Source organism: Mesoplodon bidens (genome assembly GCF_964165515.1).
Source record: "Mesoplodon bidens genome assembly, chromosome: 4".
Lineage (NCBI taxonomy): Eukaryota > Metazoa > Chordata > Mammalia > Artiodactyla > Ziphiidae > Mesoplodon > Mesoplodon bidens.
Window position 1 is genome coordinate 172,012,434 of NC_138160.1, and position 144,179 is coordinate 172,156,612.

The 144,179-nt window shown below is 39.6% G+C and overlaps 2 protein-coding genes across 2 annotated transcripts; one reads left to right on the forward strand and one right to left on the reverse strand.

Annotated features, from left to right (window-relative positions):
* Positions 1–7,551: 7,551 nt before the first annotated feature.
* Positions 7,552–12,138, reverse strand: LOC308616443 (ubiquitin-associated protein 1-like; the record flags this gene model as incomplete). The annotated part of the gene is made up of 3 exons (XM_081232680.1): positions 7,552–8,664; positions 10,574–10,639; positions 12,124–12,138. 3 exons carry the CDS (start codon positions 12,136–12,138, stop codon positions 7,753–7,755), a joined length of 993 nt encoding a protein of 330 aa, XP_081088806.1. The 3' UTR covers positions 7,552–7,752.
* Positions 12,139–36,825: 24,687 nt separating this feature from the next.
* On the forward strand, positions 36,826–100,797 carry RNF145 (ring finger protein 145). The gene is made up of 11 exons (XM_081233864.1): positions 36,826–36,955; positions 43,251–43,454; positions 51,992–52,100; positions 71,585–71,676; positions 79,224–79,459; positions 81,896–82,071; positions 85,683–85,823; positions 88,320–88,502; positions 95,515–95,662; positions 96,558–96,914; positions 99,176–100,797. Exons 2-11 carry the CDS (start codon positions 43,271–43,273, stop codon positions 99,557–99,559), a joined length of 2,010 nt encoding a protein of 669 aa, XP_081089990.1. The 5' UTR covers positions 36,826–36,955; positions 43,251–43,270; the 3' UTR covers positions 99,560–100,797.
* Positions 100,798–144,179: the final 43,382 nt, after the last annotated feature.

Consider the following 144,179-nt stretch of genomic DNA (forward strand, 5'->3'; position numbering starts at 1 on the left):
GATGGGATAGGGAGGGTGGGAGGGATGCTCAAGAGGGAGGGGTTATGGGGATATATGTATACATATAGTTGATTCACTTTGTTATATAGCAGAAACTAACACAACATTGTAAAGCATTTATACTCCAGTAAAGATGTGAAAAAAAAAAAGAATTCCATTGTGTCTTTTATAGTCAGAGCACATCTCAGTTCATACTAGCCATATTTCAAGTGCTCAGTAACCACACGTGGCTGGTGGCTACTGTACTGGGTAACGTAGCTTTAGAGTATGCCTTTTTAACTGTTTATTCTTCCTCCCCCAGTACTTCTCTATACTATTATATCTTCGTTATGATTTTGTAAAAGTTTCTTTGCCTTTCCCCAAATTTTATCGTATTGGAATTGAAATAATCCATAACTTGGGCATGGAAATTTTTACAATCACACCACTCAAAAGGAAAATTTAAACACCCCTTCCAAATACTTAGAATGCTATTATTGCATTCATAATTCATTTGTGGGGAAAAATGAAGTTGTTGGTATTCTTTAGTCTTTAAAACTTCATAAAAAAATAACTATACTTAGTATCTGTGGGTTCAAACTGGAATTTAACTCACTCAACATTTGTTGTGCACCTGCAGTAACACAAACTACCAGCTGGCAGAATGAAGAAAAGATGCCCTGAAGGAGGGCAAGTATATGGGAGAGATGAGATCTGAGTGTAAACACATCTGTTACCTGCTTTTCCCGTCTCCTCCCTAGGGAAATTCCAATCTTAATTGTCAGTGTGCACTGTAAGTCTTTTTTTTTTCTTTTTATGTTTTATATCTAATTTCTCATATAACAATAGTGTTATATACTGAATTTACTTATAGTACCAAGACAATCTTGGCATTTTGTAAATACTTTCTTTTTTTTAATTTTCTAATTTTATTTTATTTATTTTTTCATACAGCAGGTTTTTATTAGTCATCAATTTTACACACATCAGTGTATACATGTCAATCCCAATTGTCCAATTCATCACACCACCACCCCCAACCCCCCGTGGCTTTCCCCCCTTGGTGTCCATATGTTTGTTCTCTACACCCGTGTCTCAATTTCTGCCCTGCGAACCGGTTCATCTGTACTATTTTTCTAGGTTCCACATATATGCATTAATATATGATATTTGTTTTTCTCTTTCTGACTTACTTCACTCTGTATGACAGTCTCTAGATCCACCCATGTCTCAACAAATGACCCAATTTCATTCCTTTTTATGGCTGAGTAATATACCTTTGTATATATGTACCACATCTTCTTTATAAATTTGTCTGTTGATGGGCATTTGTGTTGCTTTCATGACCTGGCTATTGTAAATATTGCTGCAATGAACATTGGGGTGCACCGGTCTTTTTGAATTATGGTTTTCTCAGGGTATATGCCCAGTAGTGGGATTGCTGGATCATATGGTAATTCTATTTTTAGTTTTATAAGGGACCTCCATACTGTTCTCCATAGTGGCTGTATCAATTTACATTCCCACCAACAGTGCAAGAGGGTTCCCTTTTCTGCACACCCTTTCCAGCATTTATTGTTTGTAGAATTTTGATGACGGCCATTCTGACCAGTGTGAGGTGATAACTCACTGTAGTTTTCATTTGCATTTCTCTAATGATTAGTGATGTTGAACATCCTTTCATGTGTTTCTTAGCAATCCGTATATCTCCTTTGGAGAAATGTCTATTTAGGTCTTCTGCCCATTTTTGGATTGGGTTCTTTGTTTTTTTGATATTGAGCTGCATGAGCTGCTTGTATATTTTGGAGATTAATCCTTTGTCAGTTGCTTCATTTGTAAATATTTTCTCCCATTCTGAGGGTTTTCTTTTCGTCTTGTTTATGGTTTCTTTTGCTGTGCAAAGCTTTGAAGTTTCATTAGGTCCCATTTGTTTATTTTTGTTTTTATTTCCATTACTCTAAGAGGTGGATCAAAAAAGATCTTGCTGTGACTTATGTCAAAGAGTATTCTTCCTATGTTTTCCTCTAAGAGTTTTATAGTGTCCAGTCTTACATTTAGGTCTCTAATCAATTTTGAATTTATTTTTGTGTATGATGTTAGAGAGTCTTCTGATTTCATTCTTTTACATGTAGCTGTCCAGTTTTCCCAGCACCACTTTTTGAAGAGACTGTCTTTTCTCCATTGTATATCATTGACTCTTTTGTCATAGATTACTTGACCATAGGTGCATGGGTTTATCTCTGGGCTTTCTATCTTGTTCCATTGATCTATGTTTCTGTTTTTGTGCCAGTACCATATTGTCTTGATTACTGCAGCTTTGTAGTATAGTCTGATGTCAGGGGAGCTGATTCCTCCAGCTCGGTTTTTTTCCCTCAAGACTACTTTGGCTATTCGGGGTCTTTTGTGTCTCCATACAAATAATAAGATTTTTTGTTCTAGTTCTGTAAAAAATGCCATTGGTAATTTGATAGGATTGCATTGAATCTGTAGATTGCTTTGGGTTGTATAGTCATTTTCACAATATTGATTCTTCCAATCCAAGAACATGGTATATCTATCCATCTGTTGGTATCATCTTTAATTACTTACATCAGTGTCTTATAGTTTTCTGCATACAGGTCTTTTGTCTCCCTAGGTAGGTTTATTCCTAGGTATTTTATACTTTTTGTTGCAATGGTAAATGGGAGTGTTTCTTTCATTTCTCTTTCAGATATTTCATCATTAGTGTGTAGGAATGCAAGAGATTTCTGTGCATTAATTTTGTATCCTGCAACTTTACCAAATTCATCGATTAGCTCTAGTAGTTTTCTGGTGGCATCTTTAGGATTCTCTATGTATAGTATCATGTCATCTGTAAACAGTGACAGTTTTACTTCTTCTTTTCCAGTTTGTATTCCTTTTATTCCTTTTTCTTCTCTGATTGCCGTGGCTAGGACTTGCAAAACTATGTTGAATAACAGTGGTGAGAGTGGACATCCTTATCTTATTCCTGTCTTAGAGGAAATGCTTTCAGTTTTTCACCATTGAGAATGATGTTTGCTGTGGGTTTGTCGTATATGGCCTTTATTATGTTGAGGTAGGTTCCCTCTATACCCACTTTCTGGAGAGTCTTTGTCATAAATGGGTGTTGAATTTTGTCAAAAGCTTTTTCTGCATCTATTGAGATGATCATATGGTTTTTATTCTTCAATATGTTAATATGGTGTATCACATTGATTGATTTGCATATACTGAAGAATCCTTGCATCCCTGGGATAAATCCCACTTGATCATGGTGTATGATCCTTTTAATGTGTTGTTGGATTCTGTTTGCTAGTATTTTGTTGAAGATTTTTGCATCTATATTCATCAGTGATATTGGTCTGTAATTTTCTTTTTTTGTAGTGTCTTTGTCTGGTTTTGGTATCAGGGCAATGGGGGCCTCATAAAATGAGTTTGGGAGTGTTCCTTCTTCTGCAATTTTTTGGAAGAGTTTGAGAAGGATGGGTGTTAGCTCTTCTCTAAATGTTTGATAGAATTCATCTGTGAAGCCATCTAGTCCTGGGCTTTTGTGTGTTGGAAGATTTTGAATCACAGTTTCAATTTCATTACTTGTGATTGGTCTGCTCATATTTTCTATTTCTTCCTGGTTCAGTCTTGGAAGGTTCTACCTTTCTAAGAATTTGTCCATTTCTTCCAGGTTGTCCATTTATTGGCATAGAGTTGCTTGTAGTGGTCTCTTAGGATGCTTTGTATTTCTGCAATGTCTGTTGTAACTTCTCCTTTTTCATTTCTAATTTTATTGATTTGAGTCCTCTCCCTCTTTTTCTTTCTTTTTCTTGATGAGTCTGGCTATTGGTTTATCAATTTTGTTTATCTTCTCAAAGAACCAGATTTTAGTTTTATTGATCTTTGCTATTGTTTTCTTAGTTTCTATTTCCTTTATTTCTGCTCTGGTCTTTATGATTTCTTTCCTTCTGTTAACTTTGGGTTTTGTTTGTTCTTCTTTCTCTAGTTCCTTTAGGTGTAAGGCTAGATTGTTTATTTGAGATTTTTCTTGTTTCTTGAGTTAGGCTTGTATAGCTATAAACCTCCCTCTTAGAACTGCTTTTGCTGCATCCCATAGGTTTATGGATCGTTGTGTTTTCATTGTAATTTGTCTCTAAGTACTTTTTGATTTCCTCTGATTTCTTCAGTGATCTCTTGGTTATTTAGTAATGTATTGTTTAGCCTCCATGTGTTTGTGTTTTTTACGTTTTTTTCCCTGTAATTCATTTCTAATCTCATAGCATTGTGGTCAGAAATGATGCTTGATATGATTTCAATTTTCTTCAATTTACTGAGGCTTGATTTGTGACCCAGGATGTGATCTATCCTGGAGAATGTTCCATGCGTACTTGAGAAGAAAGTGTAATCTGCTGGTTTTGGATGGCATGTCCTATAAATATCAATTAAATCTATCTGGTCTATTGTGTCATTTAAAGCTTCTGTTTCCTTATTTATTTTCATTTTGGATGATCTGTACTTTGGTGTAAGTGAGGTGTTAAAGTCCCCCACTATTACTGTGTTACTGTCGATTTCCTCTTTTATAGCTGTTAGCAGTTGCCTTATGTATTGAGCTGCTCTTATGTTGGGTGCATATATATTTATAACTGTAATATCTTCTTCTTGGATTGATCCCTTGATCATTATGTAGTGTCCTTTCTTGTCTCTTGTAACATTCTTTATTTTAAATTCTATTTTACCTGATATGAGTATTGCTACTCCAGCTTTCTTTTGATTTCCATTTCCATGGAATACCTTTCTCCATCCCCACACTTTCAGTCTGTATGTGTCCCTAGGTCTGAAGTGGGTCTCTTGTAGACAACATATATATGGGTCTTGTTTTTGTATCCATTCAGCAAGCCTGTGTCTTTTGGTTGGAGCATTTAATCCATCCACGTTTAAGGTAATTATCAATATGTATGTTCCTATGACCATTTTCTTAATTGTTTTGGGTTTGTTTTTATAGGTCCTTTTCTTCTCTTGTGATTCCCACTTAGAGAAGTTCCTTTAGCATTTGTTGTAGAACTGGTTTGGTGGTGCTGAATTCTCTTAGCTTTTGCTTGTCTGTAAAGCTTTTGATTTCTCTGTCAAATCTGAATGAGATCCTTGCTGGGTAGAGTAATCTTGGTTGTAGGTTCTTCCCTTTCATCACTTTAAGTATATCATGCCACTCCCTTCTGGCTTGTAGAGTTTCTGCTGAGAAATCAGTCGTTAACATTATGGGAGTTCCCTTGTATGTTAATTGTCATTTTTCCCTTGCTGCTTTCAATAATTTTTCTTTGTGTTTAATTTTTGCCAATTTGATTACTATGTGTCTCGGCATGTTTCTCCTTGGGTTTATCCTGTATGGGACTCGCTGAGCTTCTTGGACTTGGGTGGCTATTTCCTTTCCCATATTAGGGAAGTTTTCAACTATAATCTCTTCAAATATTTTCTGGGGTCCTTTCTCTCTCTCTTCTCCTTCTGGGACCCCTATAATGTGAATGTTGTTGTGTTTAATGTTGTCCCAGTGGTATCTTAGGCTGTCTTCATTAATTTTCATTCTTTTTTCTTTATTCTGTTCCACGGCAGTGAATTCCACCATTCTGTCTTCCAGGTCACTTATCCATTCTTCTGCCTCAGTTATTCTGCTATTGGTTCCTTCTAGTGTATTTTTCATTTCAGTTATTGTATTGTTCATCTCTCTTTGTTTGTTTTTAGTCCTTCTAGGTCTTTGTTAAACATTTCTTGCATCTTCTCGATCTTTGCCTCCATTCTTTTTCCAAGGTTCTGGGTCATCTTCACTATCATTATTCTAAATTCTTTTTCTGGAAGGTTGCCTATCTCCACTTCATTTCGTTGTTTTTCTGCGGTTTTATCTTGTTCCTTCATCTGGTACATAGCCCTCTGCCTTTTTATCTTGTCTATCTTTCTGTGAATGTGGTTTCTGTTCCACAGGATGCAGGATTGAAGTTCTTCTTGCTTCTGCTGTCTCTGTAAGTCTCTAAAGTACATTATAGGCAGACTTTTCCCCTTTATTTTAAAGATATATTTTGTCTTTAATTGGTATAAGGTTGTAATGGTAAAAGAAAACCCAGATCCCCAAGAATCCATATAGCATGATTGACATAAGAAAATTAAGAATGTAGGGCTTCCCTCGTGGCGCAGTGGTTGAGAGTCCACCTGCCGATGTAGGGGACACGGGTTCATGCCCCGGTCTGGGAAGATCCCATGTGCCGTGGAGCGGCTGGGTCCGTGAGCCGTGACCACTGGGCCTGTGCGTCTGGAGCCTATGCTCTGCGGCAGGAAGGGCCACAGCAGTGAGAAACCCGTGTACTGCATACTGCAAAAAAAAAAAAAAAGAATGTAGGTTTTTCCTAGATTGCCTCTTATAAGTCATACAGAAGAGGAAATTATTTTAACACAGCTTTTTTTTTTTAGCTAAAGTTTTTTTTGGTTAAGACATTAGCCTTTTTTTTTTTTTTTTTTTTTTACTGTATGATCTCTCATATGTGGGATATTAAAAAACAAAGAAACAAATAAAAACAAGATCATAGATACAAAGAACTGATTAGTGGTTGCCAGAGGTTGGGGATGGAAGGGGGGGAAATGGGTGAAGGGGGTCAACAATAACAACCAAAAAATCAATTAAAAAAAGAAAAAGAAAGAATCTCCAGAGAGCTTGTTATAATAACAAAACAGATTCCCGAGGGCTGCCAAGCTGGACTTTCTGAATCAGATTATCCAGGAGTGGGGCCTTGGACATTTTAACAAACTCCCCAGGGCATTCTTATAGATAGCAGTCAGGGCTAATCACTCCACTTATCCTAGGGAAACTTAGGCCCAAAGAGGCCTTGAGCCAGTCATCAGCAGAACCAAAATCAGAATTAGGTCTTCTGACCCACAGTTAGATATTCTTTGCACCCCAAGACCAGAAACCTATAGGACCCAAAGAACTGCACATCATTTATTTGTTTTAATTTTCTTAAACTCAAAGTTACTAATGCCCATAGTTTAAAGAATCAAATATAGGTCATTTTATGGAGCTTATATGAAAACAGTTCCTCGCCTATGCAACTCCATCTGCCCCTCCCCACAAGGAAACACTTTCAACTCTTTCAGCTGATTCTTTCGGTATTGAAGGAAACCAGACTGTCACCCAAAAAAATGCCTCTTTGACATAATTATTTTGAGCTGAAGGCAATTAAGAAGCAGCAAATGCAGGAAAAGCTCTCTCTACCCTTCCCCTCTTTTCTGCTTAAAGGCAGGATATAAATTCTCCTTTTCTGGAGACAGATTCTTGTCAGCCCAGAAATGTACCAGGGAAACCTACAAACAAACCTTACTCCATTAGTTCCCTCCCATATGTTTACCTTCCCACAGTTTGCCATCCTTGGAAGCCTAAAACTGTTTTCCTTTGTCCTGTCATTTCTCTACAAATGTATTGCTCTTTGTTGAAGATGCTATATAAGCCAGAGTTCTAAACTGCTATTTTGAGTTACTTTTCATTGAAGTTTCTCAGGCATGATGTGTGCCGCATGCATTAATAAACTTTTATTTTTCTCTTGTTAATCTCTTTTTGTTAAAGAGCCCCAGTTGAAATCCTAAGATGGGTAAAGTTTTGCCTCCTTTACAGTATTTATTCCCACGCTTGGCATCATTTGCATTTTTACAACGAGTATGCATCAATTTGTTATTCTTATGAGGTCTTCATAATACAGTCAGGATGGACTGCCAGGGATGCGTGGGCACTGCAAGGTGCGTCCAGGGTCACTGGGCGCAGGCTACCAGCTCCTCCAAGGCTTGCTCACGGCGGTTGCCGTGGACCAGCAGCACCTCCTTGATCCGGTCCTGCTGGAAGCCCATGTCGCTGAACTGCTCCGAGAGGCGCAGGAACTCCCCTGCCTGGCTCTCGGAGAACTGGAACATCTCCATGGCCTCATCCACCAGGCCTTCCTCGTAGCCCTGTCGCAATAGCCGGTCACAGGAACTAAGGTAGCTGAGAAACTGGCTCAGGCTCTGCCGCCCAGTCTTCTGTAGAGCCATGATGGCCCTGTGCAAGGGATACCCCAGGGCGACCACTGGCCCGATGAGGTCTTGCTCCTCCTGGCTCAGGGCAGACAGCAAGTCAGCAGAATCAGGGTGCAATCTGTGGGTGGCGAGAGGCTGGGGCACCTGCCCAGGAGGTGGCAGGCAGGCATGCGGGCTGAGGGACGCAACCGCGGGCCTGTGGCTCCGCAGCGGGGGCACGGCGCCAGCCGTGGAGGGCCGCGGGGGCAGCGCAGGGGTGCTGGGGAGCGATGGCTCGGGGCCCGGGGGTGTCGCGGGGGCGCTGGGGAGCGGGAGTGCCGGGCCCAGGGGTGACGCGGGGCCAGGGCAGAGGCTCCGAGCTCGGTGGCGGATGCGGTGCAGGAGACTGCGGGGGCGGGCGGCCAGCCTGCACTCAGAGAGCCGCCGCCGCGCCCCTGCCAGCTCCGACCTCACGCCGCGCAGCACGTCCAGCGAGCACCGGTGTTGGCCCAGGCTGGGACTCGCCGAGGAGCTGGGCTGGGGGCTGCAGGGGTCCGGCTCTTCCTCCATGGCAGAGGCTTCTTCCTCATCCTGGTCCTTCTCCTCCACCTCTTCCTCCTCAGGATGCTCCTGCGGTCTAGCCTCAGGACCTTCAGCTGTGGCAGGCATGGGCTCAAGACATTAGCCTTTAATTAGAGTAAATTCAGCCTCTGGTATAAAGAACTAGACTTTGAATTTCAAATGTCTCTATGTGTTATAATTGCTCATGTAAAACTCTTACTACAACTACAGTTCATGTTATTGAGGACTTAAAGTAAACACCAAGAATTGAAATACTGTCTTCATACTCTCTACAGATAGAAGATGGCATTCACTTTTACATAAATTTATAAACATTATTTTTAAAATTACAGTTCCATTGAGCTTCCATTTGAGCAATTGTGTAATGACATAACTACAGCAGAAAAACTAAAGAAGAGAACACTGAAAAATACTTTAAGAGAAAAAATTACTGTGTTTTCCTCAATCAATAGAAGAGACTTGTTAAATAGCAACATCAAAAAATAGTATATGTAGATATTGAATAAAATGGAAGCAATTTACTAATAAAACTCCCATTCATATAATGTATATGTGTACAACATCCAGAGAATATTTCTATCATGCTTCCATTTGAGCAGTGTTATATCAGTTAACTAATAGCAATGAAACTAAAAGAGAAAATAATCAAAATTATTTTAGAAGACAAAATTCTTACTGTGTTTCTGGATTATTTTAGTGGATGTGTCAACAATAAAAATACTGTAATTACTCTACCTACAAATATAATAAAATGGAAACAATTTACTTTTAAGATTCACATTTAGATAGTCTACAGTTGTAAGACAGTATCTTAAGAATTATAATTCTATCTTCCATTTGAGGCTTGCAATGATCGCTTAATAGGAATGAAGCCAAGAGAGAAAATATCCTAATTACTATAGGAGAAAGCAAAGATGCATTTTTCCTATGATTCTGATCTTCAGAAATAGGCTCATTAGAAGCTGCATCACTTCTGTTTTCAAGTTGTGTGGACAAAAACCAAAATCCAGCACTTGTCTAGAGATGTTTATTGTTGAAGTGAAGGATGTGCTGGGCCATGCTGTGAATGTAGTAAAAGACATTGAACTGTAAACTTTAAAATGGTTAATATGATGAATTTTGTGTTATTTGAATTTCACCTCAATAAAAAATTTTGTTAATATTCTATGAAATCTCCACTGTCTGAAACATTCATTATATCAAATTCCAAGATCCCATCCATGTTCCTTTCTCCAATAACAGCAACCCATTCTCCCATCTTCTCCAACATTTTCTGTTTATTAAGTTCACTCATTCTTTCTTTCTAGGATTCTGTCCTTGGTCCTCTTTCTATCTCATGTTACTGGGTGTCTTTAGTGGGTGATTTCATGACTTTCAACTTCCACTTAAGTAATGATGATTCACAAATTTGTGTCTTTCCTAAACTCCAGACCCACACATATAGCTATTCATTAGACCTTTCCACTTGTTGGTTCTGTAATGTCTCAGATTCAGTTTATCTAAAACGTAACTCATCACCAACTAGATTCACTCTCCCAGTATATTTTTCCTGAATTTTACTCAGTTGCTCATGGACAGTATTTAGAAATCACCCAATACATTACTTTCCTCTGATCCCTTTCCCAATTATAATAAGTCACCCAAATCCTGTCAGTGCTACCTCATTTACATCTCTCAAATATGCACTCGAGGGCTTCCCTGCTGGCGCAGTGGTTGAGTCCGCCTGCCGATGCAGGGGACACGGGTTTGTGCCCTGGTCCGGGAAGATCCCACATGCCGCGGAGCGGCTAGGCCCGTAAGCCATGGCTGCTGAGCCTGCGCGTCCAGACCCTGTGCTCCGCAACGGGGGAGGCCACAACAGTGAGAGGCCCACGTACCGAAAAAAAAAAAAAAAAGATGCACTCTAAAATTTTATTAAATGTATATAAAAAGTATTAAAGATATGATGAGTTGAATTGTCTCCCCTCAATTCGTACGTGGGAGTCCTCACATCTAGTACCTCGATGTCACCTTCTTTGGAAATAGGGTCATTATAGATGAGGTCATACTGGAGTGGGGTGGCCCCCTAATCCAATATGACTTGTGACCTTATAGAAAGGGGAAATTTGGACCTGAACAGGCACACAGGGAGAGTGCCATGCGGAGAGTAAGACTGAGATAGGGTGATGCAGCAGAAGGCAAGGAACGCCAAAGATTGCCAGCAAACCACCAGAAACTAGGAGAGAGGCATGGAGCAGATTCTCCTTATGGTCCCCAGAAGAAATCAACCCTGCCAACAGGTTCATCTTGGACTTCAGGCCTCCAGAACTATGAGACAATAAATTTCTCTTGTTTAAACCACCCAGGTGTGATACTCTGTTTCATCAGCCCTAGAAAATTAATGTAGTATGTGTGCTTTTTGACCAGAGTATTCACACCTAGTAATTAATCATATGAAAATAATTGCACAACTGAATAAAGGACAATAACAGTGTGTATAATTGTATAACAGGGGAAACAACCTAAGTGTCTTACAGTGGAGACAAAGTTCATAAATTATGGCATATTCAAACAATGGAATGTCATGTAGCTCTTAAAATTAATGATGTGCATATAAAGAGTAAGACAGAAAGAAATTCATAATATAGTTAAGTTGCTTGAATGGGGCTACAAAAGTATATATATTATGAGGCCATTTTTTGTCATTTATATTTTTTGTGTTATAAATAGGAAAAAGTCTGAAAGTATATCAACGTGTTTACAGTAGTGGAATTTCAGGTAATTTAGTTTCCTCTTTTGCTTATCCATATTTTCTTAAGAGATGTGGTTAAGAAATAAACCTTTAAGTTTTTCTGGTTTTCTCTTTCCCCACTATCCTCTTGTAAAGATGCTGCTCTCTTTGCCTGAGTAGATTCACAATTCTTCTCTACCTTGGGAGGGAGGAAGGAAGAAAAAGAGAAAGAGGAAGAGGAGAGGAAGAAGGAAAGGGAAGTTCAATCGATCTACTAAAAAACTAAGAAAGAAAGATTAGGGAACTTAGAAAGCAAAATATCAGTGCAAACTGTAGGAGAAAACGTTTTGGGGAGGTAGAGGGGTATGAGGAGAATGTGGAAGAGAGAAAAGCACAGAGGAAGAATGTTCCTGGGCGGTTAGAAGATTTTTGAGCAGTGCAAGCTAAAGCTCAGATTTTCATTTGCATTGTTCTTAGCTGTTTGGATTGTACTTCTTTGAATGCAATGTCATATAGTGAAAAGATCCAATGAGTCTCGGATTTACAAAGTTTACGCTGTTTTTTTCTATAATAATAAACATATGGATTCCAGTGCACAAACTGAAGTATGTAAGAAATGTTACTTTATTTTTCTATATCTGGACCTTAATTTTATTTTTTGTTATTATTCCACCCAGGGACAAAAACTTATCCTTAGATAATGTGAGTTTTTCTGAGATAATATTTAAGTGGAGGCAGGGTGGGGGGCACAGGCTTAAGTAATGTTGAGTCACATGTGGGGCACATCTGGGCCTCAGCTCTTAGAAAAATGGCATCTTCTGAGATGTGCCCCATCCCACCTCGTCTTTGGTCATCCGTCCACCTAGGATCCTGACTTTTCTGGTCTGGTGAGTCTCTTTCGTGGGCACATGCTGTTTTTAAGGCAAGGGAGACACTCACTGGGCTCCTGAGCCATACTGGGCCATGTCCACTTTATTCCCTTACACCCTGGGCTGTGGGTAAACTCTGGGATCTTGTCACCTCCCGGGCTCAATATGGGACTTGGGTAGGGAAACCATAGATCCACTTAAGCAATACAATGAGAGTCTGTAATTCTCAAATGCTTCTAGGGTTTTTGCCATTGTATTCCCAACCTTCTAGCCACCTCCCAATACAGATACCACGAGTTTGACCTCTTTCCTCAAGGACACTCACTGATATTTAACTCTTTGGAATTATCTCAGATTCTCTCTCTCCCCTTGGTCCTGAGAAGTCTTGCCACAGTTTTGTGCTATCCAGATTCTTCTTAGGTCTCTGAGCATCCATTCACTGTCTCTTTCTTGGACTTTTGTTCCATCTTTTGCCCATGAAATATTCAGCTTCCCAGTGTTCCTTCTTCGGCCCACTGTCTCTCTCAGTTTTCCCAGGTTACCTCTTCCATTCCCAAAGATTTAACCACCACCTCTAGGCTAATGATTCCTGAATCTACAGTTCCAGCGCAAAATCTATGTCCAGTTGCTATATATCTCCTCTTGATCTCCCACAAGCCAATAACAACTTAACTAATCCCAAACTCTATGTATCTTCTGGAAACCTTTCTCCTGCATTTTCTTTCTCTCTCCTTCATTTGGTAGATACGATTATAAACTGCTGAAGTTACTAAGGAAAAGTGTTTAGTGCTCTGAGGATGTTCACTGGAGGTGCTCTTCATCTGTCTGGGATGGCAAGTAGGGATAAAACAAAAGGTTCTCTCACTGACATGTTACTGCCACCAGGATCTCTGTATCTGCACGGGTCAGGTAGCTGATTATGTCACTTCCTTGCCCCAGATCTTCAGGAAAAACATGCAGTGGTGCATTCAGTGGGGTGACCACCATGAAAGAGAGGAGTATTTTATTATTGTTTAGAATTGTTGGCAATTTAATTATTATTGCTTTCAAATACCCCACAGATAGTGCACCCCCTTTTTGCCTGCACCTGGGGCAAACCACTCCAGTTGCCCTCTCCTTGGTATACCATTGAAAATTTGAAAGTCTCCAACATCCTCACTTATTTCATCTGCCTTTCAGGTAAGGATCTAAAGCTGCATCACTCTGTCATTTCTCTTCTGTGTCTTTTGGCATGCTCTCCTCTCTGCCTGGAATTTCCTCACTCCATACACACACTTCATCTGGTTAAGATGAAGTTTAAGATTCAGATTAACATCATCTCCCCCAAGAAGCCGCCTCTGTTCCTTCAACACTGAGTTGTGTGCACTGCTTGGGTTTACATAGTATCTTCTAAATACTGAATTCCTGCATTGTCTGCATTGTACTCTAGTCTGTTTATGACTCTATCTTCCCCAGTTAGTGTGCCCAAATTATTCATTTTCCTATCTCCAGGATCTAGGGAACTAGTTGTCACATGGAAGCCTTCAACAAAGGTTTGCTGAAAGAATTAAGAAATAATAAAATCATTATTACTTTATTTTATTTAGTTATTTTGGTTTTTTTCCAGTTCTATTGAGATATAATTGACATACAGTACTGTATAAGTTTAAGGTGTACAGCATGATGATTTGACCTACATACATCATGAAAACATGACCACAATAATTTTAGTGAACATCCATCAACTAAAATAGATACAAAATAAAAGAAAAAAACATTTTTCCTTGTGATGGGAACTCGGGATTTACTCTCTTATCAACTTTCATATATAACATACAGCAGTGTTAATTATATTAATCACCTTGTACATTATATCCCTAGTACTTATTTCTCTTATAACTGGAAGTTTGTACCTTTTGACCACCTTCATCCAATTTCCCCTCACCCCCACCTCTGATAACCACAAACTTGATCTCTTTTTCTGAGTTTGTTTCTTTGTTTCTGAAGTATACTTGATCCACAGCACTATGTTAGTTCCTGATGTACAACATAGTGATTTGATATTTCTATACATTACAAAATGATCACCGTGATAAGTCTTGTTACCATCTGTCACCATACAAAGATAGTACATTATTATTGACTATATTTCCCATGCTGTACATTTCATCCCTGTGACTCATTTTTGTAACTGGAAGTTTGTATCTCTTAATTTCCCTCACCTATTTCCCTAGTTCCCCTCATTCCCCTCTCCTCTGGCTACTACCTGTTTGTTCTCTGTATCAATGACTGTTTCTGTTTTGTTATGTTTGTTCATTTGTTTTGTAGACTCCACATATAAGTGAAATTATATGATATTTGTCTTTCTCTGTGTGACTTATTTTACTTAGCATAATACCCTCTAGATCCATCCATATTGTTCCAAATGACAAGATTTCATTCTTTTTTATAGCTGAGTAATATTCCATTATGTGTATATTATATGTGTATATATATATATTATATATGTATAAAATCTCACATCTTATTTAACCATTCATCTGTTGATGGGCAGTTAGCTTGCTTCCATATCTTGGCTATTGTGAATAATGGTGCAATGAACACAGGGGTGCATATATCTTTTAGAATTAGTGTTTTTATTTTCTTTGGATAAATACCCAGGACTGGAATTGCTAGATTGTATAGTGGTTCTATTTTTAATTTTTTGAGGAACCTCCAAATGTTTTCCATACTGGCTGCACCAATTTACATTCTTACCAACAGTGTAAGAGGATTTCCTTTTCTCCACATCCTCACCAAAACTTATTTATTGTCTTTTTTTTTTTTTCACTGTTGTGGCCTCTACCATTGTGGAGCACAGGCTCCGGATGCTCAGGCTCAGTGGCCATGGCTCACGGGTCCAGCCGCTCCGCGGCATGTGGGATCTTCCCGGACCGGGGCACGAACCTGTGTCCTCTGCATCGGCAGGTGGACTCTCAACCACTGCGCCACCAGGGAAGCCCATTTGTTGTCTTTTTGATAATAGCCATTCTGACAGGTATAAGGTGATATTCATTGTGGTTTTGATTTGCATTTCCTTGATGATGAATGATGTTGAGCATTTGTTGGTCATCTGTATGTCTTCTTTGGAAAAATGTCTCTTCAGGTCCTTTGCTCATTTTTTAATTGGGTTGTTTGTTTTTTTTGGTGTGTTGTATGAGTTCTTTATACATTTTAGATATTAACCCCCCTTATGAGTTATATCATTTGCAAATATCTTCTCCCATTCAGTAGGCTGCTTTTTCATTTTGTGGATAGCTTCCTTCACTGTGTAAAAGCTTTTTAGTTTGATGCAGTCCCATATGTTTATTTTTGCTTTTGTTGCCCTTTTCTGAGAAGACATACCCCAAAAAAGTATTGATAAGACTGATACTGAAGAATGTACTGCCTATGTTTTCTTTTAGTTTTATGGCTTCAGGTTTTACATTTAAAGCTTTGATCCATTTTGAATTTGTTTTTTAATGTATTTTATATATTTATATGTTTTTATGTAATTATATTTTTAATACTAATTAAGAGTTAACACATTTAGTACCTCTGAAATGCTGTATGTATGAGTTTATGATAAAGGGTGTTTAGTATTATTCTTGGGACATAAGTTTTCAATTCTACAGAATACTTATTTTCATGTAAAAAAATATTTGGAGCGATCCCTTAGTATCTCCTTCTACTTCCTTGGCTGATGCTCTTTAGAAGCCCTTATGTGAACTTTCCACACATCTATTTAAAGCCAGAGTTTGTCTCCACCCATGCTGCCTTGATTCTGTGACATCACAAAGTGGAAGATGTTTTTGAGTTTTAAAGAATGTTCTTCTCCAGATCTCTGCAGAGCTTTTGTTTTGGCAAGACAGTTACACTCAGTGACTCAAAGATTGGGATTCAATCATTATTCCATTCATTTAATTCCACCAGTAAATGGTGTTAGAGTTCAGAACTCTGAGCTACAATAATGTGGAATTTTAAAAAGGTGCTTAAAATCCTTGACAGCTGAAGCAGGAACATTTAAAATACATATGACAGGGAACCAAACTGTGTAATATTCTCTCTGTTATCTTCACCAGAGAGATGGGCTCTGGAAATGATTCCTTGTTCCAGGTGATAAAATACAATCTGTTCCTCTCTTCCCATTGCTGCCATTTATAAACCATCAAATCTTACAGAATTTTTTCTTCCCAGTGTCTCTCATAATTATCTCTTTCATTTTAACTATAGCAGTCTTGTGAATGTTCCATAACTTCATACCATATCTTATGCACTGATTCTATAAATAGTATTCTAGTGTTGAAATATCAAAAAGAGCTGGAAGGTGTGGTGTGCTGGTAAATGTATCACAACCAGTTCTTTGGAGAAAGAAGCTCTGTTTGTAGCACTTGCCAATTTCCATGGTTTAAATACCCCTACCAAGACAGATTTCAGACTATTAACTTGGTGTCACTGAATGAGGAATTAAGGAGAAGTGCACACAATTAGCTTTTATGAGCCAGTGTGTGCTGCTACAGATCAGCTCTGGCCTGCCACTGGCTGGAAGATTAATTTTTCTAAAGCACATTTAAATCAGGTTGCTCTCAAATTTAGGAATCTACCTGAGCTTCTACTGCCTACCGTGGAAACAGCAAATGTGATCTGTCCAATTTTCCTTATTACAAATATTATGCTAGACCACTTGATTGAAGACTGCATTAGCCATTTAAATGAGTTCCCTGCTTCCACTCTGGCCCTATAATTCTTTTCCACACAGTACCCAGAGTGTTCTTTTAAAACCCTAATTTTACTGTGTCACCATCAGGGAGGCAATGTGCCACACTAGGGACTTTGTCAGCAGTGTCCCATGGAGTGGTACAGTGCCCATACTCAGAACCTATGGCCTCTCTTTAAAATGCTCAGTGGTTTTCCGTTACACTTAGGAATTTGTATAGTATTTGTATTTGTTTAATAGATGACTGAACATGACCTCTGAAGGTCTGTATGACCAGGCCTAAACTCCCTCTCCATCCAGCCCCATCTGTGGGGATGATTCATTTTGTTCCAGGTACACTGGACTTTTTCAGTTCCTCCACCCACCAAACTCTTTCCAGGATCCCACCTGGAACTCCCCCTCTTTGTTCTTCCCCTGGTCATCCCTTTTTCTGAGGTTTCTGCTCACAACACATTTTCTTAGAGAAGCCTGCCTTGAACCCCGAATCTAAATTAAACTTCAATTTCTCTCTTTCATGGCATTGTACTCTTTGCCTTCAAGGCACTATAGTGGGTTCTGTCAGTATGAGCTTTTTGGTGGCAGTTTTTGTATCTAGAAAAGATTAGCAATGATTAGTTTGATTTTAAAATTTAATACTCCACTTAAGGTTATAATATCAAAAATCTATTCATCTTTAAGCCTGTTGACTGAAGAAAAATGAACAACCTAAAATTTGCGAGTTATGTTTTATTCGGGGATCTTACTAAGGACTATAGCCCAGGAGACAGCCTTTCAAATAGCTCTGAGGAACTGCTCATAAGACGTAAGGGAGGAACCAGGATACATAGGAGTTCTGGCTGAAAAAAAAAAAAAGTTGTCAAACATGAAAAGATTGTTGCTAATCTTAAAAAAAAAAAGACATTTCAAGTTAATGATTTTAGTGCTTCTCTAAGTATGGGAAGATGCAAAAATCTGAGCTCACTGAAATCATTCCTTAGATATGCATCTTAACTATCTAGGACTGGCATCCTGTTTTCTCCATCATGAATTCCCTTCAGGGTGTACCGCTGGAGACACCTGCAGTGGCTGATGACTTGACTGTGGGCAACATTTGTAGTTTACTGGAATGGCAGGCAACATTTTTTGTTTACTGAAATGGCAGGCAATATTTTTTGTCCACAAGCCTCTGAATTCAAAATAAAAATACATTGCTCTATTTATAAGTAGACAAGACTTTTTTTTCCCATAAATAAATTTATTTATTTTTGGCTGCGTTGGGTGTTCGTTGCTGCACGCGGGCTTTCTCTTGTTGTGGTGAGCATGGGCTACTCTTTGTTGCGGTGCCAGCTTCTCATTGCGGTGGCTTCTCTTGTTATGGAGCACGGATTCTAGGTGCGCAGGCTTCAGTAGTCGTGGCACGTGGGCTCGGTAGTTGTGGCTCCTGGGCTCTAGAGCGCAGGCTCAGTAGTTGTGGCACACGGGCTTAGCTGCTCTGCGGCATGTGGGATCTTCCCGGACCAGGGCTGGAACCCGTATCCCCTGCGTTGGCAGGAAGATTCTTAACCACTGTGCCACCAGGGAAGCCACTAGACAAAACTTTTTTGCATTTACTTTTAAGGAGACCTTCATTAATGTGTGAGGCCATTTACAAACTTAATTTTAGTTTCTCAAACATTATAAATTACATTTATAAATTTAGTGTAATTGTTATTTTGTCATTCAACTGTCTAACAAAAATAATTTAAGTAATATATTAAACACATAAATATGGTGAATATTAGATTCTCTTAAGTATTTCAGTACTGTCTTTAAATTTAGTAAAATGTTCTTATTAACTGAACTTAAAATCACAAATCAAATGATTGTTCAATTTATACTACAATTTGAAATCACAGACAATTCTGTTTGATTTGCTAATATACAAAATTCTCCAAGACATTACAAGTATTCTAAACAGCAAGCACACCCCTATTATTCCTCTACTTACCACAATATATCAATATAATAAGTTTGAATTAATCATTTATCATCATTTACTCCATTATCTCTAATTGCAATTCTAAACCTTCCTGGAATTACTTAGAGAACGATCTTATGGTTACCAGGGGCAAAGTGTGGCAGGGAAGGATAGTTAGGGAATTTGCGATTGACAAGTACACACTGCTATATTTAAAATGGATAACCAACAAGGACGCTGTATAGCACAGGGAACTCTGCTCAATATTCTGTAACAACCTACAAATTCTTTTGAGAAAAGAATTTGAAAAAGAATAGATACATGTATATGTATAACTGAATCACTTTGTTGTACACCTGAAACTAAGACAACAATGTTAACCAACTATACTCCAATATAAAGTAAAATTTTAAAAAAAATATATGACAGGGCTTCCCTGGTGGCTCAGTGGTTGAGAGTCCGCCTGCCGATGCAGGGGACACGGGTTCGTGCCCCGGTTCGGGAAGATCCCACGTGCTGTGGAGCGGCTGGGCCCGTGAGCCATGGCCGCTGAGCCTGGCGTCCGGAGCCTGTGCTCCACAAGGGGAGAGGCCACAACAGTGAGAGGCCCACATACAGCCAAAAAAAATATATATATATATATGACAGTTCAGAATGCACCCATACTTTTATAAATATAAGACAGTCATAGTGTTTTCATAGTCTGGTTAGGGATCCAAGAGATCCTTATATATAGTTACCCTGCAATTAAAAATCTTATATTGGGTTTCCCTGGTGGCGCAGCGGTTGGGAGTCCGCCTGCTGATGCAGGGGACACGGGTTCATGCCCCGGTCCGGGAAGATCTCACATGCTGCGGAGCAGCTGGGTCCATGAGCCACGGCCGCTGAGCCTGCGCGTCCGGAGCCTGTGCTCCACAACAGGAGAGGCCACAACAGTGAGAGGCCCGCGTACCGCAAAAAGAAAATAAATAATTTTAAAAAAGTAAAATGGACAGATGAAGCAGACAGTTACACTAAACCAAGCAATTTGGGGTTATCTTTCAGGCAGGATGACAATTAGGATACAAATTGACCCATGATTTGTCTGGGACTTAGGATTTTGTGTTCTCCCAGCACACTGAGGCCTGTTTGTTCATTATAACAGGGATTCCATAGCCAGAAAGGGTCACATATCCACTTCCCTAATTCTAACCAAATTTGAATCTATAATCCCTCACCTAGGTTGTTTCACTTTATAATTGAATTTATTTAATCTCTTAAATTATCTTCTAAGTTAAATTATTTCTAAATTAGCTTATTCTTCCTAGCTGGTCCAGCTCATCTCTTATTGATATTTAAATAGCATCCAATTGGATTTTCATGTATCTTGTATAGTTTCTACAGCCCTGTTTAATGACAGAGATGGATCTCAATCTACAAACTCAGTTCTGCAAAAACTCTCACTTTTTAAAAATATAACTGATCTTCATTAATAATTTGAGCCTCCATTCAACCAGAAATTAAAAACAATATTAGAATCATTACTCACCCTCCTTTTCTTCCTGGGGTCCTAGGGACTTACTTAGCACCACGACATTAGGGGAGGAGGAATATGGTCCTTGATTGTCATTCATTCAAGCTGATGACTGCTGTGAAATCCCTTGTCACCTCAGTTTCTCAATAACAGCCTACACTGGCCTCTTCTGTCACCTTCTGGCTCCCACCTATAGGACTCTCCAGGTACAGCTCTGCCTGGCTTCTTCCATTTATCCCTTAGGTGTGGGGCAATCCATTCTGCTGCTCCTGCACCACGCTAAGTTATGGAAAATTCTCTGTGTGTGTATTATAATAAAATATATATATATATATATATTTGGTTTTTGTTCCTGGTTCCTGGCAGAGAACGCCTAAAACCATGGGAATTTCCGATAGGAATGTCTTTTGTTATTCATAAAAAGCCCCTTTCCTGCATACCTGAAATTATGCTCATGAGGTGATTCTTGGCTTCTAGATAGCTTCAGGATGGGGGCTGGTCACTAGAGGAACAAATCACATGATGAGAAGGTTGGAACTTTCAGCCACACCTCCAACCTTGGGGAGGGAAGAGGGGCTATAGATTGAGTTCAGTCACCAGTGGTCAGTGATTTTATCAATCATGTCTATGTAATGAAGCTTTAATAAAATCTTTGGAACGACAAGGTTTGGGGATCTTCCAGGTTGGTGAACAAACACATCCATGTGCTGGGAGGATGGCGCACCCCAGGAGGACATAGAAGCTCTCTATGTACGCCTTACCCCACCCCCACCCCTTGCCTCATGCATCTCTTCCATTTGGCTGTTTCTGAATTGTATCTTTATAATAAAACTGTAATGGTAGGTATAGAGCTTTCCTTAGTTCTATGAGTTGTTCTAGTGAGTCACTGAACCTGGGGAAAGGGGAATAGTGGGAATTCCCAAATGTGTAATCAGCTGGGCAGGTGTGAGTAGCTTGGGGATCCCATTTGTGGCTGGCATGCAAAGTGGGGGCATTTTTGTTGGACTGAGCCACAAACTCCCTTAACTTATGTGTAGGCACTAATTCCATGTAGTTAGGATCAGAATTGAATTGAATTGTTGGACACCCTGTTGGTATCAGAGAATTAGAGAATTGGTTGTTGTTGGAAAATGACAGGCTTGCTGTCAGCAAAACAATACAAAGCTTTTTTTGAGTTTTATTCCTCTGCGCCCTTGGATCACTTTGCTTTTCTGCACCAAAGAGAAGCACTGGCGACTATGTGAGGCTTCAAAAGTCAAGTGCCTAGACCTATCACAAAGCCGTTTCTACTCTGAGGTTGGTCGTCTTGCTGGGCTCCATGTGAGAAGGGGACCACCATTCTCTTCTGGTTTCATGCACCAGAAACCTACCTTGGGTTTCTGTCATTCACCAGATCATGGGCTGGCAATGAGATAGGATAGAGGCTCCTTTTCCCAGAGATCCAACAACATCTAAGCTCTAATCACTTCCCATCTGATTCTCCTCTTCTCCAACCTGGAAATGTGCTAGTCTTTGGGCCAGGAAGATTCGCTTTGACTCATCAAGTATTTTCCAAAATCACTCTTCATGCCAGAGCTATATTCTGTGCCTCCTGAAGACCGGGATTTTAAAGACAAAAGCTGGGACAAGATTACTGTTAGTTATATATTGGGTTCTGCTGTGTCATACCTTTTCTGAGTCATTACATACAGAATACTAAGCTGAGTGAATGAGTAAGGACCAAAGGGGAACAGAAAATACTGGGAACAGAAACCACATTGATTAATGCTATCAAAATATTAACCCAGCATACACTTCGGTGGTTTGTTTGGCAATTGCAAATGTTTATGAAATATTATTATTTGATGTCAATCTTCCACTAGATTGTAAACTCCATGAGGACAGAGATTATATCTCTCTTGCTCATTATTGTATAAAAAGCACCTAGATGGTACCTAGCACCCAGCAGAAACTCAATAAATATCTGTTGAAGGCATAAATGAATTTAAATGAATTTAAACTCCTTAAGTTGACATTCAGTATGATTAACCAAATGATTATGACTCCCTGCTCTGATAAATTAATTTTACTTGGGTATTGACCAACTTTCCACATCACCTGAATTAGTATGGTTACTAGCCTCTGTTTGTCACTTATTCAAGACTGGATCACTTCTCTGAATATCTTCTTTGCTAAAAATGTCCTTTCTCCACTCTAATAATTCATCATCTTCCCTACTTTCAGACTATGATTTAAAACTGACCTCCAAACAGCCTTCCGTGATTGACCTCACTCATATATTCACTCATTTTCATTCATTCATCCATTTAAAAATATATACAGAACAGTTGCTATGCGTTGGACACCATTCTAGGCATTGAGGCTATAACTGTAATTAAGACAGATAACGTCTCTATTCAAATAAACAAATATATAAATAAGGTATTTTCAAATAGTGATAAATGCTATTAAAACACAAACATAGGGCGGTGTGATAGAGAGTGATTGGGGAACAAAATTAAACAAGGGTTCAGAAAAGGACTCTGAGCTGAGACCTGCATAGTGGGAAGACGATATTAGGGTAGAGCATTTATGACAGCATTTCCAGCTTGAAGATGAACAGGTACAAAGGACCTGGTACAGGCACAAGGTTAGGGTGTTCTGGAAAAGCAGGGGTTAGGGCGTGCCTTGAGCTACTTGAGCAAAAAAGAGAGTGGTAGGATTGAGGGCAGAGTGGTGAGCAGGGTCAGATCAAGCAGGGACTTGTAGGCTAAGAACAAGAGTGTGCATTTTACTCTAAATGTAAGCAGGTACTTTGGAAGCTTTGAAACTTGGGTGTGTCATTCTGATTTATGTTTCAAAGAACTAATTTAGCTGCTGGATTACAGATAGACTACAAAAGTGAAAGCAGAAAGACCAAGTAGAAGGTAAGTGCAGTAACTAGAGAGTTGATGATAACTCAGTGTGAACTGGAATGGTAGTGAAAATGTAGAGAAATGGACAGATCAGGGATTGATTGATTGATTGATTGGCTCACTGATGGATTTGTTGGTAATGGAGGAAAGGGTGGATGTGGAAAGAGCAGAATCAAATTTGATTTCTACACATTTTAATTTGAGCAACTGGGTGTTGGTGGTGCCATATACTGAGATGTGGAAACAGGGGAGGAAAGATTAAGGTGGTAGGTTAAGATTAAGGGGCATTCTATTTAGTTCATGTCTAAGATGTCTATTAGACATCTAGGTGCAGATGTCAAGTGTGTAGTTGAATATGTGAGCCTGGAGCCCAGTAGAAAGCCAGAGTATATAGTGGTCAAGAGAGAAGACTTTGGACCCAATTTACCTAGTTTCAAATCCTGGCTTCTCCTTGCTATGTGGGCTTGAACAATTTACTTAACCCCTTTGTGCTTCAGTTTCTTCATCTATGAATTAGGGATAAAAAGGCTTCCCTCGTGGCGCAGTGGTTGAGAGTCCGCCTGCTGATGCAGGGGACACGGGTTTGTGCCCTGGTCCGGGAGGATCCCACATGCCGTGGAGCGGCTGGGCCCGTGAGCCATGGCCACTGGGCCTGCGCGTCCGGAGCCTGTGCTCCACAACAGTGAGAGGCCTGCGTACCACAAAAAAAAAAAAAAAGAGTACTCAACCCATAAGTTTGTTTTAAGGATTAAATGAATTAATACATATAAAGCACTTACTGTAGGACCTGGCACATGGTAAGTATTCAATAAATGTTAACTACTATTATCAATATGTGGCTGGGATTTGGGTTTAGGTGAGGGCTGGAGCATAAATTTGGGAGTCATCAGTGGGATTTCAAAATCATGGTATTAGATGATATTCCCTCAAGAGAGCGTGCATTTAGAGAAGGCAAGGGGACCCTGGGCCAAGCCTTGGGTGGTTGCAATATTTTGAGCTGAGGCAGGGGAAACAAAGTTGCTACCAAAGAAGAGCAAGAAGGAGCCAGCCAGGAAGTAGGAGGAAAGCCAGCAGACCGCACAGTCACAGAACATGTACTGGGTTGAATAGTGTGTGTGTGTGTGTGTGTGTGTGTGTGTGTGTGTGTGTATGTGTGAGTGTCCCCGTCCCCCGACCCCCTGCAGAATTCATGTCTATCTGGAATCTCAGAATGTGACCATATTTGGAAATAAAGTTTTTGCACATATAATTAGTTAAGTTCAGATAAGCTTTTTACTAGATTATGGTGTGCCCTGGATCTAAAGACTGATATCCTGTATGAAGGCCATGTGATGATGGATACATCATCTATAAGCCAAGGGACACCAAGGATTTCTAGGAGCTGCCAGAAGCTAAGAAGAGGCAAGGCGTGAGTCTTCCCTAGAGCCTTCAGGGGGAGCATGGCGCTGTCAATACATTGATTTTGGACTCTCAGCTTCCAAAACTGTTAGGAACTAAATTTCTGTTGTTTTAAGGCACCCATTGGTGGTAATATGTTACAGCAGCCCTGGAAATTCAATGCAGAAATCAAGAAATGGAAGTGTTTTCCAAAGAAGGATTGATGGACCTATGAGATGCTGCTGAGAAATAGAATAAAACGAGGACTGACAAGGGACCATTGGATATGACAGTGAGGAAGTCTTTGATGCCCTTGCTTGGAACAGTTTCAGCTGAATATTTGGGATGGAATTCTGACTGGAGCTGATTGAGGGGAGAATGGGGGCTAAGGAAGTTGAGACAGTAGCTATAGACAGCTTTTCAGAACATGTTCACTGTGGGGATGATGGTAGTGGGGCATGAAGTCAAGAAAACGTTTTTCTAAAGATTGCCAACCTAAGTATGTTTATATGCTAGTGGCAATCATCCAGCAGGGAGAAAAGTTGACGGTACAGAGGAGAAAGGGAATTACCGCAGATTTTTAAGTCCTTAGAAAGCCAGAGAGGCTGAGATTCAGATCACTGGTAGAGATCTGGTCTTTGATAGGAGCAGGGAACTTTCTCCCACTGTACAAGAAGGAAGGCCCAGAATATCATTCTAAAGCTGGTAGATTCCCGGTGGAAGGATGAGGAGTTTGATAGATTGTTTCTATTTTCTCAGCCACTCACTCAGCTGAAAGTGAGTGGAGGAGACAGAGGGCGGGTGGTATTGGAGGTTTGAGTAGAAAGTAGAGTGAGCCACTCTGGGGAATGAAGAATAACTTAACTTATCAGAACAATGCAGTGGGTTTGTGGAGCAGTGCTGAGGGCTAAGCTTTGAGATTAGTGATCGGTTGTGTGGTTTATCCAGCAATATCAGCCTCTCAGGTGCAGAGCTGATAGAGGGGAGAGAAAGTTAAGAACATTTACAGGCAAGAATTTAAATGGTAGACTATAGAATTTATGGTGGGTAAAGAGAGATGTAAAGACCTAAGAGGATCGACTCAGTGTATTGGAAGCTTGATGCTGAGAAGAACACGAGTGTAAGCACTATAAAAAACAGAATCAGAATGTTTGTAGGAGTGACCAGGGAGAAAGATGCTTGAAACAGAGGTTTAGGAAGTTGATGTTAAAGAGAGTTTGAGAGGTAACTATGGGTGTAGGCGGGTTGGAGAAAAAGATCATTTAAGTGGGAGGGTTAAACTAGGAGATTGGGAAGGGGAGAATGGGAAACAATTGCTTAATAAGTATGGGATTTCCTTTTGGGGTGATGAAAATGTTTTGGAACTAGATAGAGGTGGTAGTTGTACAACATCGTGAATGTACTAAATGTCACTCAATTTTTCACTTTAAATTGGTTGATTTCATCATATGTAAATTTCACCTCAATAATAACAAAAAAAAGAATAAAAAACACATGGATTATCTGTGTGGTTGTTGAAGTCACCAAGAATGAGGACATAAGCAGAGACAGAGGGACTCAGTGAGCCAGGTGTAAGGTTATCAGTGAATGGGGGAGAGAGACTAAGCATGAAGTCATTCCATTTATACTGTCCCAACGGTGTGTAATCCTATAAATTTGTTCCTCATTTGCTTCATGTTCACTCAACCAGATTTTAAAAGACTTACAGCTAAGGGAGAGAAGGTGAGATATTCAAAAGAAATATAAACATTGGTTCATACCTTGAAAGAGTTTATAATCAAGCAAAGGAGAAAATACACACAAAGCAGCTTTAAAACAAGGCATCATAAGTAGTCCATCCATCTAACACCAATAAGAGGCTTGAAGGCAGGAATTATCTGTTTCATTTATATCATACTTAACATCTGCAGGAATTATGTGTTCTGATTCATTTATATCCTATCTACCATCTAACAAATGGCTATGAATGTGCTTAGTAAGTATTGACTGACATTTAGTATCTTTATTATCTTTGAATAGTGAAGTTATTAGCATGATGAGCCAAAATAGAAGCAACAATAGTAACAATAACAATAGTTAATGCTGCTTTTCTTGTGCTAGGCATTGTTCTAAGCAATATATGTATAGTGCGTGTGTGTGTGTATAAAATTTAATCTACAAGGTAGGTGTTATTACATGGGAAATTAGGCACAGGAAGGTTGAATAACTTGCTCAAACTCACACAACTAGGAAGTGGCAGAACCAGGCTGTGAATCCAGGTGGAATAACTCCCGACTCCACTCTCTTAACCACCATCTCTATTTCCTATTTAAGAAAAGGCAATTTTCCACACTGTACTCTGAAGTCTATGGCCCAAGGCAAACTTTCTCAATTTGCGCAATCTTGTACAGACATCAAAGAGTGCTCACAGGGAATACTCCTGAAGTGCTACTCTCCTTCCAGTTTATATAGGTAGTTTAGGGAAAACTAATACCAATGTATTCATTACCAAAGGGAGACCAGTGGAATTTGTGTTCTAGACTCTGAGATGTGCCTCATGAACAAACTCATTAGCTCTCTGGTACAGTCAGTCTGACAGAGGGCAGGGTACAGTGTGGTCAGGGACACAACATAACCAACCCAGATGCATCTGTGCTGAATCTGAGCTCTGTTCTTTTTTTTTTTTTTTTTAACATCTTTATTGGAGTATAATTGTTTTACAATGGTGTGTTAGTTTCTGCTTTATAACAAAGTGAATCAGTTATACATATACATATGTACCCATATCTCTTCCTTCTTGCGTCTCCCTCCCTCCCACCCTCCCTATCCCACCCATCTAGGTGGTCACAAAGCACCAGTGAGCTCTGCTCTTGACTAGTTAGTTGTGTGACATCAGGCAAGTTACTTGACCTCTCTCTACCTCAGTTGCCTCACTTTAAGGATGAAGATAATTATCCTATCTACTTCCTGGGGTTTTTGTGAGATTAAGTGTGATAATTCATGTAAACCACGTAGTACAGAACCTAGAGCAGAGTGAATGCCCAATACAAACTAATCTCCTGCACAAACTCCTCAGCGGTGCTCCATTTCCTGTTAAAGTCCAAACTCCTTAGTATGGCTTGGAAAGTCTTTCCTTAACTCCCAAACAGACCCCAGTTTACCTTATCTCTCCCCACTTTCCCTCTGTAAATCTGAGATCCTGTCATAATTGTATGCTTGTCATTTCTTGCACGTACTTCACTTTCTGGGCATACCTAGCAATATTCGTGATGTAGTCAAAGCACAACCCAATTTTGTCACCCACTAGCCCTTAGCATTTTTATTCAGAAGAGCTAATTTTGCCCTGCCCTCCAATGCAAACTTGGGCAAATCCCAAGACATCTTAATTAATGGACAGTGTTACTCATTTTAAGTCACAAATTACACTCTTGATTTGTAATTAGAATGTGTCTAGTTAAGAGATTAGTTAAATACCTCCATCTCTGTTCAAAAAGTGAGAGTTCTCTCCATGTGTGAAGGCCTGTGGTCAACCAGCAGCTACATCAGACCCCACCTGGGTGGAAGCCACCTGAAGCTTTTGATTGAAAAGGATATATGGACATATAACAGAAAGTGATATACTTGATAGAAGAGGACTCACAGTATCACTGATTCTCTAATCGTTCTGGGAAACTACTGCATACAGTGACTAGAATAGGGCCCTGGTTGCAGAGTGCACAGGCTGCTTCCACACTGGTTACTAGTTATTTTGTAGGATCTGAACAATCAGCACTCTACTGCTACTGCTACTTCAAGTAGAGGAAGCTAGCTGGCTTTTTTTGTTTTGTTTTGTTTTTTAATTGACATATAGTTGATTTACAATGTCATGTTAGTTTCAGGTGTATAGCAAAGTGATTCAAATATGTATATAGATTCCATATATATGTGTTAGCATACAGTATTTGTTTTTCTCTTTCTCACTTACTTCACTCTGTATGACAGACTCTAGGTCCATCCACCTCACTACAAATAACTCAATTTCGTTTCTTTTTATGGCAGAGTAATATTCCATTGTATATATGTGCCACATCTTTATCCATTTATCTGTTGCTGGACACTTAGGTTGCTTCCATGTCCTGGCTATTGTAAATAGAGCTGCAATGAACATTGTGGTACATGACTCATTTTGAATTATGGTTTTCTCAGGGTATATGCCCAGTAGTGGGATTGCTGTGTCATATGGTAGTTCTATTTTTAGTTTTTTAAGGAACCTCCATACTGTTCTCCATAGTGGCTGTATCAATTTACATTCCTACCAACAGTGCAAGAGGGCTCCCTTTTCTCCACACCCTCTCCAGCATTTATTGTTTGTAGATTTTTTTTTTTTTTTTTTTTGCGGTACACGGGCCTCTCACTGTTGTGGCCTCTCTCGTTGCGGAGCACAGGCTCCAGATGCGCAGGCCCAGTAGCCATGGCTCACGGGCCCAGCCCCTCCGCAGCATGTGGGATCTTCCCGAACCGGGGCACGAACCCGTGTTCCCTGCATCGGCAGGCAGACTCTCAACCACTGCGCCACGAGGGAAGCCCTGTACTTTGTTTGTTTGTTTGTTTTGTGGTACGCGGGCCTCTCACTGCTGTGGCCTCTCCCCTTGCGGAGCACAGGCTCTGGACGCGCAGGCTCAGCAGCCACGGCTCACGGGCCCAGCCTCTCAGTGGCATGTGGGATCTTCCCGGACCGGGGCACGAACCTGCGTCCCCTGCATCGGCAGGCGGACTCTCAACCACTGCGCCACCTGGGAAGCCCTCCCTGTAGAATTTTTAATGATGGCCATTCTGACTGGTATGAGGTGATACCTCATTGTAGTTTTGATTTACATTTCTTTAATGATTAGTGATGTTGAGCATTGGGGAGTCTTGGAACTAGTTTATTCACATTCCTTTTATAAATTATGGCCATGGGGGAATTTGCTTTATACTTATGCTAGTCTCTGAATCTGGTTTTGGCACCTCATTCGTCACTGAGGTAGGAAGTGTTCCATCTTACCATTCTGAAATGTGTGTGTGAAGTATGTTCTCTCCTCCCCCTCTATTTGCCTTACCTTTTACTCACCTAGCTGACCCTTGTCTATTTTCAACACTTAGAATGTCTCTCCCTTCCTCCCACCCCATGACCCCATAGAATGGGCTAATCTCTTTTATTTGTATTTCCATGGTAACCTTTGCCTACCTGTCGTAACCAATGCAGTCCACTTCGTATTAAAGCCATTTCTGTGTTTGTCCCTAACCTCATGAGACTGGAAATTCTGGAAGGCAGGGACTCTTGAGATGTACTGTTATAGCCTCAAAGTCTAATACAATTTAAATTATCATTAGTGATAGCATAAAAATCCTCAAATATCTTAGGAATTTATGTAATAAAAGATATGCAAGACCTCTATGTTGAAAACTTAAAATCTCAATGGTGTCTTGGAAAACTCAACAAGCCAAAATTCCAAATTTGACTCCAAAATTGATAAGAAAATGCAAAGAGCCAAGATCCTCTTGAAGAAAACAAAACAGAAGAAAGGAAACCTGGTGCGAAGACTTGTTCTACCACGTGTCAAGGCTTCTTCTTTAGCCAGAGTAATTGAAACTGTTGGTATTGGCACAAGCATAGACAAACAAATCAGTTGTTTGGAATAGAAAGTTCAGAAACAGAGCTCCTCAGATATGTACACTTGATTTATGACAGGGAAGGCTCTATGGAACAGGAGGAAAACACACTTAAAACAAGTATTAAACATAAAAATATTAAATTTAAATGAAGAAATTATGTTCATCAAAAAAAAATACCACTTAGAGAATGAAAAGGGAAGCTACAGAACAAAAGAAGATTTTTGCAGCATAAATAATTAACAAGGGCTTTGTATTCAGAATATACAAAGGATTACGAAACAAAAAGCAAAGGATAAATAACCCAGGAGAAAATTGGGTAACAGACTTGAACAATTCACAAAAGAGGAAATATAAAAGGCCACCAAATATATGAAAACATACTTGACCTCATCAGCAATTAGGGAAATGCGAGCTAAAAACTCCCCTGGAATGGCTAAAATTAACAGGACTGACAATCTTAATTGCAGTCTAGAATATAGAGTAATAGGAACCCTGACAGATTGCTGTTGAGAGTGTAAATTGGTGCAAACATCTTGGAAGACAGTTTGGAGTTATCTAAGAAAGTTGAACACCTGCGGACCCTTGGGCCAGCAGTTCTCTTCAAGAGAAATGTGTGCACTTGTGCACCAGGAGACAACTGCAGAAGTGTTGATATCAGCATCATTCATAGAAGCATCAAACTGGAATTTGGGTGTTCCTGAATCCAAATGTTCATAAATAGAAGAATGAATAAATAATAGTGATAGAATTCTATGCTGAAGTGAAAATGAATGAATGGCAGTTTCACACAAGAATATAACTGAATCTCAAACACAATGTAATGCAGAAAAAGCATGACACAAAACAACAGTTACCATATTATTTCATGTATAAAAAATTCAACAACAGGCAAAGGAAACTATAGTATTCAGGGATTCATACTCAGGTGGTCAAACAAAGAAAAGGAAGTCACTATATTATATCAGAAAAATGGTTACCTTTGTGGTTAGTGAGACAGTTTTGAATAGGAAAGAATACGTGGGAGACTTCTGAGTATTAGCAAGCTTCTATTTCTGGATAGTAGTTAAATGGCTGTGCTTCTCAACAACTTGTTCAGTTGTACAATTGTGTTTCTTTGCACTTATCATCATCATTTTTTGTAGTTACTTCCTTATCTTCATAACAGCATATTATACTGACTAGCAAATTAAAAGGATTGAAGGCCTTGGGACTCTTTTCACTGCAGATAACAGAAAACACAACCCAAACTGGTTTAAGCAAAAAAGATAATTTATTGACTAATATAATTAAAGAATGGGGGTGGACATACTGGCTGCAGATGAGGCTTAGGTCAGTGCTTATACACTGTGACCAGGTCCTGGTTTCTTTTTACGCCTCGGGTTCTTTTACTTCCTTTGGCAAATTTTCAGACTGGTTCTTTCCCTTTGGATCCAGGATGGCTGACTGTAGTCCATGAAATTATAGGATTCCTTCTTTAGGTCTAGCAGGAAAGAGAAACTTTACTCTCTCAATAGTTCAGTCATAAGCCCTATTTTGTCTTCCCTGATTGGCTTGACTTGGGTCAGGGGTCCTTCCCTGGACTAATCACTATGGGAGATAGGATAAACTGATTGATCCATCCATGGCCAATAACCAATAGACTACATGGCTAGAACATTCAAGGTAGTATAAAAAAAAAAGAGAGAGAGAGAGAAATAGATATTGAGGAGGCAAAATAAGTAATGTCTATGACAATCAATATCCATTCTGTTTAATTGGATATCATCATGCTTGAAAAGCAACACACAGTTTTATACTATTAACCATCTCAGGCTTACTTAGAATCAAGACAAAGAAGGTGGCTGGGTAGGATAGAGGTACACCAGCTGAGCTTAAATCTGAAAACAACAACAAAACATTTTTTTTCTCTGCTGATGTTAGAGATTCAAAACAGTCACAAGCGCTCAGACTGATTAAAAGCAAAGCTGGCTTGTAAGCCATAACAATAAGGCAATGAGTGAAACTTGATTGGATCTAGGTTAGAAAAGATCTTGATTGGATCTTTGTTCTAGTTATCTGTAAAAGATATTTCAAGGAGAACTTGGAAAAACTGAGTATTGCCTGGACAGTAAAAGATTTAGGGACTTATACTTCATCTTCTTAAGTGTGGTAATGGCATCTGGTAATATTGGAAAAAGCTCTTATTTTTAGAATAGGCAGGCTAGAGCATTTAGGGGTGCAATGTGTTGATGTATGCAACTTACTCTCAAATAGCTTAACAAAAGACACACACATATAGATAAAGCAAATGCTCAAAACTTTAACAATTGTTGATTCTAGATGGTGAGTGTATGAGTGATGATTGTAATATTCTTTTAATTCTTCTGTATATTTGAAACTCTTCAAAATAAAAAGTTGGGGAAATAAAAAAATGTTTGAGGGAAAATCTAAAAAATCTTGACCAAACAAAAAGCTGACGTGTTTCTATGCTTTTTCCTCCTGTAGTCTAGGTCTTAGTTCCACAAGAGGTAGAAAAAAATAAATTTATTTTGGTATTAAAACAATATACAAGTGCTATTGCTTTTCCAATTATCCATGAAAAATATTTATTCAGCACCAACTATGTGTATGCATTGCATTGTTAATAGGGAGTTATAATTTTATCTCTATCTGACTTTATTACAGAATAAATGTTGCCAACCAAATACCAAAGGCAGAAGGAAGCAAACTAATAACATTTACTGAGGGCTTACTTTGTACCAGGAATATTAGCATACATCATTTCATTTATTTTTCATTATAACCCTGTGAAGTAGATACTATCATTATTCCTGTTTACAGATGACAAATGGAGGCATTTGTATGCTTGGCACAGGGTCCCACATCTAACAAGCAGGGGGCATCTGAATCTAAGAGTAAATCTTTCCTTGTCACTGCTGGTGGGAATGTAAAAATGGAGCAGCCACTTTGAAAAACAGTCTGGCAGTTCCTCAGAAAGTTAAACATTGAGTTACCATATAACCCAGCAATTTAATTCTACTCCTAAGTATATACCCAAGACAAATGAAGAGGTGTTTACACAACACCATGTAGTACATGAATGTTTATAGCAGCTCTATTTCTGAGTCAAAAAGTGGAAACAACCCAAATGTCCATCAACTGATGAATGGATAGACGGAATGTGGTATACTCATACAATAGAATTTTATTTGGCAATACAAAGAAATGAAGCACCTATACATGCTACAACATGGATGGACCTTGAAAACATCATGCTAAGTGAAATAAGCCAGATGTGAAAGGCCACATCTTATATTACTTCATTTATATGAAATGTCTAGAACAGGCGAATCTGTAGAGATAGAAGGATTAGTGGTTGCCTAAGACTGGGGGGAAGGGAGAGTGACCTCCTAATGGATGCAGGGATTTTTTCAGAAGGGAGATAGTGATGAAAATGTTCCAAGATTGATGGCAGTGATGGCTGCACAACTCTGTAAATATACTAAAACCCACTGAATTTTACAATTTAAAATAGGTGTAATGTATGGTATGTGAATTATATCTCAATTATATCTCAAAAAGAGTGACTCTCTCCTTTACTGACCCATGTTACCTGAGAAAACTATAGTTTTTCTCTTAGAACTGGCTTTCAAAATCAAACTGTGGAGGTTCCAGGTTGAATGAGATTTTATATATCAAGACTCTTCTATTCTAGAGAGTTAACTCTTTGAATTGGACAGAGAAAACCCTTGAAGTTCCCAGAAGCCATTAGGAATGAATAAAGTGAGTGAATAAGTGAATTCATGAAAATTTTCCTTTCCCCGTATTTCCAATGTTGGCTATCCAAGTTCTTTGGATTTTGGCCCCATTATGTGAAGTCTGGTATATGAGCTTTTACCTCTGGATCGAAAAGGCAGGGCATAACTGGCCACCGCTTATCTGCAGGTTGGAACCAAAGGACTATTTCTGTGTGATTATTAGCAAGAGTTGGTTCTATAAGGAATTCGGAGACTTGCCTTTTGGAATGGTTGAACTGTAACAAATATGTGCTCTTCCAAACTTTGCACTGACTTCCTCCTCCATGCTGAATACAGTTAGCGAACAGTAAGATAACCTTTAGAATCCTGAACAGTTTATGACTTCATAAACACTCCACTTCTTTCCTTCTAGCACATGAAGCTAATTCCTTCTATGACTAAGCTGTGGCATTTGGGTATTTCCTTAAGCTTGGTTCCAGGTACTTACCATGTTTTTCTCCTGACCCTTCCTGATTGTGTGGGTTTGGGTGCCTCTAGAAAGTACTTACTCTGCACTGTGATTGCTTTCTTTTATTTGAGCAGTCCTCTCTAATACCCCACCCCCCTGTTCTTTTTCCCTCTGCTTTTCTCTTTAGTTTGATTTGGTTACCTGTTTCTGGCTATGTGGAGCTTTCCCGAAACTGGATTAGCAGCAATAACAGCAGTAACCCTTTAATTACCAGAGTAATTTTCTTTGCTTGTTTTGAGCTCCAGCGTTTTACAGGAAGCTGCTGTAAAAATCAAATGTGAAAAAGACACGTGACTTTTTCCTGCTTTTACCAGTCCAGAGAACTTATAGTGAGCGTTATAGGGCTTCGCACCAATGTGTTTTTCCCTTTAAAAAAGGAAAGGTGAGAGCTGAGGTAGGCTTCTCCATTTAAACAAAACACACAAATCCAGTTAACAGTGCTAAAGTAATACTTTCAAGATTCTGTAATTCACCCTTGAAGAATAAATAAATCCAGTTCAAATCTGTTTATATAGGTTTTGACTTCATTGTAATCTTGTTTCTGGCCTTATGTTTTCTTGACTGAGTCAGTAGTAAAATTGTTAAAACAGGGAGGAAATCAAAGGAAAGGCCTTGCTACCTTGGGCAGTTTCCTACTCCAGTCATTAGTCATGTGGCCTCTGTAATTTCTGATTTACCAGGCTATATAAAGAGACTCATAAAACTGCCTCCTGGCAATGTAGCAGGCCAAATGATTACTATTAAGTAGTCTAAGGCACCAGGATGAAAGGGGGCTATAAAGAGTTAACGCAATTCCCAGAAATTTTAAAAACTTGATTTCTATAGAGATATCAAACTGGTGAAAGGGAAGTTACTCTGAATTTGATTGATTGATGCCTACAGGAATTACATCTTCTAAATGTAGAGTTTGCATTTACAATTTTAGCCAGATACAAAGGTTGCTCAGGTTTGGGGATTTACCATTTAGAGTACAGAGGCCAGAGGCTTGAATTTCCAAGGAGAGTTCGCGACACGAATCTAGGTTGAAGGACGTTAAGTTCTTTTCTAACGCACAGAAGTTGAGGCTTTACAGTTTCAAGATGCTCCAATCTAGTGGCAACATTTTATCCATTATTGGGTGTGTATCTTCTGTGTATGTAGGCATTGCCAACCTCAAAGGCCAGACTGGTTTCTAGTAGCAACTGGCTCTCTAGGAACTAACCAAAGAGAAAGCAAGGAACAGTGTAGGGGTATTTTGGGGAAAGGGCCGAAGGTGAGGGCATTTGTGGAGGGTCGTGGTGAGGCAGGGAAGTAGAAAAACTGGAGAATAAGGCGTCCTGCCAAAGCCCAGAAGACCAGCAACATCCTTGATTCATTCTGTGCACAATGTGTTTCAGGCTGTGTATCGTGGGTGAGTGTGGAACAGTTCCTGCCGCACAAGGTGTGTTCACATTTAAATTAAGGTAGGAATGCTGGTCAGTGCTAGGGACTTGGACAGAACGAATGGATTTCCTAACCTTGGGAAGGGGGTGTGTACACTAATCTGTTTTTAACCGTGGACTAAAAGACAAACACATACTACTTGATTTCATACTACAGTAAACTTCTCTGAACAAATTCTTTAAACCAAGGGGTCGGAATTTTAAAATTACAGATAGTCAGTGAATAGTTCTAATTCATTTATTCATACATCCACTCACTTATTCAACAAAAGTTTATTGAGCGCCTATTCTGTGCTAGGCACTGCTGAGCCATCACAAATGTGGTCTCTGACGCTAAAGAGTTGACAGTCTAGACCAGTCAGTAAGGGAGTTAAAAAAAATTCTGGCATCATTGCTACTGCGGCTGCATCGGGTGAGGATCAGCCCTTCTAACTAACTCTCCCACGTGGTCCTGGCAGGTAAGTATGGGTGTGAGCGCGTGTGGCTCCTGGTGTTTGGGGAGTGTGAAAGAGCACGTGTCAGAATGGCGCGTGTCACAGTGCGCGTGCGGATGTCGTCGTGTTACGCGTCTCCATTGCGGCGGCAGTGTGGGCTGCGGGAGGCTTGTGTCTCCCGCCCACTTACCGGAGGCGGCGCGGGAACCACCCGGCCAGAGAGACCGCGAGTGACCGCGTGTGCGCGCGCCCCCGTGCGGGGGAGGGGCGCGCCGCGCTGGCAGCGCCGTGCGCAGGCGCAGAGCGCGAGAGCCCGGCCACCGCCGCCGCAGAGCGCCGGGGGCTGGAGCAGTGAACGAAAGAGGCCATGGCCGCCGCCGGCTGCTGAAGAGTTCGGCCCGCGAGCGCCTGCCGCCGCGTACGATGGTGACCGCACGGGTCGGGCCGCTGCCGCCGCCGCTGCCGCCGCCGCCTCCCAAGACGCTGCATCCAAGGCCCGGCGCGGAGGAGCCGCCGCTGTGAGCCGCGCCGTCCCGGCCCCCGCCGCCGCCGCCGCCCGAGGAGAAGGGGAGGGCAGGCGAGAGAGCCGGGGAGTTGCGGAGTCCGTCTGTCCGCCGGCGGCGCTGCCCCGCGGGGAAGGAGGCCGCAGCCTGAGGTGACCGAGCCGTCCGCCCCGGCCGGCCCATTCCTATCCCGGTGCCCGGTCCGCATGCCACATCCTCTCTTACCCCCCTCCCCCTTCCCTCCTCCCTTCCCCCATCCAGTCGCCCGCTCAGTCCTCTTCTCCCCCTTCGCCCCTTCCCCCGTTCGCCTCCCTCCTCTTCTCCCAAGCTTCGGCAGCGTCCACATCCCCTTTTCACCCGCAGCGCCCCTCTCTCCCTCCCAACCGCCAGTCCCTCCCGCGGTCCTCCTGGCCCCCCCTTCGGCTGTCTCCGACTCTGCCCTCCCCTCCCGGGGCCCAGCTTAGAGCCCCCTTTCCCGGCTCCCGGGCCTTGTCCGCCGCGTTTCCACCCTCCACCCTCCTGAAGCTCTCTCTCATCTCCCCCGGCATTCCTAAGATGCCCTCACTCTGAGCGCTCCCCCATCGCCTCCCCAGTACTCCATTTCGGGGTCTTTTCTAAGCCCCTTCCTGGGCTGCCCCTTTTCTTGCTGCTCCTTTCTAGCTCCTTTCTTCCAGTTCCCACTCCCAACTTTCCTTCTTTTTCGTTTTTGCCCACTTTGCTCACAAGCTTCACTCCCTCTTTTATTTCATCCTAGTCTTCTTCGGTTTACGCAGCCCCAAACTCAGCTTCTCCCCTTTTATTCGGTTTGAGGTTGTTTGGGGGTGCGGAAAGGCCTGCCAAGGCATTCTTCAAGTGGGGACCCATTTGCTCTGCATCTCATCTGTGTCAGTCCTTTTTTTACAGTAAAAGGGGTCCTCATCCCTTTTTGTCCCCATCGCTTCCTCTCTCGTTTGCCATCCTTTCTGCATCCCCCTCCACTTATGCTTCGACCAACCAAGGACCCCGAGACCCTTGCCCTCCTTCATCAGTGGGTCCCCTTTCTGTTCAGGGATGAAGAACTTCGCCCGTGTCTTTCTTCAGAATCTTTTTGGTGCGTGGCGCGGCGGAGCCAGCACCCTTGGCCAGACAGGAGGGGAGCTCCCTGGCACGGGCCTCTCTCCTGGCAGAGTTTTTGTGGACGTAATCCCTTAGCCCCGCGGCAGCGCCTGCTTTGCAGCGAGCTGGGTTGGGGTTACTATAGTTCAAACGCAACTGAGATCAGCAGGCGTGGGGGGCGGGGGAGGAGGTGCGGGGAGAGAGGAAGGGGGCTTTGCAGTGAGAAGGCATCAAAGATTAATGGATGGCTTTGCATCGCAGTCTGCAGTAAACAGGAAACTAGTTTGAAAGGAAAGGAGAGGGACTGTGTGTCTTTTTATTTTTTAAAATACGGACTGTGCAGTTCTGGTGAATCTTGAATCCTGCCCAAAGGATGAGCTGTCGGTGCTGCAGTCATGACCCAGGCTGAGCGCCCGATGACAGAGATAGCAGTTTTTATTTCCTCTGTCTGGCTGCTTAAGTTGAAGGATGGCCCTTGTATTCAGAGTGGACTCCCTATCTTTGTCGATTTGGAGATGACCAGAAACCACATAACTGCTAGTAGTTTATGTGGAAATCAGGTACATACAAAGTTAGCCAGCAATGAGTGGGAGTGGGGAGGACCAGCTATATTTAAAACGTGTGCAAATGCTTATGTAAGAAGTGCGTTCTTCTCCCTGGCATCTAAGTTTTTGGCTGAGTTTACTTATGATTGTAGGTTTTTGCTCTGCCCTCTGACATTTTCAGGGATATGGACAGCCAGAAAATCTGTCTTTCTGAAGATTGGCTTTAGCTGATGGTAGAATTTTGTTTTGTTTTTCAAATTGGATTGGACAAAGAAAGGGGATTGATGATGAATGATAGTTTTTCTTCTGTGCTGAGGGGAAAAGGTGTAAAAACTTTCGGCATTAAATTATCTAATACTGTACTGAATAATTTTAAATTGGATTATATGGCATTCTTTGTTTTGTCCAGGAGATGTGAATTCTGTTCATTTTTTGGGTAAGATAACATTTTCATTTCTTTTTCTCATTTAACATAATTCTTCAGCAGACGAGAAGAGCTATGACTTTAAAAACTTAGGTTTTTCATATTGTTGATGATTTGTTTGATTTCTTCATATTCAAACCCAAAATGTAGTGTTTTCAGGAAAGTGTAGAATGAGGCCCCCTGTGTGTCCTCGCCACAAATGTGAAGGATGAACTGTGCAATGTTATACTTGTACAGGACATTCTTGTGTTTGTAAGTAGCAATTTGCTGCTTCCAAGCCTGGGAATGTCATTTAATGAAATCGTTAGGTCCTCTTTTTGGTTAGCTTTTGTTGAGCCTTTTTTTTTGCCGTTATTGGAAAGAAAGGATGATTTTTTTTTAAGCTGTTTTACTGTGTAAAGCATCTATGAGTCGCATTTAGTTTTCATTACTTTCTGAGATGGTGTGGTGGAGTGTTACTTTCCCAGTTCTTTTCACATTTCAAGGAGGAAATTTAAAAATCATGCACATTTGTGACCTCCTAGAGGGGTGGGATAGGGAGGGTGGGACAGAGACTAAAGAGGGAGGAGATATGGGGATATGTGTATACGTATAGCTGATTCACTTTGATATAAAGCAGAAACTGGTGCACCATTGTGGAGCACTTATATTCCAATAAAGATGTTAAAAAAAAATCATGCACAGAAAGCAAAATGTACGTAACTGAACAAGGCAGGAAGTATCTTATATATTTGGCTCTAGAGAGTGTCAGGCCTTTGAATTTTCTTTGCCTTCAGCTCTTGTGCTTATTTTCGAGGCTTATTTGATATTGTTTTGGTTTTAAGAGAATTTTGAGCTCCCTCTGACTTAGAATATGCTCATTAGCACTAACAAATCTAAGAAAAAGATAAATTAGGCTTGAACCAAACATGTTAGTGGTATAATAATCTCTTTACCCCAGTAGAGAAGGCTCCATTTTTATTTCATGTTTTTAAGTTAGTCATTTGGCACATGGGAGTGATTTCAGGTATCTGCAAGTCAGGTATATTTCAACATTTTGTTTAGGTGTTGGTTTAGTGTGTGGTGCTGGAATGTGGTGTATGGTATTTATCTGTGATGGTCACCACCCTATCATGTGGCACTTCTGCTGTAGAAAGGTTCAAAATGTGGGGTTTTTTCCCCCTCATTTGTTTCCACAGCTCTTGTGGGTAACATTTTAGATTTGGTTTTCTATGTGTTAAATTTGTTTCCTCCATGTCCCTCCCTATACATGGCCAGTTTGCCAATGATGTACTGAAATATCACTCATATACAGAAATAAATGAAACATTTAGTAAGCAATATATTTGTTATTAAAGGGGGTATTTCGTTCTCTGCAGGCAGTAGAGTTTAGGGATCTGTCTTGGATGTTCTTCTGTATCAATAGCTTTAGGAACCCAAGATTTTCTTTTTATTCTTCTGTTTGTGAGGCAGGAGTAGTGGTAATTAAGAGGGAATGTATACCATTCTGATAATGGCCTTTTGTAATAGAAATATGGTCCTCTGTAAGAACTGGGAGATTTTTTTCCTTAGCATTTCATATTTTGATTTCTAATGCAAGATTGGTTTAAATTTTTTTCTGTACCCCTGTAAGAGCTACAATAAATAGTGAAAGTGGGCACAGTTAAAAATAACGAAAACATTAAAAACTTGTCAGATGAAGTAAATATGGACCACGAATATTTTAAATTTATGTATGTATGTATGTATTTATGGCTGCGTTGGCTCTTCGTTGCTGCGCGCCGGCGTTCTCTAGTTGCGGCGAGTGGGGTCTACTCTTCGTTGCGGTGCACAGGCTTCTCATTGCGGTGGCTTCTCTTGTTGCGGAGCATGGGCTCTAGGGCTGCGGGCTTCAGCAGTTGTGGCTTGTGGTCTCTAGAGCGCAGGCTCAGTAGCTGTGGCACGTAGGCTTAGTTGCTCCGTGGCACGTGGGATCTTCCCGGACCAGGGCTCGAACCTGTGTCCCCTGCATTGGCAGGTGAATTCTTAACCACTGCGCCACCAGCAAAGTCCTGGACCACAAATATTAACTCAGTAATTGTCTCTTTTTGTTGTTGTTGTTACTTACAAAAGCAGTAGTGATTTATATTGGATTGTAGAATATGGAAAAATACTTTTCCATTATAGAATAAAGCCTGTCAGTGATATTTTTACCTAGGTCCAGTCACACTGGTGACTGGTGGTTTGTGAGAAAAATCTATCATTTGTGTACTTTGAAATGAACTCCCAAGAGTGCATTGAGTTATCAATTTGACCACCAGAGTAAGTAGTTACTTTCTGTGTATTTCCTTAAGTCATCTAGATAGCTTAGGCACATTACACTACACTTTTTATCAAGAATTTATTTTTTCAAGTTGGCTGCTCCCCACCAAATAATACATGGGTATACTGAAACATTTGGCAAACAGAAGAAGATAGAGGGGAATAAAAATCACCCCAGGGCCACTGTTGAAAGGATGTTAATGTGAATATTTTGGTGTATTTCTTCCCAGAATATTTATTTTTTCTTAATACTATCATGAGCTTTGAGAAATTTAGGTTCCTAAATGGCATAACTTGTAATAAATGTTGATTAGAGATTTTATTTCTCAGTGCTTTTTTCTCCTTAGGACACAGCTATTTGGTTGTGATTCTCTCACAATATTATCTTTTTCTTATGTAGGAAAATTATTAAAGCAGTCTTGTTCTTTTAAAGTAATCAGAATTACAGTTCTTATTTATAAAAATGTTAATTCTGCATTATTGGTAGGATATACATAACATTTGGGTAGTGGGAGTAATATATAATAAATCAGTTTTTAAGTGATTGAAAAACTTATGTTAATCGTTTGCTAAGTTGAGCTGCGTTTTTTTCCCCCTAGCTATCTGAGCTAGGAAGCTCTGAAAATTAGAGGGTGAAATGGAAATACTGACAAATATTTAACCATAGCATAGCAATCTGTCACTATAATTTTCTTCAGAAATCAATGTTTTCATTTGTCCTGTAATGTCTGAAATTACTGCCAAAGCTAGAAGTGTGTTTTGCTTTCTCAGCAAAGTTTTTAAAAGAATATTGTCAGAGCCAACAATCTAGAATTATCATTACTCCTAAAATTGTCCTTTACCACTTTAGTTTGTTCTGTTCTTGTCTATAATTCCTTGGATTAATTTGCAGCTGTATCATATAAAGCAGTATTACTCCAAATTGTCCTTTTAAATAGTAGATTGTCTGGGAGATCCTTCATTTCCTTCCTTTTTCTTCCTTCTCCCCATTCCACCACTACTAATCAACAGCTAAGCAAAGACACAGGCTGCAGACTCACAATGCCTGACTGCATGTTTGTGCCAGCATGTTTGTGTGTCAGGGGAAGAATTTAATGAGCTTTTTCCTACTTTGAAGGCAGATTGTGGGAATTTCAGACTAAGAGTTTAATTTTAATGATTCAGGGAAACAATATTGCAAATAATGTTATCTTTACCCATATCATGAGTTCTCTGAACTGTATCTATAACACATAAATTCAGTACTTCAGTTTTGATTTTAAGTAATAAGGAAAGGGATAGACTATGAGAAGCTGTGTGCTAAATGTGCAATCATGAAATTCTTATTGAGTAATTTAGGCTTTTTCATGTAACAGCTATTTAAAATTTGCCCTCTTTTTTAAAAGCTGCATAAATCTCAAAGATTTTTATAGGAGTGAATTTTTCTTTTCTAGGTAATTGGACAGAGGTTACAGTATTCTTATAGGGTGTTTTGTTAAATGCCTAAATTTGGAATTTGGAGCTTTTTTTTTTTGGACCATGCCATGAAGTTTATGGGATTTATTTATTTATTTTTGGCTGCATTGGGTCTTCGTTGCTGTGCACAGTCTTTCTCTAGTTGCGGCGAGCGGGGGTTGCTCTTTGTTGTGTCGCGCGGGCTTCTCACTGTGGTGGCTTCTCTTGTTATGGAGCACGGGCTCTAGGAGCACGGGCTTCAGTAGTTGTGGTGCGCAGGGTCAGGAGTTGTGGCACACGGGCTTAGTTGATCTGTGGCATGTGGGATCTTCCTGGACCAGGGCTCAAACCCATGTCCCCTGCATTGGCAGGCGGATTCTTAACGACTGTGCCACCAGGAAAGCCCAGGAGCTCTTTATAAACACATTTTGAGGTCTGAACATTTCAGCAGAGTCTTAAAGTTGAGTAGACCTGAGAGAGTCCATGTGAAAACACAATACAAAGCTTATTTCCTAAATATCTAGAAGTAGTAGATGTGTCTAAGGAGCTTTTTTTTACATTGTAACATAGTTTTTGTGTAATATGTGAGAATCCATGAGATTGATAAGAGGCTATCTGAAAGCTATTTGAGGTGACTTATTTTTATATATTGTATCTCCTGAATTTTAGGTCTGTTCCAAGAAAAAAACATGGCTGCAAAGGAGAAACTGGAGGCGGTGTTAAATGTGGCCCTGCGGGTGCCAAGCATCATGCTGTTGGATGTCCTATACAGATGGGATGTCAGCTCCTTCTTCCAGCAGATCCAGAGGAGTAGCCTGAATAACAATCCTCTTTTCCAGTATAAGTATTTGGCTCTTAATATGCATTATGTAGGTAAGTGTCTACAGCATGTTTCTTAAGCTTCTAGTGAGCATTCTGATGTATTTTATGTCTTTGAATATTTTTAGATTTGGGTAAAATGACGTCCTTTTACGTTGAGATGACAGTAATGTAGTCGATGAATATGAATCTTGTTTAGAGTCTTCTTTGTCTTACAACTGCACATGAATTATTAGGGGTAGAGGAAAACAGACAGTGTTGGATTTGTTTTACTGTATGAAACTAGAAGGCAGAAGAGAACATTGTATTTTTCAATGAACTGTTTTCTTCTAGGTTTTTTTTGTTTTGTTTTGTTTTTTTTCGGTACACGGGCCTCTCACTGTTGTGGCCTCTCCCGCTGCGGAGCACAGGCTCCAGACGCGCAGGCTCAGCGGCCATGGCTCACGGGCCCAGCCGCTCCATGGCGTGTGGGATCTTCCCAGACCGGGGCACGAACCCGTGTCCCCTGCATCGGCAGGCGGACTCTCAACCACTGCGCCACCAGGGAAGCCCTCTTCTAGGTTTATAAGATATAATTGTTGTACATAGAAGAGAACATTTTAGATTTAATATGAATAAAATAAATAACAGGAAAGACCTTTCCAGGCATTTGGCCTGTTCTAATTTGTCATTATTTTGGGATTTGGTAGTAATTCAGAAAGTAAGCTTTTTAAAATGCAGTATTTTTATTGTTCTAAAACATTAGTATCATTTGAAGATAAAGTATTCATTTCAGTTAAATGAAATATGGAAAATGATATTATAATATTAAAAAAGTAATCCTTGAAATATGATTGATATGATATGGAGTTAGTGGTAGAAATAATGTGGAAAGAAATTAGAGTTAAAGGTTAAAGTAATTAAAGTCAAGAGATACAGGCAGGAAGCAGATAAAATCCATCTAGAATAAAAGTCATGATTCTTAATTTTTAGCTTAGTTTTTGTTTTACATGTAATAATAGCAACAATATATTTTCATTTAACGTGGCTGTTTTATAATTCAAGATGTGGTTTGAATGATGTACTGTAGTAGTTTTATTAATATTTTTATTATTAGAATTGTCTGTCAACAAGTATATCTTTTCAAAATTTTTGAAGGTTATCTTTATAAAATTGTTAAGGGTTGTCCTGTCTCTATGAGACTTATTTTTATCTATAAAAGAACTTTCTGCGTTTCAGAGCTTAGCCCTGAGAACCCCTTACAGCTCTAAGAGATTACCAAGTAAGCCATTGTGGGAAGGAGTATGGTATAGTAGAAAAGACAGTGCACGAGAGGCAGAACATCTGGGTACAATAAACTCATCTCTTAGTTGGCACTACCTTGGGAAAGTCTCTGAAATGAGAAGGTTCTTTTATGCTGCAAAACACTAATTCTCAGCCCTTTATTCAAGGCTTGTATGTTAGCCAATTTATGGAAAATAATTCCAGTCTGTAGTAGAAGAACAGTTGGGTACTTGGCTTGGAGTTTTAGCTTGATCAGCTAAAGTAATTCGTACTGTGGTTTTAAAAATGTGGTTATCGGGACTTCCCTGGTGACGCAGTGGTTGAGAGTCCGCCTGCCGATGCAGGGGACACGGGTTCATGCCCCGGTACAGGAGGATCCCGCGTGCTATGGAGTGGCTGGGCCTGTGAGCCGTGGCCGCTGGGCCTGCGTGTCCGGAGCCTGTGCTCCGCAATGGGAGAGGCCGCAGCAGTGAGACGCCTGCATACCGCAAAAAAAAAAAAAAAAAAAAAAAAAAAAAAATGTGGTTATCATATGTATTATTTCTGAATAGATTGAAATATTTATTATAAAACAGCTGCCTAATAACCAGAAACATTAATTGCAGAAATTGTATGGGTCCTAGTACAGTTGCAGTTCATACTCACCAGCTTATAACTTTGGGAACTCAACTGAGCCTTCTTTTTTTTTTAAAAAAAAAAAAAGAATTTATTATTTATTTATTTATTTTAAAATACAGTTTTATGCAAATAAAAACGAAGGACAGATCATTGGAATTTCTGCCCTCCTTAAGGAAAGACATCAATACTTGTACAAGCTTAGCCTCATTCAGATAGAATTTGGAGGCTTTCAATCGTCTTTTATTCTTATTTATTTATTTATTTTTTGTTGCTGCACGTGAGCTTTCCCTAATTGCGGAGAGCAGGGGCTACTCTTCCTTGCGATGCGTGGGCTTCTCGTTGCGGTGGCTTCTCGTGTTGTGGAGCACGGGCTCTAGTTGCACAGGCTCAGTAGTTGTGGCACATGGGCTTAGTTGCTCCACGGCATGTGGGGTCTTCTTGGACCAGGGCTCGAACCCGTGTCCCCTGCATTGGCAGGCAGATTCTTAACCACTGCGCCACCAGGGAAGCCCCAATTGAGCCTCCTTAAATACACTTATTACATGCTATGGTGGAGTAAGCTCAGTGATTACATGAGTAGATATTCTCAGCTTGAACAGTTTTTTGGTTAGAGTAACCTCTGTGTCAGTATTATGTAGTGTTTATGTAATGTTCCAGTTTACAGAATTTCACCCTTAAATAAATTTTTTAAATTGGTAGTTTAAAAAGCATAAAAGGTACACAGTGAAAAGTGCCTTCCTCCTATCTCTGTTCTTCATCCACTAAGTTCTCACTTTGAGTCCCAACAAGTAGTTATTTTTATTTCCTTGTGTATAATTCTACAGATATTTTTATGCCTATATAAGTAAATATAAAGATATATTGATATATAAATGTAAATATAATATAGAAGTACAAATGTATATATTTCCCTTTTTAGTACAGATGATAGCATACTACTACTCTTCTGAAATTTTTAACTTAATGATGTATCATAGAGCCATAGCTGCTGTTTTTAGATGTTTACTGTTTTTTTACGTTGACACTTTCTGTTCTGCCAAGTCTTAAGATTCTGATGAACTGTTGAGGCCTCACTCTCCCCGCAGCCCTCCACTTCTGTTTCATAGTGGCATAGTACCCTTGTATGGCTGTACCGTAATTTATTGAACGAATTACTTCATTGGAGGACGTTTTAGATAGCTTCTGTCTTGTGCTGTTTCGTTCAGTGTTGTACTAAATAATTTTGTATAGCCATCATTTCAACAAGTGCAAATACAGCCTTGGGATAAGTTATTAGAAGTGAAACTGCCGGGTTAAAGAGTATATATACATTTGTACTATTGATTGATACTGCTCTCCATAGGATTTTACTATTTTGTACCTCCACAAATGGTGGATGAGAGTTCCTGAAATCCTACATCCTTATCAAAACAGAGTTATCAAACTTTAGTATTTGGCTGCTCAGTGAGTGAAAAATGGTTGTTTTTTAATGTAGTATTAATTTGTCTTTCTCTTATGAGTGAGATTGAATTTATTCACGTGTTTTAAAAAACGTGTATTTCCTCCTCCGAGAGTTGTCAGTACATGTCCCTTGCTCACTTTTCTATGGGTTTGTTAGCCTTTTCTTACCAATTTATGGAGTTTGGTATACATTAGGGAAATAAACCCTGTGTGATGAGTTGGAATTATATTTTCCAATTTCAGTTCTCTTGATTTTGCTTAAGATTTTTTTGACATGCAGACTTTGTTTTATGTGATTGAATTTATCATTTTTTTCTATAGCTTTAGGATTTTGAATCAATAAAAAAAAGCCTTTTCTGTTTTTGAGTTTATAAAGAATTGTCATGTTTTATTGCATTATTCTTGTTTTTTCATTTTTTACATTTAAGTCTTTTGCTCCATTTAGAATTTATCTGCTTGTACAGTGTGTTTTATTCCATTTCTAAACTTTTTTTCTGTTTTTTTAGTTTCTTATTATTGAGGATTTAGATTATATTTTACTGTCTGATAGAATTAGCCTCTTCGTTTTTCTTTATTTCCCTCTCTGAGTTTTTTGTTATTATTAGTTTTCTAAGGATTATCTAATAGTTTTCAGAATTATCTAATCTTGTTCCAAAAACAACCCTGTTGACCTCTTTGCTGAGATTGCAAACTATTAAAATTTTAAGTTAGGATGAAGAGAGAACTTAAGGATGCTAACTCTTCCTTGACACAGAGAGACTTGCTATGTTCAGATTTCTTCTGAGTCCTTCTGGAGTGTTTTAAAGTTTTCTTTATATAGGTCTTAGGCTTATTGTTAAGTTTGTTCCTAGGTATTTTATCTTTTTTGTTACTATTATGAGTTTTTTTTCCCCTTTATAGCCTCTAATTGTTTGTTATTAAGAGCTTAAAAATCAAGGTGGGCAGTGTTAATATTTGTGCTTATGGAGTATAATTGTACCTTTGAACTTAGAAGCTTTCCAGTGTTGGTTCTGTCTGAGAACAGCAAAGAAAAGTGACTGTCCAAATGTAATTGGTGGAATGTTAATTATAGAACTGTTTTGCAGCATATAAGATATAAAAAGGGGAATAGAAATAATATTGAAAAGGAAGAATGGGGCCATTTGTGAAAAGCCCTGAATACAGATGTTAGGTATTGTACTTAATTTGGTAGCTAATGATGGGTCAGTAAGGAATTTAGAGCAGGTGAGCTGCATCTTAAAATTGATTAGGCAGTGTTGTATAGGGTAATGGGTTGAGGAGGGGAGAAACTGGAGGTAAGAAGACCAATTAGGATTGTAGGCAAGAGGTAATGAGAGCCAGAGCTAGCATGGTAGCAGTAGCAGAGGAAAGAGTGGATATGAGAATAGTTTTGTTGTAACTGCAGTCACTAAAATCATTAGTGACCTAACAGGTAAAACTCAGACTTCATTTATATCCCTATTCTGCAGACCTTTCCATGTTTGTGAAGGTGTTGACCACTTTCTCTTTCTTTAAAATGTTTCTGGATTCTTCTAACTTATTGACCATTCCTTCTGACTCTTTTGCTGTATTTTTCTCTTTGGACTTCTTTAGTCTTGATATTCCAGAATTTGTGTTTAATTTTCATCTTCTGTTGTTTGGGTGATTTCACATAGTTTTGACTACAAATGTCTATCTACATTTTTCACAGCTTTTTTGACCACCTTAGTCTATTAGGGTAGTGTTCCTCCTCTTTGATCCCATGGTATCCAGTTCATACCTCCACCATAGCACTTATTGTGCTGAATTCTAAGGGTCCATATGCTCATCTATCTTCCTAGCTAGATTGTTAACTCCTTTAAGGTAGGATTGGGGTTGTCTATTGTCTCAGTATTCCCAGTTCTTAGCTAGTGCCTGATGCTGAATAAATGAATTTCTAACTACCGTTAGATATCTCCACCTAAATATTCTACAGACACCTCAACTTATTACTGAACTCATCATCTTTACTTCAACTCAAACCTCTTCCTTCTTGTGTATTTCCTGTCTTAATAGCAAAGCCATCCTCTCAATTATCTAAGCTAAAAACATCAGAACCATCTTCACTTCCTTGTTCTCCACCACTCATCAGTAGATCACCACTAAGACCTATTTGAATATGTATCTCATAGCTGACCCTGCCAACTCTATATCCAAAGCTACTGTTTTATTCCATGTCCTCATTTCTCCCCCACTGATAAAGTAATCCTTTAAATAGCAGAAATTTCTATATTTTGTTAGGAAGATTCATCAATGTTATTTTAAGCAGGTCATCGTTTTTAAATACTGCTTTTTAATTATGCATTACTGTTGGGTTAGCTTCATCATTATCAATTTAGTTTGTTGTGTTCTGTTTGGATAATCCTATAGCAGGAATAGTGATGCATATTTGCATCAGCAGTAGTTTTGTATTTTTCAAATAATTAGATTATGTATACAGTTGACCCTTGAACTGTGCAGGTCCACTTATATGTGGATTTTTTCAGTAGATAGGTACTACAGTACTGCATGATCCACAGTTGGTTGAATCCGTGGATGTGGAACTGTGGATATGGTGGGCCAACTGTAAAGTTACACTCAGGTTTTCTACTGAAGAGGAGGGGGAGGGGTTGGTGCTCCTAACCCCGGCATTGTTCAAGGATCAACTGTTTATTGTAGTTCGGATGACTTATTCCTACTGCTCTTATATCAGCATAAGTATTCATAACCTCTCAAAAATCTTCTTGTGTGATATAGTTTATTATCACAGAATTATTTTTTTACTGGAATGTGAAAATGGGGGTATAGGTGAGCCATAGCGTTTTTGTTGTTTTTTGTTCTGTTTTCTTACCTCACCTAAATGATATCTAAAAGGATCTGAGAACGTTAGCCCAGGCTAAGCTCCTTATTATCATTTTTTAGTCTTTATACTGAGGCTTTAGCCACCAGTTCTATCAGCATCATCTCCCAGTACCCTCCCAATACTCTTTCTGTTTACACCAGCATCTAGTCTAGCCTATAGAATTTACTGTCTCCTGAAAATATCCTTCATGCTTTCATGGCTTTTGGGCCTGCTGTGTTCTTTTTTCTTAGAATGTTTCCCCCTTTTCTTAGCCTAGTAAAGATCCATTCATTCGTTGAGGTCCAGGTCAAACTTAATCACTTAACCATAGCCCTTCTAATTTTTAATAGAGCACCAGTAATGTATCATACTTATGTTCTTGTTTGTTTTTTCACTAGACTGAATCTTTTTTTTTTTTCCTTTGGATTTTCCATGTCTAGGAATGCATATGGATCATACTTTACATATAATAATGTTGGTTGAATGACTGAATAATTGAAAGAATGAATGAAATGTGTATGTTCAATCTAGAGGATTTGGCAGCTCATTTTATGAGATGTGCAGGAGAAGGGAAAGATAATATATGGAAAGGAAAATGATAGTTCATTAAAAGTCAAGAATTTAAGGAAACGTTTCATGCAATAGACATATTAGAAAATCCTTCAGCCACAAACGGTAAAAATGCTTGCTAAATATAATAAACATCCTTTTAAATACTTATAAGGTCCTGTGAGATAGGGATTAACACAATTATTTGGGGGAGATTATTTTAAGAAGTGAAAAGCAAATAGAAATATGTATCTCTGGCTTCTGCTGGGTTGTTCTTGAAGTTAGGATGTGTGGGAAGTCTGTAGTCTCCAGCACCACTCCTGTTTCTTTAGCTTTAAGCATGATCGATTCAGCATGAGCGAGTCATTAGGTGCTAAGAAGGGACATCTGTGCCCTAATAAAGACTCATTCATAAGAGGAAAATAAACTAGGATCAGATTTTTGCAAGACATAGAATGTTACACTGAGAGGTTCAAAACTTTTGAAGGTTTTAGAGCAAGAGAGTTGTCTAAATGAAAGTGATAGTTTTGGGAATATTACCCTGGTAACAAAGCATAGGATGGATAAGGCTGGGAAGAGACAAAGAAAAATAGCAATTAGTATCAATAAATTATTACATCACAGAGCGGATTAAGATGGGGCATAGGGACTGGAAAGGAGTGGTAACGTAAGAGATCTGTTGAGGAAGACTCAGTGGGACTGGGTGATAACAGGGGACTCAGGTTTGAATCAGAGTGAATGGGATTTAGGAGAGTGAAAGAGGGTGAGGTGAGCTAGCTTGTTGAGCGAGGAGGATGGGAGCTCAGTTTGTACTCATTGTATATGAGAACATTTAAATGGAGTAGATCTCAGGCATCATGAGCTACGAGATGTCTACTTAGAATAGGAAATGATTAAGGTTTTTTGCTTATGTAGTGGGTTCTCAGGACTATTGTTGTGTCATCTGGAATGGTATATTTGAAATAAGAAAACAGATTCTTTGAGCTAGGTACTTTATTTAGAGAATAGAAGTTGTTCAGGAACTAAATTTTCTATGTTCACTTGAGAGGGTGAAAAGAAAGTAGAGAGGAGGATTTAGAGGGTAAAAGGAAATCCACGTCACAGGGCCAGAGAATAAGTTTTGAGGGTAATTGCTTCAGATGCTGGGACAAGGATTAAACTTGAGTCTTAGATTTGTCAAGTAGGTAATTGTTGACTTTCAAGTTTCTTTAGAGAAAAGAAAAGGGGATTTGTAGAGGATCTAAGGTTGTAAAGGGTAAAGAGGGAATAATAGTTAGAAAATAGAGGCTTTGGTACAGATAATTTATAACATTTGTCAGTGGAATGAGAAAAATAGGTAATAGGAAAAGGAGAAATCAGTGTGGAGAGAAGTTTTTCTTTAAGACTGGGGAGAAGAGCCCTGCACATCCTTTGAAAAGAGAGGTGAGGATGGTGTCAGGGGAATGATTGAAGATATAGGAGGTAGAGGGTCCTTCGGAGTTGGAAAAATAAAATCTGAGTCACACAGAAGGTGCAGTCATAGAGAGGGACAGTAAGACACTCAGTTCTTCTCGGACTAGAGAATGAGAGAAATGGCATAGAAGAAATAAGGAGACAAGGAAAGGTAGATGATGGAGTAATCCTCTTGTACCTTTGGGTGATATATGTGATTATAAAGTAGAAAAATCTACAAAGGAAGTGAAAAATGCTTTATATTTTTAATAGAAAAATCCATACTGATTTTGCTGTCCTAAACTTGCTTTGGTAGTGAAGTAAAAAACCTCAAAGTTGTTGAAACCTAATTGGGAAGTAATTTACTTCAAGCTCTTTTTATTATTGTAATTAACTGGAAGACTAAATTAGAATCGAATTTTATTTATATCTCTCTTAACTTCTACTACAGGTTATATCTTAAGTGTTGTGCTACTAACCTTGCCCAGGCAGCATCTGGTTCAGCTTTACCTATATGTTTTGACTGCCCTGCTCCTCTATGCTGGACATCAAATCTCCAGGTAAGAATGTGAGCCATTTTTGAAATGTATGACTGAATTTAAAGTTTTCCTTTACCAGTAAAATACTTTTCATGAACACTGTTAAGAAACTGAGGCTTTGGTAGGTATCCAAAACATTTTTTTTTTGATACTTGTTTTCTAAATGAATATTATCCTACAGGATTAATAGCTGGGGTTATGTCTCAAAATTTTTTTCTGCTTTTACAAACAATCTTACTATGAAATGGACCTTAAGGGTATGTTTACAAAGATACCCATGAGCTTTTCTTTATTACCTGAGAAAAGAATATCCAAAGACAGGCTATAGGAACTATTTAACAATTACGGACTTCATTACTTTCATCATTTTAGGAAGTTGGTTTATGATGCATGAGTTATCAGCGTAAGGTGCAACCATGTATATAGTGGATGATTGATATAAATTATTTCATGAGGTTAATTGTATAGCTCAGAACTTCTGCCTCTTTAGAAGTACTGTCTGTTTGTCGGGCTTCCCTGGTGGCGCAGTGGTTGAGAGTCCGCCTGCCGATGCAGGGGACACGGGTTCGTGCCCCGGTCCGGGAAGATCCCACATGCTGCAGAGCGGCTGGGCCCGTGAGCCATGGCCACTGAGCCTGCGCATCCGGAGCCTGTGCTCCACAATGGGAGAGGCCACAACAGTGAGAGGCCCGCATAACGAAAAAAATAAAATAAAATAAAAAAATAGAAGTATTGTCTGTTTGTCTTGGTCTGCTGGTCCTAAATTTTAAGACTCTGGTCTGCCAATGAATATGAGCTTCTTTCTTTGAAACAATATTAAAATTGTTAATATTGTTAACAGTAAATGTAATGGGGTAGAATAAGTTTTGTGGGTACAATATTTCTTTAGTTTTGATTGAAATGTATAACTAACAAAATGTACTCCCAATTCTAAGAAGAGTGGCAGTTACTTAGCATATATAACAAGATATAATTTTCTAGAGGTTTGAAACACAGATTTTGGTGTAGGTTTGAAATTTAATCTTAGAAATAGCATTTTTGTATTACTAGAACTGAATGGTTGACTTTTAAAAAACCTTTTTCCCCCTGATTATAAAATTATACTGTTCACTGTAGGCCGTTTTTGGGAAATATAGAAAATTTAAAATTTAAAGGCAGTAGCAATCACCTGAAATTATACCACCCTGAGATAGACCTGTTGAGATTCTGTTATTTCCTTCCAGTTTTTTAATACCTTTCACTTTTCACCACTTCATTGGGTACAAAAGAGGGACAATTACTAACAGTCACTGACTCTTGGTCCCTCTTGCTGAAGCAGGACCTCCATCTTCCTTATTTCATCTAGTTATTTCCTGAAGTCCCCCAAGTATTTCCCAGAAACTCAATCTTCTCACATTCCTCTCCTCTGTTCCTATCTGGTGGATTTCCTCTGCTCAAAATGGTACCTGGACGGTGGCATCTTACTCTTTAACTTCTGCTGCTATCCTTGCCCAGGGTATGCTCTTGGATGTCAGAATTGCAAAATGTGGAGCTGCAAGAGCAGTGCTGCATGTTTGTAACTGTCACAGTGTTTGAAATCAAGCTGCTTTACTCTAGGCTTTTCTAATTTCGTGTCACACAAGTATGTCCCTGTGTCTTAGCCTCCTTCACAGGAACAACTTGAGCCTTTTCCTACAGCATCTTTCTCCATAGAGCCTAGACTAGGAGTCCAAGGGCCAGCACTGACTCAGACAACAGGATATCCTTCCCATTCCAGGACCACCAGCCCCAAACCCTGACACAGTCTGTTCCTGTGGCCTTACCCAGACACTTCTGAACCTCAGCTGAAGCTGGAGACACTAACCTATCTTAATTTATTCATTTTAGTGTGTAAAATGAGTGTTTGGGCACCTAAGAATGACATACTTTTGGAAGAATGGATGGGGATTGGATAGGTTCAAATCCATGTTTCTCATTTACTGCTCTATAACCTTAGTGTCACTTATCAGAAAGGTACATCTCAGTTTCTTCACCTGTAAAATGCTGATAATATTTTTAGGGGCTATTAGAAAGATTCATTAAGATTAAGCATGTAAAACTCTTAGCACAATTTCTGACACATCGTAAGTGCTCAGTGAATTTTAACTTTCTTATGTCTTGCTTTTATTATGCAGCGATGTTTTGTGAGCATTTTCCTGTGTTGTTAGTCTTTAAAAAATGATTTTTTTTCATGGCAGGGTATTCTGTGGTATAGCTATATAATGCTAGCTTTTTAGAGTTGATAGGATTTTGATGATTAATCAAAGAAATCTGAAAGTTGAAGGTAGAGCTATTAAAATTGTTATCTTTATGTTATTATAATTCATGGTGAAAGAACAGTGAACCAGCACTTTCCCCTTACGGTTTTTTTTGTTTCCATGAAGTTTAGTGATGTAGTGATGGCTAAAACCTTGTAGCTCTATTTTTGTCTGCAGTATTATCATCCAGGCTTTTCTAGAGAGATCAAAATTCTGTTATGTAGGGATAAAGGGGACCGTAACAGTGTCAGAGATAAAGAAAGCCTTTTTCTAACCATTTTTCTTTGCCAATTTCAGCGTTTTACTTTTAGTTTATAGGAATGTTTTTTCCAATATTTAAAGTTTGTTTTCATTATCAGAAAATTTATATTTATTTTAAACAGTAAAAAGAATTGTAATAAAATTTTACAGTGTGCAAAAACATTTCTTGTTTTTTATTTCATTTTGATCCTTCTTATAATCCTTTGAGATTTACAGATGAAAAAACTGAAATTGGCCAACATTTAGGAAGGCATGATCCCAGACTAACTTGAGTCCAGGTTTTCGGATTCCTAGTTCAGTCCTGTTAGGGAAATAGCATGGTTAGTGGAAAGAAAATTAGTTTTAGAATCAGTAGGATATGAAGTAGTTTTCCTACTTAGTAAATATGTTACCCGGGCAAGTTGATTCTTCGAAACTGTAAAGTAAGACAATGCCTATCTTATGGAGTCAGTTTTGATGTTAAACTAACAAATTTCAAGTTATGGCATATTTTAGTATTTCTCTTTTTAGTCTAATTTATACTACATGGTACTATCTCAAAAAGATTAGCAAAGATGTGTTAATCCTTGAATTATTAATAAAATTCACGTTTAATAAATTTTGTCTTGAAGGTGTCTCATTTATAGACTATTAAGGCTGAATTTTTTAGTTTAAAAAGCATAAAGGTTCATATTTCATGTGGCAGCTTCCTAAACAAGTATCTTCTTAAAAAATAACAGCTTTATTAAGATATAATTCACATACCTGTTTAAAGTGTACAGCTCAGTGGTTTTGAATGTGTTCACAGAACTGTGTAAATCATCACCCCAATCAATTTTAGAACATTTTTATCACTCCAGAAAGGAACCCTGTATCCATCGGCAGTCACTTCCAATTTCCTACCAATCCCTTTCCCCTAGCCCTATGCATGTCAGTCTTTTTTCTATCTTTATGGATTGGCTTATTCTGGACATTTCATATACATTGAATTGTATAGTATGTGATCCTTTGTGCCTAGCTTCTTTCACTTAGCATGTTTTCAAGGTTCATCCATGTTGTAGCATGTATCAGTACTTCATTTTTCTGTCCAGATCATATTTTGTTGTATGAATATAACACATTTTGTTTATCCATTCATCCATTGATGGACATTTGAGTTGTTTCTGCTATTTGGCTGATACGAATAACACTATGAACATTTGTGGGTTTTGTGTAGGTGTCCATTTTGTGTGTGGGGGGTGCATATACCTTGGAGTGGAATTGCTGGATCATATAGGATCTATGTTTAAACTTTTGGGGAACTACCAGACTATTTTCTAAAGTGGCTGCACTATTACATTTCCACCAGTAGTGTATGAGTGTTGCAGTTTCACCACATCCTTGCTAATACTTGTTGATATCTGTCTTTTTCAGTATAGCCATCATAGTAAGTGTGGAGTGATATTTCATTGAGCTTTTGATTTGCATTTCTCTGATGGCTAATGATGTTGAGCATGTTTTCATGTGTTTATTAACCATTTGTAAGTTTTCCTTGGAGAAATGTTTATTCAGATCCTTTGCCCATTATTTAATTGGGTTATTTGTCTTTTTTTAAAAATTGAGTTGTAGGAATTCTTTATATATTCTAGATACAAGTGCCTTCTCAGTTAAATGATTTGCAAATATTTTCCAGCATTCACTCCAGTCTAATTATATCAAGGTAGAGTGTAGTATGGTCCTGAGAAGGAAAATCAATACTTGGATAATTTAAATAATTAATTTGATACTTCACAAGTTGGCTGTAAAAAAAAGACATTTGCAAGTATTAATTCCTTATATTGAAAATTTCATAAACTCCTGAAAAGCTGGGTCTCTCTTTGCTTTAATTCATGTACAGGCATACCTTGTTTTATTGGGGTTCGCTTTGATTTGCAGATACTGCAGGTTTTTTTTTACAAATTGAAGGTTTGTGGCAACCCTGCATCAAGCAAGTCCATCAGTGCCATTTTTCTAACAGCATTTGCTCACTTCATGATTCTGTCACATTTTGGTAATTCTTGCAGTGTTTCAAACTTTTTCATTATTATATTTGTTACGGTGATCTATGATCAGTGACCTTTGATGTTACTATTGTAATTATTTTAGGTCACCACAAACTGCACCCATATAAGATGGCAAACTTAATAAAATGCTCTGTGTTCTGACTGCTCCACTGACTGGCCATTTCCCATCTCTCTCCCTCTTCTTGGTCCTCCCTATTCCCTGAGACACAATAACATTGAAATTAGGCCAATTAATAACCCTACAGTGGTCTCTTAAGTGTTCAAGTAAAAGGAAGCGTCGTGTCTCACTTTAAATCAAAAGCTAGAAATTATTAAACTTAATGAGGAAGGCATGTCGAAAGCTGAGATAGGCTGAAAGGTAGGCCTCTTGTGCCAAACGCTTAGCCCAGTTGTGAATATAAAGGAAGGGTTCTTGAGGGAAATTAAAGTGCTACTTCAGTGAACACATGAATGGTAAGAAAGCTAAACAGCTTTATTGCTGATACGGAGAAAGTTTCAGTGGTCTGGAGAGAAGATCAAACCAGCCACAACATTCCCTTAAACCAAAGCCTAACCCAGAGCAAGGCCCTTATTCTCTTCAATTCCACGAAGGCTGAGAGAGGTGAGGAAGCTGCCCAAGGAAAGTTTGAGGCTAGCAGAGGTTGGTTCATGAGGTTTAAGAAAAGAAACCATCTTCGTCACATAAAAGTACAAGGTTAGGCAGCAAGCACTGATGTAGAAGCTGCAAAAAGTTATCCAGAAGATCTAGCTAAGATCGTTTATTAAGGTGGCTACACTTAAGAACAGATTTTCAGTGTAGACAAAGCAATGTTATATTTATAAGGAAGAAGATGCAGTCTAGAACTTTTATAACTAGAGAGGTCAGTGACTTCAAAGCTTCAAGGGAGAGGATGATTCCAGCCTCATGGATGACATTGAGGGGTTTAAGTCTTCAGTGGAGGAAGTCACTACAGCTGTGGCAGAAATAGCAAGAGAACTAGAATTAGAAGTTGAGCCTAAAGATGTGACTGAAGTGCTGGAATCTTAACAACAAAAACTGTAGCATATAAGTTGCTTCCTATGAATGAGCAAAGAAAGTGGTTTCTTGAGACAGAATCTACTCCTGGTGAAGATGCTGTGAAGAGTATTGAAATGACAACAAAGGATTTAGAATATTATATATTACATAAACTTAATTGATAAAGCAGCAACAGGATTTGAGAGAATTGATTTTAATTTTGAAAGAAGTTCTACTGCCGGTAAAATGCTGTCAAACAGCATTGCATGCTACAGAGAAATCCTTCATGAAAGGAAGACTCAGTGTGGAACACTTCATTCTTGTCTTTTTGTTTTTTAACATCTTTATTGGAGTATAATTGCTTTACAATGTTGTGTTAGTTTCTGCTGTATAACAAAGTGAGTCAGCTGTACGTATACGTGTATCCCCATATCCCCTCCCTCTTGCTCTCCCTCTCACCCTCCCAATCCCACCCCTCTAGGTGGTCACAAAGCACCGAGCTGATCTCCCTGTGCTATGCATCTGCTTCCCACTAGCTATCTGTTCTACATTTGGTAGTGTGTGTATGTCACTGCTACTCTCTCACGTCATCCCAGCTTCCCCTTCCCCCACCCAGTGCCCTCAAGGCTGTTCTCTACATCTGCATCTTTATTCCTGCCCTGCCATTAGATTGATCGGTAGCACTTTCTGAAATTCCATATATATGTGTTAGCATACGGTATTTGTTTTTCTCTTTCTGACTTCATTCTGTATGACAGATTCTAGGTCCATCCACCTCACTACAAATAACTCAATTTCGTTTCTTTTTATGGCTGAGTAATATTCCAACGTATGTATGTGCCACATCTTTATCCATTCATCTGTCGATGGACACTTAGGTTGCTTCCATGTCCTGGCTATTGTAAATAGAGCTGCAGTGAACATTGTGGTACATGATTCTTTTTGAATTATGGTTTTCTCAGGATATATGCCCAGTAGTGGGATTGCTGGGTCATATGGTAGTTCTCGTTTTAGTTTTTTAAGGAACCTCCATACTGTTCTCCATAGTGGCTGTATCAACTTACATTCCCACCAACAGTGCAAGAGGGTTCCCGTTTCTCCACAGCCTCTCCAGCATTTATTGTTTGTAGATTTTTTGATGATGCCCATTCTTACCGGTATGAGGTGATACCTCATTGTAGTTTTGATTTGCATTTCTCTAATAATTAGTGATGTTGAGCATCCTTTCATGTGTTTGATGGCAATCTGTATATCTTTGGAGAAATGTCTGTTTAGGTCTTCTGCCCATTTTTGGATGGGGTTGTTTGTTTTGTCGATATTGAGCTGCATGAGCGGCTTGTATATTTTGGAGATTAACCCTTTGTCAGTTGCTTTGTTTGCAAATATTTTCTCTGATTCTGAGGGTTGCCTTTTCATCTTGTTTATGATTTCCTTTGCTGTGCAAAAGCTTTAAAGTTTCATTAGGTCCCATTTGTTTATTTTTGTTTTTATTTCCATTTCTCTAGGAGGTGGGTCAAAAGGATCTTGCTGTGATTGATGTCATAGAATGTTCTGCCTATGTTTTCCTCTAAGAGTTTTATAGTGTCTGGTGTTACATTTAGGTCTTTCATCCATTTTGAATTTATTTTTGTGTATGGTGTTAGGGAGTCTTCTAATTTCATTCTTTTACATATAGGTGTCCAGTTTTCCCAGTACCACTTATTGAAGAGACTGTCTTTTCTCCATTGTGTATTCTTGCCTTCTTTATCAAAGATAAGGTGACCATATGTGTGTGGGCTTATCTCTGGGCTTTCTATCCTGTTGATCTATATTTCTGTTTTTGTGCCAGTACCGTACTGTCTTGATTGCTGTAGCTTTGTAGTATAGTCTGAAGTCAGGGAGCCAGATTCCTCCAGCTCTGTTTTTCTTTCTCAAGATTGCTTTGGCTGTTCGGGGTCTTTTGTGTTTCCATACAAATTTTAAGATTTTTTGTTCTAGTTCTGTGAAAAATGCCATTGGTAGTTTGATAGGGATTGCACTGAATCTGTAGATTGCTTTGGGTGGTATAGTCATTTTCACAGTGTTGATTCTTCCAATCCAAGAACATGGTATATCTCTCCACCTGTTTGTATCATCTTTAATTTCTTTCATCAGTGTCTTATAGTTTTCTGCATACAGGTCTTTTGTCTCCTTAGGTAGGTTTATTCGTAGGTATTTTATTCTTTTTGTTGCAGTGGTAAATGGGAGTGTTTCCTTAATTTCTCTTTCAGATTTTCCATCATTAGTGTATAGGAATGCAAGAGATTTCTGTGCATTAATTTTGTATCCTGCTACTTTACCAAATTTATTGATTAGCTCTAACAGTTTTCTGGTTGCATCTTTAGGGTTCTTTATGCATAGTATCATGTCATCTGCAAAGAGTGACAGTTTTACTTCTTCTTTTCTGATTTGGATTCCTTTTATTTTTTTTTCTCCAATTGCTGTGGCTAAAACTTCGAAAATTATGTTGAATAATAGTGGTGAGAGTGGGCAACCTTGTCTTGTTCCTGATCTTAGTGGAAATGGTTTCAGTTTTTCACCCTTGAGAACGATGTTGGCTGTGGGCTTGTCATATATGGGCTTTATTACGTTGAGGTAAGTTCCCTCTATGCCTACTTTCTGGAGAGTTTTTATTGTAAATGGGTGTTGAATTTTTTCGAAAGCTTTTTCTGCATCTATTGGGATGATCATATAGTTTTTCTCCTTCAATTTGTTAATATGGTGTATCACATTGATTGCTTTGTGTATATTGAAGAATCCTTGCATTCCTGGGGTAAACCCCACTTGATCATGGTGTATGATCCTTTTAATGTGCTATTGGGTTCTGTTTGCTAGTATTTTGTTGAGGATTTTGGCATCGATGTTCATCAGTGATATTGGCCTGTAGTTTTCTTTTTTTGTGACGTGTTTATCTGGTTTTGGTATTAGGGTGATGGTGGCCTTGTAGAATGAGTTTGGGAGTGTTCCTCCCTCTGCTATATTTTGGAAGAGTTTGAGAAGGATAGGTGTTAGCTCTTCTCTAAATGTTTGATAGAATTTGAATGTGAAGCCATCTGGTCTTGGGCTTTTGTTTGTTGGAAGATTTTTTTAATCACAGTCTCAGTTTCAGTGCTTGTGATTGTTCTGTTTATATTTCCTATTTCTTCCTGGTTCAGCCTCGGAAGGTTGTGCTTTTCTAAGAATTTGTCCATTTCTTCCAGGTTGTCCATTTTATTGGCATATAGTTGCTTGTAGTAATCTCTTATGATCCTTTGTATTTCTGCAGTGTCAGTTGTTACTTCTTTTTCATTTCTAATTCTGTTGATTTGAGTCTTTGCATTTTTTTCTTGATGAGTCTGGTTTATCAATTTTGTTTATCTTCTCAAAGAACCAGCCTTTAGTTTTATTGATCTTTGCTATTGTTTCCTTCATCTCTTTTTCATTTATTTCTGCTCTGGTCTTTATGATTTCTTTACTTCTGCTAACTTTGGGTTTTTTTTGTTCTTCTTTCTCTAATTGCTTTAGCTGTAATGTTAGGTTGTTTATTTGAGATTTTTCTTGTTTCTTGAGGTAAGATTGTATTGCTATAAACTTCCCTCTTAGTGCTGCTTTTGATGCATCCCATAGGTGTTGGGTCATCGTGTTTTCAGTTTCATTTGTTTCTAGGTATTTTTTGATTTCCTCAGTGATCTCTTGGTTATTTAGTAGTGTATTGTTTAGCCTCCATGTGTTTGTATTTTTTACAGATTTTTTTCCTGTAATTGATATCTAGTTTCACAGCTCTGTGGTCGGAAAAGATACCTGATATAATTTCAGTTTTCTTACATGTACCAAGGCTTGATTTGTGACCCAAGATGTGATCTATCCTGGAGAATGTTCCATGACCACTTGAGAAGAAGTGTATTCTGTTGTTTTTGGATGGAATGTCCTATAAATATCAATTTAGTCCATCTTGTTTAATGTGTCATTTAACACTTGTGTTTCCTTATTTATTTTGATTTTGGATGATCTGTCCATTGGTGAAAGTGGGGTGCTAAAGTCCCCTACTATGATTGTGTTACTGTCAATTTCCCCTTTTATGGCTGTTAGCATTTGCCATACGTATGCAGGTGCTCCTATGTTGGGTGCATAAATATTTACAATTGTTATATCTTCTTCTTGGATTGATCCCTTGATCATTATGTAGTGTCCTTCTTTTTCTCTTGTAATCGTCTTTATTTTAAAGGCTATTTTGTCTGATATGAGAATTACTACTCTAGCTTTCTTTTGATTTCCATTTTTTCAGTCTATATGTGTCCCTAAGTCTGAAATGGGTCTCTTGTAGAGAGAGAGCATATGTATGGATCTTGTTTTTGTATCCATTCAGCCAGTCTGTGTCTTTTGGTTGGAGAATTTAATCCCTTTACATTTAAGGTAATGATCGATACATATGTTCCTATTAGCACTTTCTTAATTGTTTTGGGTTTGTTATTGTAGGTCTTTTTCTTTTCTGTTTCCTGCCTAGAGAAGTTCCATTAGCATTTATTATAAAACTGGTTTGGTGGTGCTAAAGTCTCTTAGCTTTTGCTTGTCTGTAAAGGTTTTAATTTCTCTGTTGAATCTGTATCAGATCTTTGCTGGGGAGAGCAATCTTGGTTGTAGGTTTTTCCCTTTCATCACTTGAAATATGTCCTGCCACTCCTTTCTGGCTTGCAGAGTTTGTGCTGAAAGATCAGCTCTTAACCTTATGGGGATTCCCTTGTATGGTATTTGTTGCTTTTCCCTTGCTGCTTTTAATATTTTTTCTTTGTATTTAATTTTTGATAGTTTGATTAATATGTGTCTTGGCGTGTTTCTCCTTGGATTTATCCTGTATGGGACTCTCTGCGCTTCCTGGACTTAAGTTTGACTGTTTCCTTTCCTGTATTAAGGAAGTTTTCAACTATAATCTCTTCAAATCTCTTCAAATCTCTCAGTCCCTTTCTTTTTCTTTTCTTCTTCTGGGACCCCTATAATTTGAATGTTGATGCATTTAATGTTTTCCTAGAGGTCTCTGAGACTGTCCTCAATTCTTTTCATTCTTTTTTTTACTCTGCTCTGCAGTAGGTATTTCCACTATTTTATCTTCCTGGTCACTTATCCATTCTTCTGCCTCAGTTATTCTGCTATTGATTCCTTCTAGAGGATTTTTAATTTCAATTATTTTGTGGTTCATCATTGTTTGTTTGCTCTTTAGTTCTTCTAGGTCCTTGTTAAACATTTCTTGTATTTTCTCCATTCTATTTCCAAGATTTTGGATCATCTTTACTATCATTACCTGAATTCTTTTTCAGGTAGACTGCCTATTTCCTCTTCATTTGTTTGGTCTGGTGGGTTTTTACCTTGCTCCTTCATCTGGTGCATATTTCTCTGTCTTCTCATTTTGCTTAAGTTACTGTGTTTGGGGTCTCCTTTTCACAGGCTGCAGGTTCGTAGTTGCCGTTGTTTTTGGTGTCTGCCCCCAGTGGCTAAGGTTGGTTCAGTGGGTTGTGTAGGCTTCCTGATGGATGGGAGTAGTGCCTGTGTTCTGGTGGATGAGGCTGGATGTTGTCTTTCTGGTGGGCAGGACCACATCCACTGGTGTGTTTTGGGGTGTCTGTGAACTTATGATTTTAGGCAGCCTCTTTGCTAATGGTTTGGGTTGTGTTCCTGTCTTGCTAGTTGTTTGGCTTGTGGTGTCCAGCACTGGACTTTGCTGGTCATTGAGTGGAGCTGGGTCTTAGCGTTGAGACAGAGATCTCTGGGAGAGCTCTCACCAGTTGATATTATGTGGGGTCAGGAGGTCCCTGGTGGACCAATGTCCTGAGCTCGGCTTTCCCACCTCAGAGGCTCAGGCTTGAGTTACGGTTGGAGCACCAAGATCCTGTCAGCCACACGGCTCAGAAGAAAAGGGAGAAAAAATAAATAAAATAAATAAAGTTATTAAAATAAAAAATAAGTAAATATTATTAAAATTTAAAAAGTAATTTTAAAAAAAGAGCAACCAAACCAATAAAGAAATCCACCAGTGACAACAAGCACTAAAAACTATGCTAAGATAAACATAAAAATCAGAAACTAGTCTGTCGCATACAGCAAACCCCAAGTCTACAGTTGCTCCCAAAGTGCATGGCCTCAATTTTGGGAAGATTCATTGTCTATTCAGGTATTCCACAGATGCAGCGTACCTCAGGTTGATTGTGGAGATTTAATCCACTGATCCTGAGGCTGCTGGGAGAGATTTCCCTTTCTCTTCTTTGTTTGCATAGCTCCTGGGGTTCAGCTTTGAATTTGGCCCTGCCTGTGTGTGTAGGTCTCTGGAGGGCGTCTGTTCTTTGCTCAGACAGGACGGGGTTAAAGGAGCCGCTGATTAGGGGGTTCTGACTCACTCAGGTTGGGAGGAGGGAGGGGTCCGGTAGTTATAATTGGAATGTGCGTTCTCCCTGGGAAGTTGTCCCTGGATCACGGGATCCTGGCAGTGGCGGGCTGCACAGGCTCCCAGGAGGGGAGGTGTGGCTAGTGACCTGCGCTCGCACACAGGCTTTTTGGTGGCTGCAGCAGCAGCCTTAACGTTTCATGCCTGTCTCTGGTGTCCGCACTAATAGTCGTGGCTCATGCTGTTCTCTGGAGCTCATTTAGGCGGTGCTGTGAATCCCCTCTCCTCGCGCACCCTGAAACAGTGGTCTCTTGCCTCTTAGGCAGTTCCAGACTTTTTCCCGGACTCCCTCCCAGCTAACTGTGGTGCACTAGCCCCCTTCAGGGTGTGTTCAGTCCTCTCCCTGGGATCCGACCTCCGAAGCCCGAGCCTCTGCTCCCAGCCCCTGCCCGCCCTGGCAGGTGAGCAGACAAGCCTCTCGGGCTGGTGAGTGCTGCTCAGCATTGATCCTCTGTGTGGGAATCTTTCCGCTTTGCCGTCTGCACCCCTCTTGCTGTGTCCTCCTCCGTGGCTCCAAAGCTTCCCCGCCACGCTTACCCCGGTTTTCGCTCACGAAGGGGCTTCTAGTGTGTGGAAACTTTTCCTCCTTCACGGCTCCCTCCCACTGGTGCAGGTCCCGGCCCTATCCTTTTGTCTCTGTTTATTCTTTTTTCTTTTGCCCTACCCAGGTACTTGGGGAGTTTCTTGCCTTTTGGGAAGTCTGAGGTCTTCTGCCAGCGTTCAGTAGGTGTTCTGTAGGAGCTGTTCCACATGTAGATGTAGTTTTGATGTATTTTTGGGGCGGAAGGTGATCTCCATGTCTTACTCCTCCGCCATCTTGAAGGTCCTCCATCCATTGTTGTCTTATTTTAAGAAATCGCCACAGCCACCCCAGCTTTCAGCAACCACCACCCTGATCAGTTAGCAGCCATCAACCTTGAGGCAAGACCCTCCACCAGCAAAAAGATTATGACTCGCTGAAGGCTCAGCTGATGGTTAGCTTTTATTTATAAACAAAGTATTTTTAAATTAAGGTATGTACTTTTTTTTAGACGTCGTGCTATTGGACACTTAGTAGACTACAGTATAGTGTAAACGTAACTCTTATATGCTCTGGGAAACCAAAAAATTCATGTGATTTGCTCTGTTGTGGTATTCACTTTATTGTGGTGGTCTGGAACTAAACCCCCAGTATCTCCAAGGTATGCCTTTACTCATAGAATGAAGCTGATTCTCCTTAAGTGAATAAAAACTTGTTTAGAATATGTTTATAAAATGGGTATAACTTGCAGTTCACAAGAATTAAACTTTAGAAAATCCATGGGCACAGCTCAGTAAGTATGAACATTTAATATTAATATTCTAATTGAACTCATTAGAATTTGATAAATGTCAGGTTCTTTAATACTTAAAATTCTAAACTATGCTTTTCATTTTGAGTGATCTAAGGAATGTATTTTCCAGCGTCAATCCTACTTTAAAATTGAGACTATCCAGAACTACAGGGAAAAAAGAAATTGTACAAAGTGATGTGACCATTACTGTGAGAGTGTTTTCATGGTTTACATCCACAGTTAAGTGTTTTTCTCTAAAATTTTAAACTTCATTATTCTTAAATGCCTTGTATTATTGTTAGGTTTATGAACCGATGTATCAATTTTGTACATTTATGACTTAAGAGCCCATGGGTTTCAAATGATAAAAGTGTACTCTTTTTCATCCTTGTCTTGGGTGTGTAACTATGATTTCAAATGTAAAACTTTCCCAAGAGTTACTTATGTGTCAATACAGATAACTAGGTCTCTACTTTATGAAAGCTTTTGTAATTCAAAGCTATAGCTGAGGGGTTGTCTCTTTTGGAACTGTTAGCATTTTGGGCTGTGTCATTCTTTGCTATGGAGCAGTTGTGTGCATTACAGGATGTTAACAACACCCTGTCTCCGCTAACAGATTGCAGAATACCCCTTCCCCACAGCTGTGAAACCAGAAAGTACCACTAATTGCCAAACGTTGTCACCCGGGGAACAAGATTTTTTCAGTTGAGAACTGCTGTTAGATAAAGGAGTTGTAAAATGAATTTTATCATTATATACTCAACTCCTAATTTTGACAGGAATAAAATTGGTCCACTTCAGTGTCAGATATGTTTTCTTCTTTTGAACATTATCAGATCAAGGCACTAAATATTTAGTAGGTGGTCAGAAAGAAGCTGAAGAGAGAAAATAGGGTGGCCGTGTGGCAGAGAAGATTTAAATGATGAAACTGGGTAAATGAACTGTTCAATTGCTAGTACAGCGCTCAGGGTGTGGTAGGTACTCAAATCCCGGTGTTTGAACACGGAATTCCTTAGTGGCCCAGTGGTTATTAGGACTCTGCACTTCCTGGTTGGGGAACTAAGCTCCTGCATGCCGCGCTGTGTGGCCAAAAAGAAAAAAAGAACATCTCATTATCTGGGATCTCTTAAATTGAGCAGTGCCTTTTGTTCGCACATATTGAGAAAGATAACTTGGAGGGCTCACCACTTTGTTCTGTGTACAAATAGATTAGGTTTCTTTGGAATTAATATTGTTTGAAAGTTTTTTGTTTTTGTTTTTTTTGTGTGGTATGCGGGCCTCTCACTGTTGTGGCCTCTCCCGTCGCGGAGCACAGGCTCTGGACGCGCAGGCTCAGCAGCCATGGCTCACGGGCCCAGACACTCTGCAGCATGTGGGATCTTCCCGGACCGGGGCACGAACCCGTGTCCCCTGCATCGGCAGGCGGACTCTCAACCACTGCGCCACCAGGGAAGCCCTGTTTGAAAGTTTTAAGTGGCCAGAATGTACAGATTGTTCCTAGGTTGTTCAGTGACGCAGCCAGGTTGCTTGAGAGACTTAGAAATAAAGGTCTTTAATCAGCTGATGAATTGATAAGCTCCTAGGTTTTGTTGTTATTTATTTTTTTATAACTTGTATACTTCTCTTTATAGCAAGAGTTTTTCCTTTTGTAAGCTATCCTTGGGGCTCTTTTTATACATCTTACACATTCCTTATGCCCCCAAATAGTTGCAACCACAGGAAAGTAGTCTACCACAAGGGGTGTAGAGAAGTGGATTTTCAAAGTGTTCAGTTTACTGGTGCTCAGCATTAATTGTTAGCATTGCACAGATTGCACAAGTGAAAAAAGAGGTTTAAGAAGGGGAAGATTTTACTCAGTTACAAGCAGAATGCAGGAATTCTTGCTTCTGACTAAGTTAATGCATTCTACTCTTTAAATCTAAATTTAAAAATTCTAATACTGCTTTTGAACATCTCATCTGATTCAGTCTTAAAATAGGTATAAAATTCTGTTAAAAATAGAATTTCATGGCTCTTGCCTCAGAGTAAATTTTGGCCTAAAATGACTCATGGAATTTTGGATAATTCTTTCTCTGGATCCTTCTTATTTAGGCTTACTGTCTTGTTTTTTACTGTTGTAAGTGACCCACTCTGTTGAGACTGAGTAACCAAGAGTTTTCATTGCCAGCATGAGATTCCCTGAAGTTGTACATAACTTAGATATAGAGATCTTTGTTAATGTTGCCAGTTTTTTTTTTTTTTTCACCAGTTTTTCTGTATAGTTTGGGAGGCAGTGCTCAGATTCTTCTCTCAGAAGAGATAGGTAAGTAGTGGCTGCTTGGCAAGACTAGTAGTTTAGCCTCCACCAAAGCCACTGCCCTGGCTCTGGCAAGCCAAGCTCGGCCGACCCAAAGGGACTGCAGGCTTTCTGGGTCTGGCTGTCTTTACTGAGGTGGGGCCTATTGGTGAGTCAGCCAAACAGAGAAATTCTGAAGACTGTCTTGAGAGATAGGAGTTGAGCAAAGGGGAGAGGGTCTGAGGTGCCTAGGAAAGATGTTAATTTCTTTGGTAGGGTGATTGATCAATGACAGGTTGGGCAGTCCTGGGAGAGGTTGCAGCATTGAGACAGAGCTATTCATAGGGTCTTAGAAGAGGGCAAAGTGGGAGAGCTAGTGGGAAGAAACTGCTCAAACTCAGGGTGTTGTCATTGTGGCCTAAAGGTTGGTGATTATTCTGGAATGTAGTCGTCCCTTAGTGTCCTATAATCTCAACAAATCACAGAGTAATGAAACATGGAAAGAGAAAAAGAACTAAAAAGAAAATCATAAAAAGAATTAGAAAGTTAAGAGGAAACTTTAAAAACAACAACAACAAAACAACCAAAGAAACATAGGGTAGGATAAAAGAAAAGGAAATAGTTGCATTAAACCCTTTAAAATAACCCTATGAAATAGAATGAGAGGTAAAATAAGTGATATTTAAAATAAAAAGGCAGAAAAAACTAGCTAAATGGAAAAATATGAATCTAGAAGTGAAGATAATAGAAGATAATTTTTAAATAGAGTTGTGAACATAAAAATAAAAATTTAAAAAACCATTACAACATTCTATATTTTTTTCTTACAGCATTTGTCACAATTGTAATTTAATAATTGTTAGCATAAGTATTTGTTTAATGTATGTCTCCTCTCCTGGTTTGTAAGCTTCATCCTAACACCAACTATGTCTTTCTTGTCTACTGCAGTATTTTCAGGGCCTAACAGTGTGCTAGCAACATAGGTATACAGCAAATTCTTTCTGAGTTAGAATAAAAAAGTATAGAAAATATTAATTTTCCTTAGAAGTTTTGTTATGTGAAATTAGAATTTAAGGTAAGGGACTAAAGAAAAATAAAGAGGCTTTTAAAAAGAGGGTAAACTAAAGTAGGCTAGGAAATAATACAAAACAATTAGCAAATGTCTCAGCAATAAGAAATTCTTTTTTTTTTTCTTTTTTGCGGTACGTGGGCCTCTCACTTTTGTGGCCTCTCCGTTGCGGAGCACAGGCTCCGGACGCGCAGGCTCAGCGGCCATGGCCCACGGGCCCAGCCGCTCCGCGGCATGTGGGATCCTCCCGGACCGGGGCACGAACCCGTGTCCCCTGCATCGGCAGGCGGACCCTCAACCACTGCGCCACCAGGGAAGTCCAGAAATTCTTGATAGTGTTGCGTTTCCTGAGTTTATTATGAAACATCAGTCATATGATGACAAAAGCAAACATGTGAGAGAAAATAAGACAGGGAACCAACTGTGTCATCTCCTCCCCTCGCCCCTCTCTGTGAGAGAGCTCCTGGGACTGAGGTCCTTTTGGTCCATCTTTTGGCTTTTCCCCTTGGAGACAGTGCTCTTGTAGGCCCCCCTTTTTTACTGAGGTGAAATTCACGTAACAAAATTAACCTTTTAAAGCGAAGTTCATATAGTACGTTCATAATGTTGTGTAACCGTCACCATTATCTAATTCCATTTTCATCACCCCAGAATGAAACCTGCTTCCCTTAAATAGTTGTTTCCATTCCCCCTCCCCCCATCCCCTGGCTAACACCAACCTGCCTTTTGTCTTTATGGGTTTTCCCTGGCCTCTTTTTATTTTTTAATTTAATTTTTTTTAAATTTAATTTTATTATTATTATTTTTTTTTATTTTTTATTATTTTTTATTTTTTATTTTTTTTATTTTTTAATTAGTTTCTGCTTTATAACAAAGTGAATCAGTCATACATATACATCTGTTCCCACATCCCTTCCCTCTAATTTTTTAAAGTCTTTATTGGATTTGTTACAATATTGCTTCTGTTTTATGTTTTGGTCCTTCAGCCGCTAGGAATGTGGGATCTTAGCTCTCTGACCCGGGATCAGACCCGCAACCCCTGCATTGGGAGGCGAAGTCTTAACCACTGGACCGCCAGGGAAGTCCCACGTGGCCTCTTTTTAAACTGGATCTATTTGAGAGGGATGTGCTATGGCCAAAAAGAAATTATTTGGCTTTAAAGGCCTAGGTAGTACTGGGACTCAGAGCTACATCTCTTTTAAATGTAAATTTATTTCTTTAATAGCATTTTCAAAGACTTCGTAAACGTAAATGGTAGTTATGTGTCTATTTTATTTTAAACTTCATAGTTCTCTTAATTCTTTAGCTTTCTATCTTAAAGCTATATAAAATATAATAATTACATTGACGGTTACCTATACTACTCTAGTAATCAGATGTTTATATATAATTTGCACGTGTAGTGTTTGTCTCTCTCTACATTAAAACAGGATTTCAACCACTGACCTTCTGGAGTGGGTAATTCTTTGTTGTGGGGGCTGTTCTGTGCACTGTAAAATGTTTTAGCAACATCTTGGCTTAGGTGCCAGTAGCACCCCTCCACCCTTCCAAGCTGTGACAACTAAAAATGTCTCCAGACATTGCAGACTATCCCGTCAGGGGCAAAATCACCCCTGGTTGACAGCCACTGCATTAGAATCATTCCCCTTGAGAATTTGGCTTTCTCTTTACTAGAAAGAGACTATTAATATGTTATTTGTTAAAAATAATCCTAGAGTTATAGAGGAGAATTGCAAAATCACCCAAGAAGCTTAGTCATTCATTGGTTTTTATAATTGTTCCCAAAACTGCTTTAAATTTATATTTTAGGTTTTAATGTTGATTTTTGGCAATACTCTCCTTGCTGATTATGTAAGGGTCATTTCTTGTTTGGCTATGTTATGCTAAAGGAATTCAGCTTGATTGCCTAATAGGAAGTAATTTCATGGAAAAAGTAAATACAGCCATCTGAGTTTTTCAGAAATACTTGAAACATTAAAACTATTGAAGTACAGTGAATAAAGTACAGTGAAGAAAAGGAGAATTTTTTTAACACAAACTTTCCTACTTTGATGTCAGAAGAACTTAAGACAGCCATGTTCTACTATTACCACTGAACTTATTGATAATAAATTAAATTCTCCCTTTTTGGGCTTCCCGCCTCTGCCCTAAAAGTTCTGTTTTCTCAGAGTGTAAAGGCTCTTTGGCCACTACTTAAATCTTGTTATTTCTCAGTGATCAATGTTAAATGAATTAAGGTTTAAAAGGAATATTTGATTTGATTTAAAATTTATCTCAAAATAAGTTTGTAGCCTACTAAATATTATAATTCTAATTATAGATTCCCTGTAGACTTGAAAGTGACAGTTTTTAAGGATTGTCCTGCTACAAGGTAGTTTGCTAGCTAGTTTATGATTTTACCTGTAACTAATTAAGTATAACTTGGGACAAAACTTTGGGGAAAAGAAGATGGGAGGGATGATGATGGAAGCTAGTCAAAAGAGGGGGAAATTCAATGTAATAGTATTAGGTGTTATCAGTTAAGTAGTAGGCTTGAGAGATAGCATCTCAACTGGCTTTTTCCTGGGCATAAATTATTTAATAAGGTTGTGGGAAGAAAGAAAATCCCACAAAGTGGAGCTTTGGCTGCTTCTCTGCATAGTAAAATTCAGTTTCAGTAAATTCTGTTTCCAGTGCATGGACAAAGGAGATGAAGGCCATCCCTCTATAATTTTTTGTACCTAAAGCTTTCCTTAGTATAGATGTGGAGAGAGGTGTTATTAACATAATATGCTTTTTATAAGAATGCTGTGCTGTAGCAGCTTCTATCTCCCATATGTGCTTGGAATGTATCTAATACATTCTTATCATTTTACTTATTTAGGGACTACGTTAGGAGTGAACTGGAGTCCGCCTATGAAGGACCAATGTATTTAGAACCTCTCTCCATGAATCGGTTTACCACAGCCTTAATAGGTAAGTATTATAAAAGAATTAAAAGTGTACGTAGGAACCAACCAACCTTAATTACTACCTTCTAAAATTGGTTCATATTTAATGCAAAAAATTGGAAAACTCAAAGTTATTCATGATGACTTTCAAAACATAGCCATTGTTAAATGTTAGTCTTTTTCTCTCATACATAGGTGTTTCTTATTTTACATGTTTATGATCACATATAGCCTGTAGTTGCTTGTGTTTTTTTAAGGGTAATGTAAGTATTTGGGGAGATTAATTTTAAAATAAAGCTAATAATTACTTTGTAAGATTAAAATGAAATATGTAATGTGTTAATATTGTTTACTGTTGTTGAAAGCCATTATCCTATAGTCAAAAATAAAGTGCCAGAAACATCAAGAACTTGAGACATGATTGAAATATTCAGATAGCAGAATGCTTAAAATAGAAGTGTTGGCTAGGACCCCAAAACAATATAGTACAGTCCAAAGTGAAATACTAGACCCTACCATGCCAAAGTTGCAAAAAAGAAAGTGAGAGAAAACCAGTATGTAATTCTTAAATTCACCCATATAGAGGGTGTTAAGAGGTTGAATGTTGGGATTTGGAGGAGGATTTTTTAGGGAGCTGTTTTCTCTAAAAACACCTGCTGGGCCCTTCTCATTTAGAGAATTTAGTGGTAGACCATTTGGAGACACATTTTTTTGTGGCTTAGGGGGGATACTACAGACTGGTGTCCAACCTAGGCCTGCAATATCTAAAGCTACACCATCCAAAACAAGCCACATGTGGCTTGTGAGCCCTTGAAATGTGACTAGTCCAAATTAAAATATACTGTAGTATAAAACACACCCAATTTCTCAAACGTAGTACAAAAATGATGTAGACTGTCTTGTTAATTTTTTAATATAGATTGAATGTCTATGTGATAATATTTGGGAGATATTAGGTTAAATAAAATATATTATTTATTAAATTTACTTTTTTTTTTTACCTTTATAAAATGATGCTACCAGAATATTAAACATTATATATATGGCTTGTATTATAATTCTAGTCTGATATAAAGGCCAGCACTGGGCTGGCTGGCTGGCTGTTGAGTTTCTGACTGTGGAGTGAAAATGTCTTGCGGGGTTCTCCTGTATCATCTAATCTATGTAGGCAAAGGATGTTAGTTTACTATGGACTAGATGAGGGCCCCAAGAGTCAATGGAATTTTCTTAGGTCCTCCCAAGAGGGCCCTTATAAAGGATGAGAAGACTCCAACAGGGATTGAACTTCTAGATTCCAAGGAGCTGAGGAAAGAACCAAAAACAGCCAGAGGAGGGTACATAACAAGCATCAAGGGTACTGCAGATGAGAGATCCACAGTGATGGGAACAATCAGAAGAATCCTTAGAAGTGCCCAGGAGAAAGGAGATCAATTTTAAATACGCCAACTGCAGGGAGCACCAATACCATACCATTGTAAGAACATAGTTCAGTAAGAATTTTCTGCTTCCCTCCCTCTCCTTCCCTGCCTGCTTCAGTCGTGAGTAAGTCAGGAAAAGAGTGAGACTGTGCCATGCGCCGGCAGAGAAAGAGGAAGAAGCTTGCCTTAACCTCTCTACTCCCTCTCACAATTGTAGGTTTTCTGTGATGACATAGGAGGCCTCAGCTGGAATAAAGGAAAACCCTCAACTTTAAATCCGTTTCAAAGTTTTATTTGTTATTAGATTGAGATTAGATTAGATTAGATTAGATTGTGTAACCTTTGCTAGATTAGAAAAGGTATGGGACTTGCCTTAGGAGCAGGAGAACACTCAGTTCACAGAGTGGCTTTTAAGACAGTAGGACACAAAAATAATGTTGCTTTATGGCTATATCCCATGAATTGGTATATTCAGTAGTCGTAACATCCAAGTATGAAAATATTTGCTAGTTTAGAAAACTCATAAAGTGTTCTCTTTTATTCTATAATGGATGCAATTTAGTATAAATCTGTATATTTCCTTAAATTTTTCCTATCAGTGGTTATGATAGTGTGTTTACTCAACTAAGATTCAATTAATTGGAAATAAAACAAAATCCATAAACTATTAAGTAGCAATTTTCTTTAGACTTTGATTTTAAAGTAACTTTCTACTCCTTTTCTTCCATTTCACTAATGAACTTTTAATGAAAAATTAAGTAATTTGAATATGCCATCATTTCTTAGGATTACAGACTTCTTGGAGATAGTTCTTACAGTGGAATCCTGAAATCCAAAGAGTACATTGTGATTTTGATTTATTCAGAATTGTCAGTTGGAATAGGCATGTCAAGTTAAACAACTTCCTTTTCTTCTGGAGCTATAGGAAAGATTTCCACTAACAGTATGACTCCTTTCTTCTTTCACCTAAATAAGAGGAGTAGTCTTCTCTTAAAGAGAATCACAGCATATGAGTCATACTCTTCTGTGAAAGAAGATAAATGAAGCCTGTAACCCCAGAGCTGAACACCGAATGTGCTGTCCTAGACTTATGGGAATTTTCAGAGCTTAAAGGAAGTTTACATCATGCTGAACAAGGAAATTTTTTTTTTTTTAAGAAGAAAAAAGAGAACTTTATTTGAGCCAAACTGACGACTATAACACAGGCAGCAGATTCTCAGAAAGCTCTGAGAACTTGAACAAGGAAATTTAAATATCATAGCTATGAGTACAGTGAAAGTAAGACATACCAGAATGAAAATTCCTAATCATTCCTAATATTAAAGCATTTCCTCTGAGTATTTTCTTTCAGAGTTTTAGCTAATTTTTTAATCAAAGAAATATACTTACTTTTAAAAGTCAAGAAATACCACAATTTTATGATGAAAATCGGCTTTCTCCTGTACCACTCCTCTCTACTCTCAGGTATCATTCCCCAGAGGCCTCTCTCCTTTCAACTCACCATAACTTTTCCCTGCTGTTTTCTCTTTAATCCCTTTCTGGAAATTCTCTTAATTGGATAAGGTTCCTCCCACATTGAGCCCCTAATTTTCTTACTGTTCCATTTTCTCTCTCTTTGTCTTTTGTTTTAGTTTCTGAGATTTCCCAACTTTATCTTACAACCCTTTTGTTGTTATATATTTTAATATCCTGGAGTTTGTTTTCTTTTTATTGTGACAGTCTTTTAAATTTCTTAGATATATTATTTACTTTGAAGCTTTCTTTTGTTCCTTGCGTTCTCTCCATTTGTTTTGGTCTTTGCCTTTCCTGGGACAGCAGTATTTCTTAAGCCTGGATTAGAATCACCTGGTTATATTACATAAAAAATTATAAATACTGATGCCTAGACCCCATATGAGGCTGATAAACTGTAAGTTTTACTTAAATATCCTTGTGTGATCATTTGTATTAAAGTGAGTTATTAATTTGTCGATTGGAATTTCTTTAAGGCTTACCAACGGGTATGTTTCACATTTGGTGTCAAGTGGGACTGGCTGTTTTTGGGGGGACCCCGAAGTGTGCGTATTTGTAGGTCTTTTCACTTGGACTTGGGTCAGTTTCCCCAAAGAAGAATCTTTCTATCTCCTGTAGGGGAGGCTAGTGTCAGTGACAAGAGCTGGGTGGCAATAAACATGGCAGCAGTGTTTGGAGATCTAGAGCGATCTCATCTTTCTGGGTGCAGACTTTTATTTTAATCTCCGTTTTTCATTTGGGCACTGCACCTCACCTCCGCCCTGAGCTGTGCACGGTGCCCAGGAGCCTATTTCAGCCTTTCCGGAGAGCAAAATTCAGTCTTCTTCTCAGGGTGGGGAAAGAGTAGTGGCCTGATAGTTGTTTTCTAGCCCCTAAGATTTTGTTGACTTATCTTACTAGGTGGCCTCTCTTCTCAGTTTTTTTTTTCTATTTCTTTCTTTCTTTTTTTTTTTTCTGAGGGTAGAAAGTGAGATTTATTGAGTACACTGCAGGGGAGCAGCAGGGGAGACCAAGAGGGGGTCTGCGCTGGGGGAGAGAAACTGGGCTGCTTTTATGGTCCCCTCTGGTCACCCTTGGGTTAATGTTCCACCCGTTTAGTGGTTGGGGCTGGGTGTGTCATAGCTCTATCTGCCTGGAATGCCAACTGCTTGTGACTGCTGATAACTTCCGTTGGGGGGCGAGTGCATTTGTCTTATCTTAAAAGGACCACCCCAGCCTAAGATGGCTGTTCTTTTGTTAAGCTCTACATTTCCCCCCTGTCAGATCAGCAGAGTCAAATCATTGACATCTGGGCAACAACATCATCTTGGGCTACTTCCTGCTGAGAAGGGGCAACATTGGGTCCCAGTTGGGTTTGCCTGTCGGCTGTGGGGCTGTGGGATTCCGTGTGAATAGAAATTTTGGGAGGCCTGTTTGAGAGTAGTCAACTGTATTGATTCTAGAGGTTGGAATCCTTGTCTTGTCACCATTTGTAGCTTGATGGAATGCAGTCGGTTTTGTAGCAACTTGTTTGAAGCACTTGGTGACGTTGGTGGATCAGGATGGAAAGAGAAAATAGGATCTCACAGCGTGCCTGGATTTGCCCCAGACGAGCTGCCGCTGCTGAATGCACCAGGTGTTAGAAGTGAGGAGTCCCAAAGCTAGGCCCAAAGGACACTGCAACCCCATTGGGCAGGGACAGTCAGTCGATACGGGACTGGGCTTTAGGTCCACCAAAGAGTCAGGATGTGCAATCCCTTTTCTCCAGGGACCTTAGACCATCGGCAGTGTTGAAGAGGAGAAAAGACTTTCCAGAACGTAGCCCTTGGGGTGACAGTGAGTCGGAGCCTGTCTGGAGGCCTTGGGTCCCGCTGAGCAATAACCCTGGCCGGGGGGGACCTTCAATTGCCCCAAGTCATTAGGCCGATCACTACTATCGGAAGACTGATAAGGAAAGGCGGAGAGAGGAGAGAGAGGCATTCCCTGTATGGGCCACCAAAATGCTGTGGAGTGCGGTGATGGGGCTGGCAATGTGGGTGGTAAAAGAATTTACCGAGCCAGAAGTGAGGGTAGAAAGCGAGATCTGTTGAGTATACTGCAAGGGAACAGAGGGTGAGAGCAAGGGGTCGGGGGGGGGGGATCTGCCTCAATTTTCTTTATTATTAGGTGTTTTTCTCTTTCTTAATGCCTTTATGAATGTTTTTCATGTGATTTGAATATCAGTTCTTTAAAGGCTAAAATTAGTACTTTGTGGGAAAAAATACCACATATGTTACATACAGTGTAGTAGATTAATAAATTTCCAGCTTTGTATAAAAATAGTTGCCGTTTTTGAATTCTTCTAACAATAATATGGATAGAACACAAATAAGAATCTAAACATATTGTTTTGCTTTTCATTGGCAAGAAGGAAGAGAATTTGACTGATTCTTAAATTAATTTGAAAGATGACCTGTTCAAGAATTTCTAAGAAATTCTGAGAGGAGCAATAAGAGGAGACTTGTCCAGTCCGTGAAAAGGAATAGTGGGCACTGTCACCAGAGTAGAGTACTGAAAAAAAAAATAGCAAGTTCCGACACAGACACAAAATACACAGAAGATTCTGCAGTATACCAAAGTGGCATTTCAAATTAATGAGAAAAGAATTGGATGATTCCAATAGCTAGTTTTGAGACAACTGACTACACATCTGGAAAAACAAACATAGATCTTTACTTTTCACCTTATTCTAAAATAATTTCCATATATATTAATTTTTAAATTAAAGAAAATATAGGTGGGCTTCCCTGGTGGCGCAGTGGTTGGGAGTCCGCCTGCCGATGCAGGGGACGCGGGTTCGTGCCCCGGTCCGGGAAGATCCCACATGCCGCGGAGCGGCTGGGCCCGTGAGCCATGGCTGCTGAGCCTGCGCGTCCGGAGCCTGTGCTTCGCAACGGGAGAGGCCACAACAATGAGAGGCCCACATACCGCAAAAAAAAAAAAAAAAAAAAAAAAAAAAAAAAAAAAAAAGAAAATATAGGTGATTACATGTATAATCTTGAGTAGGGGGAGCCGTATAATTAACCATGGCACCAGAAGTAGAAACCATTAAGGAAAAGATTGATAGGTTTGACTCTTTATAATAAAAACTTCTATACTGTGAGAGAAAAAAGTTATTAAAATACTCAAATGACAGATTGGGAAAATAGAATCATATGATAAAGGAGGCTAATACCTTGATCAAACAACAGAAGGCTACATATCCTAGTAAAAGAATAGACAAAAAATGTGAGCAAACGTTTTGCCAAATAATTGCAAATGCTTTTACATATTGATTGGCCAAAAAGTTCGCTCAGGTTTTTCCGTAATACCTTACAGAAAAACTCGGACGAACTTTTTGGCCAACCCATTACTTATTGGTAATGTTCAGTGCTACTGGTAAACGACAGAATACAAATTTAACAAAAACTCAGAAAATATTCCTTGCCCTTCCCTTTCTTAAATTATTTTCACTGTTGACAGATAGGTGGGAAAATGGGCACCCTGTACACTGTGTGTTTTGTGTCTGTAGGGCAATTGACAGTATGTGTCAAAAGCCTTAAAAAACGTTTCTTCTGACTCAGTAATCCCACTTATAGGAATTTAGGCTAAGAAAATATTAGGAAATGTGCTCCAAGTAGTTTATACAATGATGTCATAAATGTACAAGCTTATTCATAACAAAGCATTTTATAATTATGAAATATTTGAAAATAGCCAAATGCTAATATTGTCATATGCGTTCAGTTTTTTAACTAAAAAAAACACAAAAGCCTTTATTTATTTATTTGAGAGATATATGCATAATATGTATTAAATGAAAAAAGCTGATTGTGTGTATGCTATAATCTCCTTTATATAAAACATTTGTGTATATTCACATGCATAGAATAGATCTGAAAAGGTAACAATCTGAATAACTTTGAGCACTGCCTAGGTTTCAGATAAAATGCTAAGGCTTTACATGCAATACCTTATTTAATGAAGACGACATTAACAGTGCTACCTTTGGGTGACAGGATTGTAGGCGATTGAGGCTTCTTTTTCCTTTTTACTTCTCTGTATTTCCTAACTTTTCTATAATCATGCATAATCCTCTGTGAGAAGAATTTGTTGTTTAAACTTCTCAGTTTTAACTTCTCATTATTGAGTCATTTGGGAAGGCTTGCATGGTCCTGTAGAAGCAATTAAAGATTGAAAACCTCAGAATAAGTCTTGTCACAGCATGATCTTGGACAAGTAACTATATCTCTTGGATTTTATACTTTCACCTCTAGACGAGAACAGTTAAATATTGAGGGCCTTTGTAAAAGGAGCTAAATATATTTAGTTGTAACTGAATTATTGTTTGAATGAGACATTTAAAAAAATTGCCATATTATGTATGCCATCTGGAATGTGATCAAGACCAGTGGATATTTGTGCTGCTTTTTTAAAGTCAATGCTAGGGAATGGGTGCTCAGAATTCACAGAACATGTGAATATGTAATTTTGGTCAGATGAAATTAAAATTTGATTTAAAATATTATCTAAGAGATCCTAACTAAACTTCAAAAGCCGTGTCATCATCCTTATCAACAGTGTTTTGTTTTTATTTTGTGGATACCAAATCTCGAAATTAACTGCGTTCTCCCCCCCATTTTAGGTCAGTTGGTGGTGTGTACGTTATGCTCCTGTGTCATGAAAACGAAGCAGATCTGGCTCTTTTCAGCTCACATGCTTCCTCTCCTAGCACGCCTCTGCCTTGTTCCTCTGGAGACAATTGTTATCATCAACAAATTTGCTATGGTTTTTACTGGATTGGAAGTTCTTTATTTTCTCGGGTCTAACCTTCTAGTACCTTATAACCTTGCCAAGTCTGCATACAGAGAGTTGGTTCAGGTAAGACTGCGTAGATAAAATTCTACATAAATATTAAGTATATTAAAGATTTAGTTCACTTTTATTTCACAGTCGTGGTCATGGTAACATTATGTTTGACAGTTTCAAAACAGTCACTATGTTCAACCTAATTAGGAGCATCTGAGATTCTTTATTAAGTTCTATTGAGAGGCAGTAAAGTGAAGTAAGTGCTTCTGCGGAAGCAGATGGTCTGGGTTCTCACTCTGACGCTGCTGTTTACCAGCTGTGTAACCTGGGGTTAGTCACTTCAGTTTACTTATCTGTAAAATGGAGCTAATAATAACTGTTGTACTTAACGCATAGGGTCGCCGTGAGATCTGAATGAGTTCAGTGCCAGGTAGATGATATTCAGTGTTAACTATGATAACAAAGACAAGAATGATGTAGAATTGAATGCCTAGAGGTCAAATCCTGTTTTTTTCCTGATTATAGCCCTACTGTGAGTACAGTTTTCTCCTTACGTTTGTTTAATAGACTGAGAAGTTAAATAGTTCTGGGCTATGGTATGACAGATTTCATTTAGATGTGGTGCTTAGACTGATTTTGCCAACATAACGTGCTTCTGTCTCTCCTACTTTTATCAGCCTTTGCTCTCAAACAGATTATTTCCAGACACAAACAGTAGGTATTCAGGAGATAAATAGTTTTATTTGACTTAATCAGTGAATTTCAGTATATAAAATAGGTCTTAAAACTGACATTGGTATAAAGAGAGTATTAAAATGGGCATTCTCTCCTAGCTCTTTACTGTGTGCATGACCGTAAGGTACAGGAAGCTTTTTCAGATTGGTCAAACTGATACTACTAAACGAATCCTTTCCTTGTTGTTATTGTTGTGGCCCCAGGGCCAGATTTCCCAGAAAAATTCCCTAAGCTCTTGGCCGTACCCTGATTCTACTGATTTCTTCATCTTACATAATGATTAACTTGAGCAACTTTCTTGAAAGTAGATCTTCCGAAGAAGATGAAGTTATTTTCATACTCTGATTGAACAGTTTCTTCATGGGGAAGGGTTGTTGTATTCAGAGTCAGAATGATGAATTTATGTATTTTTTATTTGAATTCAATCTTGTGGAACTACCCTGGTTTGTAAGAAGTGGTAGATATTCAGTAAATATTGCTTGGATACTGTTTATTTAGTCACCGTAAGGACAAAGCCTCCGTTTTTCAGTGTCATGTTTACCTTCTTGGTTGCCATTAGGTTCTTGTAGCACAAGGTGTTGCTGTTGAAAATAAAGTACAGGTTACGAAATTCGTGACCTGGAAAGAATTGGATAGACAAGAAATGGAAACTGTCAGGTATTTTAGTGGTCTTTTCCTTGAATGGAAAGGAGGAAAAGTACTCTACCTCTCAGTGATTAGTTTGCTGCTAATAATAATTTTGCAGCTAGCTGGACAATTTACTTTTTCTTCCAATATTTTCTAGTTGGGAAAAAATAGGGGTTAATCATGACTCAGTTTTAGAAAAAATATTTGATTTACAGATGAAAAAATGTAAATTTAAAATAACCTGCAAGTCAGTGTATTTTCATTTAAGGTCTTTATAGTTTTTGAAACATTCTGGTGTCACACCGAGCATTCCGGCAAGATCAATTGGCTGCTTAGGTTAGAGTTTGTAACCTACTTGGCAGAACCTTGTTGTGTTACCAGGGTCTGGTCCCTGGCTTAGTAACTCCAGAAACTTGGTTACAGCTGTACTCTTAGGCTGAATCAGATTATGAGAATTAATTCCTCCTAATCAGTCTCATAAGAAGTTGTTTTATAAACTAGACAGCTAATTTATTGACTTATAGTAGTTTAATAAACTTTTTTTAGGTGTACCTTTTTCCCTGGTGTTAATGCACTTGGCAAAACAAATCATTTGAGAAATGTTGCTTGAATAATACACAGTAGGAGCAAGGGGAATTGATTTGTCTGGGGGAAAAGACTTCCTTCTCCAATGATTATTCTGTCTTTCATCAAACTACTTCTCATCTATGACCTTCCTGAATAAACTCTGGAAAATTCTTTTATCTTTCCCTTCCTCCTTGCATCGTTCATGCTAGTCCTGATCATTTTGATTAGACATGAGTAAGTTTACCAGGGCTCCTCAAACTCCCTTGACGTAGTTTTACTCTGACTGTGACTTTATTTTGACATGACCCCTGAACTGTTAGGGCAGTTTACTGTGGCCATTTGATGAATGTGTGTCAACTGTTAATAATAATGCAAAATCAGAAAAGTAACAAAGACATGCTAATTCCTACTTGTATGTATAGAGCTAACTTTGAAGGAATTTAGTTGAAGTAATCTTGCAAGAAAAGAAAAGCTACTCAGTTTTTCTCTTTAAGTACTTTAGGTTAAACTCTTTTGTGTTTAAATGTGTTTATTGAAGTGATACAAGGTGTTTTCCTAAAGTCCTATTTTCTTACTCAGGTAGTGGAGGTATATGGCCTTCTAGCCTTGGGGATGTCCCTGTGGAATCAGCTGGTAGTCCCTGTACTGTTCATGGTTTTCTGGCTCGTCTTATTTGCTCTTCAGATTTACTCCTATTTCAGTACTCGAGATCAGCCTGCATCACGAGAGAGGCTTCTTTTCCTTTTCCTCACAAGGTAATTAATAAGAGTATACGATACTGTATATAACCTTAAGAAGAGAAAACTTTGATCTAGGAATAGTAAGTTTTTCAAATTAACTTCTGTCAGTCTTTTTATAGTGCTTCATATTCAATTAAAATAGGATTTTCACTCAGTGGATGCCTAGGTCTGGCAATGTAGGGAGGTGCTAATATAATAACGGTGGTATATTTGGCTGCACTGTAGAGCGTAGTACAGCAAATGATTTGTGGAAAGGTATGTAGCAAATTGTAAAAATGTTTTTTCAATATCAAGTTAAACTACTGGAAAAGAAATATGTTACTAAAAATAACTATCACTTTAATTGAGTATTTAATATGTGCCAGCCACACTAATAAACCCTTCTTCATACTTACTTTTATAGCAGCCCCGCAAGGAAGGTGCCTTTATTATCATTAGCATTTCAGAGCTAAGGAAACTGTACCAAGAGTAACTTGCCCAGGTGCCAGTGCCAAAAGAAGGGGTGCTGACACTCAAACCCCACCTGAGTCCAAATCCTATGACTTACCTATATACTTTCACTATGCCTTGTTATTTTCAATGTGTTGCTTCCGTATTAAGATAGAGTCAAATAATGGTAAAATGAGTATATCATAGTATTTTACTATTTAACCTAAAGGAATTCTAAGACTTGGTTCCTAAAGTAAATTATTAAAAAAAAAATCTTAAGTCATTAGAGTCCATTTTCCACCTCATTATCTTTGTTGTGAGCTTATCTAGACATTTGTCACTGTTAAATTCCAAGTTTCCATCTCAAGCCCTCAGAATCTAGCAAATGGGTCTACATCTTCATTCCCTGGCTCATTGTCCCTTTAAAAGGCAAGAAAGAAACTCTCCTCCTGGGAAGTAAGTATAGGCGAATACAACTTTAGAGTTTTAGTTAGTAGAGCTGTTGTTTCGCAGCCATCCAGAATGATGGAGTGTTGTGCACCAAGTGGTGTAGGGGAGGAGAAGTTTAAGACAGATTTACTCTCCTTAAAGAGCATGTTACTTGTTAAGACTGAAAATGTCACAAAGTTAAACAGCAGTAAAAATGTCATGGGGCGATACCTATTTTGACAAGTAAGTAAAATAAACTTATTGGTACTGAGTCAGATTTTGTACTTTCTGACACTTTTAATTAAAAAGTAGCTTTTAGGGCTTCCCTGGTGGCGCAGTGGTTGAGAGTCCGCCTGCTGATGCAGGGGACACGGGTTCGTGCCCTGGTCCAGGAAGATCCTACATGCCGCAGAGCGGCTGGGCCCGTGAGCCATGGCCGCTGAGCCTGCGTGTCCGGAGCCTGTGCTCCGCATTGGGAGAGGCCACAACAGTGAGAGGCCCGCGTACCACAAAAAAAAAAAAAAAAAAAAAAAAGTAGCTTTTATAAACATGCAATAAACTGATATCAAACACATTTTAATGGCCAATTCATTGTTTCGCTGCTATTTGTTTTTATGTCAGTATCATGGAGATTTTATGCAGAGTTTTAAAATGGTCCAAAAAGTAACTGAATTTAATGAGAAAGAGAGATATAGAGTTCTGTGGTTAGGATAACCTAAGTGTGGGACTGGGGTTGGTCATGTTTTAAACCAGATTATTATCCATTGTGAAGCACAATCAAATGAAGCATAGTATAATGTAAGAGGCTTAACAAATCAGTAAGCTATGAATGAATTTGGACTTAACAAAGTAAGAAAATAATGCTGAGATTTTAGGTGAGGCTTAGATATCTTGCCAAAATAATTTTCTTCTTTATTCCTTTTCCATACATAGGATAGATTGCCCCTTCTCTATATAAGAATATTTTAATTTGGTGTTTCATAGAGAAGTTCCTGTGTGGTTCTTTCATTAACTTGTATCTCTGTAAGCATTGTTCTTTGTCCTTCTTGATGCTCTTGTATGTTAGGTTATGTGTGTATGTTGCTTTGCCAAAGAACAACTTACTTTCAAAAAGGAGGATCACAAGTTTACCAGGATACCCTGACTAAAACAAACCAACAAAGCACGGCAAACAAACTGAAAAACAAAAAGAAGGGGTTTTTTGCAGCCAGGAAATAGAAACTAAAATCAATAAAATGTCTCATTGAGGAGAGATGGGAAGAAAAGTTTTATAAATTTCCCAGCCTCTTTCACTTCCCCAGAGCTAGGTTGAAACCTTTTGTTTTCTTTAGTATGCTCTTGAAAAATAGCACCACACTCTTTTTTAAAGTAAGAGACAAAGAATGTGCTCCTCTTGAAAATGTAATTAAATCATACTGTTTGGGTAAAAAAGATTTCTTTAAATATAGACACAAGAATAGAGAAATGGTTTGGACATTCAGTAAAACTTTCAGACTTTTCCAATGGGAATGAAGTAAAATTTTTAGTGTTATTTTTAGCCATGATTCTCATATTTTTAAATTACTGGACAATTTGTTGAAACATGGTATATAATGATTTTCCTGAGAAAAATATCAAACATTTCAGAAATTAGACTTGTAAGAATGCCATAAAATTATTTATTCTTTAGCTGTCAACTACTATGATTGGTAGATATTTTGGCTCCTAATGGAAAACCAAACATTTTTTTCCTCATCATAATGCACAGTGGTCTACGTAAAATTAGATGTTTTCACATAAAAAGTAACTTAAAAACAGTTGTGTAAGAAGGATAACCGTGTAGCAGAGGCATGGAGCTACATAGTAAAGGGCAGATACTGATTTGCCTGAATGAATTCCTCATCCATGCAAGACATTCTTCACTGAAATTTCAAAACTTAAGATACCATGCTTTGAACGTTTTTTTATTAGTTGCTTTGTAAATGCTAAATCCAAATTATTGGTACATAATATTACATATATTTGCAAAATACTTGTTAAATTATTCTCAAATATGTTCAATAAAAGTATTCAATGTATTTCTATAAAATATGAAAGTATTTCCAAGGTTTAGTGCAAGTCCAGTTCTCCTTATTAAAAATTGATATTAAAATTATTTTTAAATGGTCTTGGGCTGTATTCTCGGACATGCTTTTGAAATAACCCAGAAAAAACCTGCATTGACCTACGCCTAAATTAATTAAAATGTAAAGCACCAGTAGCATGGAAGACACTGTTGGAGTGAGAGGAGTCAGGGGCTACAGAGTCTGTACAGGCCCTACCCCATAGCAGTTTGGTCAGAGAAGGAGTTTTGACAAGGAACCACATTAGCAGGACAGTCTGATCAATTTGAACAGCCAGAACCTTTCAGAAGAACAATGGGCAACTATACACGTTTCTTTGGAATATTATCAGCATGTTAATTAGATATTTCTTAAGGTTTGAACAGATTTAAGCCTTCAGAGTTTTACTACCTTTGAAGGAGATGATAGTTAATAAAAATAAAAAAGACGGTGTTTCAGATTTGGTGCTATGTGCTGAATATTTGCCAAAGAGTTAGAAAAATGAGGTTAGGATAATAATAAGAATGGATTTACATTATTAACAGAGTGGTTAGGTGATTTCATCTCAAATTTTGGGTGTTTTCATTGAGGATCAGATCAAGCTTGGTGGTTATTTAAAGGCCTAAGATGTTTCAATTCCAAATAAACAATTTTTATCGGTCAATATTTCCCCCCCTTTTTTTCTAGTATTGCTGAATGCTGCAGCACTCCTTACTCACTTTTGGGTTTGGTCTTCACGGTTTCTTTTGTTGCCTTGGGTGTTCTGACACTCTGCAAGTTTTACTTGCAGGGTTATCGAGCTTTCATGAATGATCCTGCCATGAATCGGTAAGTTCTTCACCCTGAATAGCTCTAGACATTTAAATCTTATGTAACTTGAAGACGGAATGATGAGTTTCTTTGTTGATGAATTTTAGAGGAAATGGAATTTTGAGGACTTTTTTTTTGGAATGGTTGCAATATTTAGATTAAAATACTATGAAAAAATAACTAAATTTCTGTCTATAAAAGATGTATTTTTATTGTATGTACATAACAATGTATATTAGATACTTTCCTTTCCTAGATTTATTTAAGAGATTTTTGGACAGCTTGCTTTTTCCCATTTGACGTTTGTCTTGCTCTGTTAAAATCAGATTTCTAAATTTGATACTTAAAGATTTTTTTTTTATGTTTGAACATAATTTTGATACTGATTGAAGTTTCAAAGGATGCATTAATGAGGATGCAGAATAGTTATTCCAGTTGTTACTAAATCACTAAGATCAGGTATTAGGAAACTACTTCTAGAACTTGTCATAATTTCTGTTATCTGAATTAACATAGAGGTTTAATGGTTTCATTTATATAAGTTTATGTAACCTCTTCTTAAAGTATTTAAATTTTTATGGAATATTTCATAATTAGTAGATGCTGAGTACCTTGTAAATTGAGGGGAAATTTTAATTTGTTGTATATTAGTTTTTTAATGACAGAAAAGAAAAAACCTATGCTCTGTAATTTTCCTGCCAGTCCCAGCTAACACCTTTATAATGGAAAAAGGGAGTGGGGACAAGACAGAAAAATAATTCATGTTTAAGTTCACAGAATTCATACCATTCAGAAAGCACAAAATGGAAAATGACAACTTTCTTCCCCTACTTCCCATTTCCTCTCCCCAAAGGTAACAGCTAGCTATAGATGGTAATTTAAAACATTTCTTATAGGGAAAAGTATATATAGTCTTTCCCACATACTATACACATTGTTCTGTATCTTATCTTGTCACTTAATATGGTTTAGATAGGTTTTTTTGTTTTGTTTTTATGTCAACACATATACCTTGTTCTTTTCGATGAACGCATAGTATTGCAAAAATAATGTCTCTCTCTTTTTTTTTTTTGCTATTTAAAAATAATGCTGCTATGAGTGTCTTTGTTCATGTCTCTCTTTTTAAAACCCTTAATTAGGAAAATTTTAAACCAGTAAAGCTGAGAAGATAGTGAAATGAACCCCTATATATGTACCTGGCACCCATCTCCAGTAATACGGCCAGTGTTGTGTGTTGTGTGCCCCTGTCAATTCCACCTACCTTGTCCCATAACACCCCCTAGCTGCATTTGTTTGGAGCAAATTCCAGATATAATATTATTTTACCTCTAAATCTTTTAGGAAAAAACCATAACTACAATAGAGCATTCATTTCTGATAGAAGAATTCCTTGACATCAGATACCCAGTTGGTGTTCATATTTCCCTAATTATCTGTCTAAATTTAAAAAAACATTTTGTTTGCTCAACTCAGGATCCAAATAATGCCCATGTTGTAGTTGACTGGTATGCCTCTTAAGTCTCTTTCAATATTTAGGTTCCTGCTATCTCTTTATTTTTTCCCTTTAATGTTATTTGCTGAAGACATCGGATTGTTTGTCCTACGTAGTTTTTCAGTCTGGATTTTACTGATTGTATCCCCATGATGTCACATAACATGTTCCATTGTTCACTTTATCTCTCAAATCTGTGTGTGTGTGTGTGTGTGTGTATCTCTTAAAAATCTATATCTATATATCTTAACTTTTGTAGTACATCCATAGGGTAAATTACTAGTAATATTATTGAATTGAAGGGTATGTACATTTTAAATTTATTAGCAGTTCTTCTCCAGAAACATTTTACCTGTTTATATCTCAACATTAGTCTGCCCATATTTTTTTACATTCCTTGTCAGTACTTGGGTCATCAAACTTTGAAATATTTGCTAATTTGTGTATCTGAAAACTACCTGTCCTTTGCTCATTTCTCATTTATTTGTAAGGTTCTTTATAATTCAAGTCAATAGGATAAAAAGGTCTTAGGACGTTATATATTTTCCATATGGAAATTGAATTTCAAAAAAAGTATTTTTGTTTACATCTCTGGTTCTTATGGTCTTCTTAAATAGACCTTCCCTACTCCAAGATTATAGAGACATTCACCTGTGGTTCTCTATTTTATAATCGGGATATAGCTCATGATGTAAATATGTATAATTCAGTGGATATCTAAGAATGGTAGGAGTGTCTGACTCGTTAGCAAAGCCTGGTTAGAGCACTTTTATTTATCTGAGAAGTTGCTTTTTTTCTCCTCACTGTATGCTAAAGTTATAGCTATTATGTTTTGCACATGTAGTGATACATTATGCTTGTATATCATTACATTGACATTAATATTCTGATCAAGTTTTTTTGTCGAAGTCAGAATAGATCACAAATATGTAATAATAGTCTAAGCCTTTGGATTATTTTCCCTTGGAATTAAATGTGATTCTGATTATTGTTTGTTTTTCCAAAAACGTGTGCTTTTCTAGGGGCATGACAGAAGGAGTTACGCTGTTAATCCTGGCGGTGCAGACTGGTCTGATAGAGCTGCAGGTTGTTCACCGGGCATTCCTGCTCAGTATTATCCTTTTCATTGTTGTAGCTTCTATCCTGCAGTCTATGTTAGAGATTGCAGATCCTATTGTTTTGGCGCTGGGAGCATCTAGAGACAAGTAAGAAACTTCCTAAAAGAAATTTTTGTCATATTGTTTACATAAGTTTGTTGTCTGAAGATCTAGGTATTGTTTAGAGACAAGATGGATGAATAATTGGTATTAGCTTATTAACAAGTTTACATTTGTATTTTTTGTATGTATTTGACTTTTCTGTTCGTTTGTTTTTCTCAACATTCCTGTATATAAAAGTCACATTAAAGGCCAAGTAATTACAAATCAGCTTTTTCTTTTTCAGAGAAATGTAGTACTTTTTAATACTTATCCAGTTTTAAAATTAAGAATGTAGAGCATAAAATTCAGTACAGTAAATATAACAAATAATATACAATTTAATTCTGTGCAATGCTAAAGGAGAGGAAACGTTGAGAGAAAGGAGAGAAAAATAAAGGTTGTCAGACAATCATAAAGATAGGCATTTATGGAATAACAGTCTCATCTGATGGCGTTTTGCACCTAACTGAGTTTTTATAATGGGGGTTCTTGACACCTTATGGGACCAGCTGGATTCATATTCATCTCATATTACAGAAATTTTCATAAGGAATAAAAGTCAAATTGTTATTTGGCTCTTTAAGATACTATGATGTAGGGCTTCCCTGGCGGCGCAGTGGTTGAGAGTCTGCCTGCCGATGCAAGGGATATGGGTTCGTGCCCCGGTCCGGGAAGATCCCACATGCCGTGGAGCAGCTAGGCCTGTGAGCCATGGCTGCTGAGCCTGCGCATCTGGAGCCTGTGCTCCGCAACGGGAGAGTCCACAACAGTGAGAGGCTGTGTACCGCAAAAAAAAAAAAAAAGATACTATGATGTAAATATGTATAATTCAGTGGATATCTAAGAATGGTAGGAGTGTAACCTACCTAGTGGTAGGCTATGGTAATTTATACAAGGATTTTCTATAAGGAATTGCTTAAAACTCAGTGCCACTATTTTTTTCCAGCATGCTTCTACACACTCTTGATTATTGAAATACCCGATTTAATTGCTTCCTTGGTGGTGCTTTTATAAGTAAGGAAATTAACATTTTAATTATAGTTAATCAGATTTATCTTTCTATCCCCATATCCCATATTGCCAAACATTCTGAAAACTTGTCAAACCCATAGAATGGCTGAAAGAGTCAATTTAATTTAAATAAGCTCAAAGCTCTTGGATATATTTCAGATAATTTTAATCATTATACTTATTTGAGATTTGGTCTTTAGGTTTCTCAGCAGAAGCATTTAAGATGTTGAATTCAATGGTGAACTTAGTTAAATAGTCACTTAAATTGGGGTTTTGACCTAAGTACAATTACTATTTTGTCATCTCTGGCAGTATCCTTCCGTATTATTAATTATACCAATTAAAAGACTGATATAGTACAATAGAAAGTTTGGAAAAGAGAGAGAAATAAGACCATAATTTCACTGCCATAGGCACCAGTAAATTCAGTTCTGGGTCCTTCCAGGGTGCTGAACTAGCATCATTACTGGCTTCTTCCTCCAAGATCAAATACAGAGGAAATTTAGAGGGAAAGAAGCAAGACTGAGAAGCCCCGTGTGTTGGTGTGTAGTGTGGGTATTTTGGATTGGTGTGACTGTTGTTACTCGTGTCTGTAGCAGCATTAATTGGCCTGAGGCAAGAGAGGCTCTTGGCTGTGACAGGATGAGATAGGAATGAACAGTTAGGGTTCTGTTCTTTCTTCTCTCCCACTACTGCCTGTGGTAATTAGAGTATACAATCAACGGTTAAATGGCAGTACTTTTTTAAGCAAATGAAATGGAAAAGTTGTGAGAAAAATAAAACTTATTAGAGCTGACTTAAGAATTAAAAAGCTTGGATAGTTCTGTTAAAGAAATGGAAGCAAATGGTAAACATCCTGACTCAGATGGTGTTATAGGCAAGTTCTACCAAACTCTGAAGGAGCAGATATCCCTGTTTTAAACAAATACTTTTAGACAATAGAAAGACTATCCCCCCACCCCTGCTCATTCTTTGAAACCAGTATAAATCCATATTGAAATCAAACACAATTTGAGAAAGATAAATTAAAGTTTATTTCACTCACAATAGGAGATACTGTGAAGTTTTTATAATAATTGGCTCAAGTATAGACAACTTGACCAATGGAACAGAGCCCCCAGACAGGTCCATATATATATGGGACTTTGGTGTATGGCCAAAGTGGCATGTCAGATGAGTGGGGCAGGTGGTTCTCTTCTGTAATGTAGCTGGAAAAAAATGGTTTCTAATTGGAAAAAGATGGAATTGGATTCCTGTCTCACAGCCGTAAACAAAAGAATCAGCTCCAGAATGGTAGAGCCTTAAATGTCAAAATAAAAAATTAAATCTGCATAGAGTAGTATATTTTGGACCTTCAAGTAGGAAAAAAAATTCTTAAACTGATGGAACTGGCCGTGAAAGACTGAGACTAAGAATGACTATGATTATGAAAGAAAAGAATGATAAATCTAACTAACAAAATTAATAACATTTTCTAAACCTAAAGGAAACTTGTATTAGAAATGATAATTACAAACCTGGGAGAAGATATTTATAGTATTCACACTTGCTCAAGAATATGTAAATAGCTCATATTGGTGAGAGAAGTGGATAAAATACATCATCAGGCTTTTAGTGAAGGCGGAAACAATGAATATGAAGAGAGGTTCAGTGTCTTTAGTGGTCAGAGAAATGTGAATCAAGACTGCTGTGAGATACTGTTTTAAACCTGTGGAAGTGGCGATAAATAAATAATAGAAAAGAAGGAAGGAAGGGAGAGAGAGGAAAGAAAGTCAGCTGATACCTAGGGTAGAAGAAAACATAGGTCCCCAGATATCCCACGTTTCTGGTGGGAGTGTAAATTAGCGTAATCGCTTTGGAAAACAGTTTAGCATTGTCTCCTCCTTAGTAGATACTCAAGACATTCTTGTGCATGTTCAGGAGGGACATGTAGAAGAATGTTCATAGCACAATTCACAATAGCAAAAACCTGGGAACAAATCATATGCCAGTCAAACAGGAAAGGGGGTGAATAAATGTGATAATAGTCACAGTGGAATGTTAAAAACATAGTGATGCATTAAACATTATGAATGATTCATAGCAATATATAAAGTAAATCCAAAAAGATGACAATATAGAATGTTATTTTTATTTCAAAAACAGAATTTTAAAATACACTCTTTAGGAGTACATATGGATAAACAAAACTGTAGAAAGGGAAGCAAGCACAGGACTCATGAAATGGTTTCATTGGGTAGAGGGAGGCAGGACATGGACTAGGCTGGCCTGCCACATGGTCCAGGGCCTCTTTTGTACGGGGAGATGGGTTCATGAATGCTTGCTACATTTCAGGTATTTAAAATAGCTGATTGGATTACGAACTAATAAAAAGGGGGACATGCACAGACCAATAACGATAATGCATTTTGAACAGAGGATTGTGATTAATTCAATTAAGTGTACCATTAAAAAAGGAAATGAAAAATATCCTAATTCTCACATTAGGTTAACAATTAAAAGGTAATATTGAAACTCTGCTTCTCTCTGTCGTTAAGGAAGTAATTATTAGGGGAAAATCCTCACACGTCTTGGTGTTGCTTGGACTGGAGGTAATTTCCAGTGTTTAAACTTAAAAATGTGTCTCAGATAGTTTTAGCCGTAGATATAATTGTTACTTTTATCCAGGAATTTTATTACAGTTGTTAGCAAGGAATTTTACAACTAGAGTCTGCTGTATTCAAATGATATAGCAGATTTTCAAACTTTTCATGAAATGGTTGAGGTGAATTAAAAACGTTTTTTTTCACTTTATAGTGCTTAACCTGTTAATGGGATGAGATTCCAGCATCATTTTCCACTATTCATTTTATGTTTAATTTTAAATTAGATTTTTATTGAATTTTAACTGCTTAAATAAGGATAAATATGTATGTAATGTTTGTGTGTATATAAAACACAGAAATTAGACGTAAGTTTAAAACTGTTGGCATAATGTCATATTTACTTTTCTGTGTACATGTATAAAATATATGTTTGTATATATATGTAAATTATATAAGTGAATCACAGCTAGCTTGATTTTGAAAAATATATTTAAAGTTTTAAGGCAAATTGCCCTATTATAACTACTGCCTGCTTTTCTTTAAAAAAAGTAAAAGTTTGGAATCTCAAAGCAGGGCTACTGTGCCAGGTTTATATTTGTCCCTTAACTTCTCATAAGAAAAATATTTGACAACAAAAGATGTAAAACACTTTCCAAAGTACCTAGCTTTAATTTTAACCAGAATAATAATTTACTTTCTTATCAGACTTGCTAATTGTGGACAGACCCACACAGTGTAGCATTTAACTTAGTGTGGTTATTTTTCCTCCCACCTATGTTGTAGTAGAGTTAAAGGTAGGCAGGATGATTTATGTTACTTTTCTGTCTCCTTGAGATACTTCACATGGACTTGAGAACATATCACAGATGCTGATATTTAATTAAAACAGAATAATTATTGTGGCTATGAGCTTTAAACTATTTTGGTTGAAATTCACGTTTCCTCGTAATGTTTTTAAATAATCTATGTTTGTTTTTATTAGGGAATCATTAAATGATTTAAGTCTTGATATTCAGTTTACATAGATTGTAATTGAGTTTTTTTTTTTTTTTTTTTTGCTGTACGCGGGCCTCTCACTGTCGTGGCCTCTCCCGTTGTGGAGCACAGGCTCCGGACACACAGGCTCCGCGGCCATGGCTCGCGGGCCCAGCCGCTGCGCGGCATGTGGGATCTTCCGGGATAGGGGCACGAACCCGTGTCCCCTGCATCGGCAGGCGGACTCTCAACCACTGCGCCACCAGGGAAGCCCTGAGTTTTGTTTTTAAGAGAGGGGATGGCTGTTTGGGGCTCACGCTGATTTCTTTCTAGATTTGTGAGCCTTACGTTAAAAAATTACTCCAACTTTGGCTTTTATTTACCAAGGAAATGGAAGTATCTAGCATCTTTTTTTTTTTTTTTCTTTAAACCCCTTGTTGGGGTATTAAGTCATTACATCGTCATTTGTCTTATAAATTGGATATATAAAGTAAATAATAAACTTGTAGGGGGTGGAAATCATACCTTTTTTATTGTTGCACAAAAAGATTTTTTCAAGGTTCTGCTTAGGGCACTTATTGGGGGAGGGTTTTGTGTCATTTTTCTTTTAGAAGTTGGTTTACAATCTCTTAAATTTGGGATATATTTAAGGAATGATCTATTAGAATAGTACAGTGTACGAAGAGCTAAATAAAAGAAAAGATTATGTTCCTTCTCCTTTTGCCATAGCTAGGGGACTCCTGCTGTGTATTCCACTATTGACAAGGAGGGTTCAAGTGGAATCAGAAGCTGAAATCTAAGTCTAAGAGATTTCTTGACTTGTTGGGTGTCTTAAAAGCATAACGTTATATATGGAACTATTCTGCTGTGTAATGACCACAATTACGTTTTGTCCTGCTTGTATCATAGGGCTTTGCACTTGGGTGGATAGATAGATGGGTGGGTAAGAAAAGGTAGTAATTGATGGAAAATAATTTGAAAAATATCAAGCAGAAATAAGTTTTCAAGTTTTATTTGGTACTTATTTCAAACAAGCCTCTGTGCTTAGGAGCTGGAGTTATCCTATTCTTGAGGAGATTAAATATGGGTGATAAGACTTTTTAAAAATGTGTGTACATATATAAAATATTTTTATTTAAATAATAAATATAAAATAAAAATATAAGTAAGAATGTTTAGGTGTATATGATACATAATATATAAAATATTATATATAAATATCTATATATTGAAGCAGTGCTTCAGTTTATTGTATGATTGTTTGGTACAGATGTTAAGAATTCTGAGAGGGTAGGTGATTCCTGGGGAAAGGATATCATTACCTGTATAAATATATTTGTTTAGCTTGAGCTAGTCTAAAGCGTTTAGAAAAGGAGAGAGTGGGATGCAGGCATTTCTGGTGGGATTTTTAAGAGTGCTTGTGTTTTTTTGGGAAGAGAGTTAACCATCTTTGCTTGTAGTGAGGGACAGATGTTGGCAAGTTTGGACCAAAAAATTGGGAGTGATGGGGATCTCCCTGGTGTCACAGTGGTTGAGAATCTGCCTGCCAATGCGGGGACGTGGGTTCAAGCCCTTGTCCGGGAAGATCCCACATGCTGCGGAGCAACTAAGCCCGTGGGCCACAACTACTGAGCTTGCATGCTGCAACTGCTGGAGCCCGTGCTCTGCAACAAGAGAAGCCATCGCAATAAGAAGCTTGCACACCGCAATGAAGAGTAGCCCCCACTCGCTGCAACTAGAGAAAACCCGCGTGCAGCAACAAAGACCCAACACAGCCCCCAAAAAATAAATTAAAAGAAGGCTAAAAAAAAAAAAAAAATGGGGAGTGGAGGACCTAAAATGCCAGGCTAGGAAGTTTAGAGAAGGTATTGACAGTATTAGGCTAGCAGACCTTTAGAACGGTTAATCTCTCTAGGAACAGGGGCTAGAAGCGGGGAGGATCAGCTAGTAGGTCTTAAAGTGCAGTGGTTCATAGTTTTTCCCCAGCCTCAACAGAGTCAGGGGTAACGCCCCTGCTCATCAGAGAGCCATTCCTCTTAGTAACACTGCACTCACGGCTGCAGAGATTTTCATCCAGGGTGGTGCAGGTGAGGAGAGGACGTCACCACTTACGACAGCACATGACTGTTAAAATTGTTGAAGTTTAATGCTGTAAAAGCCTGACATCGCTTTGAGATTGCTTGGAATGGGAACGAGATTGAAAGCAAACTATTCAGAAAAACAAACAAAAAAAAAGAATTGGTGGTACTTGTCAATTGACTGAGTGTGGGGTGTTAAGATAAAAGGTGCTTTGAAGCCTTTGACATGACTTGCCCTGAAATCTAGCACTGTGACTGGCATGGAGAAGGGTGTGCAGTAAAATGCTGTGAAATTGGAGCATGGCACAAGATCGGTTAGTTGTGCTGCTAGGTGACAGGTACGTTAAAAGAATACTTTTCTTTCTCTAGGAGTTTATGGAAACACTTCCGTGCCGTGAGCCTTTGTTTATTTTTACTGGTGTTCCCCGCTTATATGGCTTACATGATTTGCCAGTTTTTCCACATGGATTTTTGGCTTCTAATCATTATTTCTAGCAGCATTCTCACCTCTCTTCAGGTAAGCCCAGGATTAATTAACTTTATATAATAACTGATTTTCTTATTTTTCCTTCCAGAAAAGGAATTAAACTTTTTCAAGATTAATGATGATAAGTGGTCTATTTAGGTGATTACTTCCCATCCTCTTTACTAGAATGCATTATTTATTTGAGCATAGGAGTTAGAAGGTAGGTTATTAAAATACTAAGCCTATCTGTCACTGTAGTTTCTTTTAATCAAGGTAACTAAACTTTGCAATATCTCTTTCAAAATGGTATGATACAGAACTGTCATGTAAATCTTAAATAGATAAGTAACTATAAAATATTAAAAGATTTTAGCGCTTGTTTGGAGCACATTTTGCCCACTCAAAAATATCCATAGTTTCATAATGTATATAAATAAATGATACCTGTGTATGTATTACATGGACATGATATATACTTTACACACACTCACACACACGCACACACACACAATGTTACCATGGAATGGATAAACTTACTGTAACTTAAAAGTGTATCTTGGCTGCCTAATCAGTAACAAGTAAAAGAAAAATGTAGCACTGCCAGTAAAGATTTATTCATTGTTCCTTGTAGAAGTAAAGGTTCTTTGAAAGTTGAGGAACAGATATGAGTACAGAATTAGGAAATGTTAGATAGAATTGTGAGGGTTTTGGTGAGCAGGGGAAAGAGGGAAAGAATGTCAGAGAAGACTGATTACTAATCAGAACCATTTTAGTAAAGTTATATCTCAGGGTGCTTTTCAGTATCAAAGATCTGTATTACTGAGATCACCCACATTTTAATTGTACCACTGTCTCCTCTGGATACTAAAGATATTAGTGATGTGTTATCACTTAAAGTCTAGGAAAAACCTTTATTAGTGATCATATACATACTTTTTTTTTTCAGGTTCTAGGAACACTTTTTATTTATGTCTTATTTATGGTTGAGGAATTCAGAAAAGAGCCAGTAGAAAACATGGATGATGTCATCTACTATGTGAACGGCACTTACCGCCTGCTGGAGTTTCTCGTGGCCCTCTGTGTGGTGGCCTATGGCGTCTCCGAGACCATCTTTGGAGAATGGACAGTAATGGGCTCAATGATCATCTTCATCCATTCCTACTATAATGTGTGGCTTCGGGCCCAACTGGGGTGGAAGAGCTTCCTTCTCCGAAGGGACGCTGTGAATAAGATTAAATCATTACCCATTGCTACAAAAGAGCAGCTTGAGAAACACAATGATATTTGTGCCATCTGTTATCAGGTAACTCATACAGTAAGAAGCCATTTGGGTGGTTCATACCATGTATCCCTTGGGACTTTAACCACATTATCCAAATTCAAGTTAAATTTCCAGGCAGAAATTATCCCCTGGGTAAAAAAAAAAGTGGGCCTCAGATATTACTAAAGACCTGATGAAATATTTCCATTTTATTTCTAAAATAAGTTTTAAATTTAGTTCCTCAAGTTCTAATTTACTGTTATTTTCAACATTATTGCTCACCCATAAATAAAGGAAAAACAGGTCAGGTGTATTTTATATTTACTCCTGAATACACACACACACACACACACACACACATGTGTACTATCAAATACATACTATATCAATCAGGAGTCAGCAACTTCTGAAAAGTGGTGTGCCAAGATTCTGACTCTTTCCCTCTGGTATTTCCAGGGTAGGGAGTAAACGTTCATTCACTTGACGTAGGTGGAGAGAGTATGCGCTTCCCTGTGGGCTGAGGTATATCTGAGGTGGATGCAGTCTCTGTGTGGAAGTGGGGGGCAGGAGATATGGCAGAGGCCCCCAGTTGGTGTACATTATGGTTGGCCTCCCTGGCATCTTTGGCACATGAGCCCTCAGTAGCTGATGACTGCCTTCTAGGAAGAATTGAAAGATAGTATTTAAATCAGCTTGGAAATATAACAGTAACAAACATCAGGCCTAGAGTTTAGTCACCAGTCACCTGTGCAGGAGGGTGATTGAGTAGCAGCTTTTACAGCTAAACTGTACTGTTGGAAGTATGGGCAGAAATTCTGGGCCACAACACAAACTGTTCCTTTCAAATCACTCTTAAAAAGTGGGGGCTGACGGAAAAAAACTATAGATAGTGTCAATGAGTATACAGGGGAGGTACTTGCTCCAAGGCTGCTTTACAGTGTAGATGGGATGTGTATGTGTTTGTGCGTGAAGGCCATCTAGAATAAGAATTTTTCCTAAGAGTAAAATTAAGCTGCCACTTTTTGATTGTTATTAGAGCATACTTTCGGGTACTAGCAAAATAATATTTTCCAGGTTGTTTTTGCATTTGGGGGTATTGAGGAGCAATGTAGATTCCCCCAAAGTTAAGTGGTCATTGTCTTCTTTCGGGTCCTTTGTGCTCGGTAGCCTTGTTGCATGCAGGACAAAGCATAGCCAAGACAAAGACAGATTTGGGGCACATCAACTTCAGCAGCCTATGTCTAAACATACCATCTCTGGGATTTGAGAGTCCTCTTTTTGTATTTCCTGTTGTCACAACACTTTTTTTGAGGTGCTTGAACTACCTGCTGATATCACACTGAAAATAAAACTCAAATTGCTTACCTTCCTAGCTGGCTGCTCTTCCTTGGATGGCTTTCTGCTTGAAAGTTGACTCCCAGGTGTTACCAGTTCTTGGCAAGGAATTTCTATTATAGCCACAACTCCTTGTTTGGGGACTTTAAACAAGACTAATGGTTGACCAACTAAATGTATGTTGTTACAATTTAAACTTCATATCCCTAGCCTTCCCTCCCCAAATATATCTTATGCAAGGACTACTAGTGCAAAGTATACCATTTCTTATTCCAGTGGTTATTAAACTTAAGTGTGCATTAAAGTCACATGGGTGGCTTGCTTTACCTATGGATTTGTGAATGCCATCTTCAGACATCCAGTAGGTCTGGGGTGGCCCCAGAATATGCATGGTTAGCCAGCACTCCAGGTGATTCTGATGCACGTTGAAAAAACACTGGCTTATATCGTGCAAACTGGGATGTACATTGTCCCTAATGAAGTTTCCACTTCCTTGCCAATACCCTGGTGTTATGTGGCTGATTTTGTCTCCTTGCCAGTAGTCTTATCATGGAATAATGTGTTGAGCTGTGTTGAAGGAAAAAAGTGGAAAAAGTCCAACCTTCATCAGATTTCCTGAGGTTCTAATTATACTCGTGGAGACCCAGTGATCATACTGCTATAGTTTTATAACCTTTGTTTCATACTAAGTCCGAACCCCGTTACGAAGGTCGTTTCTTGCTCATTTTTGGTTTTTACTTCTTTTTAAAAATTGCTTAGCCAGTGGTTCATGTATTATTTGTATAAAGGGGTCTCTGATGGCAAGAGGATTATTACAAAAATATAAAATGAGTTTTATTCTAAGATCTGTGTTGCAAATTTTCTATGGAGAATTTGTGAGAAAGAAATGTTGGAACTAGAACTCGAGCATAGCAGCAAAGATTTTAGATAATAGACATTTAATGAGTTATCTTTCCCCCCCTTTTTAGGACATGAAATCTGCTGTGATCACACCTTGCAGTCATTTCTTCCACGCAGGCTGTCTCAAGAAGTGGCTGTATGTCCAGGAGACCTGCCCTCTGTGCCACTGCCACCTCAAAAACTCCTCGCAGCTGCCAGGGTTAGGAGCTGACCCGGTTCCACAGCCTCCTGCTGGAGCTGAGCAAAATGTGCTTCAGGAAGGTACTGAACCCCCAGGCCAGGAGCATCCTCAGGGGACCGGGGTGCAAGAAGGTTCTAGGGACAATGACGAGTGCATTGCCAGAAGATCAGATAGCCAGGAAGGGACTTGTGATCCCAAGGAAAATCCTCTTAGTGCAAAAGATGCAGCACATCCTGTTGAGGTCAGCCTAGAAGAAAAGCAGCAGGAGTAATGCTTTGCTACTCTGGAGGAGAAGTTAACTCACGATGGAATTCGTGCCCAGATTTGAGGAGTGAATGTATGAGGTGATTAGGCAGGAAACTTGACATTCCAAGGATCTAATCCAGGAAGTGCTCTCCGTGGAGACCACCTGCTTTCATCCCCTTGACTTTGTGGGAGAAATTTCGCGAAGTATGCTAATAAAAATGTATTTATATATTCCTATGCTGATGTTTGGTAGAGGTTTGCCAAGAAAATTCAACCTCAGCAACTTCAGAGACGGCCCCTGATTTGTAAGGGATAAATAAAATCAGATTTGAGTGTCTGAAAGGGGCTAAAGGAAGGAGGATAAACAGCGTGAGGACACCGTGGGAGGAAGCAGGCAGAAGTGGAACTGATATTTCACTTTCTATGGGACAGGACCATTCTTGTTACAGAGTATGAGTGGTGACCAGCCCTTTTCTCTACCCCCTTTTCCCTCAGTTAATTGGAACTCAGTCAGGTGATTATTTGTACAGCACTGAAATGAAATCAAAGACGTAAAAGCATTGATTGTATTCAAAGATCGAAGCACGCTCATACTTCGTATGTGCTTTGGGGGAGGGGGTGGGTGGGCACTTGGGCCTTGCGGGTGCATTCATGTAATCTGAGACTCTTGAACTTTATGATGGAGTCTTCAATATTTTGATGTATATGAAACTTTTGTTAATACGTCGTATACTGTGTTGGCTGTGTGAAGTAAACTAAAACTCTAATGAACACTTTGGAGTCCACGTTAGTGTAGGAGACCAAAGTGGGAAGGGCTTTAGGGCACTGATAAAGGCCCTAAGTGTACTTTTCAATCCTGTGTAATGTTTAATTCTTGCAACTGAATCAAAACAGTGTTAAATTATGGCAATATTTGCACTTTGGGAATGAGTACATAACGGTATGATCACACTCTGCAAATGCCACTTTTAAAGCTGTTGATAGACTTTGCACCTTTTCTTTGACAAGGATTTGTCATATTTAAATTTTTACATTCATCATGGCTAGGTAGAACTGGGGCGGGGGGGGGTGTAATTTTTTATGGGAATTTTGATATGAAAAGAAACTAGTCATTTATTTATACAATAGGCTTGGCTCAAAAAGTGTTTTTCAGACTCGGTATTCCTAATGTGGGATGTGACTTTATTTTATTTTTAGTAGCAAATTTGGATGTAGACTGACAGACATAGCTGAATGTCTTAATAAATTTAAATTTGAAGATAACAGTGTTTTATTTCTGTGATGATTATTATTGTAAGGTGTCTTGCCGAAATTCTGTTCTCAGGAGGTTTTGCTTATCCCGCTGGGCTTCTGATATCTTGATCCCTGTCAAAAAATGCCCTGCAGATGGCAAAACATTTTGATTGAAAAGGATCAGTTCTTTGAAATCTTCTACACCAGTGGTAGCAAACCTAGCTCTGCATCAGAAGTATCTAGGGAACTTTTTAAAAAAATTACACATTTCTGAACTCCACTTCAGACCTACTGAGTTAGCCTTTGGGGTGCCTGAGAATGTGCATTTCATAGCTTCCTGGGTGATTCTATCCAACTAGCCTGACACCAGCATGATTTTACATTTAGAAAGGAAGTGGCTAGACCAGAATGAATTTCTCCCCAGGTATAGCCGGAAGTTTCTCACCGTCCTTTTGGTGATCCTGGTCAGGCAGAAAACAGCAGATGGCACCCTCTGGTGGTAGTCAGGCTGTTGTCCAAAAGCCTAGCAGCAATCTTGGATTTAAAACTGAATTTCAGCCCTTGTGTAAAAGGTACATATTCAAATATTAAACGTTTGGTGCCATGTTTAAAGGAATAAAATTGCATATGAAGTTGAAATTATTTATGGCACAGTGAACTCGGCCATCCTTAACACCAAAGGACTGACTCTCTCATATAGACTTCAGGAAAAGTTCTCAGATGTTTTCATAAAACTATTTCTTTGTCATAGTTTCATATTACAAAACACTTTTTTTTTCAATAAATTTATTTATTTTTATTTTTGGCTGCGTTGGGTCTTGGTTGCTGGGCACGGGCTTTCTCTAGTTGCAGTGAGCGGGGGCTACTCTTGGTTGCAGTGCATGAGCTTCTCATTGTGGTGGCTTGTTGCGGAGCACGGGCTCTAGGCACGTGGGCTTCGGTAGTTGTGGCACACGAGCTCAGTAGTTGTGGCTCGTGGGCTCTAGAGTGAAGGCTCAGTAGTTGTGGTGCACAGGCTTAGTTGCTCTGCGGCATGTGGGATCTTCCCGGACCAGGGATGGAACCCGTGTCCCCTGCATTGGCAGGCAGATTCTTAACCACTGCGCCACCAAGGAAGCCCCTACAAACCACTTTTTAACCTCCTAATAGCACAGAGACCCTAGCTATACTTAACCAAGTCACATGAGCCTCTCAGCCCAGCAGCCTGGTGGGCAAATGACACTCTTTATCGGCGCATATCCTTTTGTTTCAGTCAGGAGAGCAAGATTATGTTGTAGTAACAAAACCCCTCAAGATCTCAGTGGCTTCAAAACAGAGGTTTACATCCCATACACTGCATATGTGTCTGTTGGAGAGTGGGTGGGGTGCTGTATTTGGTACAGGTACTCAGGGATCTAGGCCGTTGGAACAGTCACTGACTTGAACCTTCCTGATGGTCGTGGCAAGGGAAAAGGCTCTGGAAGGCTGTCCTCTAGCAGTTACTTGCTCCTCCCAGCAGTGGATGCACCACCCCCTGGCCAGAACTGTGGTCCCACCCGCACAAGAGGCTGCGGAAGTTCCGTCTTCCTCCTGGGCCTGGAAAGAGAATGCATCAGCTGTGCTGATGACTGCCACACCTCAGTGGAAGCACCCCTTAATTTTTTATTTACACATTATTCAAAATCTGGGAGCACACCTGTGAATGATTGAAAATATACCAGTTGAGCACCTCTGACTTAATTTGTTCCTTGTTCTAATATGCTGGGACCGTAGCACTGTGTAATGCCATCTGTATTTCAAATTTCCGTTTTCTGGTCATTTTTTTTTAATAGTATTCAGCTCACTGTCAGACTTCTGATTTAAGAAGAAGACATAAAGTTTAACCACCTAGTTTGTACTACTGAAGAGAAAACCAGAAAATTAGATTCAATTTCCCTTCTATGACACTTGATCAAATTAAGTGAGAAAATATCACATCCCTGTAAACCCTGTCTGCTTAATGATTTCCACTGTTTTTCAGACAGTGTATATGTGTTTTCTGTCATGATCAGTTCCCTCTTAAAAACTTTATCACCTTATGAACTTTGACATCAAAGTTAGTACTAAACAGTTGAAACTGTCATACTCGTTCAACTTATATTTCCACCTTGTGTTGCTTTTCATTTTTTTCATGTAAAACTGTTGTCCTAATGATCTAAATCATGCTATTTGCACAGCATGTCTCTAGAGGTGTGATTTTCCAACACTGAACATGTGGCTCCCTGAAATCCCTCATTAGGGCTTCCATGTTTTCTCTTAAGAACATGCCCTGTTTTCATAAGCCTTTTACATCGGAAACACTCTGCTTTCCCAGAAGGTTTTGACGTATGTCACATTGTAAATTTAATTGGTTAATGGAGAAGGAAAAATTTTGTAGTCTCTGTGTTTAAGTGGGAAGGCTTTTTTTCTATGTCTGTGGAAATGGGACAAGAACCTTACAAGAGATTTAAGTATTACTAAATCATATGCTGATCTTGGGGGGAAAAAAAAGCTGTAAAGAACAAGTTTTACATTCCAGTTGCTTCTACTCTGGCTTTCGTATTAAAAATAGAATTTCTCCAGTTTTAGAATTATGGCAAGTTGAAAACAGGAATTATTAGATTTTGATTTTTTTTAAATGCTATATGATTTAAAAAAATACTTTTCCCTCATTTTTTCAACACATTATTTGGAAAGTAAAGAATTTAAAAAAACAAAAATCACCCATAATCTCACTTTTGGAATTAGTCTCTTCAAGTTGCTTTTATATTCAGTGATAGCAGAACTACCCCCATTGACAAGCACCCTGCCCACCCAGGGATCTCTTTGACATCTCTTTTTGAAGTCCATTGCCTGTCATTAGCTTCTGAAATTCAAATACATTCCAAACAATTTTGTAGTTTATCAGTTAAGGCATACCTGTTTCTCCCACCTTTGAAGATAGAGAATACTCTTAAAAACAGGGTTGTATTTGTAGGTAGTACTTACTTAAAAAATAATCAAAAATACTAGGAGCAGTTTACAGAATGAGTGATTGTGGCCACTCAGAAAAATACTTTCTTTCCTTCCTCCAGTGGACTGGGTATGGTTGAGAGTGAAAGGTAGGACATGGCCAGTAAGACAGTAAACCCTGCTATTAACCACACTCCTGGTGTCCTGTTCATCTTACTTAATCTCGCTGACACTGATCTTGGTGTTCTTTTCCTAACCTATTTTTTTAATGAATGTTGGCTGTTTGACCCTTAATTTTTATTTCTATTCTTAATAGATATAAGCAATTCCTTGCTTTTCTATTGTTTTATATGTTCTAAGGTAAGAGAGAATGGCCTCTGACTAGCTGGAAATAATAATCTCCATGAATGTAGACGAATTCTGAGTCAGTTCTAGATGGAATATTCTATTATTTTCCAAATGACAACTTGCCAAACTGAACTCATCTCTCTGATGGGCATCAAGCCTGCTAATTTCCTTTGACGATCCTTTATCAGTCCCCTTGTATTTAGGGAAATGGGCAGCAAAAGGGGTGAGAGGAGCTTTGAGTAAAGGCAGAAGCTCTGAGTTATCATTTTAACTCCCTTTCAAGTTGTATGATCCTTGGCCAGCCTTTGTTTTTCTGGGCTTCAACCTCATCTGAAAAAATAATCTTTGAGGTACCATTTTGCTCTTAAGGCTTTGCCCATCTGTATTTCTAATCTTTACCACCGATGGAGTGATGAGCTTTATGTACTTTTTATGTGCTATGCCAGATATTAAACTTAACTAAGTTTCGGTTTACTGCCGTGTTCTCAGTGCCTGGCGTAGGGCAGGAGCCCTCTGCGTACCTACTGAGCGAACAGAGGGACTTAGTACGTAGCTCCTTGTGTAAACCCCTTAGTTCAAAAATGGCAGAGACTTCTTGTTAGTTCTAGAGGCAGAGAGCATAATGTTACGTGTCAGCTGGAAGTAATTTCTGTGCGATAATTTTTGATTATCTAACCGAATTCAAATACAGAACTCAGAACTCGTAGAACAGAACTTAAAAACTTCAGATATCCAGGTGAAATCTGGGTTGATGAACTTTGTTTTGTTGTTGGGCCTCAATGGTGCATTTTTAGAGGATGTTTGAAGAAACCATTTGATTTAGTTGCCAACCATTTAAAAATTGCAAGACTATACATACAAATTCTCTAGCTTCTTTTGGAAAATGGGAAGAGCTGGCCACTTGAGGTTACTCATTCCTGCCTGGTGGCAGTTGCCAGGAGTTGAGGTGGGTCTAGGGGGCTTTCTAATTCACCCCAGATACCCTCCCCACCACTACCTGCTCTAGAAAATTAGATTGTAATCATCAAACCCCTCTGTTCACATGAGAGAGGCTGTGATTACTGGGCAAGTTTGGCTTCTCATTTAATAAAACCGTATAGTGCAAATATTCTGTATTGATCAAAGTGAAAAATATGAGAACCAGAAGCAATGTGGATAAACCTCATTTTCCTTTAATTACATTAGGCATTAAAAAAAAATCAATGACCAAGTGTTTCACTTGAATGTATTTTCAGTTTGGGTCTACATCTGAATTTTGCATTGTTGATATCACCAACTTGTTACAGTGTTTCTCCATCTTTGTTAGGCATTAGAAGCAGGTGGGAAGCTTGTGAAAAATACAGGTGCCTGGGCCCACCCTGTAGCTTCTCATTGGGTAGGTTTGGGATGGAGCCTGAGTACTTACTTTTTTACAGATTTTGCAGATGATTCTGATTCCATTGGAAGGTGAGAGTGTTTGATCTGGAACAAATACTCCTGCTCTTTTGGTGAGGGGGGCGGGGGCCCTTGTTTTTGGAACTACTGCTTTTACAGAAGAAGATTCTTAGAGAAGAAATAGACATGAAGATGTTTGCCTCTGAGGAACACTTGTGGTTAAGGTTCCCAGGCCATGTAGCAGCCTGCAGGGCTTCTGCAGTGAAGCAGCAAAGCCTGGCTGGTACATCAGTGCAGGTGCACGCATGAGATCTGACCTAGGTTACTGACCACTTTGGTTGACTAACCACCCAGAAACGTCTGAAACTATTTATATTTGAAGGTAAAACATTGTCAGTTTCTTTCTCACAAGCATACAGAACTAAAGAACCATAGAATTTTTGGAGGCAAACCAGCCTTCAGAGATTTCGATCATTTATCCTGTTCTATAAGAGAGCAAACTACCAACTCGTCCAAGGCCACACAGTTGATGGCAGAGCTGGGAACAGTGCTTGGATATCCTGAATTCCAGTCTGGTGCTCTTTCTGTTATAATCTGCTCACCTCAAAACAATATCCAAATACCTGTGTCTATTACGTTGCATTCACGAGAGCCGTTTCGTTACATTTAAAGGTATTATATGTAAGCCTTGGTGAAAAGATGAAGCAGAATTTCTGGGATATTATAAAATTTAAATCTATCAATTTGACATCAAACTTTTGGTGCATTGCTTAAAAAGGGAAAAGGGCAAGTCAATAAAAGTTGGGGTGCAGAATAAATCAATATATGGCAAGCCACAGCCCATCAAGACATGGAAGTTGTAAGCTGCTGGCTGTAAGGTGTCCTTGTACCATTTATTTGGAAAATGCTGTCCATGTTGTTAGAACCACAAATCGTGCAGACTCTGTGATCACACTGTGAGGACAGATGGGAAGAATTTGAGACTGGGAGTCAAGTCTTGGTTTGGAGAATTTTAAAATAAAACTGCTTCCTTCCCTAGATAAGTATTAACATCGCTCTGAGGGACAACACGTGAGGGATAGAGAGATGTAAATATATACATAAATCCCTGTTTTCTCTCTAGTTGTTTCATCTTTTCCAAAGCCTTCCCTAAATTACCCTGAAACTCCTCCCTCTCCCTTAAAAAAAAGGAGCGCAGTTTTTTACATTTGTAAAAACCAAATGTTTTGTGCTACTCAAACAGAAGTCAGCTTGAAAGATGGGAGCCTCTGTGTTTTCGTGTTGCTGACAGTAGAGGAGTGATTCCTAAAAGCCCGTGTGTGTGAGGAAGTATGTTGCCAAGGGAAGGAAACCAATTAACTGAGCGACTCTGTATCATGAGAACATTTAAAACTTTCAATCTGTATCTCACAGGCCCACAGCCTGCCTTCATGCCACTGCCATTTATCTTATGTTAGGGGGTTAGGTTTTTGTCATTTCTTCCACATTTAAGAAAAAAAAGCAAATAATAGCTTGAAGAAATGATACCTAAGAAATGCATTTGCGTCTAGAGTGGAAAGTGAAAGGAGCAACCAAATTACACTTGGTCATTTGGGAGGAAGAAAAAAACCCAACTTTTATAAAAAAAAAAAAAAAGCAGTATTAACTACTTAGAAAAAGAGTCCTCTTACTGAAATATGGAGCAGACATTTCCTAGGTCACAAATGCAAACACAAACTAACATTTTGCTTTGTCAGATGGATGTGCATACATTTTACATTACCTCTGAAGACAGAGGTGGAGGGAGTTCAGTGGACTCAGGTCCAGTGTTATGCCTTTAGAATCCAATGTGGAGGCACAATTAATAACACACCATGGACATTGTAGGATATGGACTTTGAAGGTCCCCCGCTGACCACCCCCAGCATGGGGGTGAGGGGATCAGTGTGAGCACAGTCATTTCACTGAGCCACCCAATCTTTCTAGTGACTATTGCCTTGTATTTAAAGAGAGTTAGATAGGGCCTGAGAACTAGGGAACTGAATCCCCTCCCTTTCCCCTTAGGGTTGACCCCAAAGCATTATGAATACCTGCTTTCTAGTTAACTGAGCTCGTGGTCCATGTTTTCCAAATATCTGACATGTTTATCCCAAAGTAGCATTACATCCTCTTTTTTTCTTGTATTCTCCAACAAAATAATGGGTAACCCTTGCCCTGTGCCAGGTTCTCTTTTAATCTCTTTACACACAAAAAAACCCCTCCTTTGTCCCGTATACCCATCTGTTGAGGGTAGGTATTATCATCCCCATTTTCCAGATGAGGAAACTGAGGCACGGAGGAGTTCAATGACCTGCCCAAAGTCCAAAGTGCTAAGTATTTGAACCCAGGCAGTCTGGCTTCAGAGTCTACTTAATAATTACATTATGGTGCATGCCTGTTCACAGATGCATGCTTTTAGAATTTTTCATTCTTATCCTTAAAATCGGTGGGGGTGATAAGGAAGACATCTCAGGGACTACCTCCTGGACACTTCTCTGTGCTGGGTACTTTGTAGGTTTCATTTGTTCAGTAGCTGACAGATGATCTCCAAACTCCACCTGTGTGTGTTCTTTGATATGGACAACTGATATTTACTCAGTTCTGTGTAAGGTGTTGTAGAAACATAGCTCCAACCAGTATCCCATCTCACATCCTCCCCGTTCCCCAGCTAGTTTACCTTCCCTATGTCCCCAGGGCATCTAATCAACACATGTTTGTAAGTAACTCCTGGGCACCAGCCATGAGCTCAATGCCAGGTGTAGTCACTGCCCTCTTAGAGCTTTCATAGTCCATTCGGAAGATATACAGTTAAATAAGAACAATAAATAGTGTGATGAGTTCCTTTATCGGGGGCCCAATTTCTCAGCTTACCTGTGGCTGTTTGTGAAGTCCATTGTTCATAGTCCAAAGTGACTAAGGAGGGGGTTTAAGCTTGTTACTCCTGGATTCATTTTCCACCAAATGTGAGAAACCTTCAATATTTAAAATTGAAATAGTCTTCTTGCCTTCTGTAAGGCATATTGAAGCATGTTTTACTTCCAAAGACCAGCTCTATCAATGTTGTGGGGACAGGTTCTTGGAATCATAGAGCATCCCTTAGCATAGTGGTTCTCAAACTTTGCTGCACATTGGAATCCTCTGGGGTCCCCCCTTTTCCCGCAGACATTCTGTTAGGCTGAGGTGAGACCTGGACATCAGGATTTTGAAAAGCTTCCTCAGGGATCCCTATGGGCATCAAAGTCTGGGAATCAGTGTTCAAAAGATCAGTGTTCTCTGCTGCCCTGTCACTTGAATGCCCTGCAGTTGGATCTTGATGTGCTGGGGGCCTTTGCAACCAGGGTCCCTGGGTTGTGCACAATTCCCCCCACCCTGAACCTTTGTATTCTCAATGTCCAGTCTTCTCTTGACTCAGCCTGGCAAGTGGATCTCTGCTGCCACCACCAAACTATGGACTCAGACTTGGCAAACTGGTACCTGGGGACCAAATCTGACTGGTAAACTTGTTTTATTTTGCTTGGACAGTGTTACTAAAAAATTTGAGTTAATATTTAAAAATCAGGGGATTTCACATAAAGAATCTGGTTTCCTGAGTTCTCTGGAAAAATCAGAGAGTAGAAGCCCACTCCCACGTGTAATATTCAACAGGAGCTTAGGGGCTCCTGCCCTTTAAGCTGGCATTGACTCCCCTGACCCCCTACTTCACCAGGTCCTACCAAGATGCCATGATTTATGTTACCTTTGCCCCCTGCAGGTCACATACTCAGGAATTTGACAGGTGCTGTTGCTCACCTTTTGTTGAGCATTGATTACATATGCACAGCACTTTCTAACCACAGTTTGCTTCCTGCTTGAATAGTTTCTACCAAGGAAGCACTGATCAGACACACACACACACACACTATCCAGGTTTATTATCTCTACTTTCGTAACCACTTTTTCAGATCACTTCTAGCTCTTACTCCTTTTATACTTTCATGACCAGATAAGGTTGGTGGTATTTTCCAAAACATTGCAAAACTAAGCAGAAACCCCAACGCACATGGTAGACCAGGTTCTCAAGTTCAAATGCCTACAGGGGTCGGGGGTAACATAAAGGGATGAAGTGGGCTGGCTGGGGACCACAGAGACCTGAAGAGCTGTTTCTTCAACTGCGAGAAGCAGCCCTCCCACTACCCTCCAGGTAATGCAGCTCATGAGCACATTTTACGATGAAGGAAATGGTCAGTAGGGTACCCTTTAGCCAGATGTGGCTTGAGCACTTGAAACGTGGCTAGTGAGACTGAGGAATCCAATTTTCAATCTTATTTAATTTTTATTAGTTTAAATATAAATAGCCACATGTGCCTAGTAACTACCACATTGGAGAGAGTCTAGCTGATTGTTGCTGAGCAGAAGTGAATGTGGGCCCAGATGTTCCAATCGTTCCAGAGCATCCATCCAGGAATCCAGATTTTTAGTGAAGTCTCTTCCACTTAAAATGTTGGCGCCATTTAAAAAATGTTGTGAAGATCAAATAAAATATACTGATGGGATGAATCATGGCCTGTGATCAACCATTTATGTCCTCCTCCCATTGGATCAATGAAAAGCCAAGGACAAAGAGAAAAACACCTTGCAAATCATCCATGGCAAGTAAAGGGCATAATTAATGTGTTCTTGCTCTGAAATATAACCTTTTTTGCACCAGTGAAAGTTTGTTGGTTGAAAGTTGTTAGTGGCATAATTTATATACATCCTATCCTATGAAACATATAATAAGTGACATGGAGGCTGAGACAAAGGTTGAAGAGAAGGTCTTCTAATAAGAGGGAACAGCAGGGCAAGGACCCAGAGGCAAGAGAGGACCCAGCTGGTTGGAAACCTAAAGAAGTTTTGTGCATCTGCTCTGTCTACTACGGTAGCCACTAGTGGGTATTTAAATAAAAATTGAAAAATTAAAAATTCAGTTCCTTGGTCACAGTAGCCACATTTCAAGTGCTCAGTAGCCATGTGTGGCTAGTGCTACCATATTGGATCTTGCAGATATAGAACATGTCCATCATTACATAAGTCTACTGGACAGCACTAGAGCTTAGAGAGTGGAGATGAAAGGAAGAGGGTTGGGAAGGGGCATCATGAGAAAGGCTGGAGAGACACTCAGGGACGAGGTCAGGAGGTCACGAAGGGGCTGGTGCTCCGCATTAGGAAGTTTGGACTTTGAGCAGAAGATTCACCATTTAGGAAGTTCATGCTGCTGTTGTGTGGAAAATGGATTGGAAGGAGGAAAGGAATGGTTGCTAGAGACCTGATAAGAAGCTGCGGTAGTTTAGGTAAGAGATCAGGATGCCCCAGCAGTCAGACATTATCCATTACCCACTATCCATAATGCTTGGCTCAGGACCTAGAGGACAGGGATTGCTTATAGCGCCAGGTAAAGAACACCCACTCAAAATAGCCCCAATTCTGCAGGTGAGGAAACTGAGGTTCATAATGGTTAAATAAATAGACCTCACAGACCACATAGCGAGTAAGTTCCAGAACTGTGATTCTAACCCATGTCCATTTAGTTGCAAAGCCTGAGATTATTTTTTATTTTTATTTTTCTCTATATACAGTGTTCACACCAACTTTCCCCCAAACCAAGTGAGCCACTCTCTACGACTGTATCCTCACCAGTATTCATTTTCTGTTCCTCCTTAGATGGGGAGAATTATATTTCACAGCAATTTTTTTTCATAGCCAACTTCTATTCCAAATTAAGGGTAATCACAGTTGGTTGGTTGGTTGGGTTCAGTGCCAGAACCCAGCCTTGATAAAAGTCTTTTGTACATGATGACATTAAATGTGTGAGCTTTTATAAAATATGTGTACCTTCGAGGGATTCTTCAGGCATCTGAGGAATTTGAACTAGTAATTTATAATAGATTTCCTTGACTAGCAAGGTAATTCCCTTTTTTTTTTTTTTTTTTTTGCGGTATGTGGGCCTCTCACTGCTGTGGCCTCTCCCCTTGCGGAGCACAGGCTCCGGATGCGCAGGCTCAGCGGCCATGGCTCACGGGCCCAGCCGCTCCGCGGCATGTGGGATCTTCCCGGACCGGGGCACGAACCCGTGTCCCTTGCATTGGCGGCAGGCTCTCAACCACTGCGCCACCAGGGAAGCCCAAGGTAATTCCCTAATGAAAAGAGCAGTAGTGGAAAGAAGCTGAGTAGCTAAAACTTTGAAATTCTCAAGCCTCTAGGTGCAAGTTTATGTATTTACTTTGATCTTTTTTAAATTTGCTTTTTACTAAGACAAAAAAATTTCTTAAAACCCTATTTTACCTTTTTTTGTCATTACTCTTTTGAGGTAAATTTTAAACTTACAGAAAAGTTGCTAGAATAGTACAAAAAAATCTGTGTACCCTTCACCCAGATTCACCAATTGTTCACATTTTGCCACATTTGCGTATCATTTTCTTTCTCAACACACACATAATATTATTATTTTTTGAACCACTTGAAAATCAGCTGAAGATACAATGCTGCTTTACCCCTCAGTATTTTACAGTATATTTCCGAAGACAAGGACGTTTTCTCACATAATCACAGTAAAATGATCAAGACAGAGAACTTAACACCAGTACCGTATCATTATTTAATCCATGCTAGGTGATTCACAGGATTACTCAAACTTCCTTAATTATCCCAAAATGTCCTTGATAACTAAACTGAATCCAGGATTAAACACTGCATTGAGCTGTCGTAGCTCTTCAATCTCCTTAATCTGGAACAGTTTCTCATACTTTTTTGACTTTCATGACATTTGTATTTTTGAAGAGAAAGAAAAATAGTGATAGAGTATAGATTATGTATAGTAAACATTATAATTTATAACATATACATGAATATATAATCTGCAACATATCTAACATATATAATATGTACCATGTAATGCATACACGAACATACTCATTAATTCTTTCATAATCTATAATCTATTTTGATTAGGTCTTCGAGTGAGAGGGAACAACAGCAAGGGCAATGTTCCAGAGGCAAGAGAAGACACGGTGGAAAACCTAAAGAAATTTTTTGTTTCTGCTCTGTCCAGTATGGTAGCCATATTGAATATCTATGCATATAATCTATTGTATAGGTGATAGATGATGTAAGAATTCAAGAATCCAGACTAAGAAATAAATATAAACATAAATAAATAAGAGAATAGGGAAATCTCTTCTTTCAGTAAAATAATAACATACAAATGTAGGAAGGAATGACAGAATTATGGAATTACCATTTTGCAACCATTATAAGTAATAACAGATTCAGGCAAGAATCATCAATGAATATTAAAACTAGCAGATGAAAGTTTGAAAAGGAAAAAGATATTTATATAGCCTCAAAATATCGCTCCATAAATCATTATTAATTAGAAAGGAAAAGACAGTAACTTTAAGGCGGGTAAACCAAGTCATCAAAGTTAGTATCACCAATGATGGGGACCATGTGTCCCCAAAGGAACACTTTGTGGTTACAAATGGATACATGGAGCACAGGGATAGTTTCTGAGTTGCCAATACCATTCTATTCCTTGACTTGGATGGTGGTTAATAAATGTTCACTCTATAGCTGCTTCTTAAACAATGTATATAATTGTATGAATGTTTCTGTATGTATATTACAGGTGATCCCTGCACAATGAGGGCATGTATCACCATGTGTCTTAAGGTATGATGCATTAAGGAAGGCACAACTCCATGTATGTTACATTTCTGTTAAAAATTAATCCTATTCATGAGAAAGCAGACCAACCCCAGATGACAGAACAATATTTGCTTTTTTTACGACAAGCTTGCTTAAACCGAGGGTTGCATCAAAAGTTGCATTATCAAATAGCACCACTAGATGTCACTGTGGTTTTGCAAGTTGCACAAGTGTTAACAGTGTCAGTAAAGAATATAAATTCCTCTGTGACCTGCCTCCTGACACCTTTGTGGACTGGCCACATTTAGCCAGTTCTAACACCTACGGCTTTTGAGGGGCCTACAAGTTAAATAACGGTGCAGCGCTGGAGGAGAAGGTAGCAAGCTTAGCTGAAAGCTTGTCTCTGCCGTTACAGGCTGTACTGTCAATTGTTTGGCAGTCCCTGCCCTGTCTCTGGGCCTCATGTACAATGAGGGGGTTCAGATTGTCTGCTCCTAGTCTCCTCTAGCTTCTAGCTCTGACAGTTTATGAGTTTAAGTCGATATTTTCTTTTTTAAAAATATTTGTTTGCTTATTCATTTGGTTGTGCTGGGTCTTACACGCGGCATGCGGGCGCCTTAGTTGCGGCTTACCTGCTGATCCTCACTCCACTTCCTTGAGTTCATCCAAAGCAAATCCTTCAGATGTTTGATGTTAGCTTGCAAGTCCTTCCCATGTCACTTTCACCTTCTCCGGACTTTTCTGAGCTCTGAACTTGTTATTTTCTCTCCCTGAAAGGCACTTCCCCTAAGTATGTGCCTTTCACTTACTCCAAATTATTATGAGGTGCCTCACTCTCCAGTTCTCAAATGTCAGCTCCTCAGAGAGTCCTGCTCTGACAAATCTGGCTCAAGGCTCTCATCCCCAACGCCTCCTTCTATTGTATGTAGCCCTGTTTTTTGTACTCTTTATTGTAATCTGAAATTACTTTTTATTGGCTTACTTTTTACTGTCTATCTCCCCACAAAGCTGTAAGCTCCATGAGAATAGAGACCTTCTCTTTCTATTACTGTATGCTCGTTGGAACTGTGCCTTTCATCCTAAAGTTGCTCCATAAGTATTTATTGAATAAATTAACAAATTAATAGTATGACTTCTACAATTTTTTATTATGATATAGATAGCTAAACCTTGAACAACATGGGTTTGAACTGAATGGGTCCACAATATGCAGATTTTTTTCAATAAATATAGTACGTGTATTTTCATTTTATAGATCTTTAAGTGTGGGAAAAAGTTTGTGTTCAATTAGAAATCACAATATGTGGAATCAAAAGAACTAGGGTTTGAGTCCTGATGCTATCCAAACTGTTTCAGCTTCATGCCCTTGGGTGAGTCATTTATCAATTCCTTTGTTTTTGAGGTGAAGATTAAAGTACCCCTATTTTTGACTGCATGGGGTTGTCACCCCTAATGCCCTCAGTGTGCAGGGGTCACCCGTAATATACATACAGAAACATGCATACAATTATATACATTGTTTAAGAAACAGCTATGGAGTGAACATTTGTTAACCACCATCCAAGTCAAGGAATAGAATGGTATTGGCAACTCAGAAACTATCCCTGTGCTTCATGTATCCATTTGTAACTACAAAGTGTTCCTCCTCCAAAAGGGAACTACTGTCCTCACTTATATGGTAATTATTTACTTGTTTTTCTTCACAGTATTTTACCACTTAGACACACATCCCTAAGCCATGTAGTTTAGGAATTATACTGTATGTACTCTTCTGCACCTTATTTCACTCAAGGTTATGTTTTTAGAAGTGGGAACCCCAACACTGACAGATGTGGAGACCAGGTGACTTTTCCAATCTCTTCCAGCCCAGAGGGTCCACCATCCTTTGGGCACTGATGCATGATTTAGCTGTAGCGGGTGTTGCCTGGACCCGGAGAATTTGGATCCTTGTAGTGGGATCAGGCAGTGCAATTCCGGGGGTGCCTCATTTGCTGGCACTACTTCCCCAGCTCCCTCAGCCCCATGACAGTGCCGCCTGGGGACCCAAGCCAGCTCTGGCTCCAGGGATGTGAGGCCAGGCTGGGTCACGGGCACCTCAAGAAATTTAGTAACCATTTCTCTCTTTTTTTTTGGAACTTAATTTTAATTGTATAGAGGACTATAGCTGTTTTACAATGTTGTGTTTCTTTTTGGTGTACAGCAACTTGAATTACTTATACAGAGACGTCTATAGATTCTTTTTCAGATTCTTTTTCCTTTGAGGTCATTGCAGTGTGTTGTGTCGAGTTCCCTGTGCTACACAGTAGGTCCTTATTGATTATCTATTTTCTCTCTATAAGGGTATGTATGCTAATTTAAACCTCCTAATTTATGCCTCCCCTCATCCCCCACCTTCCCCGTTGGTAGCCATAAGTTTGTTTTCTAAATCTGTGACTCTGTTTCTGTTCTGTAGTTTGTTCATTTGTATCAAGTTTTAGATTCCACCTATAAGTGGTATCATACGATATTTCTCTTTCTCTGTCTGACTTATGTCACTTAGTATGATTGTATCTAGTTTTGTCTGAGTTGCTGCAATGGCCTTATTTCATTCATTTCATGGTTGAGTAATATTCCATTGTATATGTGTACCGCATCTTCTTTATCCATTCATCCTTCAGTGGATACTTTCGTTGCTTCCAATGCAAGGCTCTTGTAAACAGTGCTACAGTGAACGTGTCTTGTCGATTTATGGTTTTCCCGCCATACTGTTCTCCAGAGTGGCTGTTAGCAATTTACATTCCCAGCAGCTGAGTAGCAGGGATCCATTTTGTCCATGCCCTCTACAGCATTTCTTCCTTTTAGATTTTCTGATGACAGCCATTCTGACTACTGAAAGGTGATACCTCTTGTAGTGTTGATTTGCATTACCCTCCTAGTTTGCCATGTTGAGCAGCTTTTCATGTGCTTTATGTTTTTCCAAACAGTGGGAGTAAAATTTACCACTTGAAATCCGGTTCCTGAAATTCTGCCTTGTTCCGAAGTCATTTTAGATGACTAGCCCCAAGACACAGGTGTCATGTATAGTCTCGAGGGCCTTGTGAATATGCAGTTTTTTGTGTGTGTGTGTTTTTTTTTTTTTTTTGCGGTACGCGGGCCTCTCAGTGTTGTGGCCTCTCCCGTTGCGGAGCACAGGTTCCGGACACGCGGGCTCAGCGGCCATGGCTCATGGGCCCAGCCGCTCCGCGGCATGTGGGATCTTCCCGGACTGAGGCACGAACCCGCATCCCCTGCGTCGGCAGGCGGACTTTGAACCACTGCGCCACCAGGGAAGCCCCTGCAGTGTTCTTAAGCACGAGTTTTCAAGTTGTTGTTTTGGGAAATGGCCGCAAGGCAGCAGGATTTCTTCATGCCTCACTTTGTTTATTGGGGCAACCTGAGCCTTAGGGAGAATCCTGTTCCTGATTGGAAATTAGAGGGGAATGTGCCAGCCCAAACATTCAAGGACTTGTATCTCATTCCTTCTCCCACGCTACCCATCATGCCCTGGACTAATTCCAAGCCCCGCCCAACCGCCTGTTGAGGACGCTGTCTCCTGCAGGTGGGGCGACTGTAGAAAACAAAAGGTTAGCTGTGGGAACCCCAACACCAGGAGATGTGGAGAGCAGGTGACTTTTCAAATTTCTTCCAGCTCAGAGGGTCCACCATCCTTTGGGTGTGCTAGGCATGATTTAGCTGTAGCCGGGCTTGCCTGGACCTGGAGAATTTGGTCCCGTGTAGCTGGCACCAGGCAGTACAAGTCTAAGGAGGCTGAACTTGCTGACACTACTTCCCCAGCTCTCTCAGCCCCATGATAGTGCCTCCTGGGTACCTAAGCCAGCTCTGGCTCCAGGGATGTGAGGCCAGTTTGGGTCACTGGGACTCAAGAAATTTAGTAACCATCTCTTTCTCTCTCTTTTTTTTTCGTAACTTAATTGTATAGAGGAGTATAGCTGTTTTACAATGTTGCATTTTTTTTGGTATACAGCAACTTGAATTATTTATACAGAAACATCTATATTTTCTTTTTCAGATTCTTTTTCCTTTGAGGTCATTGCAGTGTGTTGAGTCGAGTTCCCTGTGCTATATAGCAGGTCCTTATTGATTATCTATTTTCCCTATATAAGGGTATGTATGCTAATTGAAACCTCCTAATTTATGCCTCTCCCCTCCCCCACCTTTCCCGTTGGTAGCCATGAATTTGTTTTCTAAGTCTGTGATTCTGTGTCCATTTTGGAAGTTAGTTCATTTGTATCGATTTTTAGATTCCACCACTAAATGATATCATATGAAATTTATCTTTCTCTGTCTGACTTATGTCATTTAGTATGATCATATCTAGGTCTGTCTGAGTTGTTACAACTGGCCTTATTTCATTCATTTCGTGGTTAATATTCCATTGTTTATACGTACCATATCTTCTTTATCCATTCATCCTTCGACGGAGACTTTTGTTTCTTCCAAGTCGAGGCTCTCGTAAACAGCGCTACAGTGAACGTTGGGGTGCATGTGTCTTGTCGATTTATGGTTTTCCCTGGATTGACACCTAGGAGTGGAGTTGCAGTATCCTCTGGTAGCTCTGTTTTTATTTTTATTTTTATTTTTTTAACATCTTTATTGGAGTATAATTGCTTTACAATGGTGTGTTAGTTTCTGCTTTATAACAAAGTGAATCAGTTATACGTATACATATGTTCCCATATCTCTTCCCTCTCGTGTCTCCCACCCTCCCTATCCCACCCCTCTAGGTGGTCACAAAGCACTGAGCTGATCTCCCTGTGGTATGCGGCTGCTTCCCACTAGCTATCTATTTTACGTTTGGTAGTGTATATATGTCCATGCCACTCTCTCACTTTGTCACAGCTTACCCTTCCCCCTCCCCACATCCTCAAGTCCATTCTCTAGTAGGTCTGTAGCTTGGTAGCTCTGTTTTTAGATTTTCAAGGAACCACCATACTGTTCTCCAGAGTGGCTGTTAGCAATTTGCATTCCCAGCAGCCACTGTAGCAGGGTTCCTTTTTTTCCACGTGCCCTCCAGCATTTCTTCCTTTTAGACTTTCTGATGAGAGCCATTCTGACTCGTGAAAGGTGATGCGTCATTGTAGTGCTATTTGCATTTCCCTCCTCTTTGTGATGTTGAGCAGCTTTTCCTGTGCTTTATGTTTTTCCAAACAGTGGGAGTAAAATTTACCACTTAAAATCCAGTTCCTGAAATTCTGCCTTAATTTGAATTCATTTTAAATGACTAGCTTCAAGACTCAGCTGACATTTACAGTCTCGAGGGCCTTGTGACTATGCAGTGCCACTAAGCACCGATTTTCAAGTTGTTGTTTCGGGAAACGGCCGCAAGGCGGCAGGATTTCTTCATGCACTCACTTTGTTTATTGGGGCAACCTGAGCCTTAGGGAGAATCCTGTTCCTGATTGGAAATTAGAGGGGAATGTGCCAGCCCAAACATTCAAGGACTTGTATCTCATTCCTTCTCCCCCGCTACCCATCATGCCCTGGACTATCCAAGCCCCGCCCAACCGCCTGTTGAGGACGCTGTCTCCTGCAGGTGGGGCGACTGTAAAAAAAAAAAAAAAAAAGGCTAGAGGTGGGAACCCAAACATCGGGAGATGTGGAGACCAGGTGAATCTTCAGATCGCTTCCAGCCCAGAGGGTCCACCATCCTTAGGGTGTTGAGGCATGATTTAGCTGTAAGGGGGCTTGCCTGGACCTGGTGAATATGGATCCATGTAGTGGGGACCAGGCAGTACAAGTCCAAGGGGGCTGAAGTTGCTGGCACTACTTCCCCAGCTCCCTCAGCCCCATGACAGTGCCGCCTGGGGACCCAAGCTCTGGCTCCTTTGACGTGAGTCCAGGGTGGTTCACTGCACCTCAGGAAACTGAATAACCATTTCTCTCTCCCCCTTTTTCTTTTCTTTCTTTTTTTTTTTTTTTTTGCGGTACGTGGGCCTCTCACTGTTGTGGCCTCTCCCATTGCGGAGCACAGGCTCCGGACGCGCAGGCTCAGCGGCCATGGCTCACGGGCCCAGCTGCTCTGCGGCATGTGGGATCTTCCCGGACCGGGACACGAACCCGTGTCCCCTGCATCGGCAGGCGGACTCTCAACTACTGCGCCACCAGGGAAGCCCCTCTCTCCGCCTTTTTTTATTTGTAATTTAATTTTATTTGTATAGAGGAGTATAGCTGATTTACATGTTGTGTTTCTTTTTGGTGAACAGCAAGTTGAATCACTTATGCAAAGACGTCTATATATTCTTTTTAGATTCTTTTTTCTTTGAGGTCGTTACAGTGTATTTTGTTGAGTTCCCCGTGCTACACTGTAGAAACTTATTATCTCTTTTTTCTATATGTATCTCTTTTTTCTATATGTATCTCTTTTTTCTATGTATGTATACTAATTTAACCCTCTTAATTTATGCCTCCTCCCTCCCCCACCTTTCCCGTTGGTAGCCATAATTTTGTTTTCTAAGTCTGGGATTCAGTGTCTGTCTTGTAAGTGAGTTTTTTGTATCAATATTTAGATTCCACCACTAAGTGACATCATGAAATTTATCTTTCTCTATCTGACTTATGTCACTTAGTATGATCCTATCTAGGTCTGTCCGAGTTCCTGCAAATGGGCTTATATCATTCATTTTAGGGTTGAGTAATATTCCATTATTTATAGGTACCATCTCTTCTTTATCCATTCATACTTGAGTGGACACTTTTCATTGCTTCCAAGTTGAGGCTTTTGTAAACCATGATACAGTGAACCTTTGGGTGCATGTGTCTTGTCGATTTATAGTTTTCCCCGGATTGACACCAGGAGTGGAATTGCAGTATCCTCTGGTAGCTCAATTTTTAGATTTTGGAGGAACCACGCCCTCTCAGGATTTCTTCCTTTTAGACTTTCTGATGAGAGCCATTCTGACTCGTGAAAGGTGATACCTCATTGTAGTGCTGATTTGCATTTCCTTCCTACTTGACATTGTTCAGCAGCTTTTCATGTACTCTGTTTTTCCAAACAGTGGGAGTAAAATTTACCACTGGAAATATGGTTCCTGCATTCTGCCTAGTTTTCAAGTCCTTTTTGATTACTTATCCCGTGACATTTTTCGAGCACAGGTGTCATCTACAACCCTGCAGGCCTTGTGAATATGCAGTGCCCCTGAGCATCAGTTTTCAAGTTGTTATTTCGGGAAAAGGCACAAAGCGGAAGGATTGCTTCAAGCCCCATTGTGGTTACTGGGGCACCACGAGCCTTCGGGAAATTCCTCTTCCTGATTGGAAATTAGAGTGGCATGTGCCTGTCCAAACACCTAGGGGTGGTGTCTCATTCCTTTCCCCCCTTCCCCTTCATCCCCCGGACAAATACCAAGCCATGCAAAACTGGCTGTTGAGGATGAACCTTCCCCAAGTGGGGAGACTCTAAGGAGAGAGGCTGGCGGGGGGAACCCGAGCAGCAGGAGGTGAGGAGATGAGGTGACTTTTCAAATCTCTTCCCGCCCACAGGGTCCACCATCCTTTGTGTGTCCCAGGCATGTTTTAGCTGTAGGTTGGCTCCCCTGCAACTGCAGAGTTTGTACCCATGGAGTAAGGATCAGGCAGTATAACTCCAATGGGGCTGCATTTGCTGGCCCATGCTCACCAGCTCCCGCAGCCCCATGACAGTCCAGCCTTGGGACCCAAGCCAGCGCTGGCTCCAGATGATGTGACACCAGGTTGCCTCACCACCCCTGAACAAATAGGAACAATTTCTCTCTCACTCTCTTTGTTTATGTACTTTAACTTTATTTTTATAATGGAAAGTAGATGATTTACAATGCTGTGTTTCTTTCTGATGTACATCCACTTGAATCACTTACAGAGAGACAAATATATATTCTTTTTCAGATTCTTACCAGTCTTATATATTCTTTTTTGGCTATTACAGTGTGTTGAGTCGAATTCTATGTGCTGTACAGTAGGTCCTTATTGATTACCTATTTTCTCTATGTAAGGGCATGTATGCTAATTTAAACTTCCTGGTTTATACTCCCCCCCGCCGCCCATTCCTTTCCCCTTTGGTAGCCATAAGTTTGTTTTCTAAATCTGTGACTCTGTTTCTGTTTTGTAAGTTTGTTCATTTGTATCAATTTTGAGATTCCACCTAGGTGATATCATATGATATTTCTCTTTGTCTGACTTATGTCACTTAGTATGATTGTATCTAGATCCATCAGAGTTGTGGCAACTGGCCTTATTTCCTTCATTTTATGGCTGAGTAATATTCCATTGTACATAAGTACCACATCTTCTTTATCCATTCTTCCTTCCAAGGACAGTTAAGTTGCTTCCAAGCCTAGCATATGGTTTTTTTTTTTTTTTTTGGCTGCATTGGGTCTTCGTTGCTGCGTGGGCTTTCTCTAGTTGCAGCGAGCCGGGGCTACTCTTCGTTGCGGTGCACGAGCTTCTCATCGCGGTGGCTTCTCTTGTTGTGGAGCACGGGCCCTAGAGTGCAGGCTTAGTAGTTGTGGCGCACTGGCTTTGTTGCTCCATGGCACATGGGATCTTCCCAGACGAGGGCTTGAACCCGTGTTCCCTTCATTGGCAGGAGGATTCTTAACCACTGTGCCACCAGGGAAGTCCCGAGTCTGGCATCTTTTAAACAGGGCTGCACTACATGTTGGGGTGCATGTGCCTTGTCGGTTTATACTTTTCCCAAGATATGTGCCCACGAGTGGAATTGCCGTATTCTCTGTAGCTCAGTTTTTTAGATTTTTAAGGAAACTCCGTAATGTTCCCCAGAGTGGCTGATAGCAGTTTACATTCCCACCATCAGCATAGCCGGGCTCCCTTTTCTCCACGTCCTCTCCAGCAGTTCTTGTTTTTAGACTTTGTGATGATGGGCATTCTGACTGGTGTGAGCTGATACCTCTTTGTAGTGTTGACTTGCATTTCCCGAATATTGGGTTGGCCAAAAAGAGCATTTGGTTTTTTCTTTAATACCTTATGGATAAAGCTGAAGGCCCTTTTTGGCCAAGCCAATCATCGGCGATGTTGATCAGATTTTCATGTTTCTTAATGGCGGGTCAAATGTACCTCTTGAAATCTGGTTCTTGCAGTTCTGCCTTGTTTTCAAGTCCTTTTCAATTACTTACCCTAAGTCTTGTTTAGAGGATAGGTGTCATTTACAACCCTGCGGGCTTTGTGAATTGCAGTGCCCCTGAGCACCGGTTTTCAACTTGTTGTTTTGGGAAATGGCCACAAGGTGTCAGGATTTCTTGAAGCCCCATTCTGGTTACTGGGGCAACCTGAGCTTTTAGGAAAGTCCTCTCCCTGATTGCAAATTAGAGTGGCCTGTGCCTGTCCAAACACTCCAGGGCTTAGGTCTCCTCCCTTCCCCAGCAACCCTCCATCCACCGGAAAAATTTAAACACGTGCAAAGCTGGCTGTTGAGTCTGTTGTGTTGCCCTAGTGGGGAGACTCTAAGGAAGAAGGTTGGAGGTGGGAACCCCACCATCAGGAGATGTGGATATTAGGTGACTTTTTAAATCTCTCCCTCCCCTGCCCCACCCCCAGAGGGTCCACCATCCTTTGGGTTTCCCAGGCATGTTTAACTTTAGGTTGGCTCCCCTGCACCTGGTGGTTTTGGACCCATGAAGTGGGGATTAGGCAGTACAAATCCAATGGGGATTATTTGCTGGCAGAACCTTATCAGCTCTCTCAGCCCCATGGCAGTCTAGCCATGGGTCCCCATCCAGCTCTGGCTCCAGATGATGTGACACCAGGTTGGGTCACTGCCCCTGAATGAATTTAGGAACACTTTCTCTCTCTTTTTTTTTTTTTAAGTTTATTTTTCTAATGGAGTATAGCAGATTTACAATGTTGTGTTTCTTTCTATTGTACAGCATCCTGATTCACTTACAAAGAGACATCTATATATTCTTCTTCAGATTTTTGCCATTCTCATATATTCTTTTTTGGCTATTACAGTGCATTAATTCGAGTTCTATGTGCTATACAGTGGGTCCCTATGGATTAACTATTTTCTCTATGTAAGGGTATGTATGCTAATTTAAACCTCCTGGTTTATACCTCCCCCCCTCACACCACCCTTTGGTAAATATAAGTTTGTTTTCTAAATCTGTGACTCTGTTTCTGTTTTGTAAGTTAGTTCATTTGTATCAATTTTTAGATTCCACCTATAAGTGATATCATGCGATATTTCTCTTTCTCTGTCTGACTTATGTCACTTAGTATGATTGTATCTAGGTCCATCTGAGTTCCTACAAATGGCTACATTTCCTTCATTTCATGGCTGAGTAATATTCCATTGTATATAAGTACCACACCTTCTTTACCAATTTTTTCCTTCCAAGGACATTTAAGTTGCTTTCAAGTAGAGGCTCTTGAAAGCAGGGCAGCACCAAACATTGGGTGCCTGTGTCCTGTCGATTTATGGTTTCCCCAAGATACACCCCGAGCAGTGGAAGTGCTGTATCTGTAGCTCTATTTTTTCAATTTTTAAGGAAACTCCATACTGTTCTCCAGAGTGGCTGTAGCAATTTACATTCCCGCCATCAACATAGCAGGGTTCCCTTTTCTCCTGGCCCTCTCCAGCATTTCTTCTTTTTAGACTTTGCGAGGATGGCCATTCTGACCGGTGCGAGGTGATACCTCTTTGTTTGTTGATTTGCATTTCCTGCATATTTGGTTGGCCACAAACCCAAACGCCCTTTGTGGCCAACCGAATCATTGGCAATGTTGAGCAGCTTTTCATGGGCTTTAATGGCAAGTCAAATGTACCTCCTGAAATCCGGTTCCTGCAAGTCTGCCTTGTTTTCAAGTCCTTTTCAATTACTTATTCCAATACATTTTTCTAGGACAGATGTCATTTACTACCCTGCAGGCCTTGTGAATTGTAGTGCCCTCGAGCACTGGTGTTCCACTTGTTGTTTCGGGAACCTGCCACAAAGGAGCAGGATGTTTCAAGTCCCACTCTTGTTACTGGGGCAACCTAGGCCTTCGGGAAATTCCTCTTCCTGATTGGAAATTAGAATGGCTTGTTCCTGTCCAAACACCCTAGGGCTTGTGTCTCATTCCTTCCCCCGCTTTCCGTTCATCCCCGGGACAAATTCCACGCTGTACAACCGGCTGTTGTGGGTGCTGTCTTCATCGGTGGGGTGGCTCTAAAAAAAGGCTAGAGGTGGGAACCCAAACACCAGCAGAAGTGGAGACTAGGTGACTTTTTAAATCTCTTGCAGCCCAGGGCGTCCCCCATCCTTTCAGTGTCTGAGCCATGTTTTAGCAGTAGGGGGGCTTGCCTGGACCTGGGGATTTTGGATCCTTGTAGTGGGATCAGGCAGTGCAATTCCGGGGGTGCCTCATTTGCTGGCACTTCCTCCCCAGCTCTCTCAGCCCCATGACAGCGCAGCCTGGGCACCCAAGCCAGCTCTGGCTCCAGGGATGTGACGCCAATTTGGGTCATTGCACCTGAAGCAATTTAGAAACCATTTCTCTCTCTCTCTCTCTCTCTCTCTCTCTCTCTCTCTCTCTCTCTCTGTTTTTTTATTGTTTTTTTTTTAGAATTTAATTTTCATTGTATAATGGAGTATAGCTGACTTACAAAGTTGTGTTCCTCTATTGAGTACAACAACTGGAATCAGTTATACAAAGATGTCTATATATTCTTTTCTGGATTCTTACATATTCTTATGTATTCTTTTTTGGTTATTAGAATCTGTGGGGTCGAATTCCCTGTGCTATACAGTAGGTCCTTATTGATTATCTATTTTCTCTATATAAGAATATGTATGCCAATTTCAACCTCCTGGTTTATGCCTCACCGCCCCCCCTCCACCTTTCCCCTTTGGTAGCCATAAGTTTGTTTTCTAAATCTGTGACTCTCTGTTTTGTAAGTTAGTTCATTTGTATCAATTTTTAGGTTCCACCTCTAAGTGATATCATATGAAATTTATCTTTCCCTGTCTGACTTATGTCACTTAGTGTGATCGTATAGGTACATCCGAGGTGCTGCAACTGGCCTTATTTCATTCATTTCATGGTTGAGTAATATTCCAGTGTATAAATGTCTAACATCTTTTTTATCCATTCATCCTTCTGTGGACACTGTCATTGCTTCCTAGTCTAAGCGCTTGGAAACAGTGCTACAGTGAACGTTGGGGTGCATGTGTCTTGCCAATTCCTGGTTTTCCCCGGATTTACACCCAGAAGTGGAATTGTTGGATCCTAAGGTAGCTCTATTTTTCTATTTTTAAGGAACCTCTATACTGTTCTCCAGAGTGCCTGTTAGTAAATTTTATTCCCAGCAACAGTATAACATAGTTCCCTTTTCTTCACACTCTCTCCAGCATTTATTCTTTTGAGACTTTGTGGTGATGGTCATTCTGACTGGCGAGAGGTGATACCTCGTTGCAGTCTTTTTTGCATTACCTACAATTTCCGATGTTGAGCAGCTTCTGGTGGGCATTTTTTAAAAAAATAATAAAATCACTCTGAGGGAAATTTACATCTTGATATCTGGTTCCTGAAATTCTGCCTTGTTTTGAAGTTGTTTTCCATAAATAACCCCAAGACACATGTGTCATTTACAGCCTCGAGGGCCTTATGACTATGTAGTTCCCCCAAGCACCAGTTTTCAAGTTGTTGTTTTGGGAATTGTCCACAAACCAGCTGGATATCTTCATGTCTCGCTCTGGTAATTGGGGCAACCTGAGCCTTAGGGAAAGTCCTTTTGCTGATTGGAAATTAGAGTGGAATGTACCTGGACAAACACCCAAGGGCTTGTGTCTCATTCCTTCCCCGCTCCTTTTTGTAGTTAGGATTTGTATGACCCTAATAATTCGTGATATTGAGCATTTTTCCATGTCCTTTTTTTTTTAAGTGTGCGTAAAATTTATGTCTTGAAATTGTCTTCTTGAAAATTTTCCCTGTATTGAATTTTTTTTACTATTACCGACCTCAGGACAATTTTTGAGGGTAGGTGTCATTTACAGCCCTGCAGTCCTTGTGAATATTAAGTGACTATTAGCACTAGCTTTAAAGCTGCTGTTGCAGGAAATGGCCACAAGGCAGCAGGATTTCTACATTCCCAACTCTAGTTATTAGGGCATCAGATCTTTCCTGGAAGTCATGTTCATAGGTTGTAAATTGGAGAGGATGTGCCAGGAAAAACCCCGAAAAGCTTATGTCTCATTAATTCTTGTTTGTTTTTTAATTTAATTTTTATTTATCAGAGTAAATCTCTGTGGAAATTTGATCATTGGTATCAATTTTTAGATAACACCTATAAATGATGTCATAGGATATTTGTCTTTCTCTTTCTGGCTTTCTTCATGTAGTATGATTATATCTAGGCTCATCTATGGTGCTGAAAACAGCATTGTTTCATCCTTTTCTGGGGCTAATGTTCCACTGTGTACATGTACCACTTCTTTTTTGTCCATTCATGTGTTGATGGACATTTTGGTTGCTTCCATGTCTTGGTTATTGTAAATCTTGATGCGGTGGACGTTTGGGTGCCTGTGACTTTTTGATTCCAGACTTCTCGGTTGATAGGCCCAGTAGTGGGCCTGCTGGATCATATGATAGCTCAGTTTTTACCATTTACAGGCACCTCCATTCTGTTCTCATTAGTGGCTGTTACCAGTCTACATCCCACCAACAGCACAGAGGGTAAGCGTTTCTCCAAAACCACTTCGGTATTTATTGTTTGTAGACTTTTTGCTCATGGCCATTCTGATAGATGTGAGGTGATATTTTTTGGTACTTTGGATTTGCATGTCTCGTGATGTTGAGAATTTTTCCATGTTATTTTTTATTTCTTTAAAAATACAGTGAGAAAAATTGACCTCTTGAAATTATCTTCATGAAAGTGTGCCCTGTTTTGAAATTTTTTGTCAAGTGCCGGCTGCAGGACATTTTTTGATTGCAGGTGTCATTTACAGCCCTGCAGTCCTTCTGAATATTGTGACCTTTAGCACTGGATTTAAAGCTGCTGTTGTGGGAAATGGCCACAAGGTGGCAGGATTTCTACATTCCCAACTCTGCTGTCTAGGGCAGGAGAGCCTTCCTGGAAATTGTGTTCGTAGGTTGTAAATTGGAGTGGAATGTGCCAGGACAAACCGCCAAAATCTTAGGTCTCATTACTTCTTGTTTGTTTTTTAAATTTAATTTTTATTTTCTTTCAGAGTAAAATTGATTACAATGTTGTGTTTGTGATAGGTGTAGAGAATCTGGTTCCTTTATACATATACATATATCTATTCATCTTCAGATCCTGTTCCCATGTAGGTTATTACACAGTGTTGAGTAGACGTTCCTTGGTACAAGGTGGCCTTTGGTGATTACATATGTTACATGTGTTAGTATATGTATGTTAACTCCCGTATCCTAACTTATCCATTCCTCCCACCTTTCCTTTTGTTTAACCATAAGTTTGTCTTCTAAGTCTGTGAGTGTCTTTCAGTGTCAAAATATGTTCCTTGGTATCAATTTTTAGATAATCCCATAAATGATATCATAGGATATTTGTCTTTCTCTTTATGACTTATTTCATATAGTATGATTATTTCTAGGCTCATCTATGGCACTGCAAAGGGCAATCCATGTTTCATTCTTTTTCTGGGCTTATATAGCACTGTATACATGTATCACTTATTCTTTGTCCATTCACGTGTCGATGGACATTTACATGGCTTACAAGTCTTGGCTGTTGTAAATATGCTGCAGTGCACGTTTGGGTGCCTCTGCCTTTTCAGTTCTGGTTTCCTCGAGTTATAGGCCCAGTAGTGGGTCTGGCAGATCATATCATAACTCAATTTTTACCTTTTAAAGACACTTCCATTCTGTTCACATTAGTGGCTGTTAAAAGTTTACAGATCTCCAACAGCATAGGAGGGTACGCATTTCTCCACAACCTCTTCAGCACTTACTGTTTGTAGACTTTTTGCTGATGGCCATTCTGCCTGGTGTGAGGTGATACCGCTTTGTTGTTTGGATTTGCATATCTGAAATTATTCATGATGTTGACAATTTTTTCATGTCCTTTTTATTATTTTTATTTTTTTAACATCTTTATTAGAGTATAGTTGCTTTACAATGTTGTGTTAGTTTCTGCTGTATAACAGTATGAATCAGCTATAAGTATACATATATCCCCACATCCCCTGCCTCTTGCGTCTCCCTCCCACCCTCCCTATCCCACCCCTCTAGGTGGTCACAAAACACCGAGCTGATCTCCCTGTGCTATGTGGCTGCTTCCTTCTAGCTATCTATTTTACATTGGGTAGTGTACATATGTCCATGCCACTCTCTCAATTCGACCCAGCTTAACCTTCCCTCTCCCCCTGTCCTCAGGTCCATTCTCTATGTCTGCATCTTTATTCCTGTCCTGACCCTAGGTTCATCAGAAACATTTTTTCTTCTTTTTTAAGATTCCATATATATGTATTAGCATACGGTATGTGTTTTTCTCTTTCTGACTTACTTCATTCTGTATGACAGACTCTAGGTCCATCCACCTCACTACAAATAACTCAATTTCATTTCTTTTTATGCCTGAGTTTATTCCATTGTATATATGTGCCACATCTTCTTTATCCACTCATCTGTCGATGGACACTTAGGTTGCTTCCATGTCCTGCCTATTGTAAATAGTGCTGCAATGAACATTGTGGTACACGACTCTTTTTGAATTATGGTTTTCTCAGGGTATATGTCCAGTAGTGGGATTGCTGGGTCATATGGTAGTTCTATTTTCAGTTTTTTAAGGAACCTCCAAACTGTTCTCCATAGTGGCTGTATCAATTTACATTCCTACCAAGAGTGCAAGAGGGTTCCCTTTCCTCCACACCCTCTCCAGAATTTATTGTTTGTAGATTTTTCTGATAATGGCCATTCTGACTGGTGTGAGGTGATACTTCATTGTAGTTTTGATTTGCATTTCTCTAATGATTAGTGATGTTCAGCATCCTTTCATGTGTTTGTTGGCAATCTGTATATCTTCTTTGGAGAAATGTCTGTTTAGGTCTTCTGCCCATTTTTGGATTGGGTTGTTTGTTTTGTTGGTATTGAGCTGCATGAGCTGCGTGTATATTTTGGAGATTAATCCTTTGTCAGTTTATTCATTTGCAAATATTTTCCCTCATTCAGAGGGTTGTCTTTTTGTCTTTTTATGGTTTCCTTTGCTGTGCAAAAGCTTTTAAGTTTCATTAGGTCCCATTTGCCTATTTTTGTTTTTATTTCCATTTCTCTAGAAGTTGGGTCAAAAAGGATCTTGCTGTGATTTATGTCATGGAGTGTTCTGCCTATGTTTTCCTCTAAGAGTTTTATAGTGTCTGGTGTTACATTTAGGTCTTTCATCAATTTTGAGTTTATTTTTGTGTATGGTGTAGGGGAGTGTTGTAATTACATTCTTTTACATGTAGCTGTCCAGTTTTCCCAGCACCACTTATTGAAGAGGATTTCTTTTCTCCACTGTATATTCTTGCCTCCTTTATCAAAGATGCAGTGACCATATGAGCGTGGGTTTATCTCTGGGCTTTCTCTCCTGTTCCATTGATCTGTATTTCTGTTTTTGTGTCAGTACCATACTGTCTTGATTACTGTAGCTTTGTAGTATAGTCTGAAGTCCGGGAGCCTGAATCCTCCAGCTCCGTTTTTCTTTCTCAAGATTTCTTTTGTTATTCGAGGTCTTTTGTGTTTCCATAAAAATTGTGAAATTTTTTTTTCTAGTTCTGTGAAAAATGCTATTGGTAGTTTGATAGGGATTGCATTGAATCTGTAGATTGCTTTGGGTAGTAGAGTCATTTTCACAATGTTGATTCTTCCAATCCAAGAACATGGTATATCTCTCCATCTGTTTGTATCATCTTTAATTTCTTTCATCAATGTCTTATAGTTTTCTGCATACAGGTCTTTTGTCTCCTTAGGTAGGTTTATTCCTAGATATTTTATTCTTTTTGTTGCAGTGGTAAATGGGAGTATTTTCTTGATTTCACTTTCATATTTTTCATCATTAGTGTACAGGAATGCCAGAGATTTCTGTGCATTAATTTTGTATCCTGCTACTTTACCGAATTCATTGATTAGCTCTAGTAGTTTTCTGGTAGCATCTTTAGGATTCTCTGTATAGTATCATGTCATCTGCAAACAGTGACAGCTTTACTTCTTCTTTTCCAATTTGGATTCCTTTTATTTCTCTTTCTTCTCTGAATGGTGTGGCTAAAACTTCCAAAACTATGTTGAATAATAGTGGTGAGAGTTGGCAACCTTGTCTTGTTCCTGATCTTAGAGTAAATGGTTTCAGTTTTTCACCATTGAGAATGATGTTGGCTCTGGGTTTGTCACATATGGCCTTTATTATGTTGATGTATGCCTACTTTCTGGAGAGGTTTTTTTTTTTATCATTAATGGGTTTTGAATTTTTTTGAAAGCTTTTTCTGCATCTATTGAGATGATCATATGGTTTTTCTCCTTCAATTTGTTAATATGGTGTATCACATTGATTAATTTGCATATATTGTAGAATCCTTGAATTCCTGGAATAAACCCCACTTGATCATGGTGTATGATCCTTTTAATGTGCTGTTGGATTCTGTTTGCTAGTATTTTGTTGAGGATTTTTGCATCTATGTTCATCAGTGATATTGGCCTGTAGTTTTCTTTTTTGGTTACATCTTTGTCTTGTTTTGGTATCAGGGTGATGGTGACCTCATAGAATGAGTTTGGGAGTGTTCCTCCCTCTGCTATATTTTGGAACAGTTTGAGAAGGATAGGTGTTAACTCTTCTCTAAATGTTTGATAGAATTTGCCTGTGAATCCATCTGGTCCTGGGCTTTTGTGTGTTGGAATATTTTAAATCACAGTTTCAGTTTCATTATTTGTGATTTGTCTCTTTATATTTTCTGTTTCTCCCTGGTTCAGTCTCGGAAGGTTGTGCTTTTCTAAGAATTTGTCCATTTCTTTCAGGTTGTCCATTTTATTGGCATATAGTTGCTTGTAGTAATCTCTCATGATCCTTTGTATTTCTGCAGTGTCAGTTGTTACTTCTCCCTTTTCGTTTCTAATTCTGTTGATTTGAGTCGTCTCCCTTTTTTTCTTGATGAGTCTGGCTAATGGTTTATCACTTTTGTTTATCTTCTCAAAGAACCAGCTTGTAGTTTTATTGATCTTTGCTATTGTTTCTTTCATTTCTTTTCATTTATTTCTGATCTGATCTTTATGATTTCTTTACTTCTGCTAACTCTGGAATTTTTTTGTTCTTCTTTCTCTAATTGCTTTAGGTGTTGGGTTAGGTTGTTTATTTGAGATTTTTCTTCTTTCTTGAAGTAAGATTATATTGCTTTAAACTTCCCTCTTAGAACTGTTTTTGCTGTATCCCATAGGTTTTGCGTTGTCATGTTTTTATTGTCATTTTTTTCTAAGTATTTTTTGATTTCCCCTTAGATTTCTTCAGTGATCTCTTGGTTATTTAGTAGTGTGTTGTTTAGCCTCCATATATTTGTATTTTTTACATTTTTTCCCTGTAATTGATATCTAGTCTCATAGCATTGTGGTTGGAAAAGATACTTGATACAATTTCAATTTTCTTAAATTTACCAAGGCTTGATTTGTGACCTAAGATATGATCTATCCTGGAGAATGTTCCATGAGCACTTGAGAAGAAAGTTTATTCTGTTATTTTTGGATGGAATGTCCTATAAATATCAATTAAATCCGTCTTGTTTAATGTGTCATTTAAAGCTTGTGTTTCCTTATTTATTTTCATTTTGGATGATCTGTCCATTGGTGAAAGTGGGGGTGTTTAAGGCCCCTACTATGATTGTGTTACTGTCAATTTCCCCTTTTATGGCTGTTAGTGTTTGCCTTATGTATTCAGGTGCTCCTATGTTGGGTGCATAAATATTTACAATTGTTATATCTTCTTCTTGGATTGATCCCTTGATCATTATGTAGTGTCCTTCTTTGTCTCTTGTAATAGTCTTTATTTTAAGGTCTATTTTGTGTGATATGAGAATTGCTACTCCAGCTTTCTTTTGATTTCCATTTGCATGAGATATCTTTTTTCCATCCCCTCACTTTCAATCTGTATGTGTCCTTAGGTCTAAAGTGGGTCTCTTGTAGACAGCATATATATGGGTCTTGTTTTTCGATCCATTGAGCCAGTCTTTGTCTTTTGGTTGACGCATTTAATCCATTTACATTTAAGATAATTATCAATATGTATGTTCTTATTACCGTTTTCTTAATTGTTTTGGGTTTGTTTTTGTAGGTCTTTTCCTTCTCCTGTGTTTCCTGCCTAGAGAAGTTCCTTCACCATTTGTTGTAAAGCTGGTTTGGTGGTGCTGAATTCTCTTAACTTTTGCTTGTCTGTAAAGGTTTTAATTTCTCTGTTGAAACTGAATGAGATCCTTGCTGGGTAGAGCAATCTTGGTTGTAGGTTCTTCCCTTTCATCACTTGAAATATGTCCTGCCACTCCTTTCTGGCTTGCAGAGTTTCTGCTGAAAGATCAGCTGTTAACCTTATGGGGATTCCCTTGTATGTTATTTGTTGCTTTTCCCTTGCTGCTTTTAATATTTTTTCTTTGTATTTACTTTTTGAATGTTTGATTAATATGTGGCTTGGTGTGTTTCTCCTTGTCCTGTATGGGACTCTCTGTGCTTCCTGGACTTGATTGACTATTTCCTTCCCCATGTTAGGGACGTTTTCAACTATAATCTCTTCAAATATTTTCTCAGACCCTTTATTTTTCTCTTCTTCTTCTGAGACCACTATAGTTTGAATGTTGGTGCATTTAATGTCCCAGAAGTCTCTGAGACTGTCCTCAATTCTTTTCATTCTTTTTTCTTTATTCTGCTCTGTGGTTGTTATTTCCACTATTTTATCTTCCAGGTCATTTATCTGTTCTGCTTCAGTTTTCCTGCTATTATTTTCTTCTAGAGAATTTTTAATTCCATTTATTGTGTTGTTCATCATTGTTTGTTTGCTCTTTAGTTCTTCTAGGTCCTTGTTAAACGTTTCTTGCATTTTCTCCATTCTATTTCCAAGATTTTGGATCATCTTTACTAACATTACTCTGAGTTCTTTTTCAGGTATACTGCCTATTTCCTGTTCATTTGTTAGGTCTGGTGGGTTTTTACCTTTCTCCTTCATCTGCTTCATGTTTCTCTGTCTTCTCATTTTGTTTAACTTACTGTGTTTGAGGTCTCCTTTTTGAAGCCTGCAGGTTCATAGTTTCCATTGTTTTTGTTTTTGGTGTCTGTCCCCAGTGGGTGAGTGGCTTGTGTAGGCTTCCTGGTGGAGCAGACTAGTGCCTGTGTCTGGTGGGTGGGGCAGGATCTTGTGTTTCTGGTGGGCAGGGCCGCATATGGTGGTGTGTTTTGGGGTGTCTGTGAATTTAGTATGATTTTAGGCAGCCTCTCTGCTAATGGGTGGGTCTGTGTTCCTGTCTTGCTAGTTGTTTGGCATGGGGTGTGCAGCACTGGAGCTAGTTGGCCGTTGGGTGGAGCTGAGTGTTAGTGTTGAGACAGAGATCTTTTGGAGAGCTCTCACTGATTGTTATTCTGTGGGGCCGGGAGGTCTCTGGTGGTCCAATGTCCTGAACTAGGCTCTCTGACCTCAGAGGCTCAGGCCTGACACCAGGCTGGAGCACCAAGACCCAGTCCCTGGTCAATGTTGGAGTCCAACCACTTGGTGGGGGGCGGTGAGTACTCAGCAGAGTGAAGGCCCTCGCCAGCGTAACCATGCTATTTTAAGTTTTGTCCTGATGCTTTTACAAAATGAAGATTTTTAAGAAGACTGATAAAAAGGAACTTTTTAACAAATAGAAGTTTCTGATAGCCTTTAGATAATATCACTGGACTGGGCAACAAATGACAAAACTAATGGGAAATCTGATTATTTCATCCAGATCAATAGGAGTTAATGACATGGGACTGAATAAACTGGTAAATATGATATATAACTTTATGACTTTGGGAAATATACTAGCTTTAATCTTTGTTTTTTTGAAAAACATTTTCTCTTATGCTATGACCTACAACAAGTTGATAAAGTATGACTTTGTAAACAAAGACAAAACTTTTATCTTTTTCTCTCTACTGGATCCTGTCAGAATTTGTTGTCTCCACCTGGCTCTCCTGTGGACTTGATATTATGCTAATCATAGTTTTATTTTTTTTTTACTTCCAAATTCCAAGTGTCTCCCTGCTGCACTATGTCTTTGTCAATGTTACTAGCTTCATTACTTATATCCTGTCTATTTTATAATATTGTTGTCTCTTGAAGTACCCAGTGTGTAACCAGGCCTCTAGCAAAACTTCTGAGGCTGAAAATCTTAAGGAAGTACATCACTTTTATAACATAAAATAATTGTAATAATGTGATTCTAGGTATGGGAAGGAGCAACAAGGAAAATGTTGACTTTATCATAATTAGACAGAGGAGCCAGAGAATCTTTAATTATCAATAGGGCCTAATCCGAAAATTAGCACCTGGAGTGGCATATTGAAAATTTTTGCCTGACCTGGGATGAGCCTCCCAGCACCAAGGGACAAAATTTGATCATGAAATGTCTCCCTAATATTGGTCAAATTCCTGACCAAGAGGAGAGGATCAGTCATCAGTGATTGCAGCACTCCAACGTGAGCTGGTGAGCTCTGAGGAAACTCAGGATATGCAGATATAGGATACAGGTCCCAGATAGCTGTGGTACATATCAAAAAAATGATTTTGGTGAGCCCAGACTCTTGCATCTTCCCATACATAAAAAAAAAAAGCTAAATTCCTTAACTTGAGATGGGGCCTCCTGGGCTTGAAGCCCTCAAAATTCCTGATAACTCTCAACTTTTAGGTTGTGAATATTTTTAAATCTACACGTGTAAAGTAGACACTTCCAAAGCGGAACAAAAGACAAATCTCACCATTTGGAACACTGACACCAATGGCAGCCGTGGCTCACGGGCCCAGCCGCTCCGCGGCATGTGGGATCTTCCCAGACTGGGGAACGAACCCGTGTCCCCTGCATCGGTAGGTGGACTCTCAACCACTGCGCCACCAGGGAAGCCCCACAGTATTTTTCTTATGGTTTTAATCCCTCAGTTGTTAGTGAAGTTGTGCATCTTGTGGCATTCATAGACTATTTCCTGTTGTTTTTAAAAAAGTTAAAAAAATTATGATCAAATACACATACATAAAATTTCCTATCTTAACCATGTTTAAGTGCACATTTCAGGGTCAAGAAGTAATTCGCACTGTTGTGCAAACCTGACCGCCATCGTCCTCCAGAACTTTTTCATCTTGCAAAACTGAAACAGTCCCCATTAAACACTCACTCCCCATTCTCCCTCCCTCAGCCACTGAACCCACCATCCTGCTTTCTGTCTCTATGTTTCTGACTGCTCTAGGGGCCTTGTATGAATGGATCAAGCACTGTTTGTTTGTTTGTGTCTAGCTTACATCACTGAGCATAATGCCCTCAAGGTTCATCCCTGCTGCAGCCTGTGTCAGAATTGCCTTCCTTTTTAGGCTGAGTAACATTCCCTTGTATTGATGGACCATGTTTTTCTTCTCCATTCATCCATTAGTGGACATATGTAATATCTACATTCATTTCTCCTGTCATAATATTTGTGGAATAACGTCAGAAAGTCGTATGAATCAAAAGTCATTTGCCATTAACTTTTTTCTTAAATTTTTTATTGTGAAAAACATCAAAGCTAAGAAAAGGGAAAAATATATGTCAGCTTCACTTGTGTTCAGGAATTAATGCTTTACGGATTCACTTTATGGATTCACTTTATTCCCTGTGTGTGTGCTATGTACATGCATGTGCATGTGCCTGCTTGCATACATATGCTGTGCATGTGCATAGGTATGTGCACTTGCACACATTAGTGTGTGCATGGGCATATGCGTGCATGTGTGTTCATATGCTAGTGTGTGAATATATTTGTGCTGTGCACCTGCATATGTTTGTGTGTGTGCTGTGCCTGCCTGTGCACACAACTGTGTGTTTGCTGGAACCACTTGCAAGTTGGTTGCAGACTGAATTGTGCCCCAGATATATCCACACGCAGCTGCTCTAACAATCCTGCGTAGCCACATAAAGGTCACAGATCTCAGGGATTTAAATGGATGGAGCAGGATGTCTTGACACAGAGTCTGTCTTCCAATGACTGTCACTGTCTCAGTAACATCCTTCAGACCTTCTTTAAGCCCCATTCAGGGTCCAGTTTAGACCCCCATTACATTCAGTCACCTGCCCCAGGTCCCCTAAAGCTACAGTGTCACAGTTGGAGAGCCCGACCAAGGCTTGGGGTGCCCCTCCTGTTGGCCTGGCCTCCAGGCTCTGCACTTGGCTCCTGTCTTCCCATCTCTCAGCCAGGCCCTGACTTGGATGGGGCCGCCACCTCTTTCCTCACAGGGTCCCATCGCCCAGTCAAGGGGGTTCATTCTCCCCAAACTCAGCATCAGGAGTGGGGGCGTGACAGTCCCCACTGGGCCTCCTTCATGTGAGACCCTGTGCTGTTGAAAGAGCAGGCGCCCTGCCCTCGGGGGTGGGGGCTGGGGGGTGACATGCGGCCCACAATGGGCAGGCGGCTCACCAGGTGGGGCGAGCCAGTGTGCAAGGAGTTCCACGGTGGATTCTCCTCTCCAATGGCTTCTGTGCCCCTACCTCTCCCTGTGCCTCCCCTCAAAGACAGCGGGGTGCCCGGGATGGGAGCCATGGGAGACATCAGCCACCGCTCCCTCTACACACACAAACACACACACGCACACACACATGCACACGCTGCAGGACCTGAGTGCAGGGCTCTCAGCGGCCCTGAGCGCCCCGCCTGGAATCGGCCAGCGGAATGGACAGACTGGATCTCCCGGCCTGGACCATGCAGGACTGTCCTGCCTGGGCTTCCAGTGTGGCCACCTCCTTCTGGAAGCCTGGGAGGCTGGAATCAGGCCACTTCTTGTCTGGCCTGGCAGCAGACTGGGCTGCACTCTCAGAAGTTCGTGGCTCACCCGTGGATCCTGGCCATCAGGTGGCCAGAGATATTAGTAACATTTCTGTTTTGCCTGTTGAAATGTTTAATGACAAAGATTTTGTTCACTTTCCTGATGTGGGTGTCCAAAGATGAGAGACCCATGTGTGTGACCTGTACGTCCTATGAGATCAGCCCTAAGCTAGTTTAAACATGATCAAGTTCTGTCTACACGGTAGATTTAGACCTCTGCATGTCCTGTCTACTGATTATGTTTAGAGCTGACCATGTGTTTTCTATAATAAGAAGATTTAGAGCTGACCATGTTCTGTGTACGCTAGGACTATGGGAACCTGGGTAGAAACCCGGCCTGGCCTCAGGACTGGGAAGCTCCGTGCCTGCATCTGAAGGTCAGTGCTTAGATGTCTGGGCTCTGGAGCTGAGGTGGGCTTGTCTACGTAACAGCCTCTCTTCTGAGTGTGGTTACCTGGTCCTCCCAAGGGTCAGTGCTATGGTCGGGGCTCGTGGAGAATCCACAGGAGGGCTACCTGGCAATAATTCCAATTCACCAGCACATGCATGGTGTGTAGGGAGGCAGGTTTAGCTGGTGAATTGATTGCAGGGCACGCGGATCGGGCAAAAGGCCGATGGGTAACAGCTGAGGCTGCTGCTGAGCTCTCCTTCCAGTCTACCATCCCTATTCAGCAGCATCCAGAGCTGCCCCTCGGCTTTCAGCCCTGCTGTCCTGTGAGTTTTCTCAGCATGTAAGTGAGAAGAGAAAGGACTGAGCCTGCCAGAACCAAGGTCATGTGTTCAACTCTAGCATGAAAGCTTTAAAAACAGTTAAAATCACACAGAACCAAAGGAAAAAGAGGAGGACTTCTCTGGCACAAGTGTGGGGAGAGGAGACCCACCTGACACTTTTTCCCATCCCAGGAGGTCCCAGGGACCCAGCTTGTTTCCACAGTAGGAGAATCACCAGCAGAGCCATGGTGTCCTGACCAAGGGGACGTGTGACACCAGGTGCACGGTCTGGGGAGGTGAGGTCACCCTGGGACTGTGGACATGTGACCCAGGTGGAGGTGTCTGGGTAGGAGGGGTCACCTGTTGAGAGAGAATGTGTGACTTTAGATGGAGGGTCTGGGGAGGTGGGTCACCCTGGTGAGTGTGGATGTGTGACCCCAGGTATAGGGTGTGGGGACTGTGTGGGTCTCACCACATCTGCATGGGTCAGGATCACATGAATGGGGAGAATGCATGTGTGCTCTTTGCCTGCAGTGTGTCCTGTCCCCTTTGAGATTTCAAACCTCTGCATTAAGGGTGTTGCCCTGATTAACCTGTGGTTCCTTTTCTTCTGTTAATCTTGTCACATTCTTATGAGGTCAGGCATGTTTGAATGGGTTGCTGCTCTGTATTCTGGTGAGTGACAACACTTGGTGGTACATATTAATAACATATCATAGAGCCCGGGGGAAGATGGCGGAAGAGTAAGACGTGGAGATCATCTTCCTCCCCACAGATACATCAGAAATACATCTGCACGTGGAACAACTCCTACAGAACACCTACTGAACGCTGACAGAAGACCTCAGACCCCCCAAAAGGCAAGAAACTCCCCACGTACCTGGGTAGGGCAAAAGAAAAAAGAATAAACAGAGACAAAAGGATAGGGACGGGACCTGCACCAGTGGGAGGGAGCCGTGAAGGAGGAAAGGTTTCCACACACTAGGAAGCCCCTTCGCGGGTGGAGACTGCGGGTGGCGGAGGGGGAGAGCTTCGGAACCGCGGAGGAGAGCGCAGTAACAGGGGTGCGGAGGGCAAAGTGGAGAGATTCTGGCACAGAGGATCGGTGCCCTCAGGCACACACCAGCCCGAGAGGCTTGTCTGCTCGGCCGCCGGGGCAGGCGGGGCTGGGAGCTGAGGCTCGGGTATCGGCTTTCAGTCGGAGCGCAGGGAGAGGACTGGGGCTGGCGGCAGGAAGAGAGCCTGAAGGGGTTAGTGCACCATGGTTAGCCCGGAAGGAGTCCGGGAAAAAGTCTGGAGCTGCCGAAGAGGCAAGAGACTTTTTCTTCCCTCTTTGTTTCCTGGTGCGCGAGGAGAGGGCATTAAGAGGGCTGCTTAAAGGAGCTCCAGAGACTGGCGCGAGCCGCGGCTAAAGGCGCGGACCCCGTAGACGACCATGGGACGCTGGGGCTGCTGCTGCTGCCACCGCCAAGAGGCCTGTGTGCAAGCACAGGTCACTGTCCATGCCCCCCTTCCAGGGAGCCTGTGCAGCCCGCCACTGCTGGGGTCCCGGGAGCCAGGGATGGCTTCCCTGGGAGAACGCACGGCGCGCCTCAGGCTGGTGCAATGTCACGCCGGCCGCTGCCGCCGCAGGCTGGCCCCGCACTCCGTGCCCCTCCCTCCCCCCGGCCTGAGTGAGCCAGAGCCCCCGAATCAGCGGCTCCTTTAAACCCGTCCTGTCTGAGCAAAGAACAGACGCCCTCCGGCGACCTACACGGAGAGGCGGGGCCAAATCCAAAGCTGAGACCCGGGAGCTGTGAGAATAAAGAAGAGAAAGGGAAATTTCTCTGTGCAGCCTCGGAAGCAGAGGATTGAAGCTCCACAATCAAGTTGATGTACCCTGCATCTGTGGAATACATGAGTGAACAGCGAATCATCCCAAATTGAGGAGGTGGACTTTGAGAGCAAGATTTAAGACTTTTTCCCCTTTTCCTCTTTTTACAACGAATTATCCCAAATTGAGGAGGTGGACTTTGAGAGCAAGATTTATGATTTTTTCCCCTTGTTCTCTTTTTGTGAATGTGTATGTGTATGCTTCCGTGTGAGATTTTCTCTGTATAGCTTTGCTTCCACCATTTGTCCCAGGGTTCTATCCGTCCATTTTTTTTTTAATAATTACTTTTTTATTTTAATAATGCTACTATATTTTATCATACTTTATGCTATTTTACTTTATCTTCTCTCTTTCTCTTTTTCCTACCCTCTCTTCCTCCCTCCCTCCCTCCTGTTTTTCTTTCTTTCTTTCTTCCTTCCTTTCCTTCTTTCTTTCTCTCTTTCTTTCTTCTACTAATTCTTTCTTTCTACATTTTCTCCCTTTTATTCTGAGCCGGGTAGATGAAAGGCTCTTGGTGCTGCAGCCAGGAGTCAGTGCTGTGCCTCTGAAGTGGGAGAGCCAACTTCAGGACACGGGTCCACAAGAGACCTCCCAGCTCCACATAATATCAAGTGGCAAAAATCTCCCAGAGATCTCCATCTCAACACCAGCACCCAGCTTCACTCAACGACCAGCAAGCTGCAGTGCTAGTCACCCTGTGCCAGGCAACTAGCAAGATGGGAACACGGCCCCACCCATTAGCAGAGAGGCTGCCTAAAAACATAATAGGGCCACAGACACCCCAAAACACACCACCAGACGTGGACCTGTCCACCAGAAAGACAAGATCGAGCCTCATCCACCAGAACACAGGCACTAGTCTGCTCCACCAGGAAACCTACACAACCCACTGAAACAACCTTAGCCACTGGGGACAGACACCGAAAACAATGGGAACTACGAATCTGCAGCCTGCAAAAAGGAGACCCCAAACACAGTAAGATAAGCAAAATGAGAAGACAGAAAAACACACAGCAGGTGAAGGAGCAAGATAAAAACCCACCAGACCTAACAAATGAAGAGGAAATAGGCAGTCTACCTGAAAATGAATTCAGAATAATGATAGTAAAGATGATCCAAAATCTTGGAAATAAAATAGACAAAATGCAAGAAAGAGTTAACAAGGACCTAGAAGAACTAAAGATGAACCAAGCATCGATTATAAATACAATAGATGAAATGAAAAATACTCTAGATGGGATCAACAGCAGAATAACTGAGTCAGAAGAATGGATAAGTGACGTGGAAGATAAAATACTGGAAATAACTGCTGCAGAGCAGAATAAAGAAAAAAGAATGAAAAGAACTGAGGACAGTTTCAGAGACCTCTGGGACAACATTAAACACACCAACATTCGAATTATAGGGGTTCCAGAAGAAGAAGAGAAAAAGAAAGGGACTGAGAAAATATTTGAAGAGATTATAGTTGAAAACTTCCCTAATATGGGAAAGGAAATAGTTAATCAAGTCCAGAAGGCACAGAGAGCCCCATACAGAATAAATCCAAGGAGAAATATGCCAAGACACATATTAATCAAACTGTCAAAAATTAAACACAAAGAAAACATATTAAAAGCAGCAAGGGAAAAACAACAAATAACACACAAGGGAATCCCCATCAGGTTAACAGCTGATCTCTCAGCAGAAACTCTACAAGCCAGAAGGGAGTGGCAGGACATATTTAAAGTGATGAAGGAGAAAAACCTGCAACCAAGATTACTCTACCCAGCAAGGATCTCATTCAGATTTGATGGAGAAATTAAAACCTTTACAGACAAGCAAAAGCTGAGAGAGTTCAGCACCACCAAACCAGCTTTACAACAAATGCTAAAGAAACTTCTCTAGGCAAGAAACACAACAGAAGGAAAAGACCTACAATAACGAACCCAAAACAATTAAGGAAATGGGAATAGGAACATACATATCAATAATTACCTTAAACGTAAATGGACTAAATGCTCCCACCAAAAGACACAGATTGGCTGAATGGATACAAAAACAAGACCCATATATATGCTGTCTACAAGAGACCCACTTCAGACCTAGAGACACATACAGATTGAAAGTAAGGGGATGGAAAAAGATATTCCATGCAAATGGAAATCAAAAGAAAGCTGGAGTAGCAATTCTTATATCAGACAAAATAGACTTTAAAATAAAGACTGTTACAAGAGACAAAGAAGGACACTACATAATGATCAAGGGATCAATCCAAGAAGAAGATATAACAATTGTAAATATTTATGCACCCAACATAGGAGCACCTGAATACATAAGGCAAATACTAATAGCCATAAAAGGGGAAATTGACAGTAACACACTCATAGTAGGAGACTTCAACACCCCACTTTCACCAATGGACAGATCATCCAAAATGAAAATAAATAAGGAAACACAAGCTTTAAATGACACATTAAACAAGATGGACTTAATTGATATTTATAGGACATTCCATCCAAAAACAACAGAATACACATTTTTCTCAAGTGCTCATGGAACATTCTCCAGGATAGATCATATCTTAGGTCACAAATCAAGCCTTGGTAAATTTAAGAAAATTGAAATTGAATCAAGTATCTTTTCTGACCACAATGCTATGAGACTAGACATTAATTACAGGAAAAGATCTGTAAAAAATACAAACACATGGAGGCTAAATAATACACTACTTAATAACGAAGTGATCACTGAAGAAATCAAAGAGGAAATAAAAAAATTCCTAGAAACAAATGACAATGGAGACACGACGACCCAAAACCTATGGGACGCAGCAAAAGCAGTTCTAAGGGGGAAGTTTATAGCAATACAATCCCACCTTAAGAAACAGGAAACATCTCAGTAAACAACCTGACCCTGCACCTAAAGCAATTAGAGAAAGAAGAACAAAAACCCCCCAAAGTTAGCAGAAGGAAAGAAATCATAAAGATCAGATCAGAAATAAATGAAAAAGAAATGAAGGAAACGATAGCAAGATCAATAAAACTAAAAGCTGGTTCTTTGAGAAGATAAACAAAATTGATAAACCATTAGCCAGACTCATCAAGAAAAAAAGGGAGAAGACTCAAATCAATAGAAATAGAAATGAAAAAGGAGAAGTCACAACTGACACTGCAGAAATACAAAAGATCATGAGAGATTACTAGAAGCAACTCTATGCCAATAAAATGGACAACCTGGAAGAAATGGACAAATTCTTAGAAATGCACAACCTTCCGAGACTGAACCAGGGAGAAACAGAAAATATAAAGAGACAAATCACAAATAATGAAACTGAAACTGTGATTTAAAATCTTCCAACACACAAAAGCCCAGGACCAGATGGCTTCACAGGTGAATTTTATCAAACATTTAGAGAAGAGCTAACACCTATCCTTCTCAAACTCCTCCAAAATTTAGCAGAGGGAGGAACACTCCCAAACTCATTCTACGAGGCCACCATCACCTTGATACCAAAACCAGGCAAGGATGTCACAAAGAAAGAATACTACAGGCCAATATCACTGACGAACATAGATGCAAAAATCCTCAACAAAATACTAGCAAACAGAATCCAACAGCACATTAAAAGGCTCATACACCATGATCAAGTGGGGTTTATTCCAGGAATGCAAGGATTCTTCAATATATGCAAATCAATCAATGTGATACACCATATTAATAAATTGAAGGAGAAAATCCATATGATCATCTCAATAGATGCAGAGAAAACTTTTGACAAAATTCAACACCCATTTATGACAAAAACCCTGCAGAAAGTAGGCATAGAGGGAACTTTCCTCAACATAATAAAGGCCATATATGACAAAACCACAGCCAACATCATCCTCAATGGTGAAAAACTGAAACCATTTCCACTAAGATCAGGAACAAGACAAGGTTGTCCACTCTCACCACTCTTATTCAACATAGTTTTGGAAGTTTTAGCTACAGCAATCAGAGAAGAAAATGAAACAAAAGGAATCCAAATTGGAAAAGAAGAAGTAAAGCTGTCACTGTTTGCAGATGACATGATACTATACATAGAGAATCCTAAAGATGCTACCAGAAAACTACTAGAGCTAATCAATGAATTCGGTAAAGTAGCAGGATACAAAATTAATGCATAGAAATCTCTGGCATTCCTGTACACTAATGATGAAAAATCTGAAAGTGAAACCAAGAAAACACCCCCATTTACCATTGCAACAAAAAGAATAAAATATCTAGGAATAAACCTACCCAAGGAGACAAAAGACATGTATGCAGAAAATTATAAGACACTGATGAAAGAAATTAAAGATGATACAAATAGTTGGAGAGATATACCATGTTCCTGGATTGGAAGAATCAATATTGTGAAAATGACTGTACTACCCAAAGCAATCTACAGATTCAGTGTAATCCCTATCAAACTACCACTGGCATTTTTCACAGAACT

What these genes read in the sequence shown, in the direction of transcription:
- RNF145 (XM_081233864.1), top strand. Translation starts at nt 43,271, where the DNA reads ATGGCTGCAAAGGAGAAACTGGAGGCGGTGTTAAATGTGGCCCTGCGG. An exon ending in GTTTACCACAGCCTTAATAG is followed by an intron (nt 71,677 to 79,223) that starts GTAAGTATTATA and finishes CCCCCATTTTAG; the next exon opens with GTCAGTTGGTGGTGTGTACG. An exon ending in GCATTCTCACCTCTCTTCAG is followed by an intron (nt 95,663 to 96,557) that starts GTAAGCCCAGGA and finishes TTTTTTTTTCAG; the next exon opens with GTTCTAGGAACACTTTTTAT.